The 129,120-nt window shown below is 49.0% G+C and overlaps 4 protein-coding genes across 7 annotated transcripts; 2 read left to right on the top strand and 2 right to left on the bottom strand.

The window, feature by feature from the left end:
- Positions 1 to 10,924: 10,924 nt before the first annotated feature.
- Positions 10,925 to 36,249, top strand: TOP2A (DNA topoisomerase II alpha). Its single transcript, XM_052658125.1, has 35 exons — positions 10,925 to 10,945; positions 11,806 to 11,961; positions 12,171 to 12,261; positions 12,527 to 12,590; positions 13,670 to 13,815; positions 14,003 to 14,100; positions 14,571 to 14,783; positions 15,116 to 15,289; positions 15,673 to 15,774; positions 15,882 to 16,019; positions 17,054 to 17,192; positions 18,186 to 18,343; positions 18,664 to 18,789; positions 19,052 to 19,162; positions 19,309 to 19,414; positions 19,506 to 19,615; positions 20,093 to 20,185; positions 20,573 to 20,687; positions 20,778 to 20,899; positions 22,363 to 22,511; positions 24,486 to 24,717; positions 24,894 to 25,028; positions 25,145 to 25,345; positions 25,523 to 25,718; positions 27,232 to 27,323; positions 27,427 to 27,591; positions 27,717 to 27,800; positions 28,836 to 29,018; positions 29,333 to 29,423; positions 33,866 to 34,018; positions 34,256 to 34,376; positions 34,492 to 34,535; positions 34,942 to 35,076; positions 35,592 to 35,791; positions 36,121 to 36,249. The coding sequence occupies exons 1-35, from the start codon at positions 10,925 to 10,927 to the stop codon at positions 36,247 to 36,249; spliced, it is 4,593 nt and encodes a 1,530-aa protein (XP_052514085.1).
- Positions 36,250 to 59,003: 22,754 nt separating this feature from the next.
- GJD3 (gap junction protein delta 3) lies at positions 59,004 to 59,858 on the top strand. Its single transcript, XM_052658858.1, has one exon. It carries the CDS (start codon positions 59,004 to 59,006, stop codon positions 59,856 to 59,858), a length of 855 nt encoding a protein of 284 aa, XP_052514818.1.
- Positions 59,859 to 66,419: 6,561 nt separating this feature from the next.
- Positions 66,420 to 109,894, bottom strand: RARA (retinoic acid receptor alpha). Of its 4 annotated transcripts, none has more exons than XM_052657074.1 (9): positions 109,804 to 109,894; positions 88,817 to 89,344; positions 74,896 to 75,044; positions 73,413 to 73,554; positions 71,344 to 71,504; positions 70,874 to 71,050; positions 69,457 to 69,661; positions 68,543 to 68,701; positions 66,420 to 67,970 (listed from the first exon to the last, which is right to left on the bottom strand). In XM_052657074.1, the coding sequence occupies exons 2-9, from the start codon at positions 88,992 to 88,994 to the stop codon at positions 67,753 to 67,755; spliced, it is 1,389 nt and encodes a 462-aa protein (XP_052513034.1). In that variant the 5' UTR covers positions 88,995 to 89,344; positions 109,804 to 109,894; the 3' UTR covers positions 66,420 to 67,752. The 4 variants fall into 4 exon arrangements, with proteins under 4 accessions (XP_052513034.1, XP_052513033.1, XP_052513036.1 ...); XM_052657073.1 differs by lacking the exon at positions 109,804 to 109,894 and adding an exon at positions 100,958 to 101,138; XM_052657076.1 differs by lacking the exons at positions 88,817 to 89,344; positions 109,804 to 109,894 and adding an exon at positions 80,229 to 80,762.
- A 5,662-nt stretch (positions 109,895 to 115,556) lies between these two features.
- Positions 115,557 to 124,905, bottom strand: CDC6 (cell division cycle 6). The gene is made up of 11 exons (XM_052658715.1): positions 124,728 to 124,905; positions 123,661 to 123,942; positions 123,337 to 123,536; positions 122,909 to 123,084; positions 122,447 to 122,553; positions 121,326 to 121,465; positions 120,139 to 120,239; positions 118,895 to 118,959; positions 116,541 to 116,743; positions 115,958 to 116,098; positions 115,557 to 115,646 (listed from the first exon to the last, which is right to left on the bottom strand). Exons 1-11 carry the CDS (start codon positions 124,903 to 124,905, stop codon positions 115,557 to 115,559), a joined length of 1,683 nt encoding a protein of 560 aa, XP_052514675.1.
- Positions 124,906 to 129,120: the final 4,215 nt, after the last annotated feature.

Genomic DNA, 129,120 nt, shown 5'->3' with positions numbered 1-129,120 from the left:
GGATTCTCCAGGCAAGAATACTGGAGTGGGTTGCCATTCCTTTCTCCAGGGTATCTTCCCAACCCAAGGATCCAACCCAGGTCTCTGCATTGCAGGCAGATTCTTTACCACCTGAGCCACCAGGGAAGTTCCTTACCTTCTAGAATACCCATTTATTATAAAAGGATATAACTCAGGAACAGCCAGATGGAAGAGAGACATAGGGCAAGATTTGGGGAAAGGTGATGGAGCTTCCACTACCTCTCCCAGCAGCTCCACGTGTTCACTGATACACGAGCTCACCAAACCCCGTCTCCTTGGGTTTTTATGGAGGCTTCATTACATGGACACGGTTGATTAAATCACTGGCCATTGGTGATTGAACTCAATCGCTTGCCCTTCTCTCCTCCCTGGAAGTCAGCCCGAAGTTCTAACCCTCTCATAACTTTCTACTCCCATCAGGGCTCCTGACTGCACTCTGCTGCTGTTCCCTACAAAAGTCCCTTACTCCAAATACACACACTGCCCTTCAGTGGCTCACCTTTGCCCCTCTTGCCTCTCCTTTCTTATATAGGGTGGAATTAGACCTCATGGTCCCCTGGCTGCCAGTGGTTTCCAGAACCTCAGGGATACCTTGGCCATGAAGGCTCCCAAGACCACCTGGATATCTAGGAACTGGGACTGCTGGGTTCCCAGGAACCCTGGGGACACTGGGCCTTCATGGCTGTCCAAGTTTGCCAGGCCCACATGGGCTTGTGTGGAGTTCAGGAACCAGTAAGGACCCTCTGGGCAAGAGTTCCCTTCAGGCCAGACAAGCCAGCCAAGTCCTCAATCTCTCTATCCCATGCAACCAATCTCTCTTGCAACCTACCTCAGCACCCTTCTAAACTTCCTTCTGGGGCCTGCTCAGGAGCTTTTTAGCCATCTTTTTTCTAGTTGCCCTATTGCCACAACTAGAAGGTGAGTTACTGGACATCAACAACTAGGCCTTTCTCTCCTCCTCTTCCCTCTGTTTTTTCTCTCTCTTCCACCCTCCTTCTCTTTAGCAACCCATATCCATCCTTTCCCTACACTCTTCCCCACAACAAATGCTATTCATATGTAAGACACTGTGTCCCACGCACCCTCTCTGTGGTCTTAGACCAGCACATAATAGATGCTCAGGAATATCTACTGTTGGTTCACTGATCCTTTGTCCCACCTCTGCTCATGTCACTCTCCCCTTGGGGGTCTTCCCCAAGACTGGGGAGCTCATCATATCCAGTGTCCTACACTACTTTCCAGTTGTAGTTGTTTAGTTGCTAAATTGTGTCTAGCTCTTTGCGACCCCATGGGCTGCAGCACGCCAGACTCCCCTGTCCTTCACTATCTCCCAGAGTTTGCTCAAAGTCATGCCTACTGAGTCAATGATGCTATCTAACCATCTCATCCTCTGCCACCCTCTTCTCCTTTTGCCTTCAATCTTTCTTAACATCAGGGTCTTTTCCAGTGAGTTGGCTCTTCACATCAGATGGCCAAAGGACTGGAGTTTCAGCATCGGTCTTTCCAATGAATATTAAGGATTGATTTCCTTTAGAATTGACTGGTTTGATATCCCTGCCATCCAAGGGACTCTCAAGAGTCATCTCCAGCACCACCATTTGAAGGTATCAGTTCTTCAGTGCTCAACCTTCTTTACAGCCCAACTCTCACATCCACGCATGACTAATGGAAAAACCATAGCTTTGACTATACAAACTTTGTTCTCAAAGCAAGAATGGTGGTTTAGTCACTAAGTTGTGTCCAACTCTCGCAACCCCATGGACTGTAGCCCATCAAGCTCTGTCCACAGGATTTTCCAGGCAAGAATATTGGAGTGGGTTGCCATTTCCATCTCCAGGAGATCTTCCTGACCCAGTGATTGAACCCCGGGTCTTCTGCACTGCAGGCAGTTTATCAACTGAGCTACCAGGGAAGCCCAAGGCAAGAAGACTGGAGTGGTTTGCCATTCCCTCCTCCAGTGGAGCACATTTTATCAGGACTTTCCCCTATGGGTGACCCTGCACAGCACGCCTCATAGTTTCATTGAGTTACTCAAGCCCCTTTGCCATGACAATACTGTGATCCATGAAGCAGCCCCTTTTTAGTGCAGGGCCAAAAAGGAGAGGGAAGTTCCATGGATGTCCTTGGTTTGTCCCATAGGCTTGGAGGGGCCTCCTGGAGTTCCAGGCCCATCTGGAAATGTCATCTATGGATTTTCCTGAGAGGACAGGACAGAGAACCCCTCCTTCATAGCTACTGTCTCCTCTTTCTCTTCTTCCTCCTTTTCCTCCCTGAAGCAACGTTCTCATTTCGGCCTCTCAGATCTCACCATCCACTGTTAAAGACTAATGGGTTTTGAGGAGGCAGTGTGTGTAGCAGAAATCAACAGTCTGGGAATTGTGTGACCTTGGACATGTCACTTCGTATATATCAGTGGAGTCTGTGCGAGTATCTTTCTTTTCTCTAAATAAATGATTCCAGATGCTTCCTTCCATCTGTCTTCTCGCATTTGTTTGCCCAAAATTTAAGTTATTTGCAATGCCCTGCCATCCCCCTCATTCTTTCATCAGTTCCACCTCTGTGTGCTCTGGCATCAGTGGCTGAACTTGTCATCCCTCCTCCCCACTGCCTCCAGTACCCCCATCATCATCCCCCAGCACACACCTTTCTGCATCCAGGTAGCCCTGGAAAAGAAGTAGCAGGGTGTCCACAGAGACACCCTGGGAATGCCCTATCTCTGCTTCCAGAGGACAGACTGAACCTGATTCCCACTTCTCTGCTGAGCACACATGAGGCACCACACTTAACTGCACCCCCACCTCACCCCATCCTTAGAAGTGATCTGGAAAGAACAGAATATCTGAGAGCAGGAGAGGTGGAGGCGGGGAGTTTGTGCATGCGGTTGCTAGGGCTGCTTACTCTTTATCCACTTCCCAGTTAGGAGCAGGATTCATCTGCCCTGGTGGAGAATTCCTTCTCCTCCTCCCTTTCACCTCATGACAGTGCAGCCTTACTCAGGAAATTCTCTCCTGAGGCTCTTGCAGCTGATCCCTTCTGTCCCTCTGGGTTTTCTTTCCTGCAGCTCCCTCACTGGATCCTTGAGTCCAAAGCACAGATGCTCCATGACAGCCCCAGGGTCCTTCAGGCCACCTCAGCTAGTATCAGCAATGGGTGCTGAGTTTTCCACTGAATTCCCAGAGGATGGAGCCAACTGTTGGAACAGTGGACCCTAGCTTCCAGTGCTAGGAAAGACTGAAGGCAGGAGGAGAAGGGGACGACAGACGATGAGATAGTTAGATGGCATCACCAACTTGATGGACATGAGCAAGCTCCGGGAGTGGGTGGTGGACATGGAAGCCTGGATAGGGAAGCCTGGCGTGCTGCAGTCCATGGAGTCGCAGAGTCAGACACGACTGAGCAACTGAACTGAAATGAACTGAGCTTCCAGTGAGCGGTGCAAGCAGAGGCATTTCCCTGCACATTAGTGTTTGATTTTGCGCAGCCATCCTTCCTGCCGAGTCCCGCCCTCCTGTACCAGGGGGTTTGCCGCTGAGTATGTTGCCCCCAAGTGGACAATGATAGTACTGTCAGTACCATTCACCGGGCGCCTCCTTGGGAATCATGGGCCCAGACAAGGTTCTGAGGGTTCCAAGGCACAGGCAACCCCTGACTCTAGAAGGGCTTGTGGTGGAGGACCTTCCCGACCCAGGGATTGCACCCAAGTCTCTTACGTGTCTTGCATTGCCAGGCAGGTTCTTTACCACTAGCGCCACCTGGGAAGTCCCTGAGGAGGGAGACCTGCAGGCCAACACCCCACAGGCAGTGCTGTGTAAGAGAGAGAAATGCAGTCGGATGCCAAGAAAACAGAGAGGACCCAGAGTGGTTAGGAAGAACTTCAGGGGAGGAGACGCTGGATCTGAATCTTGAAAGATAAGTAGAAATTCACAATCTTGAGAAAATCACCTAACCCCTCCAAGCCTGTTTTTTCAGTTTAAAATGTTGTTGTAAAGATCAGGGGGGAAATTATGTAAAGTGCTTATTATGGTGTCTGGTACATAACTGGCACTCAGAAATTTACATATATGTGATTTATCTTGAGGAACAGACTCCAGTTATGGGGGCTGACTAGTCTGCAATCTGCAGCAGGCTGGAGACTATGGCAGGATTTCTATGTTACAGTCCTGAGACAGAATTCTTTCTGGGAAATCTCAGTTTTCTGCTTTTCAGGCCCTCAACCAATCAGATGAGGCCCACTGACATTAGAGAGGGTCCGGGTGTTGGTGATGGACAGGGAGGCCTGGTGTGCTGCGATTCATGGGGTCGCAAAGAGTCGGACACAACTGAGCAACTGAACTGAACTGAACTGAACTGAATCTTTTTACTTAAAATAAACTGATTGTAAACGATGCTAATTACATCAACAGCAAGGAGATCAAACCAGTCAGTCCTACAGGAAATCAACCCTGAATTTTCGTTGGAAGGGCTGACGCTGAAGCTGAAACTCCAATAATTTGGCCACCTGATGCGAAGAGCCGACTCACTAGAAAAGACCTTGATGCTGGGAAAGATTGAGGGCAGGAGGAGAAGGGGATGACAGAGGATGAATTGGTTGGATGGCATCACCGACTCAATGGACATGAGTTTGGGCAAGCTCAGGGAGATAGTGAAGAACAGAGAAGCCTGGAGTGCTGCAATCCCTACGGTCACAAAGAGTCAGACACAACTTAGCGGCTGAACAACATCTACAAAATACCTTCACAGCAATATCTAGACTAGAGTTCAACCAAACAACCAGACATCAGAGCCTCACCAAGCTGACACAGAAAATTAACTGCTACAGACATTCCAAGCAGAAGCTAAGCCAGACAGGAGCTATATTACCTTTCTCCACTTGATTAGACTTTTTGAAAAATCACTCTGTTAAACTAATAAAATGTCAGTGTTACATGGGACTAGGTTTAGACCTGATAAATAATTTATAACATGATTTATAGAAATGTAAACTTCTAGGTAAAATCATTGTAACACCTTAAAGTTAGAAGTGATCTCGTAGCCCTTTGAGTCTAACTCTCACCCTGGAGAGATCCCTCCTGCAATAATACCTGGAAAATGGTCATCTAGACTCTTCTTAAATATTCCAGTGGTGGGAGAAGTCCCTCTCTCCTAAGACTGTCCATTCTTGGACAGCTCTAATTGGAAACTTTCTTTACATGGTACTTTCTTACATCAGTATCTGTCTTATTAATTGTTCCTTTTAACCCATCCAAGGGCTTCCCAGGTGGTGCTAGTGGTTAAGAACCCACCTGCCAATGCAGGAGAAATAAGCAATGTGAGTTCCATCCCTGGGTCGGGAAGATCCCCTGGAGGAGGGTGAGGCAACCCACTCCAGTATTCTTGCCTGGAGAATCTCATGGACAGAGGAGCCTGGCGGGCTACAGTCCACAGAGTCGCAAAGAGTTGGACACAACTGAAGCGACTTAGAACAACCTATCAAAGCTAAACATATCCTGGATTTTTCCCAACCTCAAATAGAATACTTCCTTACACTTGCCCTAAATGTCTATCTATCAGGTCAAAACTTCTTATACATTCAGAGGGCTCCAAACAGCTTGATTCCAAAAGCCCATGGAGGTTTTCTCCTGTTGGAGCCTCTGGTTCCTCTAGTTTTGTTTTTTTGTTTGTTTGTTTGTTTAAAAAAGACTAATATCCAGCTCCAACTGAGAGCCTTCTCTGTACTTTGTAAAATGCCTTCTTTCTGCCTGTGTCGCTTCTTTCATGATCAAGAGGGAAGAGAGAGAAACAAGGAAGCAGTACTTAGCTGTAGGGCTTTGGAATAGACCATGATTTTCTTCAATTCTCCTAACAAAAGGGTATAGTTTTCTGTTCTCTTTAGGTGAATAACTTGCTCGTAACTCCACTCCATCCCTTTCAAACTTGCCGAGTCTCTCAGATCATCTGTGCATTGGGCCCTGCAGACCTAACCCTGTGGAGGACTCAGAAGAGGTAGTCAGGCTAAAGTCAGATAGATTAATGTCAGAAGACACTTCAGAGGGACTTCCCTAGTGGGACTTATATTCCCACACAAACATGCAGAGTCAGGTATGCCTCACCTTCAGTGAAGTGGACAAAAGGGATGAGAGTAACAAGGGTGTAGAACATGGATGAAAACACTTGGAAAATTACATAGCAAAAAGTAATGAAACAGAGAATTGCCCAGACCTACAATTATTGAGGGAAATCTTTTAAATTCTCCTAATTTAAGCTAACTTTCCACATTAAAAAATAATAGGTTCATAACTTAAAATTTTTCAAATAGGATAGAAGGGAAAATATGAAAAGTTTTCTCTGCCTCCATATATTTATAATTCCTTTAGATGTTTTCAAACCATGAACATTTACCCAAATGGGATTATGCCCTACATACTATTCTTCACCTCACTTTTTAAAATTTAACAGTATATCTTCATGATATTTCTATGTCAGTACACCTAGATCAACTTCATTCTATATGAAAGAAATACCGCCCTTTCAAGGCGGGTGTCCAGCTGGAGGGTGGAGCCCCTCCTCCTGCTTCTGAGCAGAGAGACAGGAAATGGACATCTAGCAGAAATGCTTATGAAAGGATCTCATCCATATATGAAAATATAATCCAAAGGTCTTGAAAGAGCCTCAGTTTTATAAGTTGGCCTGAGAAGAGTCCCTGGAGACTCCCTGGAAAAGGGAAATTTTGAATTGGTTTTGCAAGCATTAACTACAAATTGGCACTTGCCATGGGTGCTTGCCATCTACCTCTACAGGATTAAATCAAGTGCTGCTGCAACTGCTGACCTTCGACACTCCCTGCAAGGAATCCAGGGTGGACAGCAGAAATGAGACACTCTGTACTGGGAGGTGGGGAGTTGGGGGGAAGCTTGCAGAACAGGTCTTCAGACAGTTTCAGGAGTGAATCTATGAGCCCAATTCTTGTATCCCTTCATACTTAGAAAAGCACTAAAATCCTTCATGGTGATGTCTGTTCCTCGTGACTAGCAGAAAGCTTCATGAGACTAGCAGAAAACTTTCGGTAAAATTTGTGGTTGATTGCATTTATTTCCCCTTCACCAAAATCACATATTTAACTATCCCTCCCCGTCTGCCTCTTTGGAGCAGTTTCTCAGAGTTATCTGAAGTGTTGTCTCCCAGGCTGCAGTCCTCATTTTGCCCCAAATAAAACTTAACTCGCAACTCTCATGTTGTGCATTTTTTTAAGTCAACGGAAGAGTGGACTTGGGAAAACTGGCCAGGACAAGGGAGGAAGATCTTGACAAGGAGTAGAGGTAATATCTGCTAGTGTGTTTTGAGCACTTACTATTTGCCAAGGATCGCACTAAGTGCTTTGCATGTATTATCTCACCCTCTGTGAAGGTACTCTCATTATCCTTATTATTATTATTTTTTTGTGTGTGTGGACCATTCTTTTAAAGTCCACATAAAATTTTGTTACAATACTGCTTCTGTTTTATGTTTTGGTTTTTTTGGCTGCGAGGCATGTGAGATCTTACCTTCCCGAACAGGGATCGAACCCACACTCCCTGCATTGGAAGGCGAAGTCTTAACCACTGGACCACCAGGGACATCCCACATCATCTCCATTTTAGATGAAGAAATGGAAGTACAGTGAGCCTGAGTGACTTGTCCAGGGTCATACATCCAACAGATCAGCAGTCTGACTCAGGTACTCAACTTCACCCCTATAGGTCAGGGTAGAGATGGGAATAAGGTCAGAGTATGTAGTTTGGGCCCCTGCAGAGTTGGGGGAAGGTGGGAGTTGGGGAGGATCATGAGAATGATAGCAGCCCCCTCTCTCCTTGGAACTGACTCCCAATCCCTTCCTGCCTCCCAGGACTATAGGCTGTCAGGCCCCCAGAACTCCCTGTTTGTGGACAATGCCTGCCAGGACACTCATCCAGACTTCCTTCCTCCCCTTCTCCTTACTCAAGTCCTTCAGGATCCTCTGTGATAGTCTCTGGAAAGGAGGAGGGGCTAAAAGAGGAACAACTTTTGTCCAGAAGAGAAACCCACCCCCTACCACCCCACCCCACCCCACCCCAAGATCACCCTGTACTAGAGGACTGGAAGGCTGTCTTAGGTGCCTCCATATCTCATTTAGCCCTGTGTACCTTAGATAAAGGGCTTTCCAGGTGACACTACTGGTAAAGAACCCTGCTGCCAATGCAGGAGACATAAGAGATGTGGGTTTGATCCCTGGGTCAGGAAGATCCCCTGGAGGAAGGCGTGGCAACTCACTCCAATATTCTTGCCTGGAGAATCCCATGGACAGAGGAGCCTGGTGGGCTACAGTCCATAGGGTCACAAAGAGTTGCACGCAACTTAGCCACTGAAGCAACTTAGCACACACACACACCTTTGATAAAAGATAATGGCATGGGAAACTGAGGCTCAGGGAGATATCTGATTCAGGCATGTGTGACTGCACAGTCCTTTTGACTCCCCAGCTCTGCTTCAGGGCCATTGGAACAAAGACCCACACAATCAGGATCAGGCTAAAATGCACGGGGGATTTAAAACTGGATACCAGAAAACAGAACTGGAGCAGCTTATTGAATTCCTATTGCCTCATCCTCAGATGGGTCTTGCAGGGAACGGCAGACTGGGCAAGGTGGAGGCCATGAAGCAGAGGCTGCATTGCCATTTTAAGGAAAGATGCCCACCCACCCTTAATACATGGGGCCTTTGTGTTCCAAGAGATAGAAGGCAGCATGGCTGGTGTCTGACTTTCAAGGTAATCCTCTGTCTTGGGGAAGCTATAGGGAATGACAGGCTTGCCCTGGAGCCCAAGCCCATCAGCCTTCTAGATGGACAGAAGCTACTGAACGGGCTTCCCTACAACTGCTCTGAGACCCTGGTGGTCTGGTGCATTAAGGTTGCCTTTCTGTAAACAATGGAGACCAGGAAACCAAGAGGATAGGGACCAGAGCAATGCCAAAACCCTATTCCTTTGGCTTTTCCAATTATCCTAGCCTGGTAGGCTACAGTCGATAGGGTTGCAAAGAGTCAGACACTACTTAAGTGACTTGGCACATAGCACATGGGCCACTTCCATCCTTGACATCCGGTCGCAACATACTCTCTCCTCACTGGCCTCACTGGCCTTCCCAGAGGCTTTGCCGGCAGAGTGGGCGTTGGATACCCTGCGGTGGTTGACTTGGTTTTAGAAGGAAAAAAAGGATTAAGCCCACAAATTTATGCTAACGTAAAGAAAACCCCTGCTTTCTGATTCTGAAACTGTTAGTCTACTGTTCTAAACACCTTATCATCCTGTAATCCTCACACTACCCTGAGGTAATGCTGTTATTTTTATTCCCTTTTTTGAGCAGAGGAAAAGAAAGCAACTGAGAAGCTGCCTTCATCAAGATCACACAACTGGCAAAATGCCTAGTCAGGGTTGAAACTCAGGGAATAATGATTGGAAGGAGGTATTAATATTTCTGATGGAATTCGCAGTCACTCAAATTGTGCAGTTATTTTTTCTAGCATCTTGTGAGGCCAATGACTTTTCTTTCTTGTCATTTTAACATTATGGATTGAGGACAGAAAAAAAAAACACACATTTGAACATTTAAACGTCAGAGTAGTAAACATTTCGGTCTTTGGCATTTCCTAGTCAAATACGGCGGAGAAGGCAATGGCACCCCACTCCATTACTCTTTCCTGGAAAATCCCATGGACGGAGGAGCCTGGTAGGCTGCAGTCCATGGGGTCGCTAAGAGTCGGACACGGCTGAGCGACTTCACTTTCACTTTTCGCTTTCATGCATTGGAGAAGGAAATGGCAACCCACTCCAGTGTTCTTGCCTAGAGAATCCCAGGGACGGGGGAGCCTGGTAGGCTGCCGTCTATGGGGTCGCACAGAGTCGGACACGACTGAAGCGACTTAGCAGCAGCAGCAGCAGCAGCAGCAGTCAAATATGGACTACAGGGTTCAGGGAACAACACAGAGAAGAATAAAAGTAACAACTACGAGGACATTCTGCTGGTCGTCTGAGGAAAAAGTTACTGCCTTAGAATGGCACCTAAACCATCCTCAACTCCTGAGGCGGTGACTATAAATTACCCCCTCTGACTGACAAGTCGCTGCCTCAAGCCGCTCTTTCGGGGGTTTTGAACGCTGGTCTCTCTCTTTTATGTGGCCTCTCTATGCCCTGCCATTATACGAAAACACCAGCTACGTTCACGTACGGCCAAGCATGGCTTTTGTTTCTTCAAAGATAAACTCTAGGGGTGGGAGGGCGGCCTTTGAGGCAGACGCCCGGTTTGCTGAACTGAACCGAATGCCCCGGCTGCTTGTGCAGAAAGCTGGCGCTCAGTTTTCCCAGGAAACGGAGCAAGGACTCCCGTTTCTTTAAAAAAAAAGAAAAAATCAGGATGGAGGACAGTCTTCAGATTTTAGGTATCTGAAAGAAGATAGCAGCTTCGGGGCATACATATCCTCTCCTTTTTTTCCCCGCAACCTGGATCCCACTTTCACAGCGCGTTTTTCCGGAGTTACACAGAGAGAACAAACTAGGCCTCCTCATTCGCTGGACTCCCTGTCCGTCCCTCAGCAACGACTCCGAGTGGTGTCTTTTAAAACCCTCTAGTCCCACCTCCCTCCTCTAATTGGTTCATTCGAACGGGTCAGCTCAGCTGTTTATTGGTGAATATAAAAAAACAGCCCTGATTGGTTTCTCGGGACGGAGCTGATGAGAGCGCGTCAACGATTGGCTTATCTGATTTGGGCGGGCTAGCGGAAGGTTCAAACCGGAGTGGAAGCTCTCTCCTAACCGACGTGCGTCTGTGGAGAAGAGGCTTGCTCCGTGATTGTCTCGAGGGTCCCACCGGTTTAGTCACTTGCAGGGTTCTCGAGCCTCTTCACGACCGTCACCATGGAGGTGTCGCCACTACAGGTACAGCTCGCGGGAGGGGCGCGCCGCGGAGCCTCAGCGCGGCCCGGCATCTCTCCGGCTGCCGGGGAGAGAGAGGCGTCTGGGTCGTGGTCCGGCGGCCGAGGGCTGGGCGCGGGTTTTCCGCGTCTACTCGGGTCCCTTGGGCTCGGCATGATCGCGAAGAGACTGAAACCTTTTTCTGGTGCTAGTAGTGAAGTATTGTCGGCTGTACTGACTTCTAGGGTGTGGCGTTGTGTCTCACTGTTTCTAGAGATTCATTTGGTCCCAGTGTAGGTCGATGGGATCCTGGTCCGCATGTAGCTTTACGCGGCACTGAGAGATGCTTTCCTCTCCCACCTGGGGCTGAAAATGGGATTGGATGACCCTAACTTTGGACAGTGCAGAGCAAGGAACAGGGTTCCCACTATGGAGCCGGCAGGTCCGAGATGCTCAAAATAAGTCCCTCCTGTGTTTAAAACGTTAACGTGTCCAAAGGATGGAATCCCTATCCTCCCAAACTGCTACTGTAGAATCTATTATGTGCCTGAGACCTGGTAGGCACTCAGTAGATATGTGTGGAGTACCTGAAAAAAGGGGATGTGTGCTGTTGATGGCATCTAACGCATGGAAGTATTTCCATGTCAGATACACACGGCAAAATAATATGTCTGTTTAAACTGACACTTGGGGGGAACCTGCTGCAGTTAACTTATATTGCCATGTTTGTACAACACTATGTCAGCTCCACTGAGAACCTACCAAAAGTCTGTGATTTGTTTTGGTGTGTGTAAGCAGATCACTATGATAGGTATTTTGTTTCTGGTTTCTGATAAACCTATGATTCAAAATCCCTTTTCTTCAATTTTTTAAAAAATTGCTAGCCTGTAAACGAAAATATGCAAGTCAGCAAAACAAAGAAAAATGAAGATGCTAAAAAAAGATTGTCTATTGAAAGAATCTATCAAAAGAAAACACAACTGGAACATATCCTGCTCCGCCCAGACACCTACATTGGCTCTGTGGAATCAGTGACCCAGGTAAAATCAGGCTAATTAAATGTAGTTACTAAGTAGTTAAGATGAATACTTGTCCAGGTTAATTTTCTATATTTCATGTACTTTGTCTTCTGGAACTGGCCTAAGCTATCATCTACATTGTCATATTAATTGAGAAGACTTTACAGGAACCGTGATAATAAAACAAAGTAGATATATAAAGTAACCCTGTTTCTTTGTCTTATTTCTAGCAAATGTGGGTTTACGATGAAGATACTGGCATTAACTATAGGGAAGTCACTTACGTTCCTGGTTTGTACAAAATCTTTGATGAGATTCTAGGTAAGTATATTCTTAATACAAAGATCTGCTGGTCAGATGTGAGAAGTATTATTCCTAGCAAAAAACAGTTGGCAAAGGTTAGACAGTCTGCTGGAATCTAGGAAGCTGAGTTCTTAGAAACAGTCCTATGAATAAAAATTGCTAAATGAATACCTCATCAATGTTACTCCTGCACTGCCTGAGATTTTTTTTCTTTTTGTATCTTAGAGGCAAAGAGTGTTTTCTAAAATACTTTAACTTTTTACAAATGTGTTTTTTCTTTCAGTCAATGCTGCAGACAACAAACAAAGGGACCCAAAAATGTCTTGTATTAGAATCACAATTGACCCGTAAGTCTCCTGCTTAGTCTTTTGTTTTTTGTAGCACCCTGTTGCTATTAATTGCATTTACTTGATTTATAGTAAAGTTGAGCATTTTTTTAATGGAATTTTGCAAAACTGCAGAAAGGTAGAGTGCTAAAATGAGCAATCTAGATAGCTACCATCTAGATCCAACAGTTATCAACACTTTGCCATATTGGTACCATCTATATTTTTTAATCATTTCAAAATAAATTATAGACATTATAACATTTTATTTCTAAATATTTCAATAAACATCTCCAATAAGTTCTCTAAGTATTCCAGAGTCTATAGCTATAACTTTTTCTCATGATGCTGTTCAAACAGGAAGCCAGCAGATGGTGATAAAGAATATGATCTAACTTTTCTGCTTATAAATGTCCTTTTGTGGGTAGTCAGGGTGTTGCTTCCCTTTATTATCCTAATCAGTTATAACATAAACTATACTTTAGATTCTTTTTGGGAAATGTGTTAATGATGTGCTTGAGTGCTCCTAAGGACTTGATACCATAGTCTTTGAAAAAATATTAAGCTAGTTTTAAGCTACGTGTAATAAGAACCACAGTGTGTGTCGTTAGAACTAAAATATAAGTCCAAATAAATTTTGAACATTATGTTGGTGAGCAGGGACGTTTACAATTGATGATGCTCTTTCATATTTGTTTTGCCAGTGTGCTTTGTCAGGTGGGAAAGCTAAGGGAGCTGGGACAGTGCAGATGATCCTCTTAAAAGCGGTATAATAATATTGTTTCCAAATTTTGTCCTTTTCTTTCCATTGGGCATAAGTCATTTCCCTTTGTTTATCCTAACATTTTAAAGCTTCATATTTTTTCAGTATTATCAGTGTCTGCCCAGGTGTTGGAAAAGGACCGATTTTTTTTTTCCTCTTGGCTCCTATTTCATGAGTGTTAGGAACTAAGTATGCTGAATTTCAGAAGGTATATATATAAAGACTCATAAAGAAATTGAGATGTGTGTTTTAGAGACAATGGTATTTAAATATGAAAAGAATTAAGCACTAGCTTAACATCTGTTTTACAAAAAAAAAATCAATCTTCTTTTCTTAGGGAAAACAATTTAATTAGTATATGGAATAATGGAAAAGGTATTCCTGTTGTCGAACACAAAGTTGAGAAGATGTATGTCCCAGCTCTCATCTTTGGACAGCTCCTAACTTCTAGCAACTATGATGATGAAGAAAAGAAAGTAACAGGTAGAGTATTGAGGAAAATAAAAAACGCATTTGTTGCTGCAAAAATACATCTTTTCAAAGATTGTGGCCTAAAGGTTAAAAATATGGCAATAAATCTCTATAATTAAATAGCATTGCCAGTGATTAAGAAATAAAGCTGTAAATGAGATAAGAACAATTAAATCATATTTTACATTTATTTGCCCAGGTGGTCGAAATGGCTATGGAGCCAAACTGTGTAACATATTCAGTACCAAATTTACTGTGGAAACAGCAAGTAGAGAATACAAGAAAATGTTCAAACAGGTAAGTAAATGAGTATCTTGTGCCTTGATTATAAATTATGCTGTAGCAATTTATAGTGGCATTAATGGTTTAACTTAATTTATGATCTATTAAATCATGGGAAAGGGAAAGGGAAGTCACTCAGCCGTGTCCAACTCTTTGTGACACCACAGACTGTAGTCTACCAAGCTTCTCCGTCCATGGTTTTCCAGGCAAGAGTACTGGAGTGGGGTGCCATATCCTTCTCGAGGGGATCTTCCCCACCCAGGGATCAAACCCCGGCCTCCTGCATTGCAGGCAGATGCTTTGCCCTCTGAGCCACTAGGGAAGCTCATAGAAAGTTACTCATAAATGTATATTAGGGAAGTTGGGGGGTGGGGGTTGGTTTGGTTGGGTGTGTGTGTTTGTTTTAGGACTTGTAAATTTGTGTTATTTAATTCTAGTTTGTGAGATAACTTGAATTTTTTTCTCTCTATTCTTTATTTCCATAGACATGGATGGATAACATGGGGAAAGCTGGTGAGATGGAACTCAAGCCCTTTAGTGGAGAAGATTATACATGTATTACCTTCCACCCTGATTTGTCTAAGTTTAAAATGCAAAGCCTAGACAAAGATATTGTTGCACTGATGGTTAGAAGAGCATATGATATTGCTGGATCCACTAAAGATGTCAAGGTCTATCTCAATGGAAATAGGCTTCCAGTAAGTATTTTATTGGATGTAGGCAATGAGGTACTTTGTGACCATCGTCAAAAGCAAAGTTGATTTTTTTTTTCCTCCCGTTTGTTTTTCTTACCACTTCTCAGATGTGTTCCTGTAAAGAAAACATAATGCCACATTTTTTAAAAATCAGTTAACTTACTTAAGTTCACTGAAGTCTTTCTCAAAGAATCTTATAAGTAAATCCTTTTGTGTCCTTTAATGACCATCCTTTTATACATATCAGTGAACACCGTTTCATTAGTTTTGAAGCATCTTTATTAAAACCTACTTTTTCATTTACTTAAAAAAAAATTAATACTATTATTTTTTAGGTGAAAGGATTCCGTAGCTATGTAGATCTGTATCTGAAGGACAAGGTAGATGAAACTGGCAATCCACTGAAAATTATCCATGAACAAGTAAACCACAGGTGGGAAGTATGTTTAACAATGAGTGAAAAAGGCTTTCAGCAAATTAGCTTTGTCAACAGCATTGCTACTTCCAAGGTAATTTTATTTTTGAATTATCAGTCATGATTTATCTTTACATATTTCATATAACTATCCTTGTTTTAAATATATAAAATGAACTTGAATATTTGGCTACCTTGGCATCAGTTCAGTTCAGTCTCTCAGTCGTGTCCGACTCTTTGCGACCCCATGGATCGCAGCACGCCAGGCCTCCCTGTTCATCACCATCTCCCGGAGTTCACTCAGACTCACGTCCATCGAGTCCGTGATGCCATCCAGCCATCTCATCCTCGGTCGTCCCCTTCTCCTCCTGCCCCCAATCCCTCCCAGAGAACACTAAATTAGCTTTTTTTTAATGTTTGATTATGATTACAATTTTGAGGGTAATGCATTTACAGTTTGGTATTTTTCCTCATTAGGGTGGCAGACATGTTGATTATGTAGCTGATCAGATTGTGACTAAACTTGTTGATGTTGTGAAGAAAAAGAACAAGGGTGGTGTTGCAGTAAAAGCACATCAGGTACGATCCTTTAACACTGTTCTTTCGAGAAAGTCAAGGAAGAAGCGAAAGTCTATAAATAAAACATGAGTAAATGTTTAGTAATTTACTGTCAATTTTTACTGCAGGTAAAAAATCACATGTGGATTTTTGTGAATGCCTTAATTGAAAACCCAACCTTCGACTCCCAGACAAAAGAGAACATGACTTTACAAGTCAAGAGCTTTGGATCAACATGCCAGCTGAGTGAAAAATTCATCAAAGCTGTGAGTACTTGGAAGGAAATAAAAGATAGAAGCATCTTCCTTTATTTTCCATTGCCCTTCTCAGCTCTGCAGAAACCAAAATTCCTCCCACATGTCTTCTCTCTCTGAAAAGGAAATTAAAAAAACAACCCTTACCGCTTACCAGCTCTTACCAAGCCCTTAATTATCATCTATATGCCATCTCTATTTATTTTGCCATTACATGTCACCAGTTCAGATCACTTCTGAATTTATCTCATCTAACTACTTACCAAGCATTGAATGCCTTAAGTTGCTCTCAGCGGACACATCCAAAACTGAATCAGTTCTCTCCATACTCACTAATCGCCATTCATGGAACTTCCCCACCCCCAAAAAACAAAAGTATGTCCTGTTTAGTCAAAGGCCCCAACCAACTGTTAGGTTGCATAAACCTAAATTCCTTAATTCAGCCTATAAGACCCTGCCATTTCCAACCTTATCTCAGTACCACTTTTCCCACATTACCTAAGTCTCACTCCTACTGGCTTTAAATTACTCAAAAACAGAGTACTCTTTCCCTCTTTAGAGCTTTTTCACGTTTCAGACAGAAGGATTACCCTGCCTGAAATGCTTTTCACTTGGCTGACTACTTTAGGTCTTAACTGTCATTTCTTTAGGAAAACCCTTACTTTCTGTTCATTTCCCTAAAAATTTGTTCCCATAAGACACTAGCCATGTATTATTATACATGATATGCTTTCTACTTATCTCTTCACACTGTAATCGCTCATTTTATTTCTGTCTTCCTTGTTGTATACCAGACTCCTTTAGGACAAGGACTACGGCTAATTTGTTTTAACCGCTAGATCTCCACATGGAGCTCAGTGCCTGGCACCATATAAGTATGTAGTCAGTAAATATCGAATGAAAACCCAAAGGAATCAGCTCCCTCAGTGGTGATAACCTGAGACAGGAAAATGTGCCACATTCTGCCCATTTTTGTGGGAGTTCATTTTGTATTCCATATTTCTGACAGAACTCTTCTTCCCTAACATGAATCTTCTCATTTTCAGGCAATTGGCTGTGGTATTGTAGAAAGTATACTAAATTGGGTGAAATTTAAGGCCCAAATCCAGTTAAACAAGAAGTGTTCTGCTGTAAAACATAATAGAATCAAAGGAATTCCCAAACTTGATGATGCCAATGATGCAGGTACACATTTAATGTTTCCAAAGTTTAAATCTTAGACTTATTTGATTTGATTCATTGACAGCATACTGTGGATATTTTTCCCTTGACACTTAATATTCAACAGAATGTTTGTACTTTGTTAAAAATCAACCAGTTCCCTGTTACTGAACACTTGGGTCATTTCCATTTTTAACTGTTAAAAATATTTTGAAATGATTATTTTGGTGTATAAAACAAGAATATTTATATAGTAATCTATTACCTACTGTAGAGGAGGAAAAAGTCTTCTCAACCTTCTTAAGTCCCTGGCTATCTCTGAAAAATAAAATGATAGACATTAACGGAAAAAAGCAAGTGTATTTATTTAATATAGTTTCATGTGACCAGAAAACTTGTAAGGAAGTGAAAACCCAAAAAAATGCTTAAACCTAAGTGATTTTATGCTAGCTTTGATGAAGAATGCAAAGTTCTGGTAAGATAATGATAAGACAGTGATTATTAAACCTGGGGAAACTTAGCATGGCCTTTTCATTCAGATTCTTCTTGGTGACCTTTAATCTTAGATTAAAATGTTCTTTTCTTCCGGGTTTAAGGCGAGCACCTCTTGCATGAGGATCTTATGACCTGCTTCAGGGGAGAAGTTTAGGGGAGAGATCAGAGAGAGATTCTTGCTTCTACCAAAGTTTTCTTTTCTCAAAACTCCCTGAGCTTAAGATAATGTGCCAAGGTGCCATTTTTTGGAGGCATGTCCTAAACCTCATTACCCACAAAATATGTTAAATGTAATATGATCAAGCAAATGTTTGGCAACAGTATAATTATCATGAAAGATTAGTCTAGGAAACTAAGACTTTATTAACTTACAAATTTTAGTTAAACTATATGTCCAATTACTTAGCTCTATTTGACTCTCAAACCAACTTGTTATGAATGGTAAGTTATTTGTGTTTTATTACATGTCTGAGTTAGTATATTTGAGGTTGAACTAAATATGCTAATATTCATTTATTTTAGGAGGCCGAAACTCTACTGAGTGTACACTTATCCTGACAGAAGGAGACTCAGCTAAAACTTTAGCTGTTTCAGGCCTTGGTGTGGTTGGGAGAGACAAGTATGGGGTTTTCCCTCTTAGAGGAAAAATACTCAATGTACGAGAAGCTTCTCATAAACAGGTAGAGTATATAAAAACTATCTTCAGAATCTAAGCTTATATTTCATCCCCTTATTGGGAGGATATAAGATATAAATAAGATATTTTAAAATATATCTTAGTTTGTCGTTATTTTAGAAAATTGGGTATAATGTAGCATATCTTAACAGATCTTTCTGACTTAGTAAAGTATAGGCTGCTGCCGCTGCTGCTGCTGCTGCTTCTAATAACTCAAAAATACTGGAGTTTCAAAAAACCCAAGCAACATATACTGTTATAATTCTTTGTTCCTTTAAAGTTTGTAAACAAAATCTTACTTTTTTGTCTATATGTCCATTTCAGATAATGGAAAATGCTGAAATTAACAATATAATCAAGATTGTGGGTCTTCAGTACAAGAAAAACTATGAAGATGAAGATTCATTGAAGACTCTACGTTATGGAAAGATAATGATTATGACAGATCAGGTCAGAATTAAATATGTCTTATTGTTGCATTGCTTTCCTGCCATGAAAGGATATTATTTATCTTTAGTCCACATCTAGTTAAGAAATGTTTCTATTTTATGCATATTATATAATACAGGTTAAGTGAGTCAAAATTTGAATAGCTTTTTTTTTTTCTTTAATCCCCACAGAAAAACTTTTGAGAAATTGCCAGTATGTCAGTCACAATTTTTTTTAGTTTCTAAGCAAATCTTTTGTGTTTTGGCTTTCCATGTATTTCTAGGACCAAGACGGTTCCCATATCAAAGGCTTGCTGATTAATTTTATCCATCATAACTGGCCCTCTCTTCTGCGACATCGTTTTCTGGAGGAATTTATCACTCCTATTGTAAAGGTATACTGATTTCTAAGATACCATAATGGATATTTGAAGGTTCTATACTCCTCAACCCTGGATACACATATAACCTCAATGATGTGTGATGGTATGCAGGGAACCCAGCAGTGTGGAAAGCCATAGCAATGTGTTTTTTACCTCAGGTGTCTAAAAACAAGCAAGAAATGGCATTCTATAGCCTTCCTGAGTTTGAAGAATGGAAGAGTTCTACACCAAATCATAAAAAATGGAAAGTCAAGTATTACAAAGGTTTGTACTGAAACTCACATAGAACTTCTCATTTTGTTGTATACCATTGTACAGGTTTGTATGGAGTAACTTGGTGTTCTTGCTTTTCTAGGTTTGGGTACCAGCACATCAAAGGAAGCTAAAGAATACTTTGCAGATATGAAAAGACATCGTATCCAATTCAAATATTCCGGTCCCGAAGATGATGCTGCAATCAGCCTGGTGAGTTTGAGTGTATTTCACAAATATATTCTGGTTTTAGGGGGGCTTCCCAGGTGGCACAGTAGTAAAAAAAAATTCCCTGCCAATGCAGGAGATGCAAAAGACATGGGTTCCATCCCTGGGTCGGGAAGATCCCCTAGAGAAAGAAATGGCAGCCCACTCCAGTATAGTTGACTGGAAAATCCCATGGACAAGGGAGCCTGGTGGGCTACAGTCCATCGGGTTGCAGAGTCAGACACAGCTGAGCACATACACACACTGTTTTTAGAAATCAATGTTTTAACTAGTCAACTGAAACATTTAATTTTTCATATAATAAAATGTTTTATAAAATAGATGATTTTCAGTACACATATTCCAAAGAAAGGAATCAGATATTTTAGAAACTGAGTTTTTATGGTTTGTTAGTTTTTTCTAGAAAAAGTATATTGTTATCTGTTAGTGCCAGTAACATCTTTTTTATCTTCTAATTTGTAGGCCTTTAGCAAAAAGCAGATAGATGATCGAAAGGAATGGTTAACTCATTTCATGGAAGATAGAAGACAACGAAAGTTACTTGGCCTTCCTGATGTAAGAAAATTTTAAACATATCCCACAAAATGTACTATTTACTGACCTTTTAGAATTGATAGTATAGCAAATTAAGGCTACTAAATAAATGTTTCAGTAAAAAAGTTAATAGATAACTACTTATAAATATCCTTATTCTTATTTAATAATTGCTGCATAAATGTATTGGACCGGAAAGAAACTACAAAGTCAATAAACTTTTTTCCTAATTGTGCAGCAAATAAATTTGCTTTTTGTCTTTAAAACATAATACTTTTGTTTTTGAAGGACTTTAATAATTATCATAGAAATGATAATGCTTTGTTTTATTTTTGCATTAAGCATTGTTAAGACCAGTGATGTTTTTTATCTTAAACTAGATCATGTAATACTCTCTTTGGTCCTCAGGATTATTTGTATGGGCAAGCTACCACATATCTGACATACAATGACTTCATAAACAAGGAACTTATCCTGTTCTCAAATTCTGATAATGAAAGATCTATCCCATCTATGGTGGATGGTGAGTTCTATTTTTACCATAAGATGGAAATCAATGCCTAGAAATGATTAAATTAAGGATGTTAATATTTGCACTTTTTTCATTTTGAAGGTTTGAAACCAGGTCAGAGAAAGGTTTTGTTTACATGTTTCAAACGGAATGACAAGCGAGAGGTGAAGGTTGCCCAGTTAGCTGGGTCAGTAGCGGAGATGTCCTCTTATCATCATGGTGAGGTAAACACATAATCTATAATGTTTCTGGAAAGCAGTGTAGCAGAAATACCTGCAAAGTCATTTTCCAAACAGTTGATGAAAGTATAAGCTGGTACATCCATAATAGAGAACAATTTGGTGAAATATATCAAACTGGAAAATTATTTCGTAACCAACAATCTGTTTATAAAAATAATGTTCCTATAATGGGCTTCCCTGGTGGTTCAGAGGGTAAGGAATATGTCTGCAACGCAAGAGACCCACACTCAATTCCTGATTTGGGAAGATCCCCTGGAGAAGGGAATGTCTAACACAAGGCTGCTATAATCAAAAGAAATGCAAGGATCTACATTCAAAGACATTAATATTTAGTAATGTTTGCTATAACTTTGTTATGCCAAAATTTAGACATGGAAAGTGTCCATCAATTGGAAAATTATTATAAATTATGACGTCTGTACATGGAATCACTAATATAACTGATAGGTCGGGCTTCCCTGGTGGCTCAGAGGTAAAGAATCTGCCTGCCAATGCCGGAGACAAGGTTCAATCCTTGGGTCAGGAATATCCCCTGGAGAAGGAAACGGCAACCCACTCCAGTATTCTTGCCTGGGAAATCCCATGGACAGAGGAGGAGCCTGGCAGGCTAGATTCCATGGGGTCACAAAAGAGACATGACTTAGCAACAACAACATATCTATAGGTACTAACACTGAAGAACATCCATGGTCTATTATCAAGTGAGGGAAAAGAAAAGAAGAGCAGAATAGTAATATACTCCAAACTGTTATCTTTGGTTATCCCTGGGAATGGGAAAGGGCAGTTTTCGAATTTTTCATATATGTCTGAATTGATTGCCTTTATACAAACATACATCTATTTGTTTTTTATTTTGAAATTGGTTTTTTGCATTTATTATATAAAACATTGTTAAAGAATAAGATTGCCTGTAAGTTTCTAGATTTTTAAAGAGATGATTGTCTTGCTTGTTGCTTCAAATCAAAATATAGTAGGTACTTTGTAGGTGTTCACCTAGTAAATATTTGTTTAATGCTTACCATGTACAGAATATACAAAATTAAATCATATATATTCTCTACCTTTAACATATAATCACAGTTAAGCCAGAGGGCTACACACATGTGCACATACACTCGCACAACTATAGAATAGAGTGAAACATGCTAGAATAGAAAGGAGTAAAGTGTTTAACACGAAGGAGGAAATACTTCATTCTGCAGAGGTTAATAGAGGAGCTGTGCCTTCAGGGTTTGATAGAAATTGCTGGAAGGCAAGCACCCTGAACTAGGAGCCAGAAGTCTTAGGTTTAGGTACTACGTCTGCCATGTATTTATCTTGGAAAAGCCAATAAACATCTACACTTCATAAAACCTTACCAGATTATAGTGAAATATAGTCATAACAATAGACATGTTATTATTGAGAGGCTATGGATGAGACTAATGAATCTTTTTTTCCCCCAGATGTCACTAATGATGACCATTATCAATTTGGCTCAGAACTTTGTGGGCAGCAATAATCTGAACCTTTTGCAGCCCATTGGTCAGTTTGGTACCAGGTTGCATGGTGGCAAGGACTCTGCTAGTCCTCGATACATCTTCACAATGCTCAGGTGGGTATGCTTCCAATTTTTAGTAAATTGCCATTTCCAGTTTTGAAGTATTATGAGTTAGTTGATCAAAAACAGAAAAATTCAGTTAATCAGAAAATGGATTTTTGATGCAAATGTTTGCATTCTTAATTGTTTTAAACTAGCTCATTAAATTTTAATTAGTCTACTCTTTTCAATGAGTAGAAAATCAAAATTCCATTTGTTTGATAGCTTAGCCTTTATATCCCTTAAAATGTTTCCTTGCCAAACTATAAATGTTTTACTCTTGATTCTTTTTATTTTCTTCTCTTTTCTCCATCTAGAGCTGTGGTTATCAACCAGAGTAGATTTCATCCTTGAGGGCACATATGGCAATGTCTGGAGACATCTTTGATTGTCGTGACTAGGGGAGCCATGCTCCTGGCATCTAGTGAGGCCAGGGGTGTTGCTGAACGCTCTATAATGCACAGGACAGCACTTGCACAGCACAGAACTATTTGACCCAGTAGTGCCAAGATTAAGAAACTTGAGCCAGAGTCAAGATTAGAATTTAATTCTTAAATACCACAAGTGGAAATCCTACTTCCTTTACAAGTCTGTGGAAAGTACATTATGATTGGTCAGTTTTCAACTGTCATCTTATTCATTCTTTCAACAGCATAGGGCATAATTAACAATTCCATCCCTGAACCTCTTTTTTTCTATTTGTCCTCCAGGACACCAGGCTGTTGGTTCTCCTCCTTATTAGTCTTCTTCACTAGGTCCTTCTCATCTTCCCAACCTCCAAATTATGGCCTGCCCTGGGGCTTCTTCATCTGATCTCTTCCACTAACTATACTGCCTTCCCATCCAGGGATGATGTCTCATGCATCCAGTCTCAGTTCCAGCCCTGGCCTCTAAATTTCATGTCCCTTTCAGCTTTTACTACTTGGATGTCTAATAAATATTTCACACATAAGCTCAAAACTACACTGTTAGTCCCTGTCTCAGTAAATGAAATACCATCCTCCTAATTCTCAGGCCAAAAATTTGGAGTTACCTTTGACTTGTTTTCTCTATACTTGGATCCAGTTCATCAGCAAGTCCTGGGGACTCTGAACTGGAAAAATACTTAGTCACCCCATTCATTATATAGACTAGTCTACCACCCTTCTTTCTGTTGGCAGTTGATTAATTTTTTCAAATAGGTTACTCGAGTTCAAAGCCTTCCAACTTTAAAAAAAATATTTATTTATTTGGCTGTATCAGGTCTTAGTTGTCACATGCAGAATCTTCATTGTAGCACACGAGCTTCTCTTTAGTTGTGGTGCATGGACTCTAGAGTGTACGGGCTCATTAGCTGCCTCACAGCATATGGGATCTTAGTTCCCTGACCAGGGATCAAACCCATGTCCCCTGCATTGGAAGGTGGATTCTTAGCCACTGGAACAACTTCTTCATTCAGAGAAAAACTAGAGCTTTATTTAAGCAAGCCAGACCCTATATGATCTATGCTCCCCCTCCCCATGTCTTGATTCCATCTCATACTATCTCTTCAAACACACCTGGCCTCTTTGCCTATAATCAAACAGGCCAAGCACACTCCCTCAGTGCCTCTGACCTCCTGGTATCTCTGTTTGCTGTACACTTTCTCTCAGTTTCTTCTGTGTTCAAGTATTATCCTATCAGAAAAGGCTTACCATTCCTTAGCAGCCCCTCAACCAATTTTAGCTACTTTATCTATTTAATATTTATCATACCACCTGACAAAATGTACATTCATTGGCTGTACTACTAGAGTATCTACCTGTAGTGAGCTCCTTAAAGACTGAGATTTAATGTCTGCAGTGCTTGACATATATGTAGAAAATACTCAATAAATAATATTGGTAAATGAATATTAACAGGTAAAGCCAAGGTAATTTTATGTATATATCTGAAATAACACATGTTCTTTCCATGAAAGTTGTGTCAAAGACAATATTTTTCTAAAACAACATTCTTTGTTTTCTTTAGCCCTTTGGCTCGGTTGTTATTTCCAGCAAAAGATGACCATACTTTAAAGTTTTTATATGATGACAACCAGCGTGTTGAGCCTGAATGGTACATTCCTATTATACCCATGGTGTTGATAAATGGCGCTGAAGGAATTGGTACTGGGTGGTCCTGCAAAATCCCCAACTTTGATGTTCGTGAAGTTGTGAATAACATCAGACGTTTGATGGATGGAGAAGAACCTTTGCCAATGGTAACTATTCCGTGGACTCAGAACCTTAGTTTTCCTCTGGTTTCAATTCAGCAGATGGTGTAGTTAAAGAGCATAAAAATTTATTTCTTGCTTAATGTTAGATTTACTGTTTAATGCTGTTGGGATTTGTTTTATATCACATTTCGAAAACATTCTTTTTTTAAATACCAATTTAGCTTCCAAGTTACAAGAACTTCAAGGGTACTATTGAGGAGCTGGCTCCAAATCAATATGTGATTAGTGGTGAAGTGGCTATTCTTAATTCTACAACCATTGAAATCTCAGAGCTTCCCATCAGAACGTGGACCCAGGTAAGTAAGGATTTCTTTTTTGATTTCTGTGATGGGGAAACATTTTTTATACTAACGTATGTTGAATATACAGGAGCCTAAGTTTTAGAAACTTACAAAAGGATTCTTTCTTTTAGACGTATAAAGAACAGGTTCTTGAGCCCATGTTGAATGGCACTGAGAAGACACCCCCTCTCATAACAGATTATAGGGAATACCACACAGACACCACTGTGAAGTTTGTTGTGAAGATGACTGAAGAAAAACTGGCAGAGGCAGAGAGAGTTGGACTACACAAAGTCTTCAAACTCCAAACTAGTCTCACATGTAACTCTATGGTATGTCCTGTTTTATGATAAACACATGTTTCCATGTATATTACAGGTTAATATCAATTTTTAAAGGATATCTTAGGCTACTTTTACATTTTCAAAGAATGAGGTCATTCCTCTAAAACCATTAAAGTTTAGCCAATTTATCTACTGTTGACTCTAATCTTGTTTTTTCTCTTCTAGGTCCTCTTTGACCATGTAGGCTGTTTAAAGAAATACGACACAGCTTTGGATATTCTAAGAGACTTCTTTGAACTCAGGCTTAAATATTATGGATTAAGAAAAGAATGGCTTCTAGGAATGCTTGGTGCTGAATCTGCTAAACTGAATAATCAGGCTCGCTTTATCTTAGAGAAAATAGATGGCAAAATAATCATTGGTATGTTTCTGGACCGAAAACTGCCTGTACTAAAATTACAATCTTGCCTCACTTCTTTAAACATTTTTGGTGAGAGGAATGATAGGGAGGGAGGACAAAATCCATTTATTTCTGCTGGTTCCATGTGTGTCTTTCATATATCTAAATAAGCATTTATGGTTTAAAAGAGATAGCTTTTCCTAAACTGAGCATCTTGAGAAATCAGGAATTAGTTAACATTCCCCGGTGGCTCAGACGGTAAAGCGTCTGCCCGCAGTGCGGGAGACCCGGGTTCGGTCCCCAGATCGGGAAGATCCCCTGGAGAAGGAAATGGCAACCCACTCCAGTACACTTGCCTAGAAAATTCCATGGATGGAGGAGCCTTGTGGGCTACAGTCCATGGGGTCACAAAGAGTCGGACACAACTGAGCAACTTCACTTTTACGTTAGACAGGAAGAGAATGGAGAGCTAGAAGAGGTCCCTGTGTAAACTGATTGATAAACAGCAGAGATAAGTCTGATAGAAAAACCAAAAAGGAAGGAGGGTTTTAAATGGATTATATTATAAGTAAATTGCATACCCAAGACTGAAAGTCATGTCTAAGGGAATTTTAAGACATTCGGAAGCAACAAAATCAAAGTTTAAGTATTACCAGGAAAAAACAGTTTTGACTAAAGTTAGAAGCCTCAGATCTGGCTAGGGTTAACTAGAAAAGCCAGGTAACTATGGGTTGTAGTAGCAAGTCCCAAAACATGACAACACAAGTTACATAGTGATCATAGGATAATTTTCTAATGGTACACAAAAATGTTTAGCTTAGTAGTTACATATTCATGGGTCTTTTAAAATACTATAACAGTGGCATCTCAGTCCCCTAATTTCACAGATACTACCACTTAAGACAAAGCTATATAAATAATATTGGGTATGACTCAAAAATAAAAAGTAAAGATTATATTTAGTTGCCTAGAATTTAGGAAATACTAGAGACTTTCCAGGCTTCTTGAAGAGTTAATATAGAAGGCTTAAAGGTGTGACTTATGTCAAGTTAATTGGCACTTAGAACCTCACTATATCACAGCTAGTAACATTCAGTATCCCTCAAAGTCTAATAAATTGACTATAGTAGACATTGAGAAGGGGGTACTATAGAAAAAAGGGAACAAATGCATTATAAGGGGCCATAATCAAGAGAAATCAGTGTTTGGATGGTGGCACTAAGAACTAGCCTGCTCAAGTGTTGAAATTAAAAGAACAGTATAATTGAGGTTGATATTTATCAGAAATAAAGGTTTTGATTGTCTTCTGTTTTGATTAGATCACAACCTCATATATGATTTGACTGCCCCCTTGTGGTAGTTTATATTTATCAGTGGTTTAGGGAGAAGACTTGGTGTCCACCAGGATGCACAAATTTATGCAAGAAGACCTTATAATTTCCAGTTTTAATCTTTGACTTAATATGGTAAAAACTTTATCCTTTCATAAAATATTGCTCAAAACTACTGTCTGTGTTCACATTTGTTTAAATAGAAAATAAGCCCAAGAAAGAGTTAATTAAAGTTCTGATTCAGAGAGGATATGATTCGGATCCTGTGAAGGCTTGGAAAGAAGCCCAGCAAAAGGTAATTTCTTGGTTAGCGTTTTCTATGTTATTAAAGATTGTGTACAGTCTAATGTCTATATTTCACATTTCCTATTAAAGATAGATTTTAATTTCTTGTTTAGGTTCCAGATGAAGAAGAAAATGAAGAGAGTGACAATGAAAAGGAAAGTGAAAAGAGTGACGCTGCAACAGATTCTGGACCCACCTTCAACTACCTTCTTGACATGCCTCTTTGGTATCTAACCAAGGAAAAGAAAGATGAACTGTGCAAACTAAGAAATGAAAAAGTGAGTTGTTCCTGGATAGTACATGTTGCTTGGTTGTATTCTAATGGTGAAAGAAAATTGTGGGCTTTGGGAAAATGCTGTTTATGCACATAAATTAACTCTTATTTTCTGACTGTCTTATGAAGGAGCAAGAGCTAGAAACATTAAAGAGAAAGAGTCCATCAGATTTGTGGAAAGAAGACTTGGCTGCTTTTGTTGAAGAGCTGGAGGTGTGTAGTTTATAATGCCCATGTTAGAATTTGTATTAATGAAATAAGGTATTCTAGCAATATACCTCTTTGTCAGGAAATTTCGCAGTTGACAATAGAAAGAATATAGGAGACATGAAGAAACACTTCAAGATAACACATAAAGTGACAGATTGTTAGAAACAAGTTAGAATAAAGTAAATGGTACCAGGAAACACACTACCTAGAAGTTTTCACACAAAAAGGGGAAAGGACAAAAGTTGGGTTTTGACCTATTGGGAGTGAGAATTTAAATGTAGAAGAACACCAACCCAGCCCCCCAAGTAAACCTGAAAGGACAAAGATGGTTTCCTTCAGGGCTGGCTAATCAGTAGTTTAAGAGGATCCTTTGTTACCAAATCAGTAATATTGTTTTGCAACATTATCTTTATCATAAGAAAAAGTATCTTAATTCCATAAATTAAGCTAAAATCTTTAATGTGAAGATTTATATTATTGCACTTCAATTTGGATGTCTAGCTTGTAATCAGTGATTGGATACATTACTGGAATGACATCCTTTCTGCTTATTTGAGTTTATAAACATATACATTTATGTGTATGTATGTGTATTTTATCTTTAATTCTGATTCCCCATTTTATCCTCAAATGTTAAGTTGTAGAATCAAATGTAGAATTCAGTCTTTTATCTCCACTTTTCAAAGTGTGCCTTAATGTTTGAACAGCTTATCACAAATTTACCTTTGAGATGTAACAAACTGAAATCAGTTTAATCATTGCCTTTTATTCTGTCCCTAGGGATAAAGTGACATCAATGCTGTAATGTCCTTGTTAGCTTATAGACTTGCTTTCTTTTTTTTTTTTTGGTGTGACCCCATTTTATATATATATATTTTTTTTTTTTTTAATTGAAGGATAATTGCTTTACAGAATTTTGTTGTTTTCTGTCAAACCTCAACATGAATCAGCCATAGGTATACATATATCCCCTCTGTTTTGAACTTCCCTCCCATCTTCCTCCCCATAGACTTGCTTTCTTATATCAACCTTTTCTAGGTTGTTGAAGCAAAGGAGAAACAAGATGAACAAATAGGACTTCCTGGGAAAGGTGGGAAAGCAAAGGGGAAAAAAACACAAATGGTAGAAATTTTGCCTTCTCCAAGTGGAAAAAGAGTCATCCCCCGAGTGACTGAAGAGATGAAAGCAGAGGCAGAAAAGAAAATTAAAAAGAAAATTAAGGTAATACTCTTGAAAGCTTATACATAAAACACTTTAAGCATTTTTCCACTTAGAACTGAACTAATCATAAAACTTCTAATCCCGTAGTTTGGAATTTATGAACTCATCATAACTTCCCTTCCTTACGAGCCTGATTTATTTTCAGTGTTTAAGTATCTTGAAAAAGTCATACCCATACCATTATTCAGAGCTCTTAGCCAAAATAGAAAAAAAAAATCATTCTTTGACCAAATATATATTTGTATATTTTACCTTATATTTTTCTGAATAATAAGTTGGCAGAATTTGACCATCTTTGTCATGCTATCTTTTAGAGTGAAAATACTGAAGGAAGCCCTCAAGAGGAAGGAATGGAAGTAGAAAGCCTAAAACTGAGGCTGGAAAAGAAACAGAAAAGACAGCCAGGTATTGAAACATCTTAAGGAAAATGATGTAGGGTTGAGATTAAATTCTGTTCGTTACCTAGTACATTCCACATAGATATTCAGAAGTTCTTCTTGAGGTCCATGAAGGACTATATCTGAACTTCCCTATCTTTCTCCTTGGTATTTGATTTTTGTAATGAAATACTTTGTTGGGCTCTGAAGAAAATGATCAGTTTGTTAAGTTTCACTTTCTAGCTGGTTATGAGGTTTTAATATATATAACATCAGTTCAGTTCAGTCGCTCAGCCATGTCCAACCCTTTGCGACCCCATGAGTTGCAGCACACCAGGTCTCCCTGTCCATCACTAACTCCCGGAGTTCACTCAAACTCATGTCCATCGAGTCGGTGATGCCATCTAGCCATCTCATCCTCTGTCGTCCCCTTCTCCTCCTGTGCCAAATCCCTCCCAGCATCAGAGTCTTTTCCAATGAGTCAACTCTTCGCATGAGGTGGCCAAAGTATTGGAGTTTCAGCTTTAGCATCATTCCTTCTAATGAACACCCAGGACTGATTTCCTTTAGAATGGACTGGTTGGATCTCCTTGCAGTCCAAGGGACTCTCAAGAGTCTTCTCCAACACCACAGTTCAAAAGCATCGATTCTTCAGTGCTCAGTTTTCTTCACAGTCCAACTCTCACATTCATATATGACCACTGGAAAAACCATAGCCTTGACTAGACAGGCCTTTGTTGGCAAAGTAATGTTTCTGCTTTTGAACATGCTGTCTAGGTTGGTCATAACTTTCCTTCCAAGGAGTAAGTGTCTTTTAATTTCATGGCTGCAATCACCATCTGCAGTGATTTTGGAGCCCCCAAAAATAAAGTCTGACACCGTTTCCACTGTTTCCCCATCTATTTGCCATGAAGTGATGCGACCAGATACCATGATCTTAGTTTTCTGAACGTTGAGCTTTAAGCCAACTTTTTCACTCTCTTTCACTTTCATCAAGAGGCTTTTTAGTTCCTCTTCACTTTCTGCCATAAGGGTGGTGTCATCTGCATATCTGAGGTGATTGATATTTCTCCCGGCAGTCTTGATTCCAGCTTGTGCTTCTTCCAGCCCAGCATTTCTCATGATGTACTCTGCATATAAGTTAAATAAGCAGGGTGACAATACACAGCCTTAACGTACTCCTTTTCCTATTTGGAACCATATTCATATATAAAGTTTCTTGAAGACAGTCACCACATCTTAGTCATGTTGTTTTATCCCCAGAGTTCAGCACTGTACGTGGGATATACTTAACACCCACGCAGTAAATTAAATAGAAGTAACAACTCTAACCATTTGTTTATGCCTTTACTGAATATCTACTTATTTTTAACATCTTCATTGAGATGTTTTAACATAGTCATAGGCAAGATTCACTCATTTAAAGTGTACCATTCAGTGATTTTAGTATACTCAGTTTTAGAACAGTTTCTTGCCCTGCAGAGAACACTGTACCCATTAATGGTCACTCCCCATTTTCTCCCAACTCCCCCTCCCCCCAGGCAACCACCAATCTACTTTCTGTGTCTAGATTTGTCTATTCTGGACATTTTATATGAATGGAATCATGTAATATTTTCCTTTGTGGCTGACTTCTTCACTTAACATAATGTTTTCAAGGGTCAGCCATGTTGTAACATGTATCAATACTTCATTCTGTTTTGTTGCCAAATAGTTTTTCACTGTATGAATATACCACATTATATTTATTTGGTCATCAGCTGATAGACTGGATTGTTTCCACTTTGGGGCTTTTATATTTCTTTGGAGAAGTGTCTGTTCAGATCCTTTGCCCATTTTTTACATTGGGTTATTTGTCTTTTTATTATTGAGTTAGTTGCAAGAGTTCTTTACATTCTAGATGCCAGATCTTTATCAGATATATGATTCTCAAATATTTTCTGCCAGCCTGTAAAATATCTTTTCATTTTCTTGATGATGTCCTTTGAAACGCAGTTTTTAATTTTGATGAAGTCTAATTTATCTTTTTCTTCTGTTGCTCATATTTTTGGTATCATATCTAATCTTTTGCCAAATCCAAGTTCATAAAGATTTACACCTAGGGAATTCCCTGGCAGTCCAATGATTAGGACTCCGTGCTTTCACTACTGAGGGCCCAGGTTTGATCCCTAGTTGGGGAACTAAGATCCTGCAAGCCCTGTGGTATAGCCAGAAAAAAAGAAGAAAAGATTTACCCCTTATTTTCCTCTAAGAGTTTTTAGTTTTAGCTTTTACATTTAGGTAATTTTGAAGTAAGTTGTATATGGTATAAGCAAGGGGTCCAACTTCATTCTTTTGCATGTGGATATCCAGGTGACCCAGCACCATATACTGAAAAAACTTTCCCCATTGAATTGTTTTCACTTTTGCCAAAAAAGTTTATTTATGGATTCTCAGCTCTATTCCGTGGATTGATGTATATATCTATCCTTGAGTGCCTACCTGTGATAGGTAATGTGTGCTCAGTTCTGTGGGGAGTACAAAGATGAATAAAACAAATAGAAACAGCTTTTGTTGTTGTTCAGTTGACTAGTCACGTCCGAGTCTTTGAGACTCCCTGGACTACAGCACTCCAGGCTTCCCTGTCCTTCACTGTCTCCCAGAGTTTGCTCAAACTCATCCAGATACCATCCAACTATACCTGTTGTCCCCTAAACATCTTAGTGTTGAAAAAGAAGTAGTGAGAAGATGGGAGGGGGGTGCTCAAGAGGGAAGGGATATATATATGGTTATGGCTGATTCACATTGTTGTATGGCAGAAACCAACACAACGTTGTACAGCAATTATCCTCCAAAAAAGTAATAAAAGTATGTTGTATGTACTATGCTGTTTAAACTACCTAGCAATCAGTACTTTGGCCACTTGATGCTAACGGCCAACTCATTAGAAAAGACCATGATGCTGGGAAAGATTGGAGGCAAAAGGAGAAGAGGGTGGCAGAAGATGAGATGGTTAGATAGCATCACCAACTCAGTGAACATGAATTTGAGCAAACTCCAGGAGATAGTGAAGGACAGGGAAGCCTGGCTGCAGTTTATGAGGTCACAAAGAGTGGGTCACAAATTAGCAACTGAACAACACAAAGCAACCAATTAGCATATAAAACCAATGACTCAAATAAGTATTTTGAGCATTTACATTTCCCATCACCATCTCAAATACTGTGAGGACACAAGAAATGGGGAAGCATGGTGTTTACCCTCAAGAGGTTTATCAGGAAAGAGAAGTAAAGCAGAACATACTAGCCACTGTAGTGATTTAGAGAAAGTGGAATCAGTGTGGGTATATGCAGGCTTTGTGAAAGAGATAACACTTGGGTTAGAGTCTCACAGACTGAGTAAGGTTTAGATATTCTAGACTAAGAGAAGAAAAATTATATAATATGCATGGGACAATGAGAAGGCCCCCTTCACAGAGTGGGAGGGTTTATTTTGAAAAATAGTAGCAAATAGTTATATCAGATTGTGACGAGTTAGGAAACCAGGTTGTTGGGGAGGATGGATATGTTGGATTCAACTAGGTATATGAAGAAGGAACTAACTAGACCAATAAGGAGACTGTCCGTATCTTTGGGCCTAAATGAAGGAAATAAATAGCAAAAGGTGGGTATGAGAGACAGTTGGGGTTAAGAATTAACAAGACTTAGTGACTTTAAACATCCTCAACTCAGCCATTAAATGTCCCTTAAGATTTGGGCCAAGCCATTCTTTCCTTTTGCATTGTCTCCCTTGCCTTGACTTTATAACTTGTTGATCTTGCAGCCTTTCCCATCTCCACACTATAGCCTATAAGAACTCTTTAAAAATGCAAATCTGGTCATATAAGTTCCCTGTTTAAAACAAAATTCTTAACAAGACCAGCCATTCTCCCCCTGACTTCTGTTTTCCAGCCATAATGGATTTCTTTCAGCTTCCTAAATGTACTGTATTGTCTCACAGAACTTTGTACATGTTATATCCTGAACTAGAATGTTTGTCATCCATTTCCCTTCAACTAGTTAACTCTTGTTTAACCTTCAGATCTCAGCTCAAACATCTCTTTCTTGCAAAAGCCTCATATTTATATACATATACACGCATACTATTGATGCATGCCCTATGTAAACACATATACTGTGGGATTACTACTACTATGGGATTAGATGACCAAGCTATAAGCTCCTTAGCAAGAGGGACTATGTTTCTGTTCACCATTGTATTCCCAGTACTAGTACAGAGTTAAGTATTAGGTTGGCCGAAAAGTTCCTTCGGTTAGTGACTGCTTTGTTCAATAAAGTCCTTAGTAAATATGAAAAATATATCTTTTATTTTTACACTTTAAGCCAAATGAAGTTTTTGGCCAACCTAATATTTGAAGGATAGATGGGTGATAGATGGAGAAAAGTGAGTCAGAGAATATGTAAAGATGGTTAATTCCTATCTCCTTTCCAGTTACCAAGACAAAGAAACAAACTACATTGCCTTTCAAACCAATCAAGAAAGCAAAGAAAAGAAACCCCTGGTCTGATTCAGAATCAGACATGAGCAGTAACGAAAGTAATTTTGATGTCCCCCCACGAGAAAAAGAGTCGCGGAGAGCAGCAGGTAAGGAAAAGTGAAGAACATGATGCATATTCTGAAAGATTCAATGATCTGTGTATTTTGAGGTACATAATCCCAGAAATTGTTATCTTAGAGCAGTAATTAAATTTTTGAGAAATTAAGACATCTTTACAAAGATTAAACTGAAGCTTATATCTTCAGGACATATTATATTAATCTGTGGATTAAATATTTCTCCTGTTATCCTTTTGATTCTTTGCATATGTATATTTTTAACAGCAAAAACCAAATTCACAATGGATTTGGATTCAGATGAAGATTTTTCAGATTTTGATGAAGACACTCAAGATGATTTTGTCCCATCAAATGCTAGTCCACCTAAGATCCAAACTTCCCCAAAGTAAGTATCCTCTCTAATAGGGATTTTAGCATGATTGTTTTTAATAGTTGATGATATATTCTTTGTTGTTTGACACATTTAGAACTGGTCGTCAGGATGTTTTATTTTATTCTAGACATAGTAACAAAGAACTGAAGCCACTGAAGAGTGCCTCATCAGGTATGTATTTAAGTAAAAATTGTGAGATGTCTGCTTTACTGGACACTCAGGTCCACCTAGCTTCTAACCCAGACTACATTATCCAAGTCCTATCTTTGAAAATAAATGTGGGTTCTTGTTAGTATTACATTGATATTGGTCATTAGATTTAGTTTTGCACATGAATAAGTTCTCCATTTAATATATTAAAAGTAACCATGTGCTTGCCAGGTACTGTGCTAGAGATACAAAAAATAACTTTGCTGATGAAGAACCCAGAAATTAGAACAAAGTTATAAAAGTGTGTTTGAAATATTCCAGAAAAGTCACAAGCATGGTGTTTGAATAGGAATTCAGAGCAGGGACAAAGCACAGATTTTAATGTATTGCTTATATGTACTACTTTCCTTTCCATTTGAAGTTACAGAGCTTGATGCTGATGATGCTGAGGATAATGTACCACCTCCTCCAAGCTCTCCTGCTGCTGACTTCCCAGCTGTAACTGAAACCATAAACCCTGTTCCTAAAAAGAATGTGACAGCAAAGAAGACAGCAGCAAAAAGTGAGCCTCAGTCTTTGAATTGGGTTAATATTGGGATTATGGACAGGGAGGCCTGGCGTGCTGCGATTCATGGGGTCGCAAAGAGTCGGACACAACTGAGCGACTGAACTGAACTAGCTTCTACAAGTCAACTTCAAATTTTTATTCTCCAAATTTACTATAGATATTAAAATAAAGACTTTGTCTAAATGAAAACAAATCCTTAGATCTTTATAATCAAAATTGCTAGTCAAAAGATTTTAAAAAAGAGGATTTCTCAAAATGCCAGGTGTTATCCTAACTCATATCTATGACAGGGATGGGACTTAGAAACAGTTACAAACATTTAACATGAAACATATAACTACAAAAAAAAAAATCGGATACTTAAGAATATTTCAATTCTCTAATGCATTTTCGTCTCGATTATGTTGTCTTTTCTTATGTTAAATATAAGCGGAAAACAAGTTGCTAAAGAAAGTTCGCTGTGTAAACAATTCAGCTGAGAGTGACCCTGATGAATGCCTGTGTTACAGGTCAGTCTCCCACCTCCACTACAGGCGCCAAGAAAAGGGCTGCACCAAAAAGAACCAAAAAGGACCCAGACTTGGGTTCCGATGTCTCTAAAAAGCCTAATGCCCCCAAAACCAAGACTCGCCGCAAAAGGAAGGCATCCTCCTCTGATGATTCGGACTCTAATTTTGAGAAACTGATCTCCAAAGCGGTCACAAGCAAGGTATTTATTCTAGTCAGCCCTTTCACTGTAGGTTTTTTTTTCCACTGAAAAAAAGTTATTGCAAAACACGTAATCAAGCTTTGCTGCTAATAATGTGGCACATTTTTAAGAAAATAAATGTAAATCCATTACCCTTTTACTCTATGTAGTTTAGTTGTAAAACAGCTAAATGTCACTAATTAGTCAATGAGAGATTTGCCTTTGGTCTATTTCTTACTACTTGTTAGAAGGTGGAATATTCCTTGAGTTGTAGTCTGTTGGTATATTTTTTGCATTGAAATTCTACTGTCTGGTTGATACTGGAAATTACTTGTGCTCTTCTTTTTTAGAAACCCAAGGAGGAAAGCGATGATTTCCATCTGGACTTGGACTCAGCTGTGGGTTCTCGGGCAAAATCTGGAAGAACAAAGAAACCTATAAAGTACCTTGAAGAATCAGATGAAGATGATTTCTTTTAAAATGTGAGGTGACTATTTTAAGTAATGATCTTAAAGTTAGGTAAATGTCTCAATCTCCTCCCCTCTGAATTTAGTTTGGGGAAGGCAGTTTTAGTTCAGGACCATTAAGGTCAAGTATGTAGAGCCCAAGTGTCCTTTATCTCTCTGTAATACTGTATAATACTGTGACCATCTCCTGGAAAGTGTTTTGTTTTCTTCTCTGCTTTGTATATGTATTTAGTCTGTTTTATTTTGTCTTTTAAAGTATGATTTTAGGCTCTCCTGGCCTCTTGGGATAGTTGTGTGGTAACTTTAGCATAATGTAGTTTGACAGTTATTAAGCTAAAATTGGAGCCCTTTGACATAAAAGTTTCTGCTCTGCCTACTTTCAGTAAATATGAGATAGAGCATGATTAGTTCTGTTTTATCTTAGTTTTATAAGCAATTTTCCATCAGATAGAACTCTATGTAGTTCCAGTTCCAAATACTCACTCAGCCTTTTATATGCTGAATTTTAAAGCAGTGAAAAGTTGTTCATATTCTTCATATCCTTTTGAATATCACCAGAAGCTGAAGAAAAACACCATGGATGTGTCTTTATAACAGTCAATAAAATGAAGAAAATTAGATCCTAAGTTGTGATTATCTCAGCACTTGACTTGTCCCCTCAGATTGCAAAGGAGTCAGGAACAATATTCTCAAAGAATATTGATGCTATACTCAGCAGTGAGTTTTTATATCCATTTTGGGAAATCTCCATAATTTTCAATTTATAAACTTTTCAAGACCTTCCTGCATTCGTTACATGTGTGTGACTTGAGTGATGTTATCAATGTTTTTGTAAATATTTACTATGTTTTTCTATTTAGCTTAATTCCAACTATTTTGTACTTTAATAAAACGTTGTAAACATTGCAACCCTTGATTGTTGCCCTTTTTTCACCCTGCACTACATTCTTTACCTTAGTCTGAAATATATCCTCTTCACTATTCACTATAAAATAGCTTTGAGAACTATTCTCATCATTTTCTGATGTCCCTCATAACTCCTGGCCACAGTGATAGTTCTAAGAGAAAGGCACCATGACTAACAGCCAAGCAGATTTTTCCCTGAGCTTTAAACATGGGTGCTAAATTCATCTCTTTCACACTCAAATGGTGTTGACCCTCCATCAATAAATAGCTTTAAATATAAATTTCTATTCCCTACTTTAATAATATTTTGATAATCCAGTCGACTGCTTGATGATATCAGTAAATTGGGGCAATTGGCTAATCATTGAAGGGGGAGAAAATGCTAGAAAGGCCCAACCCCTTCTCATCTTACAGGAAAGTCAAACTCAGACCTTTTTTCCCCTCCCCCACCCACATTGCACACATTATGCAGGATCCTAGTTTCCTAACCAGGGATCAAACCCCTGCTTCCTGCATTGGGAACTGAGAGTCACCCACTGGACCAACAGGGAAATTCTTCACATAGACTATTAAGTATCAAAAACAAAACTGAAGGGACTTCCCTGGTGGTCCAGTGGTTAAAAACTTAGCTGCCAGTGCAGGGGACCTGGCCCAGGAAGATCCCACATGCCACGGAGCAACTTAAGCCCCAGCACCACAACTATGAAGCCCACCCACTTAGAGCTTGTGCTCCCCAAGAGAAGCCACTGCAATGAGCAGCTCCTACTTGCCTCAACTAGAGAAAACCCAAGAGTAGCAATGAAGACCCAGTACAGCCATAATTTTTTTTTTAATTAAGTACTAGAAGGAAAGTCTTGAGTCACAAAGGGATAGCCATCCTAAACACATCCCCAAGAGTGGTGTTGTCCAAAGAATGGAAAATGAGCCCTTTTATCAGAACCTGGACAAAAAGGTCAAGCTCTTTGTCCCAGCAGTTCTCACCTTAAGAAATTTAGAAGGGGACGTGCGGAAATCGATGTAAATACAAAGGAGAGTTCAAGTAACACAAGAAATATCAATGTCTTGGTTACAACATAATTTTACAAAATGCTTCCATGGGGGAAAGTAGGCAAAGTGTTCAATCCCTGAGTCGGGAAGATCCCCTGGAGTAGGAAATGGCAACCCATACCAGTATTCTTGTCTAGAAAATTCCATGGACAGAGGAACCTGACAGGCTACAGTCTATGGGACAGCAAAGAGGCAGACACCACTGAGCGCATACATACACGGAGGCAAAGTGCAATCACTCTTTATTTTTCACAACTACATGTAAATCTATAATATCACACAAAAAAGTTACATACAAAGCTGCCTATTAAAGTTTCTATAATAAACTGAAAGTAACCTAAATGTCAACAAGAGACCTCTGGTGAAACAAGGTATGGTACAAAGGAATACCGAGTGCTCGCAAAGAACCATCATGCAGGGACCTCCCAGAAAGTCCAGTGGTTAAGACTCAGGACTTGACTGGTGGCATAGTGGATAAGAATCCGCCTGCCAGTGCAGGGGATTTGGGTTCCATCCCTGGTCTGGGAAGATTCCACATGCCGTGGAGCAACAAAGCCCATGTGCCAGAACTACTGAGCCTGAGCTCTAGAGCCCTCGAACTCTAACTACCGAGCCCACACACTGCAACTACTGAAGAAGCCCTTGTGCTCCAAGGCCCGCATGCAGCAACTACTGAGTCCATGTGCTGCAGCCACTGAAGCCTGAGTACCTAGAGCTCATGCTCTGCAATAGCAGAAGCCACTGGAATGAGAAGCCCATGCACCGCAATGAAGAATATCCCCCACTCACTGCAATCAGAGAAAGCCAGCACAGCAGCAAAGACCCAGGGCAATTAAAGAAAACCTCGTTCCGGTGCAGGAGGCGTAGGTTCGTTCAATCCCTGGTCAAGGAACTAAGATCCCAGTTGGCACACGACCAAAAGATTAAAAAAAAAAAAAGATCATGCAGATTATTTGACTTGAAAAGATATTTAGGACATTGCTAAGTGAAGAAAACAAGTTGCAAATCAAAGGTGAAATCCCTTTCTGGTGTGTATGCATTTGCTTACAAAATGAATCGGGGGGGAAAGTGGGAGAAAGGCATATAAACCTTTGGAAAGAAAAAAAATCAAATGTTTCCCTTCAGAAACCAAAAGTTCTCTCCTGATCATTAATGCACTTGCTAACTAAAAAGACTCCAAGTGAACTCAGTCCTTGACTCCTCATTCCTTAAGCTGCTGACATTCTAGGAGATGAAAATTCTAGTTCCAATAAACTTAGTCTTTATATACACTTAAACCCTTTAGAGAATATAGTGATTTCCTACACATATGAAACATTGCTTAGATACATAAGCGCATGTGTGCCAAGTTGACTGAGTCATGTCTAACTCTGCAACCCTATGGACTAGCCCACCAGGCTCCTCTGTCCATGGGATTTGCCAGGCAAGAATACTGGAGTGGGTTGCCTATGCCCTCCTCCAGGGATCTTCCTGACCCAGGAAAATAAAATATATTGAAATAAAATTTTTTAAAAAAACAATTTCTTACCAGGTCCACCCCAGGACTACTGACTTTTTAAAAGCACTTGTTTTAACAAGCACTCCACCTAATTAATCATGATGGAGAACCAATGCAATGTGCATTGAAAGGCCTTATTGTAAGTTGCAGCAAAATTCAGTTGCTTTTCTCTGGATAATGGGATTTGGGTGATTTTTGTTTTCTTCTTTCTATCTTCCTATGGTTGACAAAAATAGCAAATATTACATGTGCTCTTTCAAAATGAAAGTAACTATATATTTTTTTCTGCTTCTGAAAATAATGTGAACTCCCAGGTTGCTCAGTGGTAAAGCATCTGCCTGTGAGTGCAGATATAAGAGATGTGGGTTCCATCCCTAGGTCAGAGAGATACCTGGGAAATGCATGGACAGAGGAGCCTGGCGGGCTACAGTCCACAGGGTCGGCTGCGACTGAGTGAGTGAGCACGCACGCACAAGTAATGTATGGGTTCTGGATCTAATATGATGCTGAACTGTTAGCGCTCCAGGAATTGCCCTCAGGGCTTTTTCCCTTTCACTCAGGGGCTGTACCCTTGCAAATCTCAGCAGGATGTCTGCAGGCTGTATTGAAAACTGTGATGGTTAACTCTGTCAACTTGACTGGGTTAAGGCATGCCCAGATAGCTGGTAAAATAGAACTCCTGAATGTGTTCTGTGAGGGTGTCTCCGGAAAAGATTAGCATCTGAATCAGTAGACTGAGTTAAGATGATTCCCACCAGTGCAGGTGGGATCAACCACTCCACTGAAAAGAACAAAAATGTCGGGGATGTGGTGAATCCGCTCTCTCTGAGCTGAGGTGTCTGTTTTCTTCCCTCGGACCTCCATACTCGTGGTTTTCCGGCCATGGGACTCAAACTGAATTACACCCCAGCTTTCCCGATTCTCCAGTTTGCAAATGGCAGGCTGTGGGACTTAGCCACCTTAATTATGTGAGCCAGTTCCTATAATAAATCTCCTCTTACATAAACAGGCATACATCCTATTGGTTCTGTTTTTCTGGAGAATCTTGCCTATACAAGCTCCAAAGTCCATTTTGGTACCGAAAGAACCGAAGATGACCTAGGATAGTGGATGTGGCAGCCTTGGTTCTGAATGCTGCAGAGAAGATCACATGGACATGAAAAGAAATGCAAATAAAAGCTACAATGAGGGGTGACTGCTTAATCCCAGGCCTTGCATGTTAGTTTTTTCTAGGTTTGGACTCAAGGCTTCTGTTGAAACCACGCTCCGCCAGATCATTGGTCAGGCCAAGAAGTATTCTAGCTTGATCCCCCTCTTCCTATTTATTGGACCAGGAGGTACTAGAACAGCATTGTATATCACGTGCCTGGCACTGTTCAATCCTGTTGTCCGCTGGGACGGAAAGAATAACCCAGACCTCTGGAACCAGCTGGGACCTGATGATCAGTACAAGTTCAACTCTGTGAGTATAGATTACAGCAAACTGAAGAAAGTCCAGACTTCTAAATGAAGCATTTCACTATAAAGCTGCTTAGAATGAAGGTCTTCCAGAAGCCATTCACACAATTTTCCACCTAACCAGGAAATATTTCCCCTCTAAACGCAAAAAACCATGTTAGTGTATTGTGTTGGGGTTTACACAGATTAATAAGTAGTCTGAAACTTAAAAAAAAAAAAAAAAACGACTACAATGAGGGGCTTCCCTGGTGGCTCAGCAGTGAAGAGTTCATTTGCTAATGCAGAAGACAGAGTTTCCACCCCTGATCTAGGAAGATCCCGCATGCCGAGGAGCAACTCAGCTCATGTGCTACAACCACTGAGCCTGTGCTCTAGAGCCCGGGAGCCACAACTACTGAAGTTCGAATGCTCTAGAGCCCATGCTCTGCCACAAGAGAAGTCGCCTCAGTGAGAAGCCCACACACCATACCTACAGAGTAGCCCCCACTCTCCACAACTAGAGAAAACCCGATCACAGCAACCAAGACCCAGCACAGCCAAAAATAAACAAATAAAAAAAATTAAGGTAATTATTTTTTTAAATCTACAATGCAGGGGACCTCCCTCATGGTCCAGTGGTTAAAACTCCATGCTCCCAATGCAAGGGGCCTGGTGTCCATCCTTGGTCAGGGAATTAGAGTCCGCGTGCCCTAACTAAGAGCCCATTATGCCAAGACTAAAGATCCTGCGTGCCACAGTGAAGACCCGGCACAGCCAAATTAAAACAAAAGCTACAATGAGGTATCACACTGATCAGAATAGTCATCATCAACAAATCTACAGCAAGGCCTTCCCTGGTGGGCCAGTGGCAAGACTCGGCAGGCATACTCCCATTGCAAGGGGCCCAAGTTTGATCCCTGGTTGGGGATCTAGATCCCACATGCCACAACTAAGATCAAGTGCAACTGAATAAATAAATTTTTTAAAAATCTACAGCCATCAGACTAAGGAAGGCCTGGAAACGTAGGAGCCACATGAGCTACAGCCTCAGCTGCATCAGCAAACACCGGGAGCACCCAGGAGGCTGGGACAATGCTGGTGGCATTCATCACCACAGACTCAACTTCAACAAATATCACCCAGGATACTCTGGGCCAGCTGGTATGAGGCATTACCACTTAAAGAGGAACTAGAGCAGAGCTTCTCTGGAGTTGAGGGTGACCCAGTGGTTGGCACTCTGAGCATCCAGTGCAGGGAGTATGGGTTGGATCCCTGGTTGGGGAACTGAGACCCCACATACTGTGTAGCCAAAAAAAGAAAGAAGAAACAGAACTTCTGCCCAGATGTCAACCTTGATAAATTGTGGACTTTGGTCAGTGAACAGACATGGGTATAAACGCTGCCAAGAACCCAAAGCAGCCTGTCATGGTGAAGGTCAAATTCTTTAGCAGAAGAGCTGAGAAGGTTAAGGATGTGAGTAGGGCATGTATCCCAGTAGCTTGAAGCCACATGGTAGGAGATGCCTTAAATGTTAACAACTGCTTTTTTTTAAAAAAAAGGTCTAAATAATAAACACTGGAGAGAGTATGGAGAAAAGGGAAACCCTCCTACACTGTTACTGAAAATGTAAATTGGTGCAGCCACTAAAGAGAACAGAATAAAAGTTTCTTAAAAAACTAAAAATAGAGCTACTATATGACCCAGCTATCCCACTCCTGGGCATGTACCTGGAGAAAATCATAATTCAGAAAGATACATGCATCACTGCAGCACTCTTTACAATAGCCAGGACATAGAAGCAACCTGAATGTCTATCAACAGAGAGATGGCTTAAGAAGATGTACATATATACATTGGAATATTACTCAGTAGTAAGAAAAGAGCAAAATAAGGCCATTTGCAGCAATATGGATGGACCTAAAGATTATCACAGTAAGTGAAGTCAAAAGAGAAAGGCAAATACCATATGATACCACTTACATATGGAATCTTAAAAAAAATAAAAAGGCAAAGAAAAAGGGAGCAAATGAACTTATTTGCAAAACATAAGTAGAGTCATGGATGTAGGAAACAAAGTTACCAAAGTGGTGGGAAACTGGAAGATTTCCAAAGACCCGGAAGCTTTTTGTCCATATATATTCATCTGTGCTTTGCTGTGACGGCTACAGCTATAAACTGGAGGAGAGTGTATGGACAGGGAACTTAGAGAGCCGCTGAAAGGTGTGACACAGGAGGATGAACAGGCAAGGGTGAGCCACGGTCTAGTGCTCAGCAGTCATGGTCCACACTGTAATCATGTGATGATACTGAACCTCTTACAGAGTAGCTTCCCAAGGTCTGAAACAGTGGCCACAAGGCAGACGAGCACATCCTTTGCCTGGGCTGCAGCTTTTGGTAATAACATTTTGTATAGTGCACAAAACTCCATTCTGATGGAGTAGACAGGTTTTTCATAACTGTGGAAAATCACAGTGTTAATTTAAAAAGTGAATGGGAGGGATTCCCTGCTTTCAATACATGCTCTTGTAAGCATGGAAGTTCAGTTCAGTCGCTCAGTCGTGTCCAGCTGTTTGTGACCCCATAGACTGCAGCATGCCAAACTTCCCTGTCCATCACCAACTCCCGGAGCTTGCTCAAACACATGTTCATCAAGTCGATGATGCCATCCAAGTATTTCATCCTCTGTTGTCCCCTTCTCCTCCTGCCTTCAATCTTCCCAAGCATCAGGGTATTTTCCAAGGAGTCAGTTCTTTGCATTGGGTGGCCAAAGTATTGAAACTTCAGCTTCAGCATCAATTCCTCCAATGAATATTCATGATTGATTTCCTTTAGGATTGAGTGGTTTGATCTTGAAGTCCAAGGGACTCTCAAGAGTCTTCTCCAACACCACAGTTCAAAAGCATCAATTCTTCAGTGCTCAGCTTTCTTTATCTTTATGGTCCAACTCTCACATCCATGCATGACTACTGGAAAAACCATAGATTTGACTAGATGGACCTTTGTTGGCAAAGTAATGTCTCTGCTTTTTAATATGCTGTCTAGATTGGTCATAGTTTTTCTTCCAAGGAGCAAGCATCTTTTAATTTCTTGGCTGCAGTCACCATCTGCAGTGACTTTGGCGTCCAAGAAAATAAAGTCTGTCACTGTTTCCATCGTTCCCCCTTCTATTTGCCATGAAGTGATGGGACCAGGTGCCATGATCTTGGCTTTTTGAATGTTGAGTTTTAAGCCAACTTTTTCACTCTCCTCTTTCACTTTCATCAACAGGCTCTTTAGTTCTTTGCTTTCTGCCATAAGGGTGGCATCATCTGCATATCTGAGGTTATTGATATTTCTCCCAGCAATCTTGATTCCAGCTTGGGCTTCATCCAGCCCAGCATTTCACTTGATGTACTCTGCATATAAGTTAAAAAAACAGAGTGACAATACACCTCTTTGGTGTACTCCTTTCCCAATTTGGAAACAGTCTCTTGTTTCATGGCTGGTTCTAACTGTTGCTTCCTGACCTGCACATACAGATTTCTCAGGAGTCAGGTAAGGTGGTCTGGCATTCCCATCTCTTTCAGAATTTTCCACAGTTTGTTGTGATCTACACAGTCAAAGGCTTTAGTGTAGTCAATAAAGCAGAAATAGATGTTTTTTCTGGAACTCTCTTGCCTTCTCTATGATCCAGTGAATGTTGGCAACTTGATCTCTGGTTCCTCTGCCTTTTCTAAATCCAGCTTGACCATCTGGAAGTTCACCGTTCACATACTGTTGAAGCCTGGCTTGGAGAATTTTGAGCATTACTTTGCTAGCGTGTGAGATGAGTACAATTATGTGGTAGTTTGAGCATTCTTTGGCATTGCCTTTCTTTGGGATTGGAATGAAAACTGACCTTTTCCAGTGCCAGGGCCACTGCTAACTCTTCCAAATTTGCTGGCAAGTTGAGTGCAGCACTTTCACAGCATCATCTTTTAGGATTTGAAATAGCTCAACTGAAATTCCATCACTTCCACTAGCTTTGTTCATAGTGATGCTTCCTAAGCCCCACTTGACTTCACATTCCAGGATGTCTGGCTCTAGGTGAGTGATTACACCATCGTGGTTATCTGGGTCATGAAGATCTTTTTTGTATAGTTCTGTGTATTCTTGCCACCTCTTCTTACTATCTTCTGCTTCTGTTTCTGTCCTTTATTGAGCCTATCTTTACATGAAATGTTCCCTTCGTATCTCTAATTTTCTTGAAGACATCTCTAGCCTTTCCCATTCTATTGTTTTCCTCTATTTCTTTGTATTGATCACTGAGGAACACTTTCTTATCTCTCCTTACTATTCTTTGGAACTCTGCATTCAGATGGATATATCTTTCCTTTTCTCCTTTGCCTTTAGCCTCTCTTCTTTTCTCAGCTATTTGTAAGGCCTCCTCAGACAACCATTTTGCCTTTTTGCATTTCTTTTTCTTGGGGATGGTCTTGATCACCACCTCCTATACAATGTCATGAACCTCCGTCCATAGTTCTTCAGGCACTCCGTCTATCAAATCAAATTCCTTGAATCCATTTGTCACTTCCACTGTATAATTGTAAGGAATTTGATTTAGGTCATACCTGAATGGTCTAGGGGTTTTCCTTACTTTCGTCAATTTATGCCTGAATTTTGCACTAAGGAGTTCATGGTCTGAGCCATAATCAGCTCCCCGTCTTGTTTTTGCTAAATGTATAGAGCTTCTCCATCTTTGGCTGCAAAGAATATAATCAATCTGATTTCAGTATTGACCATCTGGTGATGTCCTTGTGTAGAGTCTTCTCTTGTGTTGTTGGAAGAGGATGTTTGCTATGACCAGTGTGTTCTCTTGACATAACTCTGTTAGCCTTTGCCCTGCTTCATTCTGTACTCCAAGGCCAAACTTGCCTGTTACTCAAAGTATCTCTCAACTTTCTACTTTTGCATTCCAGAACATGTGAAAATGAAAGTTGCTCAGTAATGTCCGACTCTTTGCAACCTCATGGACTATACAGTCCATGGACTTCTCTAAGCCATAATACTGGAGTGGGTAGCCTTTTCCTTCTCCAAGGGGTCTTCCCAGCCCACGGTTCAAATCCAAGTCTCCTGCACCGCAGGCAGATTCTTTACTAGCTAAGCCACAAGGGAAACCCAAGTATACTGGAGTGGGTAGCCTATCCCTTCTCCAGCAGGTCTTCCTGACCCAGGAATAGAACCAGGGTCTCCTGCATTGCAGGTGGATTCTTTACCAACTGAACTATCAGAGAAGCCCATTCCAGAATATACATTGCAGTTATTGAGGAGAGATTTGCAATGCACCATGGGGAAATAGCAATGTACTCCAGTATTCCTGCCTGGAAAACCCCATGGACAGAGGAGCCTGGAGGGCTACAGTTCATGGGGTTTCAAAGAATCAGACACAACTGAGAGACTAACCACTAGCATGATGGGGAAACTATCGATCCCGCCTTCAAGAATCTCCATGGAAACCACAGTTGTATCTCCTCTTGCTGGATGGAACAGACAAGTCTGAATTGGATGGAGAAATAATTGCATTACCACCTATATGGTTACAGAATTCCGGGGCACATATTCAAATTATATGCTTTGTAATGGTCTTTGCCAGACAAAAACCATGAAGCAATGAACATGAAAAGGCTAAAAATGGGAACATAAACACATACTTTTAATAAATTCCAAAGCAAAAAGTTTGGAGAAGAGCTCTGGCACATGCCACATTAACTAAGAAATCCGTGTAGGAACCCTCCTACACTGTTGGTGGGATGTAAGTTGGTGCAGCCACTATGGAGAACAGTATGGAGACTACTCAGAAAACTAAAAATAGAGCTATTATATGATCCAGCAATCCCACTCCTGGGCATATATCTAGACAAAACTCTAATTCAAAAAGATACATGCACCCCTATATTCACAGCAGCCGTATTTACAATAACCAAGACATGGAATAAAACTAAATGTCCATTCACAGATGAATGGATACAGAAGATGTGGTACCTATATACAATGGAGTACTACTCAGCCATAAAAAGAACAAAATAATGCCATTTGCAGCAACATGGATGCCACTAAAGATTATCAGTAAGTCAGTGAAGTCAGTCAGAAAGACAAATACCACATGATATCACTTGTACATGGAATCTAAAAACAACCTATCCACAAAATAGAAACAGAAATAGACTCATGGACATAGAGAACAGACTTATGATTGCCAAGGGGGAAGGGGCTGGAAGAGAGATAGAGGAGGAAATTGGGGGTCAGCAAATATAAGCTCTTATATATAGATTAGATAAACAACAACGTCGTGCTGTGTAGCATGGGCAGCTACATTCAATATCCTGTGATAAATGGAAAAGAATATTAAAAAAAATGCATATGTATGTATAACTGAATCACTTTGCTGTACAGCAGAAATTAACACATTATAAAAAAGAACTATACTTCAATTTTTTAAAAACATTTTAGTCCACCTTACATGATTAAACTGTTCTGAGTTGGGTAAATGACTCTACATACAAACTGGAAGGTAAAGATAGAACTATAGAAATGATGAAGCAATCAAACTCACAGTGTTTATGATTTTGTGTTAAATTTAGGAACATTTCATAATCATTCAAAATGTATTTGTGTTACATATTTTTTTAAAGACTTATTTATTCATTCATTTATTTTTAGGCTGCACCACATGCGGCATGTGGGATCTTAGTTCCCCAACCTGGGAACAAAACGTGCCCCTCCCACACTGGAAGCACAGAGTCCCAACCACTGAACCACCAGGGAAGACCCTGTATTACATATTTTTAATGTTCCTAATGTTTAAAAGAATTTAAGTAAAGAAACCTGATAGATTAGCCCAGTAATTTCAATTTAAATATGTAACATATTTTTAGATGATATTTTAATTTTAACTTTGGGGGAGGTATGCCACACAACTTGCAGGATCTTAATTCCCCCACCAGGGATTGAACCTGCACCCTTGCCGATGAAAGTGCAGAGTCCTAACCGCTGAACTGCCAGGGAATTCTCAAAAGTTTAACAGATTTGATTAAATTTGTAAACACTACTATAAAATTGAGAAGAACTTGAATTTGTACATTTGGTTTGTTAGGTTTACAGAAGTTATTTTAATGCATCAGAAGATAATTATTTGTTAGAGTTTTCAGTTCCATCAGGCTTGGAAGTGTTAGGACTTAATTAAACAGGTTTGTAATTAGTGTCTATTAAGCAGGGGCTGTGGCCGGGAGGAGCTACCCCACGCCCAAGGTCAGGAGGGGCGGTAGTGAGGAGATACCCCTTGTCCAAGGTAAGGAGCAGCAGGCTGCACTTTGCTGGAGCAGCTATGAAGAGATACCCCACGTCCAAGGTAAAAGAAACTCAAGTAAGATGGTAGGTGTTGCGAGAGGGCATCAGAAGGCAGACACACTAAAACCATAATCAAAGAAAACTAGTCAACCTAATCACATGGACCACAGCCTTGTCTAACTCAATGAAACTAAGCCATGCCGTGTGGGGTCACCCAATATGGGCGGGTCATGGTAGAGAGGTCTGACAGTATGTGGTCCACTGGAGAAGGGAATGGCAAACCACTTCAGTATTCTTGCCTTGAGAACCCCATGAACAGAATGAAAAGGCAAAATGATAGGATACTGAAAGAGGAACTCCCGAGGTTGGTAGGTGCCCAATATGCTACTGGAGATCAGTGGAGAAGTAACTCCAGAAAGAATGAAGGGATGGAGCCAAAGCAAAAACAATACCCAGTTGTGGATGTGACTGGTGATAGAGGCAAGGTCCGATGCTGTAAAGAGCAATATTGCACAGGAACCTGGAATGTTAGGTCCATGAATCAAGGGAAACTGGAAGTGGTCAAACAGGAGATGGCAAGAGTGAACGTCGACATTCTAGGAACCAGTGAACTAAAATGGACTGGAATGGGTGAATTTAACTCAGATGACCATTATATCTACTACTGCAGGCAGGAATCCCTTAGAAGAAATGAAGTAGCCATCATGTTCAACAAAAGAGTCTGAAATGCAGTACTTGGATGCAATATCCAAAACGACAGAATGATCTCTGTTCATTTCCAAGGCAAACCATTCAATATCACAGTAATCCAAATCTATGCCCCAACCAGTAACACTGAAGAAGCTGAAGTTGAACGTTTCTATGAAGACCTACAAGACATTTTAGAACTATCACCCCCAAAAGATGTCCTTTTCATTATAGAGGACTGGAATGCAAAAGTATGATGTCAAGAAATACCCGGAGTAACAGGTAAATTTGCCCCTGGAGTAAGGAATGAAGCAGGGCAAAGGCTAATAGAGTTTTGCCAAGAGAACACACTGGTCATAGCAAACACCCACTTCCAACAACACAAGAGAAGACTCTACACAAGGACACCACCAGATGGTCAACACCGAAATCAGACTGATTATATTCTTTGCAGCCAAGGATGGAGAAGCTCTATACAGTCAGCAAAAACAAGACCAGGAGCTGACTGTGGCTCAGATCATGAACTCCTTATTGTCAAATTCAGACTTAAATTGAAGAAAGTAGGGAAAACCACTAGATCATTCAGGTATGACCTAAATCAAATCCTTCATGATTATACAGTGGAAGTGAGAAATAGATTTAAGGGACTAGATCTGATAGATAGAGTGCCTGATGAACTATGGACAGAGGTTCATGACATTGTACAGGAGACAGGGATCAAGACCATCACCATGGAAAAGAAACGGAAAAAAGCAAAATGGCTGTCTGGAGAGGCCTTACAAATAGCTGTGAAAAGAAGAGGAGTGAAAAGCAAAGGAGAAAAGGAAGATATAAGCATATGAATGCAGAGTTCCAAAGAATAGCAAGGAGAGACAAGAAAGCCTTCCTCAGCGATCAATGAAAAGAAATAGAGGAAAACAATAGAATGGGAAAGACTAGAGATCTCTTCAAGAAAATTTGACATACGAACGGAACATTTCATGCAAAGATAGGCTCAATAAAGGACAGAAATGGTATGGACCTAACAGAAGCAGAAGATATTAAGAAGAGGTGGCAAGAATACACAGAAGAACTGTACAAAAAAGATCTTCACGACCAAGATAATCATGATGGTGTAATCACTCACCTAGAGCCAGACATCCTGGAATGTGAAGTCAAGTGGGCCTTAGAAAGCATCACTATGAATAAAGCTAGTGGAGGTGATGGAATTCCAGTAGAGCTATTTCAAATCCTAAAAGATGATGCTGTGAAAGTGCTGCACTCAATCTGCCAGCACATTTGGAAAACTCAGCAGTGGCCACAGGACTGGAAAAGGTCAGTTTTCATTCCAATCCCAAAGAAAGGCAATCCCAAAGAATGCTCAAACTACTGCACAATTGCACTCATCTCACACGCTAGTAAAGTAATGCTCAAAATTCTCCAAGCCAGTACATGAACCGTGAACTTCCAGATGTTCAAGCTGGTTTTAGAAAAGGCAGAGGTGTGTGGGGCGCTCCGCAGAAAGAGAGAAGCAGTGGAACTTCCCTCAGCAAAGCCGAGGGGTCCCGAGGAGAGGTGAGCCTGCTGTCTGCCAACCCAGCCCCTTGGCAAGCGAGAGACAATCAGACGGGACACGGGTTCCGTCTAAGCAGTTTCGCTTTATTGCCGCAAGCTCCCGACTTATAAAGGCAAGCAGGGGGATTTGCGAGGGACTTTCCATAGTTGCACCAATCACATTAAAGGTCAAATCGTCATGTGCCATCATTATAATAGGAGTCTATGGTGATCACGCGCTGTCCACGTGCTCCAAAATCAAGAGAGCCAATCAAAAACTTTGACAAACAACTTAGGCCACGCCCTCATCTCTTCCGCCAGGTGCCATCTTAGTTTCCGGCTGCAAAGCTAACCCATCTTTTTTAAGGTTTCCCATTTAGGGCCCCACACAGAGGAACCAGAGATCAAATTGGCAACATCCGCTGGATCATCGAAAAAGCAAGAGAGTTTCAGAAAAACATCTATTTCTGCTTTATTGACTATGCCAAAGCCTTTAACTGTGTGGATCACAATAAACTGTGGAAAATTCTGAAAGAGATAGGAATACCAGACTACCTTACTTGCCTCTTGAGAAACCTATATGCAGGTCAGGAAGCAACAGTTAGAACTGGACATGGAACAACAGACTGGTTCCAAATAGGAAAAGAAGTACGTCAAGGCTGTATATTGTCACCCAGCTTATTTAACTTCTATGCAGAGTACATCATGAGAAACGCTGGGCTGGAAGAAGCACAAGCTGGAATCAAGATTGCCGGGAGAAATATCAATAACCTCAGATATGCAGATGACACCACCCTCATGGCAGAAAGTAAAGAGGAACTAAAAAGCCTCTTGATGAAAGTGAAAGAGGAGAGTGAAAAAGTTGGCTTAAAGCTCAACATTCAGAAAACTAAGATCATGGCATCTGGTCCCATCACTTCATGGGAAATAGATGTGGAAACAGTGTCAGACTTTATTTTGGGGGGCTCCAAAATCACTGCAGATGGTGATTGCAGCCATGAAATTAAAAGACACTTACTCCTTGGAAGGAAAGTTATGACCAACCTAGATAGCATATTCAAAAGCAGAGACATTACTTTGCCAACAAAGGTCCGTCTAGTCAAGGCTGTGGTTTTTCCAGTGGTCATGTATGGATGTGAGAGTTGGACTGTGAAGAAAGTTGAGCGCCAAAGAATCGATGCTTTTGAACTGTGGTGTTGGAGAAGACTCTTGAGAGTCCCTTGGACTGCAAGGAGATCCAACCAGTCCATTCTGAAGGAGATCAGCCCTGGGTGTTCCTTGGAAGGAATGATGCTAAAGCTGAAACTCCAGTACTTTGGCCACCTCATGCGAAGAGTTGACTTATTGGAAAAGACTCTGATGCTGGGAGGGATTGGGGGCAGGAGAAGGGGATGACAGAGGATGAGATGGCTGGATGGCATCACCAACTCGATGGACGTGAGTTTGAGTGAACTCTGGGAGTCGGTGATGGACAGGGAGGCCTGGTGTGAGTCGGACATGACTGAGCGACTGAACTGAACTGAACTGAACTGATGCAAATTTAACTTAAAAACTATAATTGAACATGAAACAGCAAGTGAAAATGATTATTCTTATTTTTATACTCAAATTATATTACCTGTATAACTAAAATAGCAAAGTGTAGAAGTTGAAGGCTTAAAAAGGAAAAAGTTAGAATTTTTTTGTTTTAATAAATTGAATAAATTCAAACCCAAGGATATTGATTTTGTGCACAAAAGCGTTCTTCAGACATCAAACTCAGATTGGTAGGAACAAGCCAATTTGCTCTATTTCATAAAGAATGGGAAAGAGGCAGTTGTTAAGGGGGAATGGATGACCAGAATCGATAGTGGAGGGACAAGAGGATGAAGGGAGAGGAAGAGGAAAGAGAGTTGCCAAAAGAGCTGGAGAGAGAGGTGTAAAAATGACTTTTAAAAAGTCTTAATCGCTCTCATCACTCCTGCAAAATAATTTCAACACAAAGCAACATTACTTTTTTCTTTTTAAATCAACTTTCAGTTCAGTTCAGTCGCTCAGTCGTGTCCAACTCTGCGACCCCGTGAATCGCAGCACGCCAGGCCTCTCTGTCTATCACCAACTCCCGGAGTTCACTCAAACTCACGTCCATCGAGTCAGTGATGCCATCCAACCATCTCATCCTCTGTCATCCCCTTCTCCTGCCCCCAATCCCTCCCAGCATCAGAGTCTTTTCCAATGAGTCAACTCTTCGCATGAGGTGGCCAAAGTACTGGAGTTTCAGCTTTAGCATCATTCCTTCCAAAGAAATCCCAGGGCTGATCTCCTTCAGAATGGACTGGTTGGATCTCCTTGCAGTCCAAGGGACTCTCAAGAGTCTTCTTCAACACCACAGTTCAAAAGCATCAATTCTTCAGCACTCAGCCTTCTTCACAGTCCAATTCTCACCACAGGAAAAACCATAGCCTTTACTAGACGGACCTTAGTCAGCAAAGTAATGTCTCTGCTTTTGAATATGCTATCTAGGTTGGTCATCACTTTTCTTCTAAGGAGTAAGCATCTTTTAATTTCATGGCTGCAGTCACCATCTTGAGGTATAATTTACATACATAAAATGCACTCACTGTAAGTATACATATTGATGACTTTTGACAAATGTATACTCCTGCATACCCACCATCACGATCAAGATATAAAACTTTTCCATCACTCCCCAAAATTCTTAAGTGTCTCTTCAACCCTGACCCCCAACATTGATCTGATTTCTACCATTATAGGTTAATTTTACCTATTCTAGAATTTCATATATATATATATATATATATATATGCTTTTAACTTCATATACATATATTAATGTACACGTATGTATGCTTTTGTGTCCGACCTTTCATTTGACATCATGTTTCTTAAAGTTAACCATATTTAGGTATCAAGTAGTCGTTATTTTAATTGCTGAATATTATTCATTGTAGGACTTCTCTGGTGACTCAAATGGTAAGGAATCTGCCTCAGGTTTTATCCCTGGATCTGGACAATCCCCTGGAGAAGGGAATGGCAACCCACTCCAGTATTCTTGCCTGGAGAATTCCAGGGACAGAGGAGCCTGGTGGGCTATAGTCCATGGGGTCGCAAAAAGTCAGAAACAACTGAGCGCCTAACACACACACACACACACACACACACACACGCATTCCATTGTATGGATCTGTTTATCCATTCACCTGTTGACAGACATTTGGGTTGCTTCCAGTTTGCGCCCATTATAAATAAAACTGTTATGAACGTGAGAATACATAGCTTGTTTAAAGCATATTTTTTCACGTCTCTTGGGTAGATACCTAGAAGTGGAATTGTTGGTCATTTGTTTAATAACTCTTTGCCTAAGAACCTGCCGAACTTTTCAAAGCAGTTGTATCATTTTACCCTCCCCCTGACATTTTTCCTCAGTAATTTCTAGAATCAGATTTCTTTTGAGTAAGCCAGTAACTTCAATGGCCTCAAGGTGGCTCCAGTACATCCTGGTGAATACAAAAGATATTTTAACTGGAGGAAGGGAAGCCGATTCCATAAGTGACTTTGTCTACCGCATCTAGTCTTTCTGTAATTTTCCAGGGCCTGGTGGGCAGCACTCCTTTGAACCCAGGAGTATCTCTTTCAGGGAGGGAGTTACTTTGGTCTGCCCATCGACTGATCTGGAGTCAACCTGATCCCACTTCCGTCCCCGGAGTGATGGAGAGAAGGTCACAGGTCCAGCAGCAGCGATTGTAGCAGCTTACGGATCTTGGCAGTTATATCAGCTATTCAGAGCTCCGGGGAGGGAAATGGGACTTGGAAAGAAGCCTCTTGATAACAAACCTGTCCCCTTCCCCACCTCAGTCCCAAAGTAGTTTCTCTCCTCCGTCTTTCACTCTAGGCTTTCGAGGAAAGGAAGTGGAACTCCCAAGCCTCTTTGTCTCTCAGATGAGGCTGCCTGCAGGGCCCAACCACCCTCAGGCCCAGTCATCGTCCTCACTGAACAAAGCTGCCACACGTACAACCTAGAAAAGCGTGACATGGGGCAAGAGACCAGGTGGGGCAGAGGCACGTGAATGAAGATGCGCTGGTTTGGTAGGAGCTGAGGTGACAAGGTAGACTGAGGCGGCCTCCTTCCTCAGGGAGCAGCTGGTGGGGTCAGACCTGGGGCAAACCTTATCTGCCTGACTCCCATCTCAGTGCGGAAGGTGAATACTAGAGGTGGACTTCTCACAGTGAGGGCTACATTCTCGCTTCTTCCACTCAAGGCCACTCAGAATAACGATTCCTTTTCCCAGGCTTCCTTGCGGAGGGAAGGCCAATGATATGCGAGCAGGTGGGTCACGTGGCAGCCTCTCCGGACTTTTTAGAGAGATGTTCTTGCGCCTGTTTCTCCCACTTTCATCGCTTTCTCCCTCCGCTGCCTGGAATATGATTGATAGATTCTGTGAATCCTGCAGGAGGGGGCTACACCGCAGGAGGGGTTTGGAAGGAGCCGACTGCCCTCTACTTAGGACTTTGGGGCGCAGAGCTGCTCTGCCAGTGCTGAACAGCCCCCGCCCTCCTTTTATGTGAGAAACAAGGTTCCTTCTGGTTTGAGCCACTGTTTCGTATTTTTGCTCTTAGAGCCAAACCTCATCCTAAATAATTATAGAGCTAAGGGAGGAAATAAGCCTGGACAGGGGAAGCAGGCCCCAGCTGGTGATAAATGCAGAGCCTGAGGAGTCTATGGGGAACCAAAGGCTGAGGACAGAGGGGAGGGGGCAGAGAGCTCGGGCGACCAGTGACCAGGAGATCATCTGGTCTGGAGGCTTTTCAGACCAGCCTGGGGACCGGCTCAGAAATGGTGCAGCTCTGCGGGGGAAGGGCTGCAGCGGACTTGAAGGGAGTAACCAAGGAGAAGAGGCCATGCCCCCTGCTTCTCACCCACTCTTCCTTCCTGCTCTGTTTGAGCTGGGGCAGATTTTCACCATTAACCAATTTTGGAGTTTTCTTTTCTACCCAAGACTGGACATTCTGATTGCGGATCTCAGACTGAATATTCACTTAAGTGATCACAGGCCCTGGAGGAGATCAGAGGGAACAACGGAGGCGTGGGACCCAGCAGCGTCATCCTCTTGAGGCAGAGAAGATCTGCACCCTCTAAAACCCTTCCACCCCAATTCACTCATTCAGCCACCACACAGATCTACTAAAGTGCCAGGAACTGTCTAGGCATTGAGGGCAGGATAGTATATAAAGCACCAAAAATTTCTGCCCTCCTGGAGCTACCATGCTAATTAAGGAGACGGATGCTGCACAGAATAAATAAGGAAAATATAAAGTGTGTTATGAAGTGGTCAGTGCAAAGGAGATAAAGCTCAGAAAGGAGACAGGAAGTCAGAGGTTAAATTCCAGTTAGGGCAGCTAGAAAAGGCCTTATTAAAAGGCAGCATTTATATAAAGATCTTTTTAAATGTTAGAGGGACACAGTGGAGAGAAAATATAGTTGTGGGTTGCTGATGTCATGGGTATTAATTTACCCATGTGTGTGCCTGCCTATGTGTGTTCATGTGTGATGGACATGGGAAGTGGTTCCACGGTCCAACGGACCAGGGTTAGGTGTCTGGGATGGAAACCGAGTGTGAACCAGTCTGAGCCCCACACCAGGCCGCAAGCTGGGCCAAGAATGAGGCCAAGTGCCGCCAGCTCTGGGCAGCATCAGTGACACCTCCTCCCAGGCTGGCACTATCTGAGAAGGAGGATGGGCCCCAGAGATTGCTGAGTCTCCTGTGTCTGGCCCTGCGGTATCAAGGGCCGGGGACAGTGCAGGGGAACCCCGGCTCCACGGCTCCCCCCTTGCCCACCCGCCACCTCTGTCACTTTCCACTCTCCACAGGCAGATGTGTCTGGTCTGATGAGGATTTTTCCAGGCTGGGCTGGTGGGCTGACCCAGCAGGGACTATTCCAGGGGCGATGAGGTGTGTCCCTGGGCCCCCATGGCTGGGGGCAGGAGTCATGGGTCAGGGAGCAGCTTTGCCAGGAGCAGGTGGAGGTAGGGAATGGGGAGGTCGCCGGTGCTCCCAGCCTACATCCTGTTTTTGGAATGGGCCCCAGCATGTGCTTTCCTTTGGACTTAATCCAGGCTGGTGTCTCCCCACCCAGGCCCTGTCCCTAGGGAACCCCAGCACTCCCGACCTAGGGTTTTTCCAGGCAGGGCTGGGCTGGAGCCAGTGTGGGTGAAGGACACATTTCCCAACCCTTCTTGAAACCAGCCAGGGGTCCCCATCAGCACATGGAAAACCAGACAGGCCCCCATGGCCGGAGAGGAGACCAAGTGTCACCAAAGAGGTGAGTCCTAGCATGGCCCCACACAAAGCCCTAGGAACTGTCAGGCCCTGGGAAGTCCAGGCAGGCTAGAACCACAACAGTTCCACCATGAGCTTCAGAACGTGGGCTCCAAACCAGTGAGGCTGGGTGTGAGGCCAGGACCCTCTCTCTCTTGCTGCGTGACTGTGCCTTAGACCCTCTGAGTCTCAGCTTCCCATCCTTGTCAGGAGGATGAAATAAGCTAATTCTTATGATGAGTGGGGCCTGGGGCCCGACCCAGAGCAATTTCACAGGCGAAGGAGGAGAATGGTGTGGGTCCAGACTCCTGGAAAGGCAGAGAGGACAAATGAGCACTTAACCTGGGAGTGTCCCCTCCCTGGCCACTCAGGTCACCCTTGGTCATCCTAACTGCCCTTCTCTATGGGACAGCTTCTCCGGCTACCTAGAGCAGTAGAAGGTGACTCAGTTCAAAGCCTTGTGAGGGAAAAGAAACCTTTCTATTTACACATTATAAAATGACACGCTCATTACAGTAAATCTGGAAGTTACAGAAAAGCAGGAAGGAAGCAAAAGCTTTTATTCAAGTCCCAAGGCCAGACACCCTTGATACCCTAATGTTTTTCCAAAAGGAACACTTTTCTGGGCTTGAGCTTTTCTGTGACATGGTTGGGACCTCAGCATTAAGATGCAGAGCTGGAAGGGAACCTGGGGATCAGCTGGCCCAGGCTCCTCAGCTGACAAGCCAGGAGACTGGCCCAGAAGAACTAAGGGACTTGTCATGTCAGAGCTTGAAGAAGAGTTAGCAGGTGTCTGTTGCTTAAAACACCAGTGCCACCAATACCAGCATCAAATCCTGTGCCAGCCCTGAAGACTGCCTTCAGGGGGGATAGTCACATGATAGTGGATCTAGGCCTTCCAGTTAGGAAAGTCTGTTAGAGATGGACTTCCTTCAACAGGGATGAGCGCTGGGTAACCCCATTCCTCATTTCCAGTGGGGACTCAGCCCTGGTGTGGGGGTGGGGGTAGGGGGATGAGGGGATGGGAAGAGAAGGCTGGCAGAATCCAGCAAGGGGCGTGGCCCTGTGTCTGTTCCCAGGGGTGGAGCCAGTCAACAGGGTCACCCTGTCCCTTTAAGAGAAGGGGGAGCACTCGCCCCTCTCAGGCATCCTGTCTTGCCATCCATCCTGACCAAATCCAAAAGGAAAAATGAAAGAAGGATCAGGAGAAACAGGTCCCAACCATTTCCCAAGGTTCTTCACTCGGCTTTAACATCCCAGCGCCAGCTGCAGGGTGAGTGGTTAGGGGTGAGGGTCTGGTGGCCTGTGGGACCTGTGAGGGGGGTGTTGGGGAGTCTCTCGGGAGATACGAGAAGCTGGAATCAGAGAGACACCAGGGAGGAGATGGGAAGAGGTGGGCCAGCATTCCCACCGCACAGATGGTAGGGGACATCTAGGACAATGGATCCTGATGGAAGTGGGGTTCCTTCCCTTTGTGTCCACTCCCCAATTTTGAGAGGAGTTCACTGCAGTAAAAAAAAAAAAAAAAAGGAGGGAGGCAAGAGAAATGGTGGGCGGAGAAAGAAGAGGGTGAATCCTTCTGGGTCTGCTGGCTCCACTTCACCCAGAAGTACCAAGCTGGGTCAGAGCCTTGGGTTCAGGCACTGCTCTTGCCCACAGAAAGCATCCTGGAGCACACTAGGGCACTGCTGGGTTTCTGCTTCCACACATGTAGCCAGGGGCTGGCAGGGCTCATCTCCGAGGTCCTTTCCCTCCAACCTGGCCTCGGAGGAGCGCAGGATGCAACCCAGCAGTTCCATGGGTGTCTGACCAGAGCACCGGGGCGGAGCTCCTCCCCAGCGCCCCTGAGCTCCCCTAAGCTAAGCCCTTTGTTCCCTCAAAGCCCCTGCTAAAGCCAGGTCTGGCTGACCCCCTGGCTCACCTCGAAGTTAGAGGCGGTCCAGCTGATCCCACCCCGATAGGCGCGGAGGGTTGGGAGGGTTGGGACCCTGATCCTTCGGCCTCTTAACTGCCCGCCCCGCGTCTATCTCCAGCGCCATGGGGGAGTGGGCGTTCCTCGGCTCGCTGCTGGACGCCGTGCAGCTGCAGTCGCCGCTCGTGGGCCGCCTGTGGCTGGTGGTCATGCTGATCTTCCGCATCCTGGTGCTGGCCACGGTGGGCGGCGCCGTGTTCGAGGACGAGCAGGAGGAGTTCGTGTGCAACACGCTGCAGCCTGGCTGTCGCCAGACCTGCTACGACCGCGCCTTCCCCGTCTCCCACTACCGCTTCTGGCTCTTCCACATCCTGCTGCTGTCGGCGCCCCCGGTGCTCTTCGTCATCTACTCGGTGCACCGGGCCAGCAAGGAGCCGGGCGGCGCGGACGGCGGGGCGGGGGCCCCGGGGCGCCCGGGGGACCGCCGCGCGCGCCGCTGCTACCTGCTGAGCGTGGCGCTGCGCCTGCTGGCTGAGCTGGCCTTCCTGGCGGGCCAGGCGCTGCTCTACGGCTTCCGCGTGGCCCCGCACTTCGTGTGCGCAGGTCCCCCGTGCCCACACACCGTGGACTGCTTCGTGAGCCGGCCCACCGAGAAGACTGTCTTCGTGGTCTTCTACTTCGCGGTGGGGCTGCTCTCGGCGCTGCTCAGCGTGGCCGAGCTGGGCCACCTGCTCTGGAAGGGCCGCCCGCGCGCCGGCCGCTGTAGCCAGGCCGCCGAGCGCGACAACCGCTGCAACCTCGCGCACGAGGAGGCGCGGCAGCTGCTCCAGCCGCTGCCCGCCCTGCCCACGCGGCGATCGGGCACCGACCCCTACGCCCCACCGGCTTATGCGCACGGGGCGCCGGCCGGTGACAGCGAGGGCGGCAGCGGCCGCAGCAAGGCGTCGCTGGCCACCATCCGTCAGGACCTGGCCATCTAGAACTGCCTGGGGCGGGAGGTGAGGCCAGAGGCCGGACCCCACCATCCCGGAGCAAGAAGTGTCTCCTCACCCACTGTTGGCAGGGTCCCCTGCCCCAGCAGATGACACGCAGGGCACATGGCCCTCCAGGCAGCACCCACACTTCCCAGCGGAGCTAGGGACATCGAATCAACTAAGGCCTGTCCTTGGTGCCCTGATCCAGGCGGAAAGGAAGGAGTCCAGGGAGGCTGAAAGAAGGTGGACCAGAGGAGGGCAGAGTCAGTGGAGAGTGGACGTTCTGGAGGAGCCCTGGGTGTTTTACTGGAAAGGAAAGCAGCTGTGATACCAGCATCCCCTGGGGCCTCTCCTTGTTCAGACTGAGGTGTAGCCTCTACTAAGGCTCTCTGTGTACCTGCACACACACATGTACACACATTCGGTGTGAGCATAGGTGCCCTCGCATGCTGTAAAACCTGTGTAAGCACTTTGTGTGTGTGTATACATGCATATATATCCTGTGTGAGCTCTGGATGTGCACAAGTGTGCGTATGCACATGTCCATCTTGTGCAGGCTTTCTGCACACACGTGTGCCTACCCCTGTGTGCATTCTGCATCTGTGCGTGTGACGGTGTGTCCTGTGTGAGTTGTGTGTGTGATCTGTGATGTGCCCCGTGTGGGTGGCCAGGATCCAGGGCAAGCAGCAGCCACAGTGGCTCCTCCCTTCCTCGGAAGATCTCCCCTCCTGATCGAGCCCACGCAGGAGGGGTGCTGGAGGGGAGGAAGTCCTTCACCCTGGGCGGGCCTCAGTCCAGGTACCAGCTGCACTCTCAACCTTGTCACCTGGGCAAGGTGGCTGGGCCCTTCTTTCATGAAGACAGAGTGGGGCTGGGGCTGGGGTCAGAGGGCAGGACTCTTCTAGCTTCCTCCTCCTCACCCTGCTGCTGTTACCCCAGTCCATAAACATCCTCCTGGCCGTGCATTTTCTTCCTTCACTTCTTCCCTCACTCCCACCCTCTGGAAATACAAGGAACTGTCTACAGGGCTGCCTCCTGTTCATTCCTGTCTCTCCTCTGCCCCTGTCAGCTTCCTCCTTCACCACACCCGTGGGGATGCTGTCCATAAGCAGCCAGCACCTTCTCTGATGGCTCAGACAGTAAAGAATCTGCCTGGAATGCAGGATACCTGGGTTCGATCCCTGGGTCAGGAAGATCCCCTGGAGAAGAAAACGGCCACCCACTCCTGGCAAATCCCATGGACAGAGGAGCCTCGTGGGCTACAGTCCATGGGGTCGCAAAGAGTTGGACACTACTGAGCAACGAACACACACACACATACACACACAGACCCCTAAGTGAAAAATCCAGGGGTCACCATCTAACCACACCTCTGGGCCGTCACCAGACTCTGCTGAGCAGGCTGCCAGGGCCCCACTCTGCACAATTTTCTTCTACACCTCTGGTCATTCCGTCCCTACCCTCCATTCCTTCATGCCTCTTCCTCAGCTTTCCTGCCTGGACTGCACACAAGCAGAGGGAAGAGTCTTTCTAAACAGGTACCCCTGCTTACTCTTTGGGGCTCCCCTGTCCTCAGGTAAGTCAAGCACCTGAGCGAGGCTTCTGAATCCCCCACATCTGGCCCTGTTACATCAGGTCTTCCCCAGCCCCTTCACCTCAGCTCCTCCAAAGTTTCCATGCTCCAAACCAATCTAAACTTTCTGTTCCTACCAAGGGTACCCAGATTTGCTTCTAATGTTTCAACGTGCTGTTCCTTTGCCTGGAGCAGCCTCCCTCTCTACTGCCCCCCTTCCTCTAGTTAACTCCTCCGTGCCTTTTGGTCTCATTTGGGAAGAAAATGAATGCCTTTCTGGACAGACAGATCAGCCCCACAAAACCAGAGCTAAGGCCCCAAGGCAGCACTTCTGTTGGATACATAGCTCTCTCCTCCTTGCAGGCCCATAGTAGGTGCTTGGTAAACTTGTGCTGGGGGGCTTCCCAGGTGGCGCTAATGGTAAAGAACCAGCCTGCCAATGCAGGAGACATAAGAGACATGGGATCAATCCCTGGATTGGGAAGATCCCCTGGAGGAGGGCATGGCAACCTACTTCAGTATTCTTGCCTGGAGAATCCCATGTAAAGAGGAGCCTGGCGGGCTACAGTCCATAGTGTTGCACAGAGTCGGACACGACTGACCTGACTTAGCACGCACACACACGAACTTGTGTTGGACGTGTTCTCCAGGCCCAAACACTTATCCACGCTCACAGACTGTGCCGCCATCTCTCTGCCCAGGGTGAGTTCTGTGTCTGCCTCCCAGACCCTTCCACACAGACTCAGACATGAATGTCTAACTGCTTCCCATGTATATTCATTCAACAAATACTTTTGAGCACATACTATATGCCAGGCACTGTTCTGCAGAAAGAGGACACGAGCCACCTATGTCATTCCAAGTTTTCCATTAGTCACATTACAAAATGAAAGGAAACATTTGTAATATATTTTGGTTAACCCCAAAAATATTTTTAACATCTAAAATATTATTTCAAACACATCATCAGTATAAAAAAAAAATCACAGAGATGCTTTACATGTTTCATTTTGTACTAAGTCTGGTGTGTGTTCTTGTGCTTGAAACCCTTCTCAATTTGGACCACCCACGAATCTCAGGTTCAGCTGTCACCTGTGACAAGTGGCTGCTGTATTAGCAGATCCATGTGCAAACTTGCCCTCTCAAAGCTTACATTCTGGTGGAGAAGGCAAACAATAAACATTAACTGTGCTACCACCCAGGGTGAGAGTCAAGGGAGAGAGCGCAACACCTGGGGAATCTCGGGGAGAACTAGCAACCCTCTAGCTGGAAGTCTCTCCAGGGAGAGCACTCACGTTGGAGGAAATGGCAAGAGCAAAGGTCCTGAGGCAGGAATAAGCTGAAAGTGTTGGAGGCCCAAGAAGAGACTGGTGTGGCAGGAGTGGAATGAGGGGGGCAGAGGGGGTCACCAGTAACTCAGATGGCATCTCAACTTCCTTAGCTCTCGCCTCAGTTGCTGGGGCCCCCGGCCACCCGGGCCACCTCCATCCGCTGTTGCCATAGCCTGTCTCTGCCCGCCTTCCGCATCCTGTCAAACATCTGATCCTCCATTTCTCCACCTAAGCATTTCCTCCCCTCGTCACCTGTTTAGAAGCTGCCCAGGAGCAGCCGTCACCGATGGCTTGGTGTATGCCCTCCCTCAGCCTCTGCTCTGGCCCCTGTGATTCTAATCCGAACACTTCTCTCACCAGCTTCAGACCCTTCACTGCCGGGGCCCTCAGGATCCAGTCCCACTCCTGAACTAGCCTTGTCCTGATTCTGTCCCAGCCTCTACACCTCATCTCTTTAACTTTATTTTTTTAATGGAAAGATAATCGCTTTACAGGATGGCATTGGTTTCTGCCAAACATCAGCATGAATCAGCCATAGGTATACACGTATCCTATCCCTCCTGAACCTCCTTCCCATCTTCCTCCCCATCCCACCCCTCTAGGTTGTTACAGAGCTGGGTTTGAGTTCCCTGAGTCATATAGCAAACTCCCATTGGCTCTCTGGTTTACATATGGTAATTAAGTTTCCATGTCACTCTCTCCATACATCCCGCCCTCTCCTTCCTCTTCCCCTCAGTTGTGTCTGCAAGTCTGTCCTCTGTGTTTCCATTGCTGCCCTGTAAATAATTTCACTGGTACCATCCTCCTAGATTCCATATATATGCGTTAATATATGATATTTGTTTTTCTCTTCATTGTGTATAATAGGCTCTAGGTTCATCCACCTCATTAGACCTGATTTAAATGCGTTCCTTTTTATCAGCCTCACCTCTTTTACCACTTCAACCAAAGCCCCAAATGGTTAAAACACAGAGCTGGGGATAATGTCTGAACCCAGAAGCTTTTTATTACCTCTGCATTCCACCTAGCTAACTCGTCCCCTTACAGATTTAGGTGGGCGGCGGGGGAACCTCTTTCAGGAAGGTGTCTAAGGCCTGCTCCAGGCCTGGTTAAATGTCTGAGTCTTGCGTTCCCCTAGGCAAAGCACATGTCAGCCGTTGATGACCAAACTCCACAGCACTGGTTCTCAACTGGGGGCGATTTTGTCCCCGAGGGGACATTCGGCAATGTCTGGAGACACTGATGGCCCCTTACGACAAATAATTCCCAGTGCAAAATGTCCCTTGTGCCATGGATGAAAACTGCTCTCTGGTGGTGCACTGTGAACCATCCAGAGAGTCCTCAGACCCCAGAGGTTCCCAGCAGCAAAGTTACTATCCCAAGGTGGGCATTCTGTATGTTTGGGGGTCACTGACTTAGTCATCACAAGGAGGGGGATCCTTCTGGCATTTGGTGAGCAGGGGCTAGGAATGCCAGTGTCCCCCCACAATAAAGAATTGTCACACACACCTTTAGAATGTCCCACTGACATTTACATAGTGAAAAACCTCTTTATAATTACCTGAGCCCGAAACTTGACTCTGTTTCACGTACAAAATATTGGGGGTTTAGTTCGGGTTTTTTTTTTTCACCTGGTTGTATTATTCATTATCTGTTTTTATTTCAACATACACCCATATTCTTTAACTTTCCTGAGCTTCCTGTACAGGATAACTTCTGACCTTCTTCTTTTAGATCCAAATATTTGTTAAAAATAGAAACAAACGTAGGACTATGTCCTATTGTCTGGTGATTGTGCCCGTGCGTTGACATATTGAAATTCGCAGTTCAGGTCAGTTCAGTTCGGTTGCTCAGTCATGTCCAACTTTGCAACCCCATGGACTGCAGCACACCAGGCTTCCCTATCCATCACCAACTCCAGGAGCTTTCCTTTACAGGACAGTGTGACAGCATGGTGATTTTCTAACGCATGTGTTTGATATGTTATGTTAAATTTCTGTCTAGTTCATAAAGAAACCTGATGGGAAGTGTTAGAAAATATTTGCTAGAGGAAGAGAACCTCTGTCCCACTCCAACCAAGGCGAGACTGTGACATAAGTGAGAAGCTGGCACCACCTGGTGGCTGAAGTAGAAATGGCAGGTGGATCCCCACAGAAGAGACTTCCCACACAGGAATCTCATCCTGCAGGGGCGCCTGCTAACCTTCCCCAAACACAGCCTCTACTGCCAACTCCCTAGACCTCCCCCAGGCCTCAGTGCTTGACACTTCTTCAAGGGCTTCAGAGATCCAGGAAAGAGCTCTGGCTGAGAGGTGGGAGCCCACACTGTTGTTAAGTTGTGTCTGACTCTGTGACCCCATGGACTACAGCATGCCAGGCTTCCCTGTCCCTCACTATCTCCAAGTTTGCTCAGATTCATGTCCATTGAGTTGGCGATGCCATCCAACCATCTCATCTTCTGTTGCCCACTTCTCCTGTCTTCAATCTTTCCCAGCATCAGGGTTTTTTCGACTGAGTTGGCTCTTTGCATCAGGTGGCCAAAGTAGTGGAGCTTCAGCTTCAGCAACAGTCCTTCCAATTAATATTCAGAATTGATTTCCTTAAGGATTTATTGGTTTGATCTCCGAGTCCAAGGGACTCTTAAGAATCTTCTCCAGCACCACAGCATCAGTTCTTCGGTATTCAGCCTTCTTTACGGCCCCAAGTCTCAGGTCTGTGCATGACTCCTGGAAAAACCATAGCTTTGACTACACAGACCTTTGTCCACAAAGTGATGTCTCTGCTTTTCAATACACTGTCTAGGTTTGTCATACTTTTCTTCCAAAGAGCAAGTGTCTTTTCATTTCATGGCTGCAGTCACTGTCCAGAGTGACTTTGGAGCCCAGTAAAATCAAACCTGTCAGTTTCCACTTTTTCCCCCATCTATTGGCCATGAGGTGACAGGATCCCTTACTGCTGTTCCCTCATCTGCCACTTGCTTGTCGGGTGACCCTGGGCAAGGGCACTGCCCTCTCTGGACCTCGATGTCTAGTGTGAGGGAGTTAAAACTGGTTTCTAAGGACGCCCAAGGCCTGTCACACTCCATCCTCTCCATCAGGAGCATCCAGGGGCCCTGCCACCTGCCTGTCCCCTGTACCTCCTGCCCACAGAGATGACGTTACGGGTGAGAGAGGGACAGTTCTTCCTGGAGGTGGAAGAACAAGTGGGCCGGCCTCCCAGGTTCCATCCCAATCCTAAGGTCTTAGATTGCAATGAGCAAGCCCCTGACCCAAGCCCCCCGGGCCAACTGCCACTCTTGCTGTGAAGGTCATCGGCGGTCACTAAAGATAGAACTCTGCCACTAAATGACTCTGACTCAAGCGCCAGCTTCTCAAGGGCTAGGGACTCTCAGAGAGCTGAGGTGGCTTTCTCTCTCCGGCTGGGGACTCCCTGAAGGCTGAGGCAGTCTCTCTCTCTCTCCCTCCTGCCTCTCTACATGGGTCCCTGACAGGCTGAGACCCCTAGACCAAGGGCTTCCTAAGGGCAGGCCTGTCTCCTTCCGGTGTTTCCAGAGCTCTGAGCACAGCAAGGCAGGTCCCGAAGGCAGCTTGGGCCCCAGTCCCTGCCCGGACACCGAAAGAAGGCGGCGAGGCAGCGAGGCTCTGAGGCATGTGTAGAATAAATATAACTTTATTCTTTATCCAGTAGATCTCAGTGGCAAGTCCAACAGTAACAGGTGCACCAGCGGGCTCTGGGGGGGATGAGACCCCCAACCCCGGGGCAAGGAGAGCAGGGCAGAGCCAGCTCCCCCAGCCCCGGGGGAGCAGGGGTGACGTGAGGGGACCCCCTGTAGGCCCGTCCTGCGGGGCAAGAAGGGGGCACGGGTGTGCGGTGGGGGGCAGGCCAGGGAAATGGAGGAACTCAGGCCCCGTGTCTGTCGGCCTGTCTGTCCACTGTGTGTGTGTGCGTGTGTGTGTGTGTCTGGGGGCCCTGTGGGCGGTGCTGGTGGCCATGAGGCTGGAGGGCAGGGGAGCTTGGACCCCCTGGCCAGCCCCTTCACGTGGAGGGGAGCGCTGGAGGGCTTCGGTGACGTGGGTTCTGATGGGGAAGCAGCTACGCCGAGGACACAGGGCAGAGAGACACATGCCTGGAGGTCCTGAGGCCCCGGTGCTCTGCCCTCAGCCCTGTCTCGGGGGTGAGCCACTCCTTCCAGGGGTTGCCGGGAAACTGTCCTTGCCCAGTGGTTAGGCAGAGAGAGAGGAGAGGGCAGGCCTTGGAAAGTTAGTACTTCACAGTTTTAAAGAGAAGACTGAGGAGGAAATGGCTGGGGAGGGGGCCTTGGGGGGCACAGGGACTTGGAGAGAGAGGGGAAGCCCCTTTCAAGCCACTCCCCTCCCCCAGGGCCCACCCCCCCCCAGCTCTGAATCCAGCTCCCCCCCAATACACAGCACACTTCAGTATAAATGTGCTTAAAATGAAAATTCTTATTTAAAAAAATCAAAACCAGAAAAAAAAATTAAAATAAAAACAAAACCAGCGAGAATTAATACCTGGGGGTTGGTATGGCAAAGTATGTACAGGGGATTCCCCCACCCCTGGCCCACCCCCTCTGTCACCAACCAAGGCAGGGGGGGGTTCCCCAACCGGGGGGCAATGGCTTGAGAGTTCTGAGGATGGGGGAGCCAGGTCCTGGCATTTGCTGGTGATGAAGATGTGGCGAGGTGGGCAGAAGGGTGTCTTGATGAACACGAAGCCCCCAGGCCCCATCCCAAGGCCTGGGACCAGTGGTCCTCACTCAGTCCACGGCCACGCCCCTGACGTCAGCCCAGGCTCCAGGAGAGGGCAGTCCAACGCAGGCCCGGGTCTCTGTCTGAAGAGTCGCTGCCACCTCCTCCCTCCAGTCCCCCGGGCAAGGGAGGACAGGTGGGGCGCAGGGCTGGCGGGGGTTGCATGGTTGGTAGAAAGGCAGACAAAAGCCAGGGCACGGGGTGAGGGCTGTGTCCACGGGGCAAGGGCAGTCACGGGGAGTGGGTGGCCGGGCTGCTTCTGTTCGAGCTGGGGCTGAGGCTGGGGCTACAGCTGCCAGGCGGGGCAGCCAGGCCGCCCCCATCCCGCCCCCCACTCCCCGCTTGTCCGCTCAGAGTGTCCAGGCCCTCTGAGTTCTCCAGCATTTCCTGGATGAGAGGTGGCATGGAGCCCGGAATCTCCATCTTCAGCGTGATCACCCGCTCAGCCCCTGCAGGAGAGGAGAACGGTCAGTGCGCCCACCCTGCTCCTCTGGCCCTGCACACAAGCCTGGCCCCAGGAGGGAGCATGTAAGGGGTAGGAGGATCCACAGTACCAGCATCAGCTCCCGCCACACACCGAACCCTGCGCTCAGTTTTCTGACCTAAGCCAGCTCTCCTCAGCCCCCACAGCTGAAGGGCAGCAGGGCAAAGTGGCTCCCAACTCTGGCTCTGGGGTCACTGGGCTTGATGCCAGGCCCTTCCTACGTGCTGCTGACTCTCCTACTGACATCTCAAGACAACTCTGTAAATGTTATCCCTGCTCTGCAGATGGGTAACTGAGGCTCAGAGCCGTCGTGTGACCTGCTCAAGGACACAATGGTCTGGTTCCAGAGCCATGCCCTAAACTAGCATGCCAAGACGACACTGCCACCTTGGGGCTCACAGGCAGGGAGGTCACCTGGGCACGGTGGGGTCCAGGTAAGTGGGGCATCACATGGGCACAAAGATGTGGGGTACTGGCTCAGATGCAGGAGGCCTGACTCTGGACATGGATGGCAGACACACAGGGAGAGAGCCTCACCCTTAGCACTGATGCTCCGGAGGTCTGTGATCTTCATCAGCATCTTGGGGAACATGTGTGGGCGGCTGGGCCTCCGTTTCCGCACATAGACCTTCAGTGCCTCAAGCAGCGGCTCCTGGAGCATGTCCACCCTGTCTGGCTGCTCCAGGTCCTGCCGGTCTGAAGAAGCAGAGAAGCCCGCTCAGTCCGGTGAGGAGCACAGCTGCGGGCCCCTTCGTGACCACCAGGGGGCGCCCCTGTCCAGGCCACAGGCCGAATATTGTTGCTCCCCAGGCCTCCCCACACAGAGAGGCCCTAAGAGGCTCTCAAATGTGAGCAAAGAGGAGCTGGGGACAAGGGTGTCCCAAAGCTCACCCTGAGAGCCCACACCCCTAAACACAGGCAGTGCCATCTTTAAGTAGAGGTAGGTCTCCCACTCCTGCTGGTTATTCTGGACACCAGCCCAATATGGCAGCACTCATGTCAATAAAATAGTAACAGCACCCAACATTTCCTGGGTCTTACTCTGGGCTCACTGTGCCTTATTTATTACCTCCTAATCCTCCCATCAACTTTATGAAGTGGAGACCATTACTGCCCCCATTTTACAGAAATGGAGGCTCAGAGAAGTTCAGCGACCCTGCTGAAGGTCACATGTTGGCCAGGATTTGAACCTGAGTGGTCTGACCTCCAAGTCCTCACTCTTAAGCCCCCTGTAAGGAGCGCTGCCTGGAAATAGGGAACCAGAGCTCAGGTCTCCATCACTGTTCCCTTGCCCTGTGGCCACAGACCAGACCCTGCTCCACTGGGACTCAGTTTCCTGTCTGACAGGTGCCTTTCTGATCAAATGATCCCCCAGCTTCTCCCTGGGAGAGGCTCCGCAAGCCACACCACCACCCCTGAGCCTGACCCCCAGACCCAGGGCCCCTGCCCACCTCCACAGATGAGGCAGATGGCGCTGAGCAACCCAGTCTCAGCGTCATCCATCTCCAGGGGCAGCAGCTGGTTGGCGAAGGCGAAGACCAGGTCCGTGAGTGGGCCAAAGCCGGCGTTGTGCATCTGGGTCCGGTTCAGGGTCAGCCCGTCCGAGAAGGTCATTGTGTCCTGCTCGGGCGTGTACCGCGTGCAGATCCGCAGGATCTGGGTGCAGAGGGTTCTCGAGTTCAGGAACTCACATCTGCCAGCACTTCCGGCACCAGCATCCCCCCCAGGACCACCTGGCCGGCAGCCAGACCACTGCGGTTCTACAGAACCTTCTGTGCAACACAGTAGCCACCAGTCACACTGGTGACCGCTGGGCACTTGAGACATGCTGAGTGCAACTGAGAAACTGAATTTAATTTTAATTAATTTCAATTTAAAACAGCCATACATGGCCAGCAGCTACTGTATTAGACAGTGCAAATCTACAGCATCCTGCCTCCACACAGAGAATTAAGAGGGAGACAAAACATTTCCAGGAAGGCCCAAACCAAAGGGGATTTCGGTCTATGGTTCCCAGGGCTGGGTACAGAACAAGAGCTCAGTAAATGCACCTCATCTTCAGCTCTCTCAAACCCTGACCCTGCCTCTTGCATCTCCCTTCCACCAGGAGCAGCAGCCTGGTCACACCCCAGGTTCCCGCCCTTGGAGGTCGCCAGGAGGGAACAGGAGGGCTGAGGAAGACAGGGAGGACAAGCCTCCCTCCTGCCTTGGATTTGACAGTCTCATCCGCCCTCATCCTGCCTCAAGTCCAGCCTACCCTCTGGCCCCACCAAATGCCCTGCAGGCCCCTGAATCCCACTGGTCCCACACCAGCAGGCCTTTCACATACCGCTCTACACACCTCTAGAGGCTACCTCCTCTGGGGCTCTTCCCTCGGGCCCAGCAGTGCGGCTCTCTGTCTTGCAGGGAGGGGACAGCTCTCCCCCATCTGCAGCCAGCACTTATCACAGTTTTGCAATCTCTGTTTACCTATCTGTTGCCTCCACCAATGGAAAATTCTTGAGAGGGGACAGTGGTGTGTTCACCTCTGTTCTGACACCCAGTTCAAGGCCTGGCCACACAGGGTCCCAGGTGAACCTTTATTAGACTGAATAGACGGGAAGATGGGTGGCTGGACGGAAGCACTGAATCAAAGATGGGCTGAGGATGGATGAATGAGCGTACAGGTGAATGGGTACACACCCGGCTGCTGGGTGGCTAAGCAGACAGGTCGACATGCGGGGGAGAGCAAAGGTGGCTGTTTGGGTGGGTGGGCCTTTGGACAGGTTGACTCCAGACGGATTTTTAGGAAGGTGCTTATTTGAGCGGCAGGACATCCTCCAAGAACACAGGGGGCAGTGCCTAGGTGGGCAAGGTGCAGACCCTCACCAGGATGTCCAGGCAGGCAGCCTTGAGGAGGGTGATCTGGTCCGCAATGGTGAGGGTGGTGAAGCCGGGCAGTTGCTTGGCGAACTCCACAGTCTTAATGATGCACTTGGTGGAGAGTTCACTGAACTTGTCCCAGAGGTCAATGTCCAGGGAGACACGCTGTTCTGAGCTGTTGTTCTGGGCGGATGGGGGGGGGGGCGGGGGGAGGAAAGTGAGGGCCTTCCCCTGGTGGCACCCTTCTGGGCCTGGCTCTACCTGCCCCGCCCCACAGGCCTGCCCTCTACTGGCCTTCACTTCCTGAGAGGCGGGGAAGGGGCAGACAAGGCAGCCCAAGCAGGGCTGCGGAGGGGCAGGCCTGGAAGAAGCAGGCATGCCCCTGGGGGACTGTACCGAAGTGTATTTGCCCAGCTGGGGGGAGGGGCAGGCCTGAAAGCTGGAGGGGTATGAGGTTGGGGGGGAGTGGGCCATACCGTAGTGTATTTGCCCAGTTGGCAGAGCGCAGGGAAGGTCTCCTGATGCGCTTTGCGCACCTTCTCGATGAGCTCCCCCACCTCCGGTGTCAACGTGTAGCTCTCGGAGCACTCGGGCTTGGGCACCTCCTTCTTCTTCTTGTTCCGGTCATTTCTCACGGCTGTGGAGGGCCCAGGCCGCACAGTGAGAGGGCAGGTGGGGTCAGTGGTCCATCCCCCCAGCCGTCCAACCCCAGCCCAAGCTCCTCCGACCAGACTAAGAGCTGTCATTGCACAGAAGTGCACACACACGTGAGTGCACAGGCAGGCGGGACATCCACACAGCCGGTCCCTTGGCCCCCCGCTGCGGTGCCCACCCGGCCCTCACGCTGAGGCCTGCCCCAGGGCCTGTGACCACAGCATGCGTGCCCCAGACCAGCTCGCTCTCCCGGCGTCTGCTCCAGCTCACTCTCCAGGGTGAAAGCCCATGTGCAGGTGTCCCAGGTCTGTGCTCCCAGCCTCCCTGCCCCCGGCCCTCCTGGCAGTGCTCGGGATGGGCTCAGAGCAGCTCCCTGGGCAGGCAGACACGGAGTAGGGCTCCCCAGCCTGAGAGTAGGGGGCCGGGTGGGAGACTCTCTCGGCCCATTAGCCGGGGGAGCTGACAAATCGCCGGGGGCGCTGAGCCGCACACACCACTCGGCTTTAAAGAAGCGATGGGGTCGTTACCAGCCGATTATCCCAGACACACAATCACTCACGGGGCCAGTGGTGGCGGCTGCTGACGCTGGAGGAAGAGAGGGTGGGGGGTGGGGGACCCAGGGAGGGGGTAGCAGGGTGGTGGGGGAGCTGGCATAATTTGGAGATCACTCATGTCGATTCTGCAAATTCAATAAAGTGCAAGGGAGAGAAGGGAGCGGGAGAGGGAGAGAGGGGGGATAATTTGGGAAGAGAAAATTGCAGCTGTGACAAGACGTTTATCATTCGGAAGCTTTAATTCTATTGAAATGGCAGCTGCTCAGCTCCGGGGCACAGAGCAGCCAGGGAGGAGGTGGAGGGAGGGGAAGGGGGAGTTGGCAGTGGGAGGGAGAGGGGGCCCCACCCTGGTCCCCCTGCCATGAAAAGCTCTGGGATCCGAAGGTGGCAGAAGCAGGAGGAGGAGGAGGTGCTGGGCCTGCAGAGAAGGGTCCCAGGTCTGCAGGTCCCAAGTTGTCTCCCGCTCCGCAGCGTGGAGCCACCACTTCCTATGCTGCAGAACAACACAGCCCTTTCCTCCTGAGGCAGGAGGTGGCCGGGTACTTCAGGGTCCCTCTACTCCTGTCCCCCAACCATGTCCCCTCCCCACTTCCTTCTTCCACTGCCCTGCCCACAAAGGGCTAGAGGGTCCTGCGCCCCCTCCCCCACCCCTTCCCCCAAGGCTCGGGCTCCATGGCAACGGCCACGCAGACAAGGAGGCGTCTGTCAGCGTCATTTATCTCTGACATCATCAATCACCGGTCACCAAGGCAACACCCATGATTCAACACAAGAGGGTCTCCCTGTCCAGCCCTCCTTCTTTCCCTCCATCGGGCCTCAGCTGAGCCCAAACTGGAAACCCCCATTCCTCTGGGACTAGAGAAGTCCCAATTCGCTCCTCCAACTCCAGGTCCCAGGCTCCACCAGACAAAGGCTCTTAGATCCCGGTGCCTGCAGCAACCCCCAACACATGCACACAAATACCCAGCAGCACCCCTGTCCTCAGATGCACGATCAGGGTGGGGGGACTCCGGGATGCTTCTGAGCCCAGCCCCAAAGCCAGTCAGAGCCTGGAAGCAAGCTGGCAGGGGCAGACACGTGCACACACGTGAGCAAGCCCACACAGCCCGGCTCACACGAACAGGAAGGGCTGTCCACCCATGGACACACAGATGGTGAGACAGACAGGTCCGTGCAGCTATACATGAACTGTCCTCAACCATGAGTCAAGGCACCGCATCACGGTAAGGTCCATTTACACCCACACGTTCATCCACATGCCCCTGCTCCTCTGGCTTTAGGGGCCAGGAGCTCACACCCTGCCCAGTGCACGGCACAGCCCCGTCAGTGGCACTCACACTCCTTGGACATGCCCACTTCGAAGCACTTCTGCAGCCGACAGTACTGGCAACGGTTCCGGGTCACCTTGTTGATGATGCAGTTCTTGTCCCGGTGACACGTGTACACCATGTTCTTCTGGATGCTGCGGCGGAAGAAGCCCTGGGTATAGAGAGCAGGGAGTCAGGTCAGTCACACCCACAGTCGAGCAGTGCTGGCCTATAGCCTCAGTTCGAGGGCTGAGGGTCAGGCGACTACTGTCCCCAAGCCTTTGACCATCCCCTACCCGATAAGGCCAGATAAGACGGGGAGAAGGGTACACCTACAAGGATACCCCGGGAAGAATCTGAGCATCTGCTGCCTCCACACTGGGATGGGGAGGGGGCTTCCCCCACCCTGCGCACATAGACCTGGCTTCCTCACCCTGGGGAAGGGGACCGCAGGCTGCTGGTGGGTCAGGAAAAGGGGCAGACGGGGCTAGATGGGAGAGAGACAGAGCTCTAGAACCCACAGCCCTGGGCTCGGAGTGCAAGAAAAGAAGACAAGCAGGAGGGGCCAGAGAGATACACACACAGGCTGGCCTGGCCTGACAGGTGGAGACATGAGTGCTCACGGGCAAGGCAGCAATACACATGTTCACTAACCAGGCAGATGAGCACAGGTCACAGGGTGACTAGGTTGGTCAGAGGCTGCCCATGTGGGCTAACAGAGAGATGGACAGACACCTGACCAGGGCAGACCACGAACAGCTGGTCTGGACAGGACAGACAGATACAGAGAGTCCAAGGCCTTGTGCTTTTTGCCCTTGACCTCTGCCCCACACCTCGTGGCCACTCCACACTGAGGGGGAGCCGTAGGGCCCCAAGCCCCAAAGCTGTGCAGCTTCTGATCCCCAATCCCTGGGGAAGAAACAGGTATACAGAGACTCAAGCCCTGGGTAGAGGAAGCAGGAAGGTCATGCCCACAGCTTCCGGAAAGGTGGCAGTCCCGTCTGCACCCTGGAGCCTAATGTGGGCACATGGAAATCCGGCCAGACGCTGGGGAGCCCCAGCCCGGGCACCTGAAGGAGAGGCCAAGGCAAGGCGCCTGCTCCTGACGGCCTCCTGCCAGGCTGCCATGGTGAGGTGCGGGCAGGCCACCAGGGGCAGGCCTCCTGGGTCCCCAGCCAAGAGCCAGTCGGCAGCCAGTTCACCATGGCAACGCGGGCAGCGGGAGCAGAGCGGGTGTGAGCCCTGCCAGCTGGAGGATGGAGATGCTGGGGGCAGAGTCAGGGCTGGAGGAGGACCTCCGGTTTGGGAGACCCCTGCTCATCTATGGTAAGGAGGTCCTGCTGAAGGCTTCCTCTACTCCAAGGCTGCTGCCACCTTCCGCACAGAAGTTAGAGCAGCAGCTTTAGGGACACCCCCCACATTCACCACTACCAGTACAGTCCCCATACCCAGCAGTGGGAACATCCCACTTATCTAATCAGGACTGTCCTTCCCCACGACCCCCTGGACTCACCTTGCAACCCTCACAGGCGCTGACCCCATAGTGGTAGCCTGAGGATTTGTCTTGACAGACAAAGCAAGGCTTGTAGATGCGGGGGAGGGGAGGCGGCGAGGGGGGGCTGGGCACGATCTCTTCGGAACTGCTGCTCTGGGTCTCGATGGCTAGAAAGAGAAGGGCGGTTAGAGAACCAGGCCACCACCCTCAGCACGGCGCACACCTGGCCTCCAGGTCTTGTCCAGGAGCCTCTCCCAGCTGCCCCAGGGCTGCCAGATGTCAATCTGGGGCAGGGGCAGTCTTGGGAAAGTTGGCACTCCCCCAGCCAGACTGCCAATGACGCCTCCAGCACCCCATCAGTCCTGCCTAGTTTCCCAGGACCCCACCTTCAAAACCAGAAACATCACATAATAAACCATCAGATTCGTAGGTGGATGTGACTATACTGAGTAGGTGCCAGGTGTAGGTGTCAGCCTGGGTCCACAGCCCTGGCTCCCCCCCACACCCAGTCCCACCTCCCCCAGGTGAGGAAGGGGTTAAGGCCTGAAGGAGGGAGGGGCCAGGACAGAAGCTGGGGGCAGAGGAAACTGGGGTCAACAGGATATTCAAAGTTGGCCACTCCCCTACCCCTCTGCTTCCGCTCCCCTCTCCACCCCCACTACCAGCAGCGACAGCCCCTCCTCCGCCCAAGCAATCCCCTGGCCAGGGATCCAAGGCCTGGTGCAGAGTCAGGAACACTGGGGCACAGCAGGCACGGACTCCCTCAGAGAAGCAGGGGGACCCCGTGGAGACGGGGGAAGAGTCCCTGTGGGCCCCGGAAGCCCATGGCTCTGAGTGCACCCTGGCTGGGGGGAAAGCATGACAAAGGGGGTCTGTTCCCATCAATGCTCTGTCTGTCTGGCCATAGAGTCCATAGTATGTCCGGGTTACTGTCCCCCTCCCCTCTTGTTATTCAGCTCCAAGAGGGCAGCCAGGAGGGTGACCCCGCCAGCAGGGGCAGCCCCCACTAGCGGAATCCTCCCCAGTGCCTGGCCCCATGCCCATCACCCAGGCAGAACAGGGCTGGGCTAGGTGGGGGCTGTCTGTGCCTCAAGCAAGGGCAGCTCCGGGTGCACTGTACTGGATGGGAACTGTGACCCGGCCACCCCCAGATTCCCAAGGGGCCAGTGGCAGCCTCCTGAGGCCTTTGCCAAGTCCACTGGTCCAGGGCCAAGGATGCCTCCCTGAGTAGATAGATCCCTACCTCCTCCCACACCCCAGACTCCTACCTAGCCTCACCCCAAACCCCAGCACACGAGGTTCTGGAATTCAGAAGGGCCCAGAGTTCCAGCCCAAGCACCTCATAGCATCTCACAGTGGGCTCATGTGGCCCCAAAATCCAAGCACAGAGAAAAGCAGCACTCAGATGGGGGGCTGGCAAGCTGCAGGCTACCACCCTCCCCCCTTACCTGCAGACACAACCAGAGACTGCCAGGCGGCCGATGACAGGGAACCAGGCCAACAACCTTGGCAAGGCTTTCCTGGCTCTTAGTTGGGCCCGGGCACCACTTCCCTGGTCAGCCCGCTGACCAGCACTGCTATGGCCCTGCGTCCCTGTCCGTGCCCGGAGAGCAGCCTGCAGCAAAGGGTCAGTGGATGCTCACAGCACACCCCCAGAGATCCAGCCTCTGCTGACCCTCCTCCACTACTCTGCTCCTCACCCCAAATCGAACTGTCCTGGCCTGGTTTTCCCCCACCTCACTCTCCCGGAGGCCAGACAAGCAAATCAGACAGGCGAGAGGCCTGAGAACAGCTGCTGTGGGGGAGCAGGGTTGGGGGGCCTGGGTGAGGCCAGGAGGCAGAGGGGTGAGCGACAAAGAAGCCCTTTGTTGTGCTAACTTTTTCCAAGACGTAAAAGGAGTAACAATAGACAATCCAGACTAGTGGGGGGTGGGGTTGTCAAGGACAAGGGGATGTGGGGGGGACCGTGGCCTAGAATCCGTCAGCATTCCAACAAGCAGGGGACCCAATAAGCAGAGGCTGGAGGCACTGACCTACCCCCCTCCCATCCGCTCCTATCCAGTCTTTGCCCTGGGCCCACCTCCCCCAAGTCTCAAACCTCTCCAATGGACCAGAAGGCAGGGGGAGAAAGGACAGAGGGAGCTCTGGGTTCAGAGTGGGCTCGAGAGAGGGGAGGGGCATGGACGCACAGGGGGTGCCCGGGTGAAGGACAGACAGCTCTGAGGCCAGGGACTGACTGGAGGGCCAAAGGCTTGTAGAAATTTGGAGCTAAGGCCAAGTCCAAAGGCTGTTAATGAAACTGGAAGATGTGCTTTTTTAAACTGTGCTTTTTGGCAGGATGGGGGGTGGGGGCAAGATGACCCAAGGTGGGGGTACAGTTTGGTTTCAGTGAGGCCTCCTTTCGGCCCACCCCATAGCAGCCGGCTGCCTCTGGGGCCGGAACTCTGCTCTGCACCCCCCCCCCACCCCCAGCACACCCCCACCTGTCAACCAGGTAACAGCTCTGAGGTTTCCCACTGTGCCCTTTGAACCCAGAGCCCCGGCCCAGTCCCCACCTCCCCAGAATGCAGCCAGCAGCCTCAGAGGAACAAGGGACACTCTGGGATCCTCCCACCTTCTGCAAAAGTTAGCCTGAACTCTGCACACCTGGGGCAGTAAGGACTGCCACGACCTGGCCTCTCCCCAGAGGCCCCAGCACATAGACCTCTCCTCTTCCCGCAGAAGGACGGCACGGGAGAAGCACCACGCCTTCTCGGGCTCAAAGTTCCAGCGCCTGGCGGGGGGCTGGCACCGGCCCAGGAAGCCAGGCGTCCCCTCCCGCCCGCGCTGCCGGGCTGCCCCGCCCCCGGCCCCGCCGGGCTGCGGCCGGGCAGGAGGCGCAGAGGGCTCCGGAGTCCCCCGCGCCCCAGAGCCCCTCGCAGGCGCACAAGGGGCCGGTTTCCTGGAGGAGATCAGCAGGAAATCAGCCGGGCCCCCGGCCAGCGGCTCCCCTCCCAATCCAGCTGGCGCCCGGTTCTCTGCAGCTCCCCTCGCAGCCCCCGGGGAGGGCCGAGGAGGGGGCGCCGGGCGCTGGGCCCCGCCCTGCCTCCACCCCGGAGGAGGGTGGGGGTGGCTCTGGGTGCAGCGCTGCGGCCGGGGCGGAAGAAGGCCCCTACCCAGCGGCCGCCGATAACCATCTCTCCCCCTCCCCCCACTAAGGGCATCCACGTGCTTCACATTCTTGGACGTCTGGGAGCGGGCGGAGGCATGAGCGGCGAGATTGGTGGGGGACAGATGGAGACCCACTTCCTCTGTACCCCTTATCCTCTGGCGCCCCAAATCGGGGGCTCTGGCGAGGGAGGCAAGGTCCCCAGGGTCCTGAAGGGTCGGAAGGTCTCCTCCCACAGCCCACCTGCTGTTTCTTCCCACCGTTGGTGGAGGTGGCAGGAGGGAAAGGAGAATTTGGTGGACAGGGCCCTGAGGGCTCCCGTCATCAAAGGACACACTGGTGGGTTGGGTAATGACCCCATGTGCTCTAGACTCGCTCAGGTCACCACCCCCAGAGCCCCCCTCCCAGCCTACACAGCCTTGGGGGCTGAGCCCACTGCCACACACCCACACTCCGACCACAGGCACAAGGCAGCCCAGGCCTCTGGCTCCATGCTGCCCCGTGTCCTCCACTTCCCCATCGCCTGCTGGACTCCAGGATCCCCCAGACCTTGTCTGGCCAGTTTGGGGCCAGGAAGAGCTGAGCTGCCCCCAAGGGCTGGAGCCCAAGGTCTCAGATCCTCGCTCCTCCCCAGACCTCTGGCAAAGGCGGCCGAGACTGTGGAGGGAACAACTGCGGCAGCCATACCCCCAGTGACCCCACTCTGGAGGGGGGACACCTTCCTTCAGTTCTGGGAGGATGGGAAGAAAGGTCCTGGTGTATGTCACATTTCTCACCTGTCCCCTTCTCCCTAAAGTCCACCCAAGAACACCCCTCCCTCCCTCCCACTGTCTGCAGCCTACCAGGCAATCTGCCCCAGAGGCAAAGGTCAGGGGGCAGGACGATAGAGGCTGGGGGTGAGGTGGCTCTAAGACGGGGCAGAGATGGGCGTCGCCCCACCTCAGGTCTCTCTTCCTACCGCAAAGGTGTTGGGGACTGCCCTTCAACCTCCGGCAGCTCGCCAGGGCCCCAGAGACCCACTCCACCCCTCCTCCCTGGCAGGCAGGAGGGGAGGCAGCCAGTCCGGGAGTGGGGTAGAAGCCCCAGGGAAGAGCTGAGCCCAGAGAAGACGAAACCAGAGCCAAGTAACAATAACCCCCTGAGCGCCGTTCTCCCCCTCAGGTACACTACCTCACAGCTGGGTATAAACACGCCCAGGTGTGCACCCCGGGCACTCTCGGCTCCCGCCAAAGCACAGAGCCCCTCCCTTCCAGAGAAGCCTGAACCCAGACGGGACAGCCAGCAAAGGAGGTGCCAGGACTCCAGGATTATCATGGGCGGCCCTTGTAGGGACAGCCCAGCGCCTGCCCCCATCCCCAGGTGAAAACCGGGAAACAAAAGGACACGCTGGGTTGGGAGGGGACACATTCCTCGCTTCCAGAGGAGCTCCAGACCCACAGAAAATCAACCTCAGCCTCCAGAGGACAAACCGTTTCAGGATTACGGGGAGGGGGTACCCTTCCCGCCAGATTAACTTCCCCTCTCCATTCCTGGTACAGCCAAGTATCCAGGACCAAGGCAACCCTTAGATGGACAGGTGGCCTGCCCCAAGGTGTAAGGGTTGGGTAGGGTGGCCAGCGGGTATCTGATGGAGTTGCCCCTTCTTGCAGCACCCCGCTGCCAACACCAAAGACACGGAGCGCTCCCCTGATACCCACCCAGACGGCACAAGGGCAAGAGCTGGGGGCAGCAGCTGCTGCCCAGGAGGGGCTGTCCCCCAGGCTTTGGCAGGGGTGGGATCAGAGGAGGAGGCCCCTCGTCCGAGAAGCAGACAAGCCCACTCTACGACCTTCACCCCACCCTCCTGGATGGCAGAAAGGACCACTCAGTTGTGAAGCTACTGGATTCCAAGCAAGGAGATATAGGGACTTCACTTCCCCTCCAAGAAGTGGAAGGAGAGACGAACAAACGTTTCCTGAAAAGATGACCCCCCAAAGTTTCTCTGTCGGAACACAACAGAAATAAGCGCCCAGGGTTACTCGCGGGGAGTCCAATTGTCCAACAAGGGCACCCGACGTTCAGCAAGAGAGTCAAGGGAAAGTGAAGGGTCAGAGGCAAGACCACCTCACCACGTCCCCAGTCCGCACCCCCTAGTAGCAGCGGAAGCCCCACAGTCCGCCCCCACTCCCAGCTCCCACAATAGGAGGGGGAGGCCAATACCTACAGTGGTTTGAGCCATTCCAAAGCGGAGTCCGGAGCGGAGTGGAGTAGGGGCCGGGAGCAGGGAGCCCCTTCTCCGGAAGCAAACAGGCCCGGTTCTGGTTATAAAAATCCACCACCAGGAAGGGATTGGGGGTGGGGGTGAGCCCCCCCACGTCCACACTCTCGTACATCTTCCCCGCGAATACAAGAGGTCCGGGCGGGGAAGTCCTGCGCGCCGCCTCCCTCACTCAGTCGGCGGCGCCATCCAAGAGCTGCTGGGGGCGAGGGGCACGTCCCCCGCGCCCCGACTGGTGACCCGGGCCGGGGGCCACCTTCTGCCCGAAGTCCCGCGTCCAAATCGGCCGGCCGCCCTGCGAGTCCCAGGTGAAAGCAGGCAAGTTGTGTGTACTGGGGGAGGAGGGGAGTCCGCCGACTGCCCTCGGGAACGCCCGGCCGAGGCCCGGGAACTCCGCAGCTTCACCTCGAGGGGGCTCCCGTCGCGAGTCTCATGGTGTCCGAGGCAGCGTCCCGCGGCTCCCCGAGCGCGCCGGCCGGGGGCGGGATCGGCGCGGGGCGGAGGGTGACCGAGCACTTCCTCCTCCCCACCACCCCGGGGCTCCCGGGCTTCTCCCGGGCGAGGATTCGGATGAGGTGGGGACCGCGCGGCTCCGCCTCCACCAGGCCCGGGGCGGGCGCCCGGCACTCGGTCTCCGGCGGTGCGCGCCGAGGTCCCCCCACCCCGGGCTGCGCGCCCCGTCCCCTGCGGTCCCACCCCCTTTCCTCCGCCCCGTCCCGTCCAGGCGCCGCCCCTGCCTTAACCCTTTCCCAGCGGGTCCGGTTGCAGCGGACGCCAAGCCGGGAACTGAGAGGGAGAGGCGGGGTGTGGAAGGAGATTGCGGGGAGCCCGGGCAGGGGGAGGACCGAAGAGCGGACGGAAAGGGGAAAAGGCTCAAGAGCAGGAGTGCGCGGAGTACGGACGGAGGCTGTGTACCGGGAGAGGAGGGGGCTCCACCGGGACGGAAGAGGGACGGGCGTCTCCCCCATCCCAGTTCCGGCTCCCAGCCTCCCCCGTGGTTGGGTCAGTCCCGGGCCCGGCGAAGCTACGGCGAGGGAGGTGGTAGGCGGGAGGAGGGGGGTGGTCCGGTGTCCTCCCCCAACACACCCCCCACCCAGCCCGGGCCTCATTTGCCTAATGCAATGCGGCTGAACTCTCTCTGAACTCGCCTGGCGGCGCCTCACCTCCGGGTGACCCACCCACCGCTGCCCGTGACATCACCCGCCCGCCAGCCCCCTGCCCGGTTGGGCCGCTCTCCGGGAGACGCCGGGAGTGGCGGCCGGAGACGAAGGGCCAGGGTGCTTGTGGCCAAGTGTGAGCGCCTTGCAGGGTGTCCCGGGTGTGACACTGTGCGGTTCGGGCACCGTGTGAGAATGAAACACCCGGCTTGTGTCATTGTCTGTGACATCATGTGTGACTCCGGCCACCCGCCCGACGGAACCCGAGGCGGCAGCTCCGGCGCTTTGGCAGAAATGCTCGTGCTGAGGAGGGCTCTCCCTGCACGCTTTGCGTGCTTCCGTCGAGCAAAGCCCCGCCCAGGGTGTCTCCCAGAGGCGGAACCACCCTGGGCCTCTCACCGTACCGCCCAGCCCTGGAGTGAGAAAAGGAGGGGCTGATGCCTTCCAGCTGACCACTTCCTCCCGGAAGCCCTCGGGAGGCCTGTTTCACTGGAAGAAAAGCCTACGTTGGGTAGGTCCAGGGAAGTGGGGGGATGCCCTGGGAGAAGAAGACATCTTATTGCCCGCTCTGGCCCTGCAGCCGAGTTCCTCTTTCTATAAAGGGATAGGAATTTACGTGCTTCCCAAGGATATGCTTCTAAAAGCCAGATTTCTAAATTATGTGGTCAGGTAATCCTCACAGCCACTCCAAGAGATAAACACTATTATTCCTGTTTTACAAATAAAGAAACTAAGCTCTCAACAAGGTTAGATGGGTTGTCCAAGATCACGCTGCTAATATAGATTATTTGAACTTTCTACCATCAGAGCCCATATTCCCACCATGCCAAGCCAATGCAAAGAAAACTATTTTCTGATCACCTCCTAGGTGGATACCATGGGGAGCCTGCCTTTTTAGACCTTATGGTGAAACAGCCATTTAGCAAATAATCACACATATATGTTTTTTATTGCATATATATATAATTGCAAGCTGAGATAACTGGTATTATGACACAAGTAAGCACATAAAAAACAAGCTTGAGGGAGAATTAATATGGGCACCTAATTTAGGCTGGAGGGTGAAAGCAGAGACCTAAAGAAAAAGTAGAAGTTTAAAAATTAGTTAGGCAAAGAGCAGGAAGGAGTGGAGTTCCGATAAGAGCCTATGCAAGGGTCCTGGGGTTATAAAAGTCGGAGAGCTTACTCAAGGAACTATCAGGGGACTAGAGTAGATGGCATATACAACTCAAGAAGAAAAGGAGCACAAGGCCAGACCGTAGAGGTGGGCTGAGACCAGACCAGGTGGGCTTGCTGAATTTTATCTCAAATGCAGGGAGAAACCACTGAAAGGTTCCAAGCAGAGGAGAGGCAAGATCTGATTTACAGTGTTACAAATCAGCTTTAACCTTGTGAAGCTGTGTGGAGAATGGATGGCAGGAGGGCAAGAGAGACCAGTCAGAACAGTCCAGGCAGCACACAGGTTAGCACAGCCCAGGAAACTGCCAGTGGTGATAAGTGAGTGAAAGCTAACCAGTCGTGTCCGACTCTGTGCGACCCCATGGACTATACAGTTCAGGCCAGAATACTGGAGCGGGTAGCCTTTCCCTTCTCCAGGATATCTTCCCAACCCAGGGATCAGGTCTTCCCAACCCAGGTCTCCCGCCAGTGGTAATAAAGGAAACTAATCAGTGTGCGGCTTGTGCTACAGCAAAGTTCCAGGACTGCAAAGCAGCAAAGTCTACTGGGCTGGGGGACAGGTGGGTGTGGGGCTCCAAAGTGAGGTCTCACCTAAGTGAGGTGTCTGGGCTGCAGAAGGAAAGCTGGGACCTAGAGCACAGATGCAAGCCGTGGCTGGGGATGAGACTGCTGGGGAAGAGGGCAGATTGCTTCCAAGGCCCTTGGTATCTTTCCTCCCAATGACACAGATCCAGGGCACCAGTTATGTGCTAGGCCTTGCATTCGCAGCTTTGAGGTGCTCAAGGATCAGGGACTGTCCCTGCCACCGCAGACCTGGTGATCGGGAAGAGATCTCCCAAATGATTATAGCTCACGGTGGGTATCAGGTGGAGAGGAGTCCCTTTGTAGGAGAGAGATGAGTTTTATAGAAGAAAAAATAAGGACCTGCGGGCATTCAAAGGAGGTGGGGGGTGGGGTGGAGAGAGAGAGAGGAAGAGGGAACGTCTATGAAGGTTTCTGGGAAGAGGCAGTATTCAAGATGTTCCTTGAAGGATGGATAGGATTTCCGGAGCTGGAGAAGGGGAGAAGTCAGGGTGAGATGCCTGTTCTGGGCAACAGCAAGGTCACGGGGCAGGTCAGAGTAGAACACAGTGTCCTGGGGCAATGGGAGAAGAGGGAAAAGGAAGGTTCCAGCAGGTTCTGGCTGGCCACGGGGTGGGGAGGGGTAGCAGGGGAGGTGGGGAGGGCCTAGTGGCAGGTCTGGGGCCCCTGTCCTCCTCTGCCACATCCCCATAACTCCTCCAGCACTGTGTGCTTAGCAGGCCCTCAGCAGGTGTGGGCTGAACTGAACTGGCCCCCACTTTTCCCCCCAGGCGCGGCTCCCTCTGGTCCCTGACCCTATCTAGAGGGGATAACAAACAGGAAATAATGAGACCCAGGAGCTGGACAGACATCAGGTCCCAGTACAGGGTGCCATCCCCCAAGACAATACCAGCTCCACGCCCCCACTCCCCCCGACCCCGTCATCACTGATCTTACGGGGTACTTGAAGCTCGCCCAGGCCCTCACCAGCAGGCAGGTCACCATGGCCTCCTAGCAGCCTGCCCCAGCAAGGAACAGATTAGGAGTCCTGATTTAAAGAGGAAACGGACTCAAGAGAGGTTGAGTGACCTGCCCCCGGCCACACGGGAAGAGCTGTCCTTTTAAGACTTCTGCCAAAGGGGCCTTGGTCCGTGGGCTGAGGTTCTCTGCAACTCAGAAGTAAGAATGGGGAGGGGAGGACCTCTATTTCTGATCTAGCCAGAGCTGAGGGCCTCTGGTCTACCCTGGGAGGTCCGGCTCCATGGGTTATGCCCCACCTTTGAAAAGGGAGAGGAGGAAGAAGGCGTTGTGGGCACCACCCCAAAGTGATTTGGAGAAGGGAAACATTTTCTCTTTCCACAGACACTACCCCTCAAAGGGTGGTCAGGCCTGCACTGGCACATCCCCATGGGCACAGGGCCCTTGGCATGGGCACACACTATGTCTCAGGTCTGGGCCAGCCTAGAGGACAGGCTTCCTTCCCGGAGTCCCCTCCCCCAGCCCATGCTGGGATCTGGCCCTGAGGGGGTCTGTGCACTGCCAGTGCTTCTAGATAAAAGGTGAGGGGGCCCCATTTTCATTCGAAACCCCATCCAACAGTCTTTCGGCTGACTCTGCATTTTGGACCCCAGGAAGGGCACTGCTAGCAGTTCCCCCGCCCCTTGGGCTCTCTCTCCTATTGTCCAGGGAAAGAGTGGGCAGGAGAGGGAGTGGCAGAGGAGAGGAAGTCTCCCCAGGCTCCCCCAGGCCGTAGAGCCGCTCCCCCGTTTCTAGGCATACATAGCAAATGTGTGGATGGAAACGAAAAGTCTGGACCCGGTCTTTCGGGGCTCCCATCCCCAGTTCCTCTCCCCGTGGCTTCCAACTTCCCTGCCCCCACTCCACAAATGGAAACAAAATAAGAATAAGAATGTGGCTTTTACACTCAGTTCCTCCAGTGTCTGTCTGGAGATGGGGGGAGGCTGGCCCGCTGAGCTCTGCAAACTCCCGGGGCTGCAGTGGGCTGATTCGGGGGCGGGGATGGGTGTGAACAGATTGTATCCGCAGCTTCCAGGACAGGATGGAGATCTGGCCCAGGCCTCTTATCGCTCTTTCCCTCCAGCCTTCAGGATCAAAAACAGAAGAAGGGGCGTGGCTAGGGGAGGCCTTCCCTACGCCCCCTGCTGGGTGAAGCCGGGAGGTCCTGAAGCAGAAGCGGGGCTTCCTCCTACCTTCAGCCAGGGAAGAGGGGGTTTCACCATGGCCCTGATCCGCCCCCCCAGACTCCTCATACCCAGGGCTCCCCACCATACCCTCCCGGGGCTGCCTATCTGGATGGCAGACAACAGCCCAGCTGTAGGGTCACTCAGCTCAGCCACGTAACCACCAGCGCTGTTTCCTCAGGTGTAAATGGAGATAATGTCCCTCTCCCAGATTGTCGGGATTCAGATTTGTAAAACAGTCACACAGTGGGCGCTCCACAGATGTTAGCATCCCATTCTCTCCAGCTCCCACCCAGAAAAGGGTCACGATCCTCTTCCCGTCATAACACCCGGGTACCACGGCCACGAGACAGCGATGAGCGCATGCAAGACCAGGAGCAGAGTGCATTACGTCGGCGATCTTGCCTAACCTCAGCCGTCTGAGGGAGGTTGTGCTTAGATCCCTGTTTTACAGACGAGGAAACACGCTCGGAGAGGTTGTCACACTTGGTAAATGGCAAAGCCAGAACTCAAGCTACACAGCCTACTCCACAGCAACCCCTCCCACCTCATGGAATTCCCAGGGCAAGCAATAAAAAAAGGCAGGTGCGTTTCCTCTCCAGGCTAGACTAACGATAAGAAATAGAGACCCTTCCCCCCTCCAAACACACAACACAATCACAGACCCCTCCCCCTTACACATTCAGTGCCCTAAGTCACCTCCCCCTGCAGCGCACAAACACATTGACACCCCTCCCGGCTCTGGATCTGATTCTCCTCAAACACACTCTGACCCTCTCACCCAATATTTTTAAGCCATTGACCCCCTCCCCAGCACACACCCAACCTTGACCTCCCCACCCCTAAAACACACCCAACCCTCACCTCCCTCCCAAAACACACACAACCCTGACCCTCCCCACAAGGCACACAGAATCCCAAGCCTCCACAGTAAATACCAGTCCTCAAGAGACCAAGCCTCCAGGACTGGTTTGGAGGGGGAGATCTCGTACCATCCCTGGAACTTCCCACTCTGGCTTCCCGGGAGAGAGAGACAACAGCAGGACAAATACCCACCCGTCGCCACTGACCTAGAGAACAGTTCTGTCCTTCCACAGGCCACTGAGTCTCTGAAGCACACCCAGGGTCCAGCCTCCCCCCACCCCAGCTTGGCGAGAGGGATGGAAGGATGGACAACACCTTTGTCGGCGGCAAGTGGAAGGAGGGGGCCTCCTGTGCCAGGCTGCCTGCAGAATGGGTGGCAGGGGACCAGAACATATAATCACTCCTGGTGGGGATGGGGGCCACAGCTGTCCACCCTCCTGGGAAATGCCTGGCCCCCAGCACTAGCCCTCAGGTGGGGGGAGCGAGGCTGCCTCCAGGTCCGAACTTTGATTTGTCATGTTGCACTACCCAGAGCTGAAAGCCAGGGTTACCAGGTCCCGCAGCCTTCCACGAGAAAGAGGGAGATGCCTGGCTCCCTCGGGGTGGATGGGGAGGTTCCTGACCTAAGGGGAAGGAAGGTCAGGGAGAAGCTCAGAAGCTGGGGGTCTGGGTAAGCAGAGGTGTTGTTGTTTACTAGGAAGAGGCAGGGAAACCCACTGGCTCACAGAGGGAGGGGGGCAGGAAGGGGCATTGCTTAACCAGAAATGTGGGCACCCCACCCTGGGGGAAGAAGGTTACCAGGGTGGGAGGTGGGGTACCCGGAAACCCTCCCCACCCACCTCCAAGAAAGAGGAAGAAGCTTGCAACATTCAAAAAGGAGAGCAAAACACTCGCTTGTCCGGCACAAGACAGGGGTCAGGCCAGCCCTCCGTGAGCCAGGCCCCAGGGGGACAGTGTCCAGGGCCCTGTTCCCAATCACCTGGGGAAGAGCAAGCTGTCCACCAGCACCAGGCTGAGCGCTCTCGGTTTCTCCCTCCCTAAAAACCCCACCCTGGCGGGAAGCAAGACACTCTAGTTTCTGGAACTGGGATGTGAACTCCAGTTCCCACACAGATCCCAGGCACCCCAGACCCACTCGCCCCTTCTCCAGCATCCCCTAACTCAGAGACTGGCCTCTCCCATCACCGAGCACAGACGGAAGACCAGGCCAGAATCATTCTGACCCCCAGGTCACGATCCTGCCTGCTGTGCCCCCTCCATGGGAGGAAACAGAAGGTGAGGTCTGAGGAGGCAGCATCCGCCTGCCCCCTTCCCCGGGGCACAGAGGGTAGGGACCTAAAGGAACACAGACTTAGAGCCCCTGCTCTCAGCGGCTGGTGGGGCTGGAGAGGGAGGGGGCCACCGAGCAAGCCAGAGGAGGCGAGCCAGGAAGCAGTGGTGGCGGTGGGCAGCCGGCCAGTGCGGGCAGTGAGGCGCCCAGCCAGGGCCTGCCCCAGGGACAAAGAGACTCCCTGGCTCCAGGGAGAGTGCGCTACCCCCAAGCTGGGAAGGGGGCACTGACCCAGCCCAGCCAGGCGCACAGGGCAGCGGTGCCAGGCAGCTTGCCAGTGGCGTGGGAGAGGCGGTGGGTGCCCAGGGCAGGGTGTTCAGTCCCTGCCCGCCAGGAGAGGTGGGACACGTTTCCCAGGTCAACAGCTGACCGGTCAGGCCAGTCCGCAGTCCATGGCCCCCTTCTACGGCTTCCACCGCCTCCCGCCCCAGGCCAGGCCCCGGCTCCCTCCTCCCCCAAACCCTGGCCTGGCGCCCAGCTGGGCCCTGGGGGCCAGAGTTACTGTAAGCCGCCTGGCAGGACCGAGGCCTGGACTCTGCCAGCTGGCCTCAGTGCCGCCACCTCCCACTACCTGGCTCGGCCAGCCAGGGAAGGGTACCGAGACCCCCACCCAGCCAACAGGCGACCCCCCATGGCAGACGGCGGAGGCGGAGAGAAAACACAGGCCCTGCCAAGAGCAGGCCTGCGGCCACAGCCCGAGTCCAGGCCTGTGTCCCCTCCCGGACTCTCCCCCCATCCCCAGGCTGCCTGTGGGTCCCTCCCCTGCCCCGGCGCCCTCCCCACAAAGGGAAGCACCACCCGGCCTGGCCAGCAGTGAGGGGAGGGGGTGCTACTCCAGTCCCTTCTCTCAGAGGCACTGGAGGGGGTGGGCTGGAGGTGGGGTGCTGTTCTCAGCAGACCAGCCATCCCCACCAAATGTCGAGAGGTTTGTTTACCCGACTCCAGCCTCCTTGTCCAGTGCTTGGAGCTATTTATAAGGCCCTCAACGGCAGAGCACATGAGGGGGCGTGAGGGGCCAGAGGACAGCATTGTCTCAGCTCTCCACACTCCGTGCCACCTCCCAACATCAAACACAACCACGGCGATTAGCCTACTGGCCTTTCATCCTCAAGCCCCCTTGTCCAGCAGGTCCCCCCATCTGGAGGAGACCTGGCCGCTGAGGAAGAGATGTGCCCAGAGGCCCAGCCTTGGGCCTGCTGCCCTCCATGGCCCCCTCCCACGACACTCCCCGACCCCACTTACTGGCTGGGGATGGCGTGCTATAGCCGCTCACTGGAAGCTGGTGCTGGAGAGTGGTCAGAGCGCCTGGGGGAGAGAGTCCACCCAGCATGGGGGGGAAGAAGAAGGCGTAGGGGGGCACCGGGTACCCATTGAGGTGCCCTCCCCCAGGTGTTGGGCAGGAGCTGCTGTTGCTGGCCATGCCAGGCGGCCACAGTCAGAAGCACAGGCAGACAGTCTGGCGGGCTTCAGGCCGCCTCTCCTCGGGGCATGGGGCCTGGGCCCAGAGGGGGCTCGGGTGGTCAGCCCACCCCCCCTCCTGTCCCGGAGCTGCAGTCCAAGGCCAGCAGGCTAATCTCAGGCTCCTGGCACCCCCACTCTAGGGGGAGCCGGTGGGCTGAGGGATGTCCCGAGAGCCAGTCCTTTAGTCAAGCGGTTCTGCGAGCTGGCACTTTCCCGGGAAGGTCCACAGCAGGCCTTCAGGATGCCGAAAAGGAAGCCTCTGCTGGGTGGGCCCCGGCTAGGCGGCTGTGGGGGCCATGTCCTGTGATGCTGCAGAGAGAGAAAAGACAGGTGAGTGGACACCGAGGAGCGGGCTCACGGGCATTCCCCGTGGAGCTCCCCAACCTGGGCGGCCGGAGATTTTCCCGTGGCACCCGGCTGAGCAGACAGCTGGCACCGTGCCTGGCTGGCAGAAACAGCCTGGGAGTAGGGCCCAGACACTGCTGGGGGCGGCAGGACAGCACAGCCAGGCTGGGGAGACGGGGACAGAGCCCAGAGCGAGGAGGGCCTCTCACCCACAGTCCTGAGAGCAAAGCGTCCACGCTGCCGTGCCACCCCAGAGGATTCCTGCAGCAGAGAAAGGCAGCTGGCCCTCCTTCCCCCAAAGCAGGTTACCTGAGGTCAAGATACAGAGAACGTGTGCTTGAGAGGAGGAGGGAGGGGGAGGAAAAGCCGCTTCCCTAAAGCATTGGCACTTCTCAGAAAAATGACTCCTAAGCCAGGGGGCCTTACTTACACCACTTCCCCCCCAAATCCAAGCCCGAGCACCCCAGATGGGTTTGTCCCACAGGCCCAGGGAGGAGGCCCGTTTACATACCTACAAATAGGGAAATGGGAGCTGAGGACTCCTGAGTATCATCTCCATTGCCTAACAGCATGATGGGCTGGGGGTGGAGAGTGTGCCAGGGGACTACCTAGCATGGAAGCCCCCTACTCCCCTCGCCCACAATGAAGAAGCAAGGGAAACTGAGCTCAGACTTCACCCACATCCTCTGCCTGGAGAAGCAACCTCCCTGGAGGGAGTGGGAGGTGAGCAGAAGATGAGAGCCCAGATGCCCCCACCACCATCAGTGTATACACAGATCCACACCCTGTTTGAACAGCTGGGGCCTGAGGATACACAAAGATAACACCGCAGGTAGCAAGAGACAGAGGTGAACCCAGAAATTCCACGACACAGTGAGACAGACAGGCAGCAACAAGAGCAAAGAAAGAGACAGAGAGAGACAGAAGCATCCACAAGAGGGCCAGGAGGATATATATGAACAGTATCAATAAACATGCATGTATTTATATATGAGTGTGTGTATACACACACATACACACACCTGTGACATATATGAAAAAGAAAAGAGAAACATGGCTAATCAAAGCCACAATGAGATACCATCTTGCATCCACCAAGATGGCTATAATCAAAAAGACTGATAATAAGTAGGTGAGGATATGGAGAAATTGAACCTTCATACATAGTTGGCAGGAATGTTAAATGGTACAGCTGCTTTGGAAAACAGCCTGGCAGTTCTTCAGGAGGTTAAACACGGAGTAATACGACCCAGCAATTCCACTTCTACGCATCTACCCAATTGAAGGTAAAACATAAAGTCCACACAAACACCTGTACACGGATACGAACCTTCACACCAACACTCCTCATAGCCAAAAGAGTAGAACCGACCCAAATGTCCATCAACAGATGAATGGATAAATAAAATGCCGTACATCCATACAGTGGAATAGTATTCTGCCATAAAAGGAACAAGGCACTGGGACTTCCCTTGTGGTCAGTGGCTAAGACTCCGCGCTCCCAACGCAGGCAGCCTGGGCTTGATCCCTGGTCAGGGAACTAGATCCCACATGCTGCAGCTAAAAGTTCCCATGCCGCAGCTAAAGATCCCACACATGGCAACGAAGATGAAGGATCTCGAGTGCTGCAACCGAGACCTGGCGCAGCCAAATAAATAAACACATGAATATTTTCTAAAAAGGGACAAAGTCCTGACACATACTACATCATGGATAAACCTTGAAAACATTCTGCTAGTTGTAAAAGACCACCTGTTGTATGATTCCCTTTATATGAAATGTCCAAAACAGGCAAATCTAAAAAGGCAGAGTAGATTGTGGTTAGTTATGGGGTGGGGGGGTGGTGTGGGTGTGGGTGTGGGTTTGAGGGAAATGGGAAGTGACTGCTGAATGGTATGGGGGCTCTTTTTGGAATGATGAAAAATTTCTACAAGTGAACGTGGTGATGGTTGCACAACTCTGTGACTATAGTAAAACCACTGAATTGTACACTTTACTAGGTGGATTTTATGGTATACGAATTATATTTCCATAAAGCTGTTAAGGGGAGGAAGGGAAGAGAAAAGAGAAGAAAAGAAAACAGGGCCACAGAGACTCAAAATAAGGATGGCCTCCAACCCCTTCCTCTCCAAGCTCAGGCCATAATACCATGTTCCAAGCTCCAGGCTCCAGGCTCAGACCTGGAGTCCAGGGGACATGCACATGGCCAGCATTTGGCCAAGAACGATGCCTGAGATGGAGGAGTTCTGCCAAGGCCACTGTGGACGAGGCCAGGACTTCTGGGCCCAGCTGCACGAGCCAGCCAGCCTGTGACTGTGCGGGGCTGAGGGGGGAGGTGGGGACAGGTACTTGCAATGGAGGGGGCAGCTCCCCAGGAGTGAAATCTGGACCTTGTTAATGACCATGATTTTTACTGTTACTAATTATGACCTCCTCAGGGCCTCTCTTACTCCTGAATGAGGTGCCCCCTTCCTTCCCCAGGCCCCCGCCGATTCCCTCCCAGGCAGAGAGGCTGATGTCAGAGGAACAGGGGCCCCACCCATTGGGCCAGCTGCCGACCTGGCCCCCCTACACATCCCTGAGGGGCCCCACACAAGGGGAACTCGAGCTAGCACGAGAATGAGGGGCAGGCTCAGCCTCAGTAGTGTTGACAGTCAGACCCTCACTCACACACACACACACACACACACACACTTGCAGGCACACACAGAGTTCTAGGGAAAGTGTCTGGTGGGCAAGGGCACGTTTGCACACCCAGCCTGTGTGCGTGCAGACACACACGTGGCACACGAGGAGGGGGAACCCAGATACACGCTCCCCCACACCTAGGCTCCACACACAATGAAGCCGGCTCCAGGTCTGCATGCATGGCCCAGGACACAGCTCCTCACAGACACACAACCACAGCCTCACGGTTTCCCTGGTCCTCACCCAGCCAGGCTGGCCTCTGCACCTGCCTCCCTGTAGGCCAGCCCCCCAACAGAGCAGGGTCCACAAATATAGAGAAGCACTCCAGTGGATTCAGGTCCACAGGGGCGCTACCTCCGGAGGTGAAGCCCAGGAAGCCATTCACTCCAGACTCCAGGCCTCCTGACCAGCTTTTGGAGGGTGGGGGCGGATTCAGTCTGGACCCTCTGGAGCCCACCCTTACCCCAAAAGAGAGACGAACCACCACCACCTTAATATGCTTCAACTCTGCCCCTGAGAAGTTTGAAACTGGACCATACTGCAAACCTCACTCACAGATACACACCCCAGGGAGAGGCTGGAAGGCGTCCCCCACCCCCATCAGAGCTTCACCAAAGAAGCTCAGCCTGCAAACTTCAATGCAAAGTTACTCAACTCCCTGGGGAAGGCCTTGAGTCAAGGGACGGGGTAAAGGTCACAGAAATGGGCCAAGGGCCAGGCTGGCCAGGGAACAGGGATGGGCAAGAGCAGGGAGGAGGTGGGTGGGGTCAAAGAGCCCAGGCGCAGCCTCAGTAGGTTTCTCTGGAACCGTGACCACCCTCGGGGAGATGCCTGGGCCCTGGCCCCCGGCACCCGGGGTGGAGAAGACACTGTCAGAGAATCGAAACCAGCACCAAAGAAAGGGAAAACAAATTACCCACATCCAACCTCCACCCTGTGCCTGTCACCTCCACTGCCCACGGGCACCCTCCCTCGAGGGAGGGAAAAACCACAGGCCCTCACCTCCCATACACCGAGCTCAGCCTCAGCACAGCACAAAGGGGGTGGCGGGAGGGTCGAAGCGCTGACCACCAGCCAGGCACCCCTGCCCACTGGGGACTCCCCCACCCTCAAAGGTGCCAGGACCCCTTCCCCAGAGTCAGGAGTCCCAGCCACCCGTTCCTTAGGTCCCCAGAGTCTCACATCTAGAGAGAGACAAAAGGTGGCCGAGCTGTGAAGACAGCAGAAAGAACCAAAGGTTTTGAAGGGTCAAATCTCAGCTCTGCCACTCTGGGTGACCTTAGACAAGTCACTTAACCTCCCCAAGCATCTGTTTACTCGCCTGTGAACTGCCTACCTCAACAACTGGCTGTGTGATTTCAGAGATAAAAGTCCTGGAAAGCACCCAGCACAGTGCCTGGCACACAGGAAGTGCTGGGCAACGGGGTCCCCCGCCTCCCCCATGTCTGCCAGCGCCCCCGCAGCGCCTCCCTGGCCCATGTGTCTGCGCTCCCTTCCTTCTCCCTAGCCAGTACTAGTATCTGCTGACGGGGCTGGGCGGGAAAATTACCCATTTTCCAGGGTCTGTTTCCCCCCTAGACTAAGGAGCGGAATGTAGGGAGAGGAATACTCGGGGTGTGGGTGGAGGCCTGACCACAACCCTTTCCCAAATTCCCTTCTTTCGTTTCACAAACCAAAAAAGGGAAACCTTTGGATTTGGGGAGTGGAGGAGGGGAAGAGAAATAGTCGATTTATTCCCCTGCCCTCAGGGAAGGGGAGCCAGGGGTCCTCAAACCCAGCTGGCCTTGCCCTCCTCTTCATCTACTTCTCTCTGTTCCCAAGTTCCCCCACAACTAAGGCTCCTAAGGAATAGAGGCCAGGCAGTTCTGGATGGGCAGAGAGAGAAGGGGATAAGGATTGAGGAGCTTAAAAGAAGGGGCGACAGGGGCTTTCCTAAGCATTCTAGACAGTCAATGAATCATATGCAAATGACACCCAAAGCGCAAGCTCAACTTGAGGGTGGGGGGCAGGGAGTCCAGCCCTGGCAGAAGCAAAGACCCAGCCTCTTCTGGACCCCCTTCCCCTGCCAGGAGCTGGCAGAGCAGGGCAGGGCGGGACAGGGCAGATTTCAAACCAGAACAGTGGGCTGGAACTATTTATAAACTTTCCAGGAAAACACACACACACACACACACATACACACACAAAGCCACAACCTCTCCCCCTCCCCCATACTTCTCAGATCAGCAAAGTAATGAACATTACTCCTTTGTCGCCCTTTTCCAGGGGCCCCTCTCTCTTCCCGGCCATGCTCATCCTCTGTTTACCTTTTGCTTACCCGGCTCTGGGCTGCAGGAAGCCAGCAAGGCCAGCCTCATTTTGAAAGAGACCACCCCAGGCAGGGCAGAGGAGGATCGGCTGGGTGAGGCGGGGACAGGTGGAGGGCATCTCTTCCTCGACCAGTCCTCAGAAGCCTAGGCCTGCCTTGCCAGAGCTAGGAATTGTTTGAAAACCTGCCCCAAGCGCTTGCAGCGCACATCACCGGAGACAGTCAGGGGAGACCTGAAGTCCAGCAGCCGGCCTCAGGATGCTACCACTGCGTCTCAAGACGCAGCACTTACTCCCAAAAAGTGGGTCTCATGTCTCCCCCACTTGTACCCCCCGGCCCAAGCTTCTGTCCCAGCCCCACTGGGCTGCCTGATGTCCACAGGCCATGCTCCCCATGTGACTGAATCCCAGGCAGAAGGCAATTGGATAACTCAAGCCCAGGACAGGCCAGGTCTGCAAGGAGGAAGTTGGGGGGGTGGTCTCTGCTGGTCAGGGCAGTGTCCCAACTCTTGCACCCCCAGGGACCGCACCCCAGAGGCCCATGGGAGATGTGACCGGGGCCTCCAAAGCCCAGGGTGAATGGGGGACCCACTCAGAATCAGAGCTGAAGCCTCCCAGCCAATCTTCTCTTGGAGCAGAGAGCAGGTGAAAGGGCAGGGGGCAGCTCAGGCCTCAAGGAGAGGGACCGGCCCACGGGGAAGGAAGAAAACAGGAAGAGGAAGAGATGAGGCTGCTGAGGCCACAGCCAGACCACAGGAGTATGTGGACCACACAAAGGCAGCTCTGTCCGGGAGGGGACCAAAGGGGCACAGACAAAAGGGGACCCCCCCCAGCTTGGAAACCACCGTCTTGTCTTCACAACCAACCTGGCATGGGGCTTTCCCCACCCCCACCTTGGCAGCTGCCCCCTCACCACTGTCTCCCCTCTCCGCAGGGCAGGAAGTACAACTATCACAATGCGGGGGGCGGGAGGAGATGGGGGTGAACACAGAGAGCAGAAGGGGTGTGTGTGTGTGTGTGTGTGTGTGTGTGTGTGTGTGTGTGTGTGAGAGATGGGGGTGAACACAGAGCAGAAGGTAGGGGTGTGTGTGTGTGTGTGTGTGTGTGTGTGTGTGTGTGTGTGTGCAGGTATAGGTGTTGTGTAGGTGTAAGGCTACAGCAATCTACCCTGCTAACTCCTCAGCCCTGCCCCAGCCCTGGGAGTGCCAAATCTGAATCTGAGGGCAGACAGACTGTCAGCAGCACACAGTGCGCCGAGCCCCCTTCTCAGCATCCCTCCCTAGGGACCGCACTGCAGGGAAGCCGGGAACGCTGCCCCTCCTGCCTCAGGATATCCTTTTGGCTCTGACCGCAGACCAGGCCTGAGTCAGACTGTGCCCCGCCCCATACCCCTCTATCCAGCAACCCCCCAGGAACTTCCTGCTCCACACTTGCCTACTCAGTTGGGGTTGGAACTGGGGGAATCTCTTCCCCCACTTTAGCCCCCGCCGAACAGAGAAGCCCACCAGGGGGTGGGGCGGATGGTCACAAAATCCCAGGACCTGCCCCTTCAGCTGAGGGCCCGTGGGATCAGGGAGAAGTGGATGCAGGCTGTGTGCAGAGGTGAGAGGAGGCGCTGCAGAGCACCACCTCCCCACCCCCAAATCACACAAAACCGGGGATCCTGCCCAGGGCCCCTCCCTACTCCAGCCTGGACCCCAAGAAGCCGCAGGAACTCCTTGGGGGAAAGTAGTTTCCATAAGAACAAAGGATGGGAGAAGGTTCCTAAGGGAAAGGGGATGCGAGCAGACGTTCCTAGAACGGGAGTCTTTCTAGGCCAACAGGACCCCCAGGTGGAAGTCTGCACAACTAGTCAGACTCACAGTCAGCCACAGCCAAGCGCAGCCAGACGTGGTCACAGTCTCCTCGACACTCAGTCTGACTGGGTGGCTGCGACTCCTTCCCACAGACAGAAGTCTGGGGGGCCATGGGGGATCTGGGGCATCGGAGACCACACACACTCAGCCTGAAACAGCCCCTTGGGCAGGCCCCCTCCAACCACCCCCCCAACTGTGGGCCTAGAGGGAGGGGCAGTTTGCTCCCCACAAGAGCCAGGGTAGTGCCCAAGGCGGCCATCTCCATGGCAACCAACAACAAACATCCCGGGAACCACAGTGGGACAGGAAGTGGCAGTCACGTGACAGGAAGACAGTTTTTTTTTCCCAGTGGGGGGGTGATGAAGCTTGTTAGCAGCCCCCGCCCCGGGGGAATCAGCGGTCCCCTAAGTTTACCCCACTTGGAACTGGAGGGAAGGGGGGCAGCTGGGAAGGTGCACCCCCACACTGCAGTGGGCACAGCTGGTCGCAGGGCCGACGGGCCCTCCCTCCCCGCCTGCCACTCATGGTTCTCCCCGCTGGGTCCCCCTCCCTTCCACTTCCTGCCGTGACTGGAGATCAGAGAACTCCCCACCACAGCTTCCCCTTCTCAAGTCTCGATTCCTGGGCTGAAGGTTTCACTGTGGGGCGAGGGACACAAGGAAGGAGGGCTGGGGATCTGCGGAAGGACCCGGGGGACAGAAGCTCCAGGGGAGGAGCTGGGAGGGAGCTACTCCAAGGGAGGTGTGTACACACAGGCACACCATGAGTGGGTCACGGTGACATACCAGCGGGCGCAGTGACACAGACTGCCTGACCTCAGGCAGCTCTGGGTGGAGGGGAGCAGAACCACTGGATCTGGCGCACCCCACTCCACCCTGGTCCTGAGCCTCCAGGTTCATCTCAGGCGTCTACTGGCCTCCAGGCAGGCGAGGTCCCAACGGTGCCCAGCCCACACCACCTCTCCCCTGCCTTCTGTGCTGAGGAATCCCCCTCCCAGCTCCAAGGTGCCCGCCCAGACGAGGGCACCTTGGCCGGAGGTGGGGGTAATGGAACCTCCCGCCACCCCCCTCCCCTTCTCTGCAGATGTCCCAGACTATATTTAGCCCAAACCGGGCGGCCAGCCAGACCCAGACTCCCCACTGGCCCGGAGCTGAGCTCCCAGTTTTTATGCAATTAAAACATTAACAGAGAACCACCCCCATCCACACACCCCACCACCAACAACCCCAGTCCAGCCAGAGCGGCAGAGCTCAGAAAACTTGAACATGGGCAGCCCAGCTCTGCAGCCAGGGATGGGGGTGGGGGTCATTGGGCAAATAGCAATAAATTCATCCCCTTGCCCATCTCCCAGGCCCTACCCCCACAGGCAGGACAGGCACATCATCCACGAGATCAGGTTGACACTTGGGAGGGGAGGGGAGGCTTTCCTGGTTCCGGGGCCGGAAGGGAAAGGCATACCCAGTGGGTGGGGGGTTGCCTGGCTGCAGAAATTCCACCTGTCATTTTGCAGCCCCCCTCCCCGGCCAGCTCCAGTTACAGGGCTGGGGGTTGGCAACAGGTGCTGGCCAGGCTGGCAGCAGACTAATCCCCATTCGCTCCCCAGGCTGACAGTGGTGCCTGGAGGTCCAGGCAGGGGCCCTGGCCGGCAGGATGCTGGGTAGAAGAAGGAGGCATTGCTGCCTGGGGCCGGGGGAGTGGGGAGCCCAGACCCCTCCTGTAAAACCTGGCCCCCTGGACTCTGTGTGCTGGAAGGTCTGGCGAAAGCAAGGAAACCTTAGTTCCACAGCACCTATTTCATTTCCCCAAGATGCCAGGCGGGCGGGCTAGAGTGTGGGAGGTCTGTCTGCCTGCCTCTTCCTCCTCCTCCTCTCCAAATTCCAGGAACAGGCAAGGGAGGCTCCAGTTGCGGAGAGAGAGAGCAAGCAGGCGGTCCCAGCTGAGAGGGAGGAGGGGCGGGGACTGGAGCGGGAGGCAAGATCCAGACGAAGCAACAGACACCCACACCCAAGCCAGACGGGACAGACACACCGACACTGACACATTCTCACACTCTGGGCCTACTCCTCATGTGCCGCCCACCCTGCAGGGACACCCAGACTCCCGCAGCCAGTCCTGCCAATCTCCAGAACACTCCCTGGACACACACAGAGATCCAGGACTTCGCCCCCACCCCACATCCCCCCACAAACCCTGTGGGCTCCACACAGCAGCCAGAGGGTGGAGAGGGGAACAGAGGGAGGAAAGACAGCAGGCGTCAGAGAGGACGTGTAGCCAAAACCCTGGGAACTGGGGTATCAGTTGCCACACTCCTTTCCCAAAACCCAGTAAGTCAAGACAACCCTGGCCATCTTGCCAGGGGCCCTGCCAGCTTCCCACACTCCCCAAACCACCACCAAGAAGGGTGTGGGGTGCTGGGCGAGAGGAGATTTATTCATTGCATTGGTGGGGGGAGGATAGGATTACCTTCCTCAGATGCCCATCACCCCTGAACCCAGACTCTGGAAGCCAGAGTCCCAAACTCACCCACCCATACAGCCCAGTCAGGGTCCTGCCCTGTCCATACCACCCAGAAAACAGGGAACAGGGCACTAAGGTTTTATCTGGGGGCAGGCCCCACTCTGTCACATAATTCTGAGGACCACCCACCTAAGACCCTCTAGTCTGATCAAGGAGTGAGGAGGGGGTTGGCGGGGGGCTCCCTGAGGGCAGACAGAGCCAGGTTCCAGGACCAAATGATTTAGAGGAAGGGGAGCTAATTAACTGGGGTCAATACCCCCAAAACAGACCCCAAGGGGCACTCAGACGATGCCCTTTCCCCCCCAGTAGACAGGGTGGCAGGAACCACGTCATGGCACATGTGGGTGACTGTGCCCAGCGGGGGAGGCATGGGGGTGATCAGGATGGGGCTGCCCACAGCTAGCTTCCTGCCAGGCAGCCACATGGTTAGGAGTAGGAGGGGGACCAGGGAGGTTTCCCAGAGTGGTAGTAGGGACATTTAGGGTCAACCTGAAGGGCGGGGATTTGGGGGTTATAAGAGGAGGCAGCCAGGATCAAGTCGCTCCAAGCCCAGGGTCTTCTCAGAACTGCCCCTGCCTCTGCACTGCCCTTACCAGTCTGGCGAGGAAAGTCCTGAGGTGCCCACCTCATGTACACTCATTCACACACTCCAAATCCAAGATCCTCCACTCCCACGGACCTACCCAAGTCTGACACCAGTGACCCCTCTGTCTCAGGACCGACATGGCCCAGGCTCCAGGCAGAACTGACGTCCGAGCCCCTCCCAGTGCATCAACATCTTTCATAGTCACAAACTCCCTGACTCCACAACCACCCCCCCCACCCGCCCCCTCCAGCTCCAAAGACTCTTTTATCCCCTCCCCCAGACTCATCTCCACCCCTCACAGGGGAAGCCCCAAGGCTCCAAGGCACCCCCACTGCAACCTGGGGCTTCCCCGGCCCAGCCTCCCCATCAAGCACAAGGCCCTGGAGGAGAGTTTGGGGCTTGAGCCCATTTCCTAGCAAGACCTGGCGACCTTAATGAACCACTTCCCCAGAACAACCCTGCAGCCAGGAAGGGAATGAGAGACATTTCTGAATCTCCTAACTAGGAAACTGGAGGAGGGATAGCAGTCAGGAGCAGAAGTGAGGGTTGGGGGTAAGCCCGCAGTGGGTGGAGGGGTGGGGGAGTCTCCATCTGAGAGTATACACACACATACATGTGCACACATCTCCCAAGTAGAAGGCAATCTGGTTACAGAAGAGGGAGCTGGCATCAGGTGGGGGCCAAGGGTACCCCCTCCATACCAACACAAGGGCAACCTATCCAAGGCAGGATGAATGGTAGCGACGTGACTCCAAGACTGGGGGGCTTTTCTTATCTGACTTTCACATGAGTTAGTCCCCATCCCCAGCCTGGCACAATGGAGGCCTGGCCCCCTTCTCAGGGAGCAGCCTGAAAATAAGGCAATGCCCAGAGAGAAGAAGGGGCACTGCCAAGCAGACTTTCCAGCGCCCCCCTTCCACATACACATCTGGCTCGCAGCTTCCTCGCTTTCTGGGTGGCACCAGGTCCCAGACACCCTTGGCAGAGCAAAGACGACCAATCTGTGCCTTCCTCCCTATGCCCCCAAATGCTTCCACAACCCCACAGCGCCACCAGATTCAGAGACATCCCTCCCCTGGCTGCACTGGCCCCTGTCCCCAGTTTTGACGGCTCCCCGCACTCCACGGGGGACACCAGCTGAATGGGCCCCGCCCATCAACCGGCTGCCTCTGGTGGGGGTGGGCCCCAGGGCTGATTCTCCCCAAACCACAGGGCGGCTCAGATAACAGGAGAAAAAGGAGGGGGCTAGTCCGTTGGGCATCCGATCTCTCCCCAAACAGGTTTCAAAGTCTTTTTGTTTTACTTGTTTGTGAAAAGAAGCGCGAGAGAGGGCAGGAGTTCCCAGCGTGGATTCGGCCACAGCTCGGCTGCCGGAGACACGCGCGGCAGGCGGCCCCAGACATCTCCCGGCTGCGCGCGAAGACACCGGAGCAGACAGACACACAGACGGGGCTCCCCCACCCTGAGCACGGCGGCGGGTTGGGAAGCCCAGGAAACCCCAGGTTCCCGTCGGAACCCGCCCGGCACCGGGTCCCCGCCAGCGGGTTCTATCAGGAACAGGCCAAGGGGCCCCAATGCCTGCGCGAGCCGGAGGCTCTCCAAAATCCCCAGGGGAGAGGTTACCTCGCAGTAGGGGGAAGCAGTCCGGCCAGGTCACCCGCGGGCACAGCGTATGCCCTGACCCTGAGCCTTGGAGCCGCTCGGCGTCAAGAGTTGCGGGGTCCAGGGAGAGGAGCGGTTTGGGGGGCCGTGGTTCAGGGGCGCGGGGCTAAAGCAGCGGCCATGGCGAGTCACGTGCGGAGGCTGAAACTTTACCCGGAGCCCCAGACTAGGGGGGCGGAGGGTACCGAGCTGCGGGGAGGCCCTCACCCTCGGGCCCGCCCCCGTCCGCCCACCGACCAATCACTAGCCAGGGGCGGGCACACAAGATCACGCCCCCTCCCCTCCTTAATAGACCCAGGGAACGGGCGAGTCTTAAAGGAGCCGCGCCTAGCTGAAAGCTCGACCGTGGGAATCTGGGAGAATCCCTCCCTCGGCCCCAAAAGAAGAGATTGAGAGCGAGAAGGGGAGTTCTGCGCAAAGAATGGAATGAGGATTCAGTGGAGAAAGGACTGCCATGTGCGGTATCACACTCCCTTCCCCCCAACCACATACACCCACACTCAGGGTCGAGGATCACGAGCACACACCCTTCACACCTAAACCTGGGTTAGCCGGGCGGCGACGTAAATTGGAAACAAATACAGAGATTCTGGCCCTAGTGGTCAAGGCTCTGACCCCTTTCATTATAATCTTTCTCCTGGAGCCCCCTGAAAATGGGAGCTGTGTGATCTTGAGCGAGTCGCTTCCTTTCTCTAAATCTCAATTTTCTCACTGGCAAAAAAGGAGTGCAAAGGCATGTAGACCACCTCCAAGCACGGTCCCCTCCTCTTCCCCTAAACACCTTTCCAGCTTGGGTGGATCGGAGGAACTCTGGCCCAACCCAACCTTTCAGCAACCCCCAGAACCCTTCCCCCCAAAGAACAGCGATTCTTAGGGGTATTCCAAGAGCCGAGCTGGGGGCGCCCAGGAGCACCCACAATCTCACACTTAAACTTCTCTCTCCTGGTCCGGGCTGCAGGAGACAGGAAAGCTCGCATTCTTGGGGCAGAATCTGAGTCACTCTCCCTCTGCGAAGACCCCAGTCTTAGCCTGCTGCTCCATTTGAGAGGACCATCTGCCCACCTCTAGCCGTCTACGGCGGGAGGGAGGGGCGGGGGGCGGACAGAAAGAGGAATCAATAAGTGAACACCTCCCTCCAGGTCCTCGGTCAGAGAAGTGGCCACAAGTGCCCCCACAGGACTTCCCACTGTAAGGGGAAGTGCCCACTCCCAGGCCTTCTGTGAGGAGACAGCATGACCCGGCTGGCAGAGCTCTCAAACCCACCGCCCCGACAGTCCCCGCTTTTTAGACAAGGAACCCCAGTCTGCGAGTGGACACTGGATTTAACCCCCATCGCCCGGCACAGGTAGCACAGCCGGGTCTAGGACCAAGGGATCTCATTGTCTCTCTCCAGCTTGGGGCCCCCCGCCTGTTTGAGGTAGGACAAGCAGGGTCAGCAGGACACTGTGCCCTGAGGTCCGGCGGCGCAGGGAAAGAGCGTCCGGGTGACGCTTCCCCAGGCCCCTTCCCGCCCTCTGGGCCGGGCTGTCTCCCGCTCCCGTCTGGATTTCCGTCCTTCGGTGCGAACCAGCCCCTCCCGCCCTGTCCCGGCCAGATCCATCCGCAAACATGCGCTCAGCGGGCAGGAATGCGCCAATGGCTCCCAGATGTGCACGCCGACGCTTAACCCCTTCTCCCCAACCCCCCCCCCCCCCCGCAAAAAAAGGCCTTCTAGCTAGAGTCCAGCCAGCAGCAGGGGGCGCTGCTCAGGGAGGGGACTCAGTGCCAGCCGCCCCCCAGCTCGCACCGTCTCCTCCTAGATTTTCCGCCAGTCTAGATTCTGCCAGGCTTCCTTCCCGCGGAGGCCAGAGGAGAAAGATCGTGGACACTAAAATGCATCGGCATACTGCCTCCCGCGAAAGGGGGCCTTCACGCACACCTGCCAGCACATGGGGTTAGGTTCACTCGCGCACATGGGGACGCAAGTGTGCAAATGCACACGCATGTGCACATTAGCACACACACGTATGCACACATATGTATACACACAGAACTAGCACATACAAGGCAGGCACTTGTGCACCCACAAGGTCATGACGCAGAGGGGAGGCACACTCCTGAAAAGACAGAGCGGGAGACCCACATGCAGATGAGGGCAGAAATTCATACACCCACAAACCTGCTCCCCACAGAGGGCAGACACGCACAGAAAATTGACATCCATGTGTACAAGCACACAGCCGCACACTTTAGGGCACTACCTCACTGCTGAGTTGAACTCCAGCTCTGCAGGACCCACTCCAGGGTCCCCACCCCCGCCCTCCAGAGACTCTCAAGCAAGAAGGAGAAGCGCTCCGGGGCCAAAGGAGGGAGACAAGCCACAGTCTCAGGGACTCCTCACTCTTTGAAAAAGACGCCCCTTCTTGGGGCCTAGCCTTCCCCTCTGGCAGGCAGAGGAGATAGGCTGAGGGAGGAGCCTGAGCTGCTGATTTCCCAAGACAGGCATCCCTCTCCCAACTAGAGGAAATCTGAGAAAACCCAGATAGGTGTGGGGCCAGTGACAGCCTCAGTCAAACAAAGGAGATACAAAATAGCTGTGAAACACCCTGGGAGAGCCTACACTTCCAGCAAAACAAGGCCTCCCTTTCTCTGCCTGTGGGGAACTCTTGAAGAACAGCATCACTGGCAACCTGAACAGAGGATGAGAAATACTGCCCCCGCAAGACCGCCTGGATGCAGGTGGGGTGGAGATGTCTGCTGGAACCTGAACTGACCCCACCAGACTCCTCTCCCCCTCGCTAGCTGCTCAGCTTATCCCCCGCAAACCCCCTCATGGCCCCACCCACCTCGCTTTCACAGTCCTGGAGAGTCACCCAGGGCAAGGCTCCTGTTTGCATGGTACAGAGGAGGAAACTGAGGCTCAGAAAGGGAATGGCCCTGCTCAAGGTCATACAGCTTGTTAGTGGCAGAGCTAAGAGCTGAGACTCAAACTCACAACCCCTCCTCAACCCCCCATTTATCCTGAATATATTTCCATGCAGCACCCTGCTCCCTCTTCCTTCATCCCCCAACAGAGCACAGGCCAGAAACACCAGCCTTGCCTGGCTCTGCAGATTTGTGGGTGGGCCCAGGACATGCCAGAGAGAGATCAGAGAAGATGCTGGGGGCTACATACATAGACCCCCAACCTCACCCCCAAGCCCAGTGCCCACCTGCCCAGCAGGCATAGCCAGTGACTCAGCTGCATCCGGGGGAGATGCCAGGACAGTGACTCACCTACCGAGAAGAGCTGAGCCTGGCACCTTGCCAGCCCCAGGACAGAAGTGACTTAGTCACCGAGACTGTGATACCCAGCAGGCACAGCCCAGGGATTGGGGACAGGGGCAGGCCATGTCCTCCATGGTTATCTGCATCCCTGATGAAGAACAGGCATCCTGGGGCAAGCCATGGCGCTACCCACCCCTGAACCCTTACTACTGCCCACACCCACCATGACAGGCTCTGCTTCCGTGCAGACAAGTTTTCTGAGACCCCTGGGCTGCCCTGCCCCTCCCCTGAATGAAGCCTGCCCCTTGCCCATCACTCAACACCCACTCTCCCCTCAGCCCCACCTCCTCCTGCCACCCAAGTTGTACCCAGGCTGTGAGTCTCCTTTAACATGTCTTGGCAGCACCTCCTGCCCCCACAGCCCCTCTTCCCCCCGCCATACACACATCCACTCATACACACTTCTGCCAGCCCTGCTTCTGCCAGCAGCTGCTGAAGTTGTTCAGCGGGAGGGGAATCGGGGTGCAGGGATTGAGTTACCAGAGGCTGATGGGGTGGGCTGTCACCCAATCCCTTCCCCAGCTCATCCTCCCCCCTGGATACAGCCTCCCTCACCCACCTGCTCCCCTCCCACCTCTGGCTGGCAGCCTACTGCCCTTTAAGCCCCTCCACCCCCACTCCACCCAAGCTAGAAAATAAATGTTCAAGGGTATTTGTCATGCGAAGACCAGCCCAAGATATTGAGAGAGAGAGAGAACAAGAGAGAAGACAGAGACAGACAGACAGAATCATTCCTGTGCCCAGGCTACAGGCACTAGGTGTGTGGATCTCTGTGTATGTTGAGCCAGAAAGGGACTGAGTAACTCCCCAAGTCTTGGGAGAGTTGATGGGGCCCAAGGGGAGCCGACAGGCTGAACAACCTCAATCCATTTGCACTATTGATTTCTCATACACTGCAGCCGGCCTGATGAGGGGGGATGATAAATCAGCCCCCCAGAGACATAGAAACTGAGTGGAGAGAGGGGGAGGGGCCCCTGCACCACAGTTGGTGGCCCACTGAGACCTGCTTGGGGGGAGGAGGTGGGCTGGGCGGCCGAGTGGCAGGAGGCAGGGTGGGGAGTGGGTGTTGGATTAAAGCCTGTCTAGGACACCTCCTTCCAGCTGGATCTGAAGCTGATTGGAAGAAAGAAGGTGGTGGACAGAAGCACCTTTAGCTCCCAAAGCCGGGCTCTGAACAACCCCAGAGGGTGCTCTTCACCCACTGGTCTATGGAATGGCGCCCCCTGCAGCTATGCAACATGCTGGCCCCTGGGATGAGGCTCCTCTGAGGGACCAGTTTCTCCTCTGAACTTTATCCCCCACCTCTGGGCCTCAGAGGGCTCACTTCTGACTGTGATCAGAAGCCAGTGGCAATCTCCCTGCTCCCACCCCCTTCCTTTATTGGGTGGATTGGCAAACAACCATTGTGACCTAGGCGTGGCAGGACAGGGGCTCACAAAGGGCTCTGTATCCTAGTCCTTGGTCGGTCCCTAACTCCTCCTGGGACTGTGGGCACAATCCCCCACCCTCGCTGGGTACCTAAAATGGGGTTAGGCCGGATGCCCCTTTTCGAAGGTGTCTCCAAGCTCTTGGCTAGCCAGCCCGTGAGACTGTTGGAACTCGCCCAGCACCTCGATTCACACCAGTGGCCACAGGCCACCTAAACAAACCCCAACCCTGACCTCCTTCCAGCCTGGACACAGACTCTCTCCACACACGGCGGAGACTTATAAACAAACCAAGCTGGGGTTTACCGAAGACCCTGCATAAACAAGCAGAGAGGGAAAGAGACCAGGATCCTGGCCAGGCCCTACTTGCTGCCAGACAGACAGACAGACGAGGTAGCACAGCCCAGTGGGGGGAGGGACTGTGACAGGAGAAAAACAAAGGGCGCAAGGGGCCTGGATTGGGGTTCCAAAGCAGCCAATGATGGGGTGAATGTCCAAGGGCAAATCAGATTCCCTCTTTCCCGCTCTGTAGGTCAAAGGGATGGGCCAGGTGCCTCCAAAGCCCCTTCTGGTTCTAGATAGAGAGAGCCATGGGGGTCCCCAAGACTCCCGGCCCAGTCCAGCGCATCCTCTGGTCAGGACCCTCTTCTCAAGGCCCTACCTCTGTCTGCCACGCCTCCTCCTTGCTCTGTCTACTGCCCCCCTGGCCCTTCCTCACTCCTCCACCCGCCGGCTTGCCCTCACCTTGGCCAGCCCCTCTGCCTGCCCCGTGCTTTTCTGCACGTCCCTCCTGCCAGGGGACAGACCAACTAAAAATAGTCCCTGCAGCCTTTCTCGCCCACAGCTGCCCAAAGAGCAGGAAATGAGGGGGGCAGGGAGGCCCATGTCCTGCTCTCCCCCACAAACTCCCAGCCCCAAATCAGGTCCAGCCCTCCAGCCTGGGACGAGTGCCAACTTGGCCATCTCGGGGGCACCCCACACCCCTTCCCTAGGGGGAGGCCTGCCCATAAGTGCCTACAATCTGAGAGCTGTCCTCACCCCACGGGAGGGGGAGAGGAGGCCAGCGGTCTGGAGGGAAACCTTCCCAATTTCTGACAAATCAGTGCCAACCACACTGTGGGCACTGAGAGGGCAGGGCCTGGCTCCACGGACTGGTCTTTTGAGGGCAGAGGGAATTGGTGTGGGGAACTCTGTGCTGGTTCTCTTCATCCTGGCCCAGCTGGAAGGAAGACATAATAGTGCCCCAGCCTCAATTATGCTGATCCCCCATTCCCCTAAATGTGTGGGTGCAGACAGAGGGGTTTTGGTAGCCACCCCCAGATGCCATGGGGAAAAAAGCTTTAGAGGAGAGGTCTTGGCTCCCACACATAAAGATGGAAGCCTGGAGGCAAGAACAGGTCATGCCTGCCAGGCTGGGCATATGCTGCCCCCAAGCTGAGTCAGAGGCTGGGAGGGAGGAGCCAGACGCTGGGTGCCAGGGGCTACAGAGCCTCCACCCCTATCCTACCTGGGACTCCTGACACCTCCAAGCCCTGGGAGAAGGCCCTCCCTGCGCAGGAGGAAGGAAACCAGCTTAGCGACTCTCTGGAGGCCTGCAGGGCAGCTCTGCACCAGGAGGCAGGCGGGAAACCCAGGAGTCTTGGCTCCTGGCCCAGGGAGGGAGTGAGAGAAATACCTCGGAGGGGAGGAAACAGCTTGGAGAGAGGCAGACACAAGTGCCCCCAGCAGCTCCCAGAGGCGACCCTCCAGGAGGAACTGGCCAGAGGGGCTGCAGGGGGAAAGTGAACACATTTCTGAACAAGAAGGGAGAAGAAGGCAGAGCCCTAGGGATGCAGGAAGCAGGGCAGGCCAGCCAGGCTCTCACCTGCTCTCCTCTCCTCCCATCAGAGCCTGTCAGAGTCCGAAGTGCTTATTAAGGGCACTAAATACCAGGGAGGTCCTAGGGGCCTACGTGGGATCCCCCCTCCCCTTATCTCCAGACCTCAGCCTGTTCGTTCCTGAGCTTCCCCTGGCACCCCTCCCCTGGGGCCCAGCCAAGTCAGGAGTCAGCAGGCCCAAGGTGGTGCCTGGGAGGCCTGGGCAGTGCCAGGGGCAGCCCTCATACCATCCTCCCACTGGCTTCCCTCCCGCCTGCTCTCGGCCGCCACACATATCTCAGCTGTCGAATCCGATTAGGGCTCTTGCCCAGTGAGCCGCACAAGGAGGCCACTGGGCAGGGGAGAGACAGGGACAAGGACGCTGAGCAGGAATGGCAGGAGGAAGGTGGAGACGGGGCTCAGGGGAGAAGGTGTGGAGCCCCAGAGGACCAGAGAGCTGATAGCCAGCTATGACCCGCATTAGGGGAACTCTGCAGCCCCTAGGGCAACAACCTGGTTCCTCCATCCCAGAGATGGGCAAGGATGGGGGAAGGAAACTGAAGGCAGAGAGATGACCTAGATTAGAAAAAGAATCCCATGCTGGAGCACTGTCCCCGCCCCCCCACCCCGCCACACCCCCACCCACTACCATTTGTACTGGGCTGTAGGATACATCGTCTTATGAGGTCTTTATGGCTGCATCCCTATCAGGCAAGCTGGGCTTGTTACTAATAGCCATTTTTATAAATTAAGAAACTAGAGGCTTAGAGACCTGCATAAATGCACGTAGTCAAATAAGCGAGCTGAGTCTCAAATTCAGGCCTGATTCTCAGTCCACTGCTCACAAGCAGAATTTACTTTCCTTCCTTGGTCAAGAGCAAAACTGAGTCTGAAGTTACTCCATTATCCACATTTTCCTCCAAAACCACCCCTTAGGGGATCTGGGGGATCATGGAGGAATACAGAACATACCCTACACCTAGATAGAGTGACCAGATAGGGGTGCACCACCCACCCACCACACAGAGAGCTAGAGAGGTTCCCTCAAAGTGTGACCTGTCCCTTCCATGGCTCCCCAGCCCAGTCTGCTACACCCAGAGGCAATACACACACTTACACACACGGTTACTCAGACAAGTCATACACCCCTCTTGCCGACCCACCAAACCAGAATGGGATGCCCAAGATCTTCAGAGAACAAGGCCTGTCAGCCCCCCAGGAGAGGGACAAACAAGTCACCACAAACACCAGGTATCATCCACCCCTCTCCCAGAGAGCCTGCAGGAGGGCAGAAGCTTCAGGGCAACACCAGGAGCTCGAGCTCTGAAAGCCAAGGAGCCCAGGGAGCTGGCATGGCTGGGTGGCCTCCCTGATTTGGTCCACACCCCCTTCCCCAGCCATCTGGGCTGATTCTATTCTGGCCTGGGCTGCACTCTGGGATCTCTCCTCTTCCATGCATATAGCCACCTCTATCCCAAGCTTATAGATCTTACAACCATATGGTCTACGCACACACACACACACACACACACACACACACACACGGAGTGGGTGTGTGGGGGGCCACTTTTCCATAGGTGTTGAGGTGTTGGCAAGGATGGGAAGGGCTCTAGCCTGAAAGAACTTCCCCCCACCCCAGGGAAAGGTCACCCCCACACCCCCAAAAAAGCTCACAATCTCCACCACCCTCCCACACAGCCTTTGGCCACTCCAACGTGCCATGAGCCTGGAAGGGGGGACTGGTTCTACAAGGAGAGTAGGGAGTGGGGGGCAAAGTCCTGGGCTCTCAGGGGCGGGGAGGGAGGGCATAGAGGAAGCAAGAGAGAAATCCCCAGGGAGTCTTGGCTTCCCCAGCGGTCTCCCGGTCCCGCTCCCGGTCACCTTAGCGTGCCAGTTCTCCCCTCGAGGTGAGGTGGGGGAAGGGGGATTAGAAAACACTGCAAAGGAGGGTGCGGGGTCTGGCGTCCGGGCAGACCTTACCCCCACTTTCCATTCTTAGCCGGAGAACGGGAATGCCTGAGGGGCGTGCAGCAAGGGCGCCGGAGGGCGCAGGGGCTCCGAGCTCCCCGGCCCCCACCTCCCTGGACTACAGCGAGCCGTGGGGGAGGAGAGATGGGGAAAGCCTGAACTGCCGAGAGGGAAACGGTCAGATGCGAAGCGGAGAGGCCGGGCGGAAGGCGGCCGAGGCAGAATTGGGAAGGGGTGTTCGAGGTCCTACCTGCTCAGGTACGTGCCGGCGGGGGGCGATGGGGTTCCCAGGAGAACCGGGGAAGCCCTCAGCTCGATTCAGGATTCCCCCCTGCTTCTGGGTTAGGCTGCTGCAAGAGGCACAGGTTCCCGTTGGGTCCTAAAGCCCACTCTCCAAACTCTCCCCGCCCTCTTCCACCAGCCGTGACTGGGTCAGCGGGTGCAGAGCTGAATCGATGGGGAAGAAAGAACTCACTGGTGAAAGACGAGGTCTGAGTCATGGGCTGGGGACAGCCACAGTCCCCGGTGTCAAATACACAGCACATGGGAGATTTTAGTTGAGGATATTATGGGACAGAATTAAAGAAAACATTGCCTCTGCCTGGCCTGAACGGATGGATTTGAGCTTTGGGACTGAAGGTGGCGTTATGATGGCTTTTCTCACCACTCCCAACTAGCCTGGGATCTGGGGAAGAGGGGTGGTCACTTTGGACAGGAGCTCACTTCTACTCTCCCCCTCCTAGACAGAGCACAGTCTCCCCTAAATTATCCCTAAATGCCTAGGAGGAGGAGGTCATGCCAAGGGGAAAGAAGACACTGATTTCTAGCAAGTGGAAAGGGCAGTATGATTTAGGTAGCAATTGGAAATTGGCATTTTTATATCCTTAGACTGAGCCCTGTGTGTCTGGGAGTGTGTTGGCTTGTGCAGATATACGTAGCCAGGTGAGAGGATAAGCCGGTGGGGCTGGGAGTCTTTGGGTTACATCCTTTGGCAGGAATGGCAACTGTCAGTGAAGGAAGGGGATGCAGAACCTAGGGGTCGACTCGGGCTCCCTACCTGGCCCTCAATTGGGTCCTGAAGCTTAACCAGAATGAGTATGTTAAAGGAGAGTATTTTCCCAGGTACTATTTAGGATAAATAGGGGGCAAGAGGGCCTCAGCATTAGATCAACTTGAAGGTTTTTGTTGTCTAGTCGCTCAGTCATGTCCGATTCTTGGTGACCGCATGGACTGTAGCCCACCAGGCTCCTCTGTCCCTGGGCTTCTCTAGGCAAGAGCACTGAGGTGGGTTGCCATTTCCTTCTCCAGGGAACCTTCCTGACCCAGGGTTCAAATCCTGTATTTTGGCAGGTGGATTCTTTACCGCTGAGCCACCAGGGAAGCCCGCAACTTCAAGGTTACAGACCCAGTTTAGAATAGCCCAAATTCTCAAAGGGAGAACTCAGGGTTGGGGGGCAAGGTGGGCCAGGAAATGTGGAGGGAAGGCCGAAGAGGGCCTGGTAAACATTTTGCAAGCACCTCCAGCAGCAAAGCAGGGGAAACGTCACAGGGTGAAGGGCCAGGGGAAGTCAGGGACAGAGTCATGGAAGGGAGAGGGCACAGCCTCTTCCTAGAAGGGGGAGAGGGTGGCAGCAGTGCCTCCACCCCTGCGTCAGTCTGGCAGGAACTGGGGAGAGGAGCTGGATGGCAGGTTTGGAGGGCCCCAGGGTAGAGCCGGTGGGGTGAGCTCAGGTCAAGCCTTTCACCCTAATGTGCCTCAGTTCTCTCCCAGCTGTTAACCAGGGCTCTGGGTTCTTCCCAGGCAGTTAATGAGTGTTTACAGAAGAGCTTGGAGATCTTCAGATCTCAGCTGGGCCACCACTACAGTTATAAAGCTCAATAAGGGCTGAGTGTCAGTGGGGAGGGGAGGAGCAGGGGAAGAGGGAAACAGACGACTCTCTTACAACCTAAGGATAAAGCCACGCTCAGAGAGCAGAGCCAGCCTCAGCTGCCACAGGATATCCTTGTGCCCAGGGATGGAGGTCACGTACCCTCATCCTTCTTACCACCACCAAAGGCTGGCCCGCAGCTAAGTGTGGGCAGAACCCAGACTACAGCCGGTCTTCATTAACTCCAGCTCTTTTTCACCCCCCACTGTGAACCCACAGCTTCTACAGGCCCAGGCTGGAGGGGCTGCCCTAGCCCGACCTCGCTGCTGACTCTGGGGTAGGGGGCACCGTACTGTAGGCCAAGCTACCAGCTGAAAATAAGGTCGAAGCAAGACTCGCTTTTCCCACTGGGATTGAGCAGAGAGGAAAGAAAGGAGTGTGGGGGTGAGAGGGTGGAGGTGGGGGAATTTAGGGCAAACAGCAGGCAGTGAAGTCAACTGGATCTAGGCCCAGAAACCCCCACACCCTGGGGCCAAGTCTTACTCTAGCTTTGCTTCCAGCCCGGTTTTGGCTGGGCCCCAAACTAGGGAAGGCCCTGGCTGCCCCTTTCCGCCTCCCTACCCCCACCCTTATTAAATACACATTTTATCTCTCAGCATCTTCATTATCTTAACTGAAGGAGACAAGCAGTGGATGGCGGCGGCAGAGAGCGTCAGGAGGGGGGGGGCGGGTGTGGGGAGCAGGCGCACCCTTGTTGTAAAGTGCTGATGAAGCTCTTTCAGGCAGTGTGGGAAACAGAGGCGGGATCAAAGGCAGCGAGGCTGATTCAGAACTCAATTAGAGCTTTTTAAAAAAAGGAGCTGGCTCCCTCCTTTTGCCAGGCTTCAGACAGCCTTTACCCAGGCCCCTCGCACCCAATTAGCTTCTACTGGGGGCCTGGGGCCGGGGTTGAAAACCAAGGGGAGGCCAGGGCACAGCTTCTCCCCCTGCAGACCCACCCCATCTAAGAAGGCAGAGACCTGCTGCTGTGTGTAACTTAAAAGGTCTCGGAGGGCACCTGATCTTTTCAGGAGGAACCTGAGATCACACCTTTTCCTCAGAAGTTAAAACAGGACACCAAAGTTGGGCTCCTCCCTAACCCCTTGCCAACTAGAGGCTGCGCAGCTTCTGGCCCATCTCTGGGGACACTAGGTAACAGCCAGACAGACACCCCCTCCTCCCAGCCAGTAGGTGGGACTCTCTGCCTCAAAGCCAGGGGCTCCTGGGAGCAACATGGAAGTTGCCTCAAGCAAAATATCACATCAGAGGGAGCCACTGGAACACATCTGTGAGGCTGAGAAACACCGCACTGCCCACAGGATGGAGCGCCCCCTCTCCCTGCTCCACCTCCGTGCAAAAGCACCAGCCCGGCTGCCTCCAGATCAGAACTGTCCTCAAGACGGAGGGGAAGGCGGCATCTTACTCCATCATGGATCTGTTCACTCAACAACTGTTAATGGAATACGCCCCCGCCAAGTCTCAGGCACTGAACTAAGTGCCGGGGACAGATACAAATGTTAAAAAAGCTCTCCACCTCGGTTCTCTGTTTTGGTCTCTCTCAGTAGTCAAGGTAACCTCTCCACAGATATTTTTAAAAAGCCCCAAGTTGTATCTGCTTCCTACTTCTCAGTTTTTATTGGTGTATCTTAAAAGGGCGCAATGAGGGGGAAGAAGGAAAGAGCTCTGCCAACTTTGGATCTCTGGGCAGCTTGGACCTCACACCTTCTTGCCAGTCATCCAGCCACAGGCAGGTCTCCCCTGAGCCAGAATTGTCAGTTGCAGCTCCGGGGTTGAAACTCAAACCAGTTTTACTGTGTCTCTGTGCGTTCCATGGCAATACCCACCGACACTCTATGGAAGCTTCCTCTGCCTCTGTGAAGAAATAAATAAACCAGGAGACAGACACACACACCCCACCACCTTCGAGAAGAATGTAGGTCAGCATCTCTGCCACTACTCCATGTGAAACGGCCTATGCTCCTGGCAGAAACCAGTAACCACAAGCCCAGCCCAGCCCCCTAAAAGTCCCACCGCCTTCCCAGAGCTCTCAGCTTCAGCGAGAAAAGGACTTTCTTCCTGCTGTCTGCTCCCAGGCTGTCTGCATTACATTTAAGACTCCACTGACAAACGTACATCAGCCTGTGCTCCCACAAGGGCAGCGGAAGCCAAGCAGGGACTCGAAGTCAGCTTCACGCATCGTTGACGGAACCAACCCTGTTCCAATTGCTGAAGTCTTAAGAGCAGCAATGACCTAGAAATTGACAGTGGGGGGAGAACCGAAGGGAAGTAAAACGAACTAACCAGTACACAGAAAACCCGATTTCCTAATACCAGGGGAAAGGGAGAGGAGGCAGAGGGGGGAAGAAATTTGGCCTCTTTGAATCTGCAAACGCAATCTTGGCTCAGTGCCATAGAGGATACACAGCAGCCCCAATGCGAGTCAAGCCATGTTCCCGACTCCAGCCCTACAGTTAAGAGGAAGGCGCCAAGCCTCAAACACAACAAGGTCGCTCCTCTTTGGGCAGGATCCTACTGTGGACACAGAACAGACAGCAGCTGCCCACAGTGTGGAAACAACCTGTAAAGCGGTCACGTCTCTTAAGGCTGCAGCATCCAATAAAACGTAATTTAAATCAAGCCTCGCATCTGTTCTCAATCCCATTCAGTCTCTGCTTTCCATCAGCCTTCGGACAATCTCTGCAATTACACTCGTTAACCCTTATAGCCCCGGACACTTTCCAAGCTGCTAGATATAGACCTGTGTTCTCCCCTCACAAATTGACCTCAGAGGGAACAAATGCTCTAGTGAAGGAGTGTGAGACATTCAGACTCCCCTACACACACTAGCAGGTAGTGTTCATTTCAGAGGGCTCTCTCTGTGTGCCCTCCTTCTATCCTGTACCACCTGCCGCAGCCCAGATCACATTGCAAGGATACAGTGGGCAGCATGAATGAAACAGTGGCCAACTGATCATTTGTACACATACCAAGTTCTCAAACCCAAGCCACGTCAGGAAGGCAAGAGGCAGAACCCAGGGAGCAGCACGGACGTGGTCACTGGCCGTCAGACCATTCCTATCACACATGGTTTGCATTCCCAGCATATGCTTGAGTTATAAAACTACAGCAGTCTCCCAGAGGAATCAAACTTCAGTTTCTTTTTCCCTTCCCTCAACTACCCCAGTCCCACACCTGCAAGCCTAAGGCAGTCAGTGTTATCATAGTGCCCTCTGGTGTCCCCATGACAAATTGCCATTTAATGCCACTGGAAGCCAAACCCAGAAAAGTGGGGACTTGAGTAACCATGTGGATTAATTTAACTAAGGGGACTGGAAAAATGAGGTTTCAATGACAATCCAAACCCAAACGAGGGCATCTTGAAACAAGTGGCTTCAGCTGAGGACCGTGGGACAGTTTGGGGAGGAATTTTCACATTGCCTTCTGAAAAGTTTGAGCTCTCTTGAAACGTGATAGCTGAAGAAAACAAAGACTGCAACTTGAAAATAAATATATTCACAATCTGTAGTCACATTCTCCTGACCACCCCCACAATCTTGGGAGTGCCCAGGAAATTCAACAAGTCTTTAAAATGTCACAGTGTGGAAGCATCCGCAACATAACATGAACACAGTACACTCCAAAAAAAAAAAAGATATCCTTTGATCAAAGTGTCCTCCAAATCTCCACGTCAACTGGCTTATTTGTCTGGAGTCTCCTTTTTCGTTCTGCTTCCTCTGATCCAAAAGTTCTTAAAAATATACCAATGTTTGAGGAGACTAAGAAATCAATATATGAACTTTCGGCAGCATCCATCTATATACCTGTAAGCATGTTGGTTAGGGGCACACTCAGGGTAGAGGCGGTGAGCGTAATTAAAAAGGGTCTACTTGGTAGTTTGTAATGCATAAATATAATAAAACTCAAAGATATAATTCTGTGCTAATAGTCATGAATCTATAGATTATTTTTTATCAGTTTTAAGTAAAAAAAGGTCATCTGCTTTCAGACCTGAGTGTATAAAGTACTAAAATGAAGACTCCATTGGTCTCTAAATGCCAGCTGGATACTTTCGGGTGGGGTATTAGTAGAAAAGAATTTAAGGCAATCCAGTAGCTAAGATATTTCCAACTAAAGCTTTGTCTTTCAGAGCATGCTCTATTTCCTTCTCTTCAATCTTCAGAGACACCTGCAAGGAAGAGAAAAGGACTTTTTGTGGTGGGGAACTCACAAAAGCCAAGTTTTTATTACAGAAACCTTTACTATGTTAAACTTTTCTCACAAGAGTCAAGCAAGTTAAACACTGCTTTTCCAATAACATAGGGGGAGAAAGAATCTGATTCATACTATAGCCCTATCTTCACACACCTTAAATCCTACCTAACAAAAAAAAAGTGTTGATCTAACTGTGATCATTTTTAAATCTTTACTTTAGCAAAATATAAGCTCTTCAAAGCCGGTCAACTAAAAGCAATGTCACAGAGAAGCAGTTCGTTGTACCTTTGTGAAGCGGGTTTCCTTGTTTTTCTTTAATCCGAAGATGCCTCTGGCCTCCAAGAGGCCTGAAAGTGACAAACACTCTGACTGGGCCACAGCTGCCACCTGCTGTTTGCGACAGACGTTACTATAGGCTTCGTGTAACTGGAAGGAAACAAGGGAAATCAAATGTCGTTTAAAAGCCCTATCTCTTCTAACTTTGTAATCTTCTAAAATAAGGTAAATCTGGGTTTGCAAAAGAGTTATCGGAATACCCCAATGCTCTCCATTTTCAATAAAATCCTTGAAAATGCATTCTGGAGGTACCGCCAAAAACCTACAGTGTGATGCAAGGAGGGGGCTTTATTGTGTTTCATAGGGAGAGGCAGAAATAACGGGGAGAAGATTAATGGTAAAGTCTCAACCATAGCCCAAGGGAAATAAAAGTCAGCTGCCTTTTACATGATACCAGTACTTATTCTCACTGTTAAAAATCCATTTTTAATTCACATCAGCTGCAGCAACATAGGCCTTTAGGAAATTATCTGCTCTGCAAAGCAGATTCTCCTCTCCACCCCAGCTCCATCTGCTGAGATTCCTGACTAACCTTCCCCAGGGTGACCTCTTTGATTTTCAACCGCCTGGTCAAGAGCAGCAAAGAGCAGACCAAGATCTTCTGCTGGAGGGGGAAGGAATCTTGTGCTCCTTCTCGGCTCAAAGTCATTCTGTTTCCATCAACTTCCGAGATGACTTGTGATATGTGAATAACACCAACCCGCTTGGGAACCAGTGACTCAGAGAGTGATTTACCTATCAAGTAAATAAATCAGGATTAATTCGATTTTTAAAATATTGTATTTTTACAGTTAAATATGAATCGAGACAGATGATACTAAGTTTTGGTGGAAGGAGAGGTTCCAGTTCTGTAACGAGAAGTCAAAGGATGAGACACAGTGCGATCTTCAGGAAGATGCCAAAATGTGACATGAGTCGGAAAGTAAGGTTATCTTTCTGGGCAGAACGGTGAGCTGTTTTATCGTGTATGATGCAATTTACTGTCAAAAAGATGAAGTCTACCTCATGAAAGAATAAGGACCAGACAGAGAACTAATGTAAGGTTCCTAATATCTCAAAGGCAAAGAAGGACAGAACCTTGAATCAAAGATGACTGGGCCTGGTCATTGTTAAAGGCTGGAAAAATTACCTAATATTTCAAATCAAGTGAGTGGCTAAACGTGGACAGTCCTAAGTCCTCTTGATAGCCTCCCCAAATGACCTTCGAGGTTTGGTTCATTTGCCCAAGCCAATCTCCAGGAGAGCAACACTTGAGAAAATGTCATCGGATATTTCAGCAGATAGCACCATCTCAGAGGCCGGAGGTTGGGAAACTGCCAAGGAGCCACAGAGGACTGTGGCCTCATTGTCTGGATGCAGGAATGGCAAGACGGAGGAGGATTTGCTCTGTAACAAACTTTGCCTCATGTTACTTCCTGAGACCAAGTCAGCTGTCCCACAAGAGTTTGCTTCGATCGTCGTTGTTCAGCCGCTAAGTCGTGTACGACTCTTTGCAACCCCAGGGACTGAAGCACGCCAGGCTTCCCTGTCCTTCACTGCTTCAGTTCCATGATCACAGACGGGATGCTACCGAGCACTAAGCATACTGGAGAACTGGAGTTCAGTGGTCAAGAGGCAGAATCTCACAAAGCTGAGAAGAATTCAGGTCTAGTCTTACTCCCTATCCAATGGCTGAGTCTCTTCATAACAGTTCCAAGAAGAGGTCACCTACCCAGCTTGTGTCTGAGTCTCTTCAGTACTGGGACACCCCCACTGTGTCAAAAGAAGACCAGTTTGTGCTCTTTACTGGGAAGTGCCTTCTTTTTTCTTTTTTTGGCTGCACCACGACGCATGTGGGGTTTTAGTTCCCCAACCGAGGATCAAACCCACACCGCCTACACTGGAAGTGCGGAGTCTTAACCACTTCCCTGGACCCACCAGGGAAGTCCAGGAAAGTGTCTTCTTATATTTAGTTAAAGTCAGTCTCCCTGTAGCTTTCTAAAGCCATTAAAGCTAACCACATCTACCAAAGGTTAAAAGACAGGAATTAGATTAGTTTAATAATTTATGATAAGAAGTCACAAATTCTTTTAGTTCTGTGTGTGTAAGTGGTGCTCACCAGGTCCACTGACAAGCCTAAATGTTACTGGTAGGGGAAAAAAGGAATGATGTAAAAAGTTGAAGAGAAACCAGTATCTAGTCTGTGCATTGGCAGATATTACCTACTATCAGTCAAAGCACTGTTTGGCTACTTCTGAAATATTTTTATTAACTTCTTTCAACAAGTTGATGATAAGGAAGAAACAATCAAATCAGACTGTTCTGTTTCTAAAGATTAACATTGGATATTAACCACAAGATATGCAGTTCACGGCCATTTTACATCCTCTATAGCTAAGAGGACAAGGCTGAGGGAAAGGAAAACTAATTTTGTCGTTTTTGTGAAAGCTTGCAGTTTACTGTAGCAATGCTATCTTTGTATCGCCACCCTCTGAGGCTCGTTGAAAGTCTAGCGATTTCCCAAGTGGAACTAATTCTTTCCCTGTCTGACTCTTATTTCCTGGGCTTTGCTTTCACCTATATCAAGACCTAAAGTGCACTCGATATAAGTACCCAGAGAGACGCTGATCCAATCTTAGTGTCTAGTTTTCATTCCTAGGACTTGGAAAGAAAACCGACTGTCCCAACGATTCATGTAACACCCTGGAGAACCCATTTCCAGTAATGCGTGGATTACAGCACTGGCAGGCAAGACTGAAATAAAGTAGATGAAACTGATGAAAAACACAGACACCCATACACAAACGGACAACAGGATTTAACTATGCTCATCTCATCTTTTTATTTCTTTCAGAAAAGTAAAGCTTCTAATTATAAAGGAAAAGGAAACAGAGATAAACTACTCACATTCAGAGAGTGGTTTGAGGATAGTCTGACTTTTGACATCTGACTCTACGATTTCAATGGCCCTCCTGTAAAAAAAAAGAAAAAGTATTTCTAGAGTTAATTTAGGCTGAGCCAAACCAAACACCACACCAAACCACCAAGCCCCAAAACAGGCACATTAACACAAAGCAACATGTTTTATAATTTTAAAACCCAAGAAAATTGGATTATGCCTCAACTCCAGGGGACTTAATTGCCTCGAAATAAATCATGGACCAGGGAACCTGAGAAACTTCAACACTACTCGATTTCCTCTTACAGAGGCTGAGTAAGTCATCATACATTGAGCCAATGATAATATTTTGGACAAGGAAAACGTGTCATGGATAGAAGAGAGGACATGCAGTGTGGGTGACTGACTAAAGAGAGACAGCACCACCCATACACTCCAGCCCTAAAAGAGGAGCCCGCAGTTATCTATACATAGGCTATGTGTAGGCTAAAACCACACCGGCCTACATGACTCTTGCTCATAGCTGCAGTCTTTATCCAAGTAGTTTGCTGACTAGGAAGAACTTTCAAATCCAGGATCGCACCATCTAGCAAGAGGAAGAGCTTACTCTCCCACTGCTCTCTCCAAAGTACTTTGCCCACAGGAAGCCATGCACCACACCTGGATCTTCTGCATGGCAGTAGGGGGAGGTTGGACCAGCGGGCCAGCACAGCAAGTGTCATTTTAATGGACCCAGTGTCCTACTGGGAAAGACGAAATTTCATCAGTCAGCACAGAGGCTTTCCCCAGCAGGAGGGGCTGGGGGATGGGAAGGGGGAGAGAGAGAGGTCTGGAACACAACTACGGGGGACCACCAGCTGGAGGAAGGGGTGCTCACAAAAGCAAAGGAAGGGGCAAAAAAAGTCTCAAGGCAAGGATGGTTCAGGTCCATAAATAAACCTGCTTGAGACCAGCTAATGGAAAAGTAAACTGGAGTCTTTTTTAATACAAATGTAATTAACCAATCTATAATCACCACAGGGAGTGCCAGCAACATCTCATTTGTTTCTCCCTCTGTAGGTAATGGACTGATAATGTTTCAGACATTAGCACGGTGGAAATGCAGAGCTCCCCACTGAGAAACAAGTCCTCCTTTCTGAACATAAAAAGTGGCAGAATGGAGCCTCTTAAGCCACATTCATTTGAGTTACACGAGACAATTAACAGCATTTCTTCTTTTTTAATAAAAGCAGCCAACAGTGCCATAACTCACCTGCAAATATCAAGCGCTTTGCGAACATCTCCCGAAACAGCAGAGACTTTGCGGGCGCAGAACTGAATGGCAGCATTGTCTAGGACCTGGTCATTAAATGCCTTTGGACAAGACATAGAAGTTGACAGTTGAAAGTACACAGCTCCTCTTCTGCAGTTTAGGTCTCAGACATGAGTACTTTCACGCTTAATTCTAAACTTGATTGACCAAACTGTAGGGTCTAAGAGATGCCTTTTCTGCTTAGGAATGGGAATTTCATACATTGAAGCATTTTGTAGGAATGTGGTAGAGGTTCACAAAGGGGAAAAAAGCAACTGAAACGTAAATTACCAAAACTACACTATACTAAAATCTACTTGGTCGTTTACAAGAGAAAGTGCTTTCTTGGTCCTATTTTTAAAAAAAATTTTTGGCCAGACCATGAGACACACGGGATCTTAGTTCCCCGACCAGGGATAGAAGCTGTGGCCCCCCAGCATTGGAAGTGCAAAGTCTTAGCCACTGGACCGCCAGGGAGGTCCCAAGTCCTATTTTTTTTTTTTTTCCTATTTCTTTTTGGCTGCGCTGGGTCTTCATTGCTGCGTGGGCTGTTCCGTGGTTGTGGCAAGCAGGAGCTACCCTCTAGTTGTGGTGCACGGGCTTCTCATTGAGGTGGCTTCTCCTGTTGTGAAGCACAGACTCTAGTAGTTGCGGTTGCCAGGCTCAATTGTGCCAAGGCTTGTGGGATCCTCCCGGATCAGGGATGGAACCCGTGTCTCCGGCACTGGCAGGCAGATTACCACTGAGCCACCAGGGAAGCCCCCTCAGGTCCTATTTTAAGACTGTTGCGTGTGTGTTAGTCGCTCAGTCATGTCCGACTGTTTGTGACCCCATAGACTATAGCCTGCCGGGCTCCTCTGTCCATGAAATTCTCCAGGCAAGAATACTGGAGTGGGTTGCCATTTCCTGCTCCATGAGACTATTATAGAAGCATTTGAGTGACTCCTCTCTTATGTTTATTCCAATACTGAAGCACCCAATAAATGGAGCCATGGGTGGAAATCCACACAAAAATGTTCTCACTATGGCCCACAGGAATGCCTTGTTTAGCAATGGAGTCAAAGCAAAATATTTTAGAACCACTGTTAGGTTTCCCTTTCACAGGTGATACAAGGAACAGACACTTTGGTACAGTGCTTGGCACTCACCTGATTCAGTCGATCCTGCAAGATGGTGGCTATCTGATTTTTGGTATAAGGTGGGAAGTTCAACAGCTGTGGCTTGCATTTTTCTCTAGCTTGAAGCCTCGGCAGAATTCTATCCGTGAGATCCAGAGTATTAGCAATACCTGAGGAGGAGATATGTAACACTTATCATCAGTGGTCAAATCATCCTAAAAGGAAAAATAAACCTTCTGAAAGCGGAATAAAATTTCTAGTCATAATCCAGCATTCCAACTGTTGCTTCCCACTTGTCCCCAACTCTCAATACTCATTAGGTAAGATGTACACAATCATCGAAGAATGTTTTTTATTTAAGTGTTCTTTATTTCTTGGCTGTGCTGGGCCTTCGTTGCGGCATGTGGGAAGAATGCTCTATTCAAATTAGGTTTTAAATTTTGACTAATAGCAGGACCAGACACTCCCAAAATTGACTGTTGCTGAAATGCAGTATTATGTCATTTCTATTCGAAGTTAACAAAACTGATTTGATTTGTGAAAGTCGCTCAGTTGTGTGTCCGACTCTTCGCAACCCCATGGACTATACAGTCCATGGAATTCTCCGGGCCAGAACACTGGAGTGGGTAGCCATTCCCTTTTCCAGGGGATCTTCCCAACCCAGGGACTGAACCCAGATCTCCTGCATTGCAGATTTTTTACCAGCTAAGCCACAAGGGAAGCCCTGATTTGATTAAGTTCCCTATTATTTTATAATAACTTTCCTTTAAAAAAAATTCTTCTTTTATTTATTTTTATTCTTTTTTGACTGAGCTGCACAGTATGTGGGATCTCAGTTCCCTGACCAACTCATGCCCCCTACCGTGGAAGTGTGGAACCACTGGACCACCAGGGACGTCCCTATAGTAACCTTATTATGGTAAGAAAGCAGAAAGCTGGTGTAAGATAAAGTAATAGGTGATAATTCCCTGGCAGTCCAGTGGTTAGGACTACTCACTTTCATAGCCAAGGTTCAACCCCTGGTTGGGGAACTAAGATCCCACAAGCTATGTACACGGTGAAAAAACAACAACAACAAAACTCATAAGCCGAAGAGATCCAAAAAAGAAGTCTTTAGAACCACCACGTAACATGAACAACAGAGCACTAACCAATCAGCACCAACCGAGAATTGCTTAGCCACGGCCATTCAAACAGTGTGTACAAGACATCCTGCCCTCTGCTGTCCAGCTGATCCATCTCGTCCAACACCAACACACTACAAAGAAAGAAACAATGAGGATCCACATTCACCTTCTTAACTCTCCAATCTGTTTGATGTGGGCTGACTCTAGGTCACATTCCTACAGCGCAAACCAGTTTGAAGGTAGTCATCTACCCCATTTGGTAACATACAGCAATGAGCTTAAAAACATTTTCCCCCAATTTGAAATTAGAAGGTTTTTCTTTTTTCTTCTTTCCCTTTAAGCTTATGTAACTACCTCTCAGAGAGAAAATATAGGATATGTTCTTTTTATGAGTAAACTGATAAATTCAAGAGACGAGACTGTGAGTTTGTGAGCAACAAATCTTGCAGACTTTCACAAAGCAACATGCAGCAGAGCAACGCTTACATCATGGGGCCCTTCTCTGCAGTCATATGGTTTTCCAGTTTCCTCATCATGTCCTTCCCAGCTGGCCTGGATACTTCTTCCTGACAAATCTCCTGAGCAATGGCTGGGAATACAGCCTGGGCACTCCTCAAGGACATGCAATTCAGCACAATAGTTTTAAAGCCTTTTAGTTCCTTCTAGAAAAATTGCAAACAGGCAAGTTAGTTTGGCCTCAGATAAACTTCTGATGGAATGTGATGTGTCTTTGAGGGGTTAACAGCATATAAGAAAATAAGCTCCACTTTCATTTGGAAAGATTTTCACAATGAAATTTAAAACGTCTTATTTGGGGGAAAACTGCAATCCCTGAAGTACTTCCACTTTTTCTTAACCCTTAATAACCAGATGTCATTTTAGCAAGAGCATCATAATTCAGACTCTCAATGTACCTTGAGGTCTTGCAGAATTCGGCTTAAGCAGGCAGTTTTTCCAGTTCCAGGAGCACCAGAAAGATAAAGACTTCCAGCTTTTTTCCCACAGATGTGCTCCCTTAGGAAATTCCTGATGACATCCATCTCCTTTTCCCTGGCAGGCAGCTGATCCGGGACAGCTGTAGTCAGGACCTGTTTCGCTTGCTGGTAGCAAGTGCCTGTGCCAGACATGAAAGGACAATTAGACACAACAGAGGGTACCGAGAAGACCCACCGCCTTTCACTTGGAATCACCAGCCTTGGTTACGAGGCTGCACTAAGAGCTGCCATGAAAGAACCAACCCTCTTGCTTGAACAGTCTCAGACATGCAGATTCTTTCTCCGGCGGACACCTCTGCTCAGAATCGGTTGTGATGTCCTGACCTTTCGGAACTGAGGAATGTATTTTGTTTTGGTGAACTCTGGTGCGTTCTCTTTTGCTAGGAGACTTAGTTGTCAGCTGATTGTCAAATACCAGTCTGCGTCCCTTTGATGTCTGTGAGCGAGGGGGACCATTCTCTTTCTTGCCTTGCTTTGGTGGAGAACAGGGAGATAAACGGGGAGTGTTGCACAGGTTGTCATCACCTGAAACATATTAAAATCAGAATGGGTCACTTATAGCAGTGGACAGTAAAAGGATTTGGAAAGATCTCGGCATCCGCCCCTCAAAAGGGGGATGAATTTCTACCAGGGTCAGAATCACCAAAATGAAACGCCTCTCAGCCAGAAGCAAACATCGGCCACCGGATGGCACCACTGAGTCTTACTAGTTGGTGGAGGTTTTAATGGGAGGAAATTCTAGGATTGCTCTAAAACAGGGCTTTCCAACCTAGGCATCATTTATATCTTGGACCAAATAATTTTTCATTGTGGGGGACTGTCCTTTGCACTGTATCATAGTGAGCAGCACCCACTGTCAGTGGCACCCCCTCAGTTATGACAACTAAAAATGTCTCCAGATACTACCAAATCACCCCTCATTAAAAATAGATGCGCTAAAACAAGAAAGGGAAAATAGAAAACTTAAAGAAACAAGAAAGGATTATCAACCACAAGAATTGTCACCTGTTTCTCATAATTTCACAACCACTGAGGCAAGTCTCAAAATACTGTATAACGAACAGTGACACTGACAGAATCAAGTTCAGTATTAAGGAACTGAAGATCAGCCCTATGAAGTAGTTCAGAAAGTGATTTCAAAAGTAGCTTAACTCTGAAGTTCAGTAAGCAGTTAGCAACCATTCTGAAAATAACCAAAGGGAATAGAATCGTCTTAATTGTACTTAGAAAGCTGTTTCAAAGTCATCTTATTACTAAGAAAGAGGTTGAGAGCTACCGGTTAAAAAGTACTCAAACAATGGCTATCTTACCCAGACGTTTTCTGGGGCTAAGAGGCAGAATTTTTGCACAAGAAGAACGCAGGATAGCCTGGGCATTTGTCAATTCTAGTTTGGTGTCACTGGAGCTTTTAGCTTTGTCCACTGTCCGAGACGGTTTCTTTTTTGGAAAACTGATTGTAGCCTGTGACTGGGAACGGGTTCGAGGCATGATGGCAGCACAGCTGGGTACAAAGAAAGGAACGGGACATCCAGTCAATATGTAAAAGTGAAGGAAAAATAATTAACATGGAACTTAAACCAATGATCAACACTCATTTCATAATCAGATTATGTTATGACAATATTTTAGCATTTAATTCTGGTTCATATCCAAATCTATGCAACAAGAAATACCTTGTCTACCTACTACACATAACAGGCTGTCATAAGTATTTTAGATATTTACTAAGCTTCCCTTGTGGCTCAGCTGGTAAAGAATCCACCTGCAATGCGGGAGACCTGCATTTGATCCCTGGGTTGGGAAGATCCCCTGGAGAAGGGAAAGGCTACCCACTCCAACATTCTGGTCTGGAGAATTCCATGGACTGTATAGTCCATGGGGTCGCAAAAAGTCGGACACGACTGAGCGACGTTTACTTTCATTTAAGTTTTAGAACCATTTTAGAGGTAGGTACTATTATCCTTTTCTTACTGATAAGAAAACAGAGGCAGCGAGACCCAACATCATAGCAAAGTAAGATATAAGACCAGGTATTCTGGCTCCAGAACCCAAATTTTTAACCACTCAAGCCATGCAATAAGAAGTTGATCTTAATTGGCGCCTATAGCACTTCTAATTCTCTAGCTCCAGGCCCGGGGTAGATCATTATCACCATTTTAGCGCAGCAGCCTCCATACTTACAGGCTTCCCCAAGCCCTCAGTCCCTACTCCGTCCAACCTCGGCCCCACATAATCCCAGATGTTCGGGGAACATCGCCCTCACATCGCACTCAGCACAACTGTCAGACCATTCCGAGGGTGCATTCCTCGCCACCCGACCCCGACCTCATCACCTTCCGGCGATCTGAGCTCTCCTCCCGCGGTCCTTGCCCCAGGCTCTCACAAACTCCGCCGCCCCCAAGGAGAGGACCCGGGCCTCCTCTCCTTTCCACCATACAGGGCTGCGTCACCTCAGTGCCGGCTCTTCCTCACGTCTCCGGCAGACAACTTTAGGGACTGTCCACGACAAGCTGCTGGATAAAGCCCACACAGACAGCAGCAAAGCCCAGCCACGCTCGCGCCAAATCGGCACAGCCGCAGCTTTCCCGCCTCCCGCCAAAGCCCGGCCACGCTTCTGATTGGGTGTCGCCAGAGCGCAGCGCGCGCCTTGGAGGCAGCCCCCTCCTTCACAGCCAATCAAGCCGGAGGGTACGCAACCAATAAGAGAGCCCCAGGTCTTAGCGCCACAGTGAGGCCACGCCCACAAGTCCTTTTACATCCGGGGCCTCTGCGGAAAGACCCGCGGTTGCGCCGAGGCCGAGTGAGTCCGGCTGGCCCCGCCGCAAAGGCCGGCGGGACATGTAGTCTTTGCAGCTCGCGACTGTATTCCCACGCCCTTTTTAGGTTCTCGTGCCCTTTCTCAGTGTTGCACGTACCCATTTTTATTATCCTAATGGGCTAGACCCTGATGCTGGGAGGGATTGGGGGCAGGAGGAGAAGGGGACGACAGAGGATGAGATGGTTGGATGGCATCACCGACTCGATGGACATGAGTTTGAGTGAACTCCGGGAGTTGGTGATGGACAGGGAGGCCTGGCGTGCTGCAATTCATGGGGTCGCAAACAGTCGGCCGCGACTGAGCGACTGAACTGAACTGAACTGAACGGGCTAGATTTTCAGAGAGCCGCTACATAATCATTTAATCAGTTCAGTCTCTCAGTCGTGTTCGACTCTGCGACCGCGTGGACTGCTGCACTCCAGGCTTCCTTGTCCATCACCAGCCCCTGGAGCTTGCTCAAACTCATGTCCATTGAGTAGGTGATGCCATCCACCCATCTGATCCTCTGTCATCCCCTTCTCCTCCTGCCTTCAATCTTTCCCAGCATTAGGGTCTTTTCCAATGAATCTGTTCGCATCCGGTGGCCAAAGTATTGGAGCTTCAGCTTCAGCATCAATCCTTCCAGTGAATATTCAGGATTGATTTAAGATTGACAGGTTTGATCTAACTGCAGTCCAAAGGGACTCTCAAGAGTCTTCTCCAACACCACAGTTCAAAAGCATCAATTCTTCAGCACTCAGCTTTCTTTACGGGCCAACTCTCACATCCATACATGACTACTGGAAAAACCATAGCTTTGACTAGATGGACCTTTGTTGCCCAAGTAATGTCTCAATGCCTACCATTATTTGGGCAATTCTGGGTGCCAGGTTTGATGCCAAGTGCTTTACTAATGCTCAACACTGCAAGGCACAAAGCAAATCCGCTGAGGGTTAGAGGTCACAAAATTTTTGGTGGCCTTGAGGGCCTAGGATTATTATTTGGTACCAAAGTCAGTTTCTTCATAAAGTTCTGCATAAATAACACTGCACTTCATCACATTAGCCTCCTTATTTGTGTTTCAAAGATGAGAAATAGGGCCAGGCCTTTGCTTTTATTTTGTTGCAGATAAGAATATGATATTCTGTGTACCTTCCCATTACTAGTCCCATTGATCCACACAATGTGGGGAGTGGAGAGAATTATGGCCTGTTAATTTAAAAATATTTTTTAATGGCTAAATACAAGGGTTTCAGGACCAGAGAAGCCTCTATAGAAGAGGCAAGCTGAGCTTTTAATGAAAAAATATAAATTAGAGCAGTAATTTACAGACCAGCTTCCAAAGCTAATAACCCAGTTAAGCCTCAGGCGCCATTAAAAACCAAAACCCATATTCTAGGTGATGGTAAGCATTTATCTCTCATCCTTCTATGTCAAATGAAATAGAGCAATAAAAGCAAGTAATAGGAAAAGAACAATATTACAATCAAGTTAGTTGTAGTTGATTCATATAGGGTATAAAAGCCAATACTTATGTGTATGTCAGGCTTTGAGCTCTGGTATTTTACCTATATCACCCTATTAATTCTCATAGGAACCCCATGAAGTTGTAATTATTTCCATTTCACTAATAAGGAGACAGAAATAGAGAGGTTGAGGAGATGTGCCCAAGATCACACAACTAGTGAGTAGAAGAATTGGAATTCGAACCCAGGAAGTCTGAAAGGAGATCAAACTCCTAACCACTTAAAACATCCAAGGAGTAATAGACAGAAAGTCAAAGTTGCTCAGTCATGGCCAACTCTTTGAGACCTCATGGAATTCTCCAGCCAAGAATACTGAAGTGGGTAGACATTCTCTTCCCCAGGGACTCTTCCCCACCAAGGAATTGAACTCAGGTCTCCCACATTGCGGGCAGATTCTTTACCAGCTGAGCCACCAGGGAACCCAATAGACAGATGCAGGTCCTATAGCAGACAGAGGGCAAGGGAACACATTTGAGGAAGGCTTTCTAGGAGATGAACACTGTAAGAATGAAGGGTATAGGCTGCCACAAATGGAGAAAGTGTTACCATAGAATTGAGGCTTTTTTACCAGCTGGTATTTCTGATCTCTTAATAGGGCAATAGAACCTAGGAAGCAACTTCCATTCTTGATATTTATTTGTATAACGTGGGCACCTAAAAATTGTCCTTCATAACCAACGGTAACAAGTGCCCAGCAAGCTTTTAAGGGATGGTGGTGAACAACCTACCTATCTTAATTACAGAGGGAGCAGAAGAAGCCATGAGTACTTAATGTGGATACTGGAGCCTACGGAAGCATACACCAGGAAATAGAGCACTGGTCCAATGCCGGGGTCCAGCCCCAGTGGATCCAGGGAATTCAAAGGGTGGACAGAGTCGGTGAGGAAAAAACTTATTTATTTATTAATATAAGATTAGATTAGGGAGAAATAGTGTAGTAGGAAAATTAAGTGGAGAAAGAAGCTGAATAACTTGGTTTACGTGGGAAGCCAATAAAGTTCCAGACAAGGAGCTTGCACTATCTATGTTAGGCCACCAGCGTCCTCTTGAATATCAGGGGGTGCCCCACCTTGGGCTCCCCCTCGCGTGGATCTTAAAAGCCGGGACAAGTAAGTAGACATGGTGAGCCTCCACGCCCCAGATGGGAATTCAGCCAGAAATTAGAGAGGAGACACAGGGGAAACCAGTCCAGCGACTGTCTCGTCCTCTATTGTTCAGAAGGCCTTTTATACTTTTTGATAATACATGGAGATCAATGAGTAACACAAAGTTATGCAGCATTAGCAGCCCAGCTTCTTATCAAAACCAGGCTTTTCTCTCTGCATACCTAGTTGTATACACAAATCTTAGGTAATTTACATCATCTTCCAGCCAAAAGGG

This window comes from Budorcas taxicolor, chromosome 19 (assembly GCF_023091745.1).
Source record: "Budorcas taxicolor isolate Tak-1 chromosome 19, Takin1.1, whole genome shotgun sequence".
In the NCBI taxonomy this organism is placed as follows: domain Eukaryota; kingdom Metazoa; phylum Chordata; class Mammalia; order Artiodactyla; family Bovidae; genus Budorcas; species Budorcas taxicolor.
The sequence above is the reverse complement of the archived record's forward strand: the minus strand, read 5'-3'. Positions and strand labels throughout refer to the sequence as shown.

Coding starts and splice junctions, on each gene's coding strand:
- TOP2A (XM_052658125.1), top strand. CDS start 10,925: ATGGAGGTGTCGCCACTACAG. Junction 16,020..17,053: donor GTGAAAAATTCATCAAAGCT/GTGAGTACTTGG, acceptor TCTCATTTTCAG/GCAATTGGCTGTGGTATTGT. Junction 34,019..34,255: donor AGAGTCGCGGAGAGCAGCAG/GTAAGGAAAAGT, acceptor TATTTTTAACAG/CAAAAACCAAATTCACAATG.
- GJD3 (XM_052658858.1), top strand. CDS start 59,004: ATGGGGGAGTGGGCGTTCCTCGGCTCGCTGCTGGACGCCGTGCAGCTG.
- RARA (XM_052657074.1), bottom strand. CDS start 88,994: ATGGCCAGCAACAGCAGCTCCTGCCCAACACCTGGGGGAGGGCACCTC. Junction 71,505..73,412: donor AGTGGGCATGTCCAAGGAGT/GTGAGTGCCACT, acceptor GGCCCTCCACAG/CCGTGAGAAATGACCGGAAC. Junction 69,662..70,873: donor CTGCCTGCCTGGACATCCTG/GTGAGGGTCTGC, acceptor CTCTGCACCCAG/ATCCTGCGGATCTGCACGCG.
- CDC6 (XM_052658715.1), bottom strand. CDS start 124,905: ATGCCTCGAACCCGTTCCCAGTCACAGGCTACAATCAGTTTTCCAAAA. Junction 120,240..121,325: donor TGCAGGATCGACTGAATCAG/GTGAGTGCCAAG, acceptor TCTTGTCCAAAG/GCATTTAATGACCAGGTCCT. Junction 116,099..116,540: donor AAGAGGTCACCCTGGGGAAG/GTTAGTCAGGAA, acceptor GTTTCCTTCCAG/TTACACGAAGCCTATAGTAA.